General features: G+C 41.5%; 2 protein-coding genes and 2 long non-coding RNA genes across 10 annotated transcripts; 2 read left to right on the top strand and 2 right to left on the bottom strand.

Moving 5' to 3' along the window:
• Positions 1 to 46,666: 46,666 nt before the first annotated feature.
• Positions 46,667 to 54,869, bottom strand: MRPL15 (mitochondrial ribosomal protein L15). Its single transcript, XM_084787095.1, has 5 exons — positions 54,679 to 54,869; positions 52,869 to 53,023; positions 52,075 to 52,240; positions 48,126 to 48,249; positions 46,667 to 47,405 (listed from the first exon to the last, which is right to left on the bottom strand). The coding sequence occupies exons 1-5, from the start codon at positions 54,781 to 54,783 to the stop codon at positions 47,068 to 47,070; spliced, it is 888 nt and encodes a 295-aa protein (XP_084643221.1). The 5' UTR covers positions 54,784 to 54,869; the 3' UTR covers positions 46,667 to 47,067.
• Positions 54,870 to 64,823: 9,954 nt separating this feature from the next.
• LOC311600243 (transcription elongation factor A protein 1) lies at positions 64,824 to 136,788 on the top strand. Of its 4 annotated transcripts, XM_084786741.1 has the most exons (17): positions 64,836 to 65,208; positions 65,656 to 65,687; positions 79,048 to 79,113; positions 80,583 to 80,630; positions 81,810 to 81,880; positions 85,388 to 85,461; positions 87,793 to 87,894; positions 89,944 to 90,120; positions 110,811 to 110,873; positions 120,413 to 120,518; positions 125,063 to 125,150; positions 126,957 to 127,102; positions 128,201 to 128,257; positions 129,306 to 129,460; positions 132,213 to 132,359; positions 133,545 to 133,616; positions 135,389 to 136,788. In XM_084786741.1, the coding sequence occupies exons 1-17, from the start codon at positions 65,140 to 65,142 to the stop codon at positions 135,395 to 135,397; spliced, it is 1,482 nt and encodes a 493-aa protein (XP_084642867.1). In that variant the 5' UTR covers positions 64,836 to 65,139; the 3' UTR covers positions 135,398 to 136,788. The 4 variants fall into 4 exon arrangements, with proteins under 4 accessions (XP_084642866.1, XP_084642867.1, XP_084642865.1 ...); XM_084786738.1 differs by lacking the exons at positions 64,836 to 65,208; positions 65,656 to 65,687; positions 79,048 to 79,113; ... (3 more) ...; positions 87,793 to 87,894; positions 89,944 to 90,120 and adding an exon at positions 102,011 to 102,201; XM_084786739.1 differs by lacking the exons at positions 110,811 to 110,873; positions 120,413 to 120,518; positions 125,063 to 125,150; ... (4 more) ...; positions 133,545 to 133,616; positions 135,389 to 136,788 and adding an exon at positions 92,198 to 94,184 and having other exon boundaries at positions 64,844 to 65,208.
• Positions 65,216 to 101,946, bottom strand: LOC311600598. Of its 4 annotated transcripts, none has more exons than XR_014780284.1 (4): positions 101,634 to 101,946; positions 87,778 to 87,923; positions 86,412 to 86,481; positions 65,216 to 65,540 (listed from the first exon to the last, which is right to left on the bottom strand). It is a non-coding gene; the product is annotated as an uncharacterized lncRNA (long non-coding RNA). The 4 variants fall into 4 exon arrangements; XR_014780286.1 differs by having other exon boundaries at positions 86,424 to 86,481; positions 101,634 to 101,942; XR_014780285.1 differs by lacking the exon at positions 65,216 to 65,540 and adding an exon at positions 80,637 to 81,032 and having other exon boundaries at positions 86,424 to 86,481; positions 101,634 to 101,943.
• On the top strand, positions 125,160 to 126,766 carry LOC311600806. Its single transcript, XR_014780364.1, has 2 exons — positions 125,160 to 126,243; positions 126,471 to 126,766. It is a non-coding gene; the product is annotated as an uncharacterized lncRNA (long non-coding RNA).
• Positions 136,789 to 144,179: the final 7,391 nt, after the last annotated feature.

Below are 144,179 nucleotides of genomic sequence, written 5' to 3'. Positions count from 1 at the left end.
CAGAGGGCCTTATTCTCCTGGTGTCCTTCATCCCTTCTGACTCTTCCACTCTCTGCTTCCCACATGCAAAGTGAGTGTGGAATGTATTAAGCTTTTTTTGTTTGTTTGTTTGTTTAATGTGTTTGTCTGTGCATGTGTGGACCCACAGAGTCCAAAAGCGGGTGTCAGATTTCCTGAACAGCTTCTGTAGTTATAGGTGGTTATGAGCCTTCCAGCATGGTTCTGGTCCACAATGGAATAATGTTCAGCTACTAAAAACAAGGAAATCTTGAAATTTGAAGGCAAATGGATGGAACAAGAAAAGATCATCCTGAGTGAGGTAACCCAGACCCAGAAAGACACACATAGTATATACTCACTCATAAGCAGATATTAGCCTCATAATACAGGATAACTACACTACAACTGTCTCGCGCAGCCTTCGCCGATAAAGGAGGCGCAGCAACTCAGGATTCTTCCGACAGCGATTTTATTGTACAGCTCTTTTTGATAGCAGATGGAGAAGGACGTCTTCCCCAAAAAACCCGAGGCTTATACAGGGAATTCAGGGGCGTATGGAGACGTGTCCTCTTATCATTGGTGCTCTAGAGAATACCCAATTAGCATATCGTCTGCGTAAGCAGATGACGTAATTGCGCATGCGCACTGGCCACAAGGGCTTCCGTGAAGAACCAGGAAACAGGAAACCAGCACCATCTTGTAATGGCGGAGCGGCTCCCGACATCTCCCCCTTAACTTTCAATTAAAAATGCCAAACTGAAGCCATGAAATTACCGATCCAGCTCTCCGCATCAGCAGCAGGGAACGATCAAGGAAGTTACATGGACGGAGACCCTGTACACCTGAATTCCCGTGCAATGGGAACTCGAGCCCCGGGAGGTGCACAGGTCTATCCTGTAGCATCCTGGTGCAATGGGAACCTGTGCCCGTCAGGAATGCTAGAATCAGGATAGTGTCTCAATGTTTGAGCATGCTAAGCCAAACCTGAGGAGATGCCCCTTGTTCCACAGCAAGCATAGCCTGTGCAAGCACAATTCTGTCACGCTGTTGTTGTCTTTTAAATTTGCAGAGCAACCAAAGACAGAAAACCAGTCCCACAGCTAACATATTCATGGTTGCATTTGTAGAGAAAAAGCGTGAAAAAACTTGTGCATCATACATCACTGGAAACGGGACAGGGTACACTGACAGTATTCCCCACCGAAGCTCCTGCGCCCTCAACACCGGACTCAGCATCAGCAGACTCAGAAGAACCTGCAGCGGGGTCTCCATCCTTCTCGTCCTTTTTTACTATCCTGGTCAGCCGCACCGGCACCCAAATTGGATTTTCTTGGTCCTGTGGAAAAACACAAACAGCTCCCCGGGATCTTATTAATATTGGATCCGGGCCTTTCCATTTGTTATCAATAACATCCTTCCATTTCACCATTTCTCGCGGTGATGAATGGCCAACATGTCTGTCTCACATGTTGATAATGAGAAATGCAACTTGTTTGAATAAGTTGATATAATTCTTATAACCCTGACATTTCCATTTGCATCCGAGCTGAATCACCTGTTAGAAGTTTCAAAAAGGTCAGATGTATTCCAGCTGAAAGTAGTATTACCAAATGCTCCTCCATTAATCATGGCCATTGGTGTCAGCTGTCATTGACCCTACAAAGGAGCCAACTAATAATTAACGAACTAGCTGTTGCAACTCCCTGCCTCTTGATTTCCTGTTTTTCTGTTAACTTGGTTCTCCTTTTCTTTCTTACTGCTTCCTCTAGCGGGGGTGCAGAAGGGGCAAACCCAGGCGCATGAGGCGGGTCTGGCCCGTATCTCCCTGCTTCATAACGAGCTGTTTTCTCCTCCAACTCTGCTTGCTCCTCAGGATCTAGTCCCTCTTCTTCTTCTGAACTAGAGGAATCATGCTTAAGGTCCTCCTCCTCTGAGGACGTCTCCTCAGAGGCAGAGGATTCCACCCTGAGATTTTTGAGTCCGTCTAAGACGGGATAAAGCCTCCTGGCTTCCTCTTTTTCTCCCTCCTTTTGTTTCTCCTTTTCCTCCTTAAACTCAAATCTTTTTATTCGAGGTTTCTTCTTTCTCCCTAAACCTCTTCCCTTTTCTGCTTCTGATAGACTATCTTGATGGTCGGCCAAAATCCTCTGTCCTTCGTTAACCGTCTCCCTACATCTCTCATCTTCTATACATGATTTAATCATCTTATAAACTGGCCATGTGCCTGCTCTCAATGTTCCTTGCTCCTTTTCAGTAATCAAGTCTGTCCCTAACTTACTCCATGACCCCTTGGATAAGGATCCTGTGGAAGTAAACCAAGGAGCCACTCGATCCACCTCTTTTAAAAAATTAATCAGCACTCGCTCTGGAATTGTTAAACCTCTCTGTCTAAGCAACGCCCACGTTGCCTCCAGAATCGGCTTAACTTGTTGATTTCCCATGCTTCCTTTATCTACAGGAGCGGGAGCGCTTGCTCAGTTATCTACCTGAGACTGACAGCAAATTAATCTGTAGCACAGAAAGGGGACGTGCAAGTCTTGTCCCGTTTCCCACAACTGAGACAGAGGCGACACAGCAAAACGATAACGAAAGCAACCAGCAACAGCGGACCGTACCAAACAACAGAAATCATACCTTGCAGAAAAGTGCCTAGGCTTCTCACGCCGCCGTCAGTTCTGAATCCTCTTCCGACGAGCAGTCAGGGGTCCTTCAAATCGTTCCTTCACCCAGGGGTCGGCAGTTCCCGGGTTTCAGCACCACTTGTCGCGCGCAGCCTTCGCCGATAAAGGAGGCGCAGCAACTCAGGATTCTTCCGACAGCGATTTTATTGTACAGCTCTTTTTGATAGCAGATGGAGAAGGACGTCTTCCCCAAAAAACCCGAGGCTTATATAGGGAATTCAGGGGCGTATGGAGACGTGTCCTCTTATCATTGGTGCTCTAGAGAATACCCAATTAGCATATCGTCTGCGTAAGCAGATGATGTAATTGCGCATGCGCACTGGCTGCAAGGGCTTCCGTGAAGAACCAGGAAACAGGAAACCAGCACCATCTTGTAATGGCGGAGCAGCTCCCGACATACAACACAGAGACTGAAACATTAACCAAGGACCATGTATGATGTGGACCTAGACCCACTGCTCAGATGTAATAGCACAGTCTCCTTGTGGGTCCCACATGTGGAAAGTAGGGACTACTTCGGACATGCACTCTGGCCACTGAATTTAGATCACTTCCCCATGGCAGGACTGCCTGCCTGGCTACAGAGGAAGAGGCGCAGGTAGTACAAATGGAACTTGATAGGCTGAGGTCAGATGTTAGGGGAGGAGGGCTCCCCTCTCTGAGGACTAAGGGAGGGAGGAGAGGGGATGAGGGAGGGAGGGAGGGAGGGGGGATCGGGAGAGAATGAAGGAGAGGGATACAATTGGTATGTGAAAATTTTAAACTGCAGAACAAGCAGGTAACTTATATTACTAATCCCACTATATGGGGATAACTGTAAGATTGGCTGAGACATGAATGTCTGGGCATAGACAATGTTTCTTGTTGGCTACAGAACCCCTATGAATTATTATTAGATGCCAGGACATGTTCAAAGAAAGCTTCCAATCCCAATTGGTCCAGCATTTCAGACTGTCCCATGCTGGACTCTGATTAAGCCCAGATTTTCTCAACATTTAGAAACTGGACCACAAATGCTATTCCTAGCTTGTTTAACCATTTCCCCAATTTTATTTGGGCCACTACAAAGGTATTATTCATCCCAAATCAGCTGGAAGAAACCTTAAGAGAACAACTCCCCATTTCTTTTAAGGGAGGACAGGTAGGTTTTGGGTTGCTTTCTTGGGCTATAGAGGGTTATTATCAATGGAAGTTGGTTACAAGTTATTATAGGTCTTATTTAGGAGAAAAGAAAGTTAGACTCAGTAATGTCTCTCTTTTCCTTTATCTTACTTTCTTAGGTTTGGAGATAGAGGGTGAAAAGAAAGAAGGGGGAATATAGAAATATATAGGGAAGATAGAACAAAAAGTAGATTAATGAATCCAGTCCTCAACTTAATGCCTCAATTGTCACTCACAAGATTATTTTTAATTCACTGGTATAGAATTTTGTATATAAATGAAAAATAAGTTTAATTCTAGATACATTGTATGTTTATTCTACATACAAAATATATATTGTATTGGACTCCTGGCTGTGTGAACAAGTCTCTGATTCTTGTGCCTGTTCTTGGGCTCTTTTCCCTCTGTTGAATTGCCTTATCCAACTTCAATGTGATGGTTTTTATTTTACCCTATTATATTTTACTTTGTCATGTGTGGTTGTTGTCTCTTAGAAGCTTGTTCTTTCCTAATGAGACACAGGAAGTGGATCCAGAGGGGAGCAGTGGAAACAGGGAGGAAGTAGGAGGTGTAAAGGGAGAGGAAATTGTAACCAGAATATATTGTATGAGAAAAGAATCTATTTTCATTAAAATGAAAAAAAATTACAAACTGAAACAAAATAATAATGTGATTATATCAATTTAAGAGAGGCTAAAACTTGACCAATGTACAAACAGTCATAAAAACAGAAACATGGAAAGTTAATATGTTTTAAGATTTTTGATTCATTTAATGCACATTGATGTTTTGACTGTATGTATGTCTGTGTGAGGATGTCAGATACCCTGAAAATGGAGTTACAGACAGTTGTGAGCTGCAATGTGGGTGCTGGGAATTGAACCGGTCCTCTGGAAAGGCAGCCAGTGCTCTCAACTGCTGAGCCATCTGTCCAGCCTGGAGTTCATAATCTTTTAATTGTGAAAAATAAAGGTATCTAAGAGCATGGTGAAGACTTAACAAATAACAAATAAATAAGTAATTTTAAAAACCTGAAATAGCTCTCATACTCACGTTACATGCAAACTGATTATATGAGGACAACTGAAGTCAGATCTCAGGCATCCATTGTCTTGAGTGACGCCATGTTTGAGGACCAATGGTCCACCTGGAGAGCAGAGAGTGGGCACAGAAGAAGAGACAGACCATGCAAGACTGAGGGCAACATGGTTAAAGTAAGCGCCAGAGTCTAACTTAAACAGGAATGATCCAGTGCACACAGAGGAGTGGAAGTAAAGAAGGATGAGATGGAGAAGAGCCGGGAAGTTGGGAAGATGATGTGGCCAAAGGGCATGATGACCGAAGAGTGGGTCAAGACTTTCGAATGCAGCCTGGGCTATTCCTTTTCTGGTCTGAGGCAGCTGGAGTTCCACAAGTGACCATACAAGTGAAAGAAATCTAAGAAATACACCAGTCATCGTGGAAATGATGCTTCTTGTCATCAGGAACCCATCATCACTCTCGCCATCCCTGAGATCAAATCATACTACAGAGCCCTCTGCATGGTACGGGCACAAAAGCAGACGTGTGTGGATTGATGGAATAGAACAGAATCTAGACATAAACCATTGAAGCTGTGATTCTGTTTTTCATAGAGATGCCAAAAATACACATTGGAGGAGTGAATACCACACCTTCAACAAATGATGCTGGGAAGTCTGGATACATGTACAAAATGAAACTAGGTCTCTATCTCTTGCTCTGCACAAAATTAGCTCCAGCTGCATCAAAGGCCCCAGTGTGAGACCTGACACTCTAAAACTGGGAAAGAGAAAAGCAGAGAGAACACTTCAAGATAGAGGTGCTAAGCTGGGGCTTTGTGAACAAGAATCCTGTTGCTTAATCATACCTACATAGAGCCACAATAAACATGGATGTGTAAACAAAACTGTGGTATAAGCAGAGTCCCTTGGCCTGTGCCAACAATTGACAGATTGAATCATACCAACAACTGACAAAAGAGAGCTCATGAAATTAAAAGCAAAAGACAGTTTGAGTATAGGAGAAAACCTTTGCCAGCTGTACATCTAACAGACGATCAATATCTAGAATATGCAAAATAAAACCACTTGCAAAATGGCTCAGCAGATAAAGGCCACCAAACATGACAGCCTGAGTTCACTAGAGTTTGATCCTCAGGACATACATGGTAGAAGGAAAGAACTAATTCCTATGAGTTGTCCTTATACCTACACACACACACACACACACACACACACACTCTCTCTCTCTCTCTCTCTCTCTCTCTCTCTCTCTCTCTCTCTCTCTCTCTCTCTCTTGCTCACTCTCTCTCTCTCATGCACACACACGCACGCACACACATGCACACAATAACTAAATAAATACAAGTTAAATAAATAATAATTTTAAAAGATTATTTTTGAGAGTCTCCTTACCCCAGTTAGAATGGGTATTATGAAGAAAGCCACAGCAAATGCTAAAGATATAGGGAAAGAGGAACCCTCATTCACTGGTGATGGAAGAGGGAACTGGTGCAGCCACTGTGGTAATTAGTGTGAACATTCCTCAAAATCTAAGAAGAGAATTACTGTGTGACTCAGCTCTATCACTCCCAGGCACAACCCAAGGGGCCCTGTAATTATACCGCAGTTTTATTTACATATCCATGTTTATTGTGACTCTGTTGGCAATGGCAAGAAAATGGAACTGACAGATAAATAGATAATAAAAAGGTGATGCATCCACACAATGGAATTTTATTCATCTATTTAAAAATGAAGTATAAAATTTCAGAAAAAAAAAAACTATGAAACTGGAAAATACTACATTAAGTGAAGAATTAACTCAGGGTCCAAAGATAAATTACATATATCCTCCTACATGTGTGGATCATAGCTTCTAACTTATATATGTTCACTTATGTTTGAGTTAATGTATATAGAGCTAGGAAAGTAAAAAATGACCATGAGAAGGGGAAAGGATTCTGTGAGGAAGGGGTTTTATAGAACACATGATACAAACAACTGAAAGAGCATTGGTGGTAGAAAGGCTTAGAAGAGGGAGAGACGGGAGAGAAGGAAGGGGAAGAGAGGGTCAACCAAAACTAATGATGTATGAAAAACTCATAAAGATACCCAATGCTTTGAAATTTAATCAAAAAATAAAAATAAAAGTAGTTTGGAGGCATATAGATAAGGCTGCTCCTAGAAGCCACAGATTATAAAATAAAAATATTAATGCTAGGGATGGATCAGTTGATCCCAATATCAGCATGGCTTGTTGGTCAGGGAGGCTCAAGGCCCCCAAAACAACACAGACAAATGTTGGTTGCTCACTGTAACTAAACAGTAAGACCTTATTACAGAAGGCCACATATGGTATGTGGTCTCAGGACATAGAAAAATCAAGCTGGAACTAATTGAAGTTTCTTCCTTGCTGGCCATGAATCATAGTGCCAAAATGTTTTATAAAGGCTTTGGGGGAAGAATTGTCATCTATAGTCTCGCTCAGCTGGAGGCCTTGTGTGCAACAATACCCACCAGCCAAGCAAGATACATCACTGCTACAATAGTGGTAATTCTGTTTGAGTGCAATCAATCACTTTCTGATAGGGTTTAATGTACTGCTTTCTTCACACAAGGAAAAATCACACCTGGTACTGTCAACCTCAGCAAAGCCCATGGCTGGAAAGGACATAGGTCCTAGCAGGGAAGCTACTGCTGTTGTTTGCTAAATGGTCATAATCTGTCTACCAAATTGTCATTAAACAACTGTATTTATGCCCATAGAATAGGCTGCTGTCATTTTTGATTGAATAAGCGCCTTTTTGCTGTAGTCAGTGGTGAGAATTTTGAGGCTTCCCTCAGCTGCATGATAAGCAATGACAAGCATATAATAGGATAAATAAACGTCTTAGATGTTTGCCAAGATGGCACACATCAGTAGCCCCAGGTACTTGACTGGAGAAATCTTCCTTGGTCCAAATAGTTCAATGTCAGCCTGGGTAGCTTAAGACACTTTGCCTCAAAAAATATAAATAAGCAAAAGACTAACACTTCAGCTTTCCATTTCAAGGAACACTTACCCCTCAGCTTCTTATGCCAACAAGGAAATTCAAAATAGCCTTATCCACCTTTGGTTTTGAGCTATAAAGCATATACACACAAAGATACCACACACCAAGTAAAGACAAACATGCTAAAATAGGAAGTCTATGGCCTGTCCTCAACAAAAAGATCCCAATGGCTTTATTTATTCATTTATTTTGTTTTTTTGAGACAGAGTTTCTCTGTGTAGCCATGGCTGTCCTGTGCTGGGGGATGGTCTAATGTATTTTAATGTTAATTACTGCTTGCTGTCTCTGTGACCCATGTTTTGCTTAATAAAAAGCCATCCCACCTGGACAGGGCAAAGGAGATAGGTGGGGCTAGGAGAGAGAGGAATTCAGGGAAGAAGAAAGACTGCCATGAGGAAGAAGGAGAGAGACCTGAAGGGAAGAGAGGAAGGCCATCATGGGTTAGATGGAGGAGAAACACGTGGCCTGTGTGGATGGGGATTTGGCCCAGATGAAGAACATGAGCAAGTATATGGGATTATAGATGGGAGGTAGCTTGATAGAAGTTATTGAAAGCAGATGGCAGGGGATTGAGACAGAGATCCCATTCCTGCCCCACTATGAGAAGTAGTTTAGAGGATTGATATCTGCCCTGCCCCAGGTTAACTAAGACTATTTTAAAATATTACAAGTGTCTGTGTCTTGATTGATTGCGAGGCAGGCCTACTGGTACTACAGATAATTTTAAGAAACAATAGTCCTGCACTAGCTTTGTGGATCAGGCTGGCCTCGAACTCATAGTGATCTGCCTGCCTCTGCCTCCTGATTGCTGGGATTAAAGGAGTGTGCCACCATGCCTGGCTCCACAGTGGTTTTATTTGCTTAAGGAGAGAATGACTAAATTGCTTCTGTGTCGGGGTCAGAAGACAACTTTGTTGAGCTGGTTTTCTCCTTCTAACTTTACACTAAACAGACTCAGCAGACTGCAGTGTGTGTGTAAAACAATATTAAAAGGAAGTATGAGGGCTGGAGAGATGGCCCAGCAGTTAAAAGCCCTCGCTACTCTTCTAGAGGACACAGGTTCAACTCCCAGCACCCACATGACAGCTCACAACTGTCTGTAACTCCAGTTCCAGGGGATCCAGACATACATGCAGGCAAAACACCAGTGTACATTAAAAGAAAAAAAAAAAGAATAAGTAGTATGAATTTAAGAAGATGGGGTGGAAATAAAAGTGTGTTTGGTGCCTCTGGGTACAAGGGACAGTCCTCACACAAGCAAGAATAAAGGGCCCAGGGTGGCAGTGAGTGCTCTGCTCCCTGTGGCCCTCAGTGCTCACGTGGGAAACTGGCTCAGTGCAGTCATGAAGTCCAGGCCACTAACCTTTATGCCAGTGAAGTGAGCAGTTTCTCTAAATACAATGGAACCTCTGTCACTTTGAAGATAAGCTCTCACAAGCTGCTTGAAACAATAATTCTGTACTTTCTTTCCTGTTTCTAGATTTATTTTAAGTATTAGTATAAAATGTCAAAGTAGCTGATAGTAGCCAGATCAGTTTGTATAAAGCTCGAATGCCTGCTTGTAGCATATTACAGCTATATTTGACACAGGAAGGCTCTTAATCATGCCTGCTATCAGCACACCACACCCACCTTTGTGAGGACCCTTAGAGGCTGCAAGATTTATCACCGTTAAGTTGAACTGGATAGACAGCCCTAATGGACAATGCAGGCTGCTTCTGAGAAGTTTGGGCTAAAAGTGTTCCATCTACAACCCAAATGTCAAGAACAAGTTCAGAAAGCCAAGCATCTCCCAGGAGCAGCCTGAGCGGATCTCCTGTGCCCACACTTCATCTCAAGGTCTTTGACTCTAGTTAGAGGACATCTGACAACTTAGCAAAAAAAAAATTTTTTTTAATTGTGTGTATGTGTCATATGCATGGGTACCCACAGAAGCCAGAAAAGGGTCTTGAACACCCTGGAGGGAGAGGTAGTTGGGTGTTGCCTGATGTGGGTCCTGGGAACTGAACATGGTTTGGTCTCTAGGTCCTCAGCTTAGAGCCTCAAGCTATTTTACAGCTGAGCCATCTCAACAGCACCCCCCAAAACAGACTCTTTGGAAATCTGCTTAGTCCCATTTTCCGGTCCACATCTGGATGCCATGAAATAAACATCTGGCTAGACTACATGTCCCCCACAGACCCAGAGCAACCAAATCCACGGCACTGTGCCTTTTGACCTTGACGTCAAATTAGAATACGCATATTAATGTGACCACTATGATACAGTCACACCCAGGAAAATCAATGGCTCCCTAACATCATCTTATCCATAGCTGAGTTCTCCAATTGTTAGAAATCACTGTTGTTCAGCCTGTTCACAGAATAAAATTTGCGTGTGAGATGTGGTTGGTCACCATCGCTGGTACTCTGCACCCAGTCCCTACGACTTGCTTTTTCTGCTTTAAAACTCACAGAGGTGTTGCTGGAACAGCTTTGTCTCTTTCCTTGTTGAATGTTCCACATTTTGGGTTAGGATAATAGCTTCACTCTAAGAGCGGCTTAACTTTTTTCTTTTTCCAAGTCTAAACATGTAGATTTCACTGAGGGCTAAAGTACATTACACTGTATTTGCTAAGGCTGCCATTGCAAAGTACCAGAAGTCCAGCAGACTAAATGACAGAAGCATATCCACTTACAGTTCTGGAGGCTAAAATTTCCAGGTGAAAGTCTCTGTGGCTATGAGAGACGGATCCTCCCCAGACCTCTTTCCTGGGCTTGGAGGTGCCTAACTTCCCTGGATTCACACATCTTCTTGTCATGTATGCCTTTCTCTATGTTTAACTGCCCTCTGTTATAAGGACACCAGTCATATTGAATTCACTCTACATGATGACAACATTATTATTTCCGAATAAGGTCAGTAGTAAGGACAAGAAATGTGACATATAAATTGAGATTTGGGGCTGTAACCCCACAGCTGCATGCTGTCTGCATATGGTATAAATGTTGATGAATATTAGCTATTATTAATCATTAACATATGGTTCTGTAAGGACTAATTAATATATCACACACAGAGATATACACATGCACATATATGAAATATCTGACACAATAATATTAATGTGTTACACTGTTAATGTACTTGATGTTGAAAAAGGGCTCAAGATGTGACTCAGCATTATATATATATATATATATATATATATATATATATATATATAATGTTTTTATAACAGTTTACATTGATGACAGGCAGGATGTTATTTAGCAATTTTAGGTAAATTTAAATTCATAAGGCTCAAAAAGAAAGGGACACAGAAATTACCAACCGTGGTAGGTAGAGAAGCGAGAGTGTATTTGAAGATAGACCTGAGGGGCAGAGCGAGCTTGCTCAGAACCACCAACTCTCTGGTACAGAGATGGTCCAATTGCAGCTTTCCTGGCTCAGCAGCTGCATGTTTTGAGCCTGAGGATTCCCCTCCTCTGCAAGGATCAACACCAGACCTCCAGGCTTCTTTTCATATGTAAGGCCTGAGCTTCTACAAGGAAAAGAGCAGCGAGGGGCATGGAGCATAATTGTCATTGAAAATGACAACAAATGATTCCACTACATTATTATTATGCCCAAAACTAACACAAAGGTCTATTTGAGGCTCAGTGGGATGGCTTAGTGGGTAAAGCGCTTGCCGTACGAGCCTCATACCTGAGTTCAATTCTAGAATCCAACCAAGAGTAAAAGGGGGGGAAAAAACAACTCCAGCCAGGCGTGGTGTGTCACACCTTTAGTTCCAGCACTCAGGAGGCAGAGGAAGATGGCCCTCTGAGTTTGGGGCCAGCCTGGTCTTCGGAGTGAGTTCTAGGACAGCCAGGGCTATACAGAGAAACCCTGTCTTGAAACAAACAAAAACCCAGCTCCACAAAGTTGTCCTCTGACCTCTGTGTGTATGTGATAGTCACACCACACACACAATTATAATAATAAATAAATAATCTCCTTTAAGGTGTACTTTGTTGTGGAGCATCCCTGCAGTGTCAGAAATCTGGCCGAAGGCTTGAGTGAGACATATGACAACAGGCGCCTGCTGCCTCACACTCAGTAGACAGTTCCAGACCTCTGCTGCCTCACACTCAACAGAAAGTTCCAGACCTCTTGCCTGACTTTTCCTCTCCATAATAATAACCCTCTGGGTCCTCGGGCAACTGAGGCCTGAAGGAAGAATAGAATGTAGATTCCAGGAAGGCAAATGTTACCCAAACTCAGGTTTGGAGAGGACACAGAACTTCAGAGCACTGCGTTCTAGAAGAGTCAGAGTCTATTTCAGATCGTTAGAATTACTGCAGAGAATGGGGCAAAAGTCCGTCTAGGTCCCTGCGACTTCACGCTGCCACCGCCAGGTTCACAGGTACCAGGAAGACAGAAGAAAAGGGGAAAAACTGTCCACAGGTGGGGAGTGGAATAGCCCTGTAAGCCAGGAGATGTATCTATGGTGTGATGAGGTTTGGCCAGTCTCTACACCCATGAGTTATCTGTCCTTACGTGACACCAAGCCACCTTCTGGCTTTGGTCTAGATTCCCTCCTGTTAGAAACAATGACATGGCCCTTTTCTGTCTCTGGACAATTTCATGTGCTAGAAGAATGCCAGCTTCCCTCCCCTACAGTCTGCTTACTCTGAATAAGCTCAAAAGCCAAGATGTACACAGTGAGAACTTGACAACCTTGGACACAGATGCATGAAAAAGGAAGAAAGAGGCAATTGCAGCACCAGACTGCTGAATCGGTACCCCCAGGAGGAGCACTGCATTCCACACAGGAGGAGCACTGCAGAGTAGAAGGCATAATCCACCTGAGCACTAGTCATCTCCACGCCTTTCCACATGGCCAGTCCTCCATCTTATCACCCTGTGGGAGAGGTTTCATTAGAATCCTTTGTGATCACAGAGGCCATTATTTTACTTTCTCATTTATTTATAAGTCATAGGTTAACATTTCCTATGTGCACCAGAAAACAAAAACACAAATCTTGCCAGGCAGTGGTGGTGCACTCCTTTAATCCCAGCACTTGGGAGGCAGAGGCAGAGGGATCTCTGTGAGTTCAAAGGCCCAGCCTGGTCTATGGAGTGAGTTCCAAGACAGCCAGGGCTACACAGAGAAAACCTTGTCTAAAAACAAAAACAAAATCAAAAACAAAAAACTGAAGCAGTTGTTGGGAGACTGAACAAGAATGAAGATTGCCAAGATGTCTCCAAGAAGGGAGAATTTAAAAGGAAATATGACATACATAAATAATATACAAGCATTGATTACTTATACCACATATCATTTAGGATAAATAACAGTTTAAGTAACAGAAAATGCTAGCTTTTAATTTATTGAAATGGTAACATTAATTTATTATCTATCAAGAAGTCTAGAAGTTGCCTACCCCTGGGGCATCATGCATTGATGTTCTCTCTGCCACCATCCTGTGTCATTTGTCCTGCTGGCTTGGTCCTTGGCCTTAGCCTGTCATGGCCTCACAAGTCTGCCACATCATCATTTTCATAAGGCATGCTGAGAAGGTGAACTGTTTCCCTTCTGGCTTTGACCAATGACAATTCAATACTCCAGATGCCATGCTGGGCATGGTGGTGCACACCTTTAATCCCAGTATTTGGGAGGCAGAGGCTGGCAGATTGCTGTGAATTCAAGGACAGCCTGGTCTACAAAGGGAGTCCAGGACAGCCAAGGGTACACAGAGAAACCTTGTCTTGAAAAAACAAACAAAACAAACAATACTCCAGATGCCAAAAAAGTGCCCTGAATATCAAATAAAATCTACATTGTGTTATCAAAAAAAAAAAGTCTAGATAACTTAGGTTGATGTTCAGCGCTGCTTACTGCAACACACAAGTGGTATCCAGCATATTTGCTTGAAGCTGTTTAATCCCATCTAACAGATGCTAAGATCCTTCCGCTGCTTTGTAAGGGAAATCGGAAACCATTTCTTCCAGACTGAGCCCTTGCATAGTACATATACTGTTTACCGTGGCCAAATGCTATATGTGCCACATTGCACTGTGCTGAACCCTCAGTACGCATTTGTTCATTTGGTTCTTGCAACAAGTCTATAAATAGAGGCCCCTCCATTTATACAGATCAAAGGGGCAAAAAGACCAACCTCAAAAATTTACCTGTGTAGTGAAGGCGGAGGAGGATCAAAAGCACCAAGCCAGTTTGTACTGCCTGCTGAAACCCTGACACAAGAAGACAGGTTTTAAAAGTAAGAGAAATAGAAGGAGAGGGGGAGGGGCCTTCTCTGAGTTTAGCTCAGTAGGATAGCATCCATTCCCAGAATGCCTAGAAATACATGTTCAGTCATAGCATTTCACACAGCCTTTCCTTAGGAACCCTGGACTGCACCCTACATCTGTGCAAATGCCAGGGTAGGGGTAAGGACAAGGCGTGGGAAGCAGTTTACAGTATACAATGCAACTACATGTCCCCCCCCCTTTCAGATGACAAAACAGGGATGAAGAAAAACCACACATGCTGATACACACAGGATGCAGCTACCGGGTGTGTGAAAAGTGACTGGCACGACTGAGGAACTGTCTCTCTAATTTTAACTCAGCTCACATTCCGGAAGCCATAAGTGAGCAGTAATTACTGTACTAGGTGGCGCCTTCGGGCATGATAAATGGCGTGTCCACATGCGTTTCTTTAATGAGCTGCAATGCCCTGACGCCTGCGCTTGTAATAACAGATTTCAACAGCAATTCTTCCTGAATTCCTTGAGTTAATCAATAGTATGGTTTAAATACTGGAAACTTGTGAAAATGTCTTAGCTGTGAATGTGATAAGGGGAAGGGACCAGAAATAGTTGAGGTGAATTTTCCCTTATATCAGTAAGGACTGAACTCGAGCAATGGAAACATAATGTATATTCTGTCACCAAAGTGAAATGTCCTATCTGGGATGCAGATGAAGTCATGACCTTTGGAGGCTGACAACAGAGACCATTGCCTAACAGTCCACACACTGAGGGCTTCAGTCAGAACTGTCCACCCCCGGCAGAAAGCACAGAATTGAAGACTCTCCTGGTATTCCTTAATAAGCATACGTTCCAGAAAGTTTCAGGCATCAAACATTTTCTGTTCATCAACATGGCTATGCTGACTGAGGGGACAAGGAGTCAGACAGGGGGGGGGGGAGTGGTATGGGGGAGAGAGCAGAGGAAAGGATGCCAAGCTAAGTTGCTATTCAGCACAGAATTTCATGCAGGTTACCTCTTGATTTTCAAAAGGTGGCCAGAAGACGAAGCGTGAAGACACGTGAAAACGCATCACACATTTTGACGGGGTAAGAATGGTCCTGTATTCACGTAGACAAGCTCTTCATTCTGAACTGTCCCCTCTCCCATCATAAGACCACTACTAGTTTGTTTGTTTCTTTTAATCTACTCTGCCTACTAAGAAAGTTTGGAGTTGGGTAGGAAAATATGCCAACAATAATATCCACACCTCCCACCCAACAGTGACCTTCAGGAGGCTTGGGTTGTCCTGTCGTGTGAAGCTGAGGGATTCTCAGCCTGCCGTTCATTCCTGTCTCCTTAAGCTGACTACAGATAGGGCCTTTCCTTCCTGAAGAGATAGAGGTGTAGGCTAGTCAGGCAGGTGACCCTCACCTCCACCCCGGATTTACTCGGAAACCTCATTTCACCATCATTATTAATGGCTGGGTGTGCTAGCATTTCCTGACTACCACGATAAGACCAACACGGAATCAGGAGGAAACGAATCTGTGACTCAGCATTTTTCTCTCCAATTGGACAGCTATGGAAAGTTCCTCATTGACCTAAGGATATCTGTGAGCCTGGGACTTTTGCCCAATGTCTGCTCGAAAGATCTAATCTATGGGGTAAGAGTGTGCAGCCACTGAAATGCAGAACAGCAGTTTCTATGCATGCCACTCGCTAGCCTTCCATCAACAATGAGTCCAGGACCACAGCATGATGAGCCTAACACACTCTCTCTCTCTCTGTCTCTCTCTCTGTCTCTCTCTCTCTCTCTCTCTGTCTCTCTCTCTCTCTCTCTCTCTCTCTCTCTCTCTCTCTCTCTCTCTCACTCTCTGTATCTCTCTGTCTCTCTTTCTTTCTCTCAGTCTCTGTCTCTCTGTCTCTCTTTCTTTCTCTCAGTCTCTGTCTCTCTGTCTCTCTTTCTTTCTCTCAGTCTCTGTCTCTCTGTCTCTCTCTGTCTCTCTCTGTCTCTCTCTCTCTCTTTCTCTCTCTCTCCCCCCCCCCTCCTCTCTCTCTTCACTCTCTCTTCTCATCTTGCTTTGGGACACTGCAGACTGAATCTGCGGCCTTGCACACAGCTGTAACCATTCTACCACTGAGCTAACTGGGCTGCATTCCCATCCCATGGCAATGCCTATTTCTGTCTTTCAAATTCCATTTGTTTACCAGAAATACCTAGATCATTTTTGACAACTGTCTTTGATTGTGTAGAGACTTTACTTCAGGGTTGGTACGTGAGTCTCAGATTAGTCCCTTCATTTCCATGGGAGATTGGTGATACTAACTGATTCCAGAGAAGAAGCCAGTGTGCAGAGGCCAGAGCTCGTTAGTCTAGGGAAACACAGCTAATTCAAAAGAGAAAAGCAAACTTCAGCTCCGTCTCATGGTGTTCGCACATACATAAGTTCCCTTCTCAGATCGCATGACCTACTATTGCGGGTTAAATTGTGTTCATCTGAAAACCTTGGATGTTGAAACTCTAACTCTCACTAGGACTATATTTAAGAAGAAGGGCTTTGTAGAGGCAACTAAGGGTAACCGAGACCACAAATGAGAGAACAAGAGGCAAAGATGCTAGAGCTGCCCCTTGGTACACAAAAGACAGCCACAGGAGGACCCTAGGAAGGGCCACCTTCAAGCCAGGAAGAGAAGCCTCACCAGAATCCAGCTGTGCAGGCAGCCTGACCTTGGATTTCTAGTTTCTAAACTGTGAGAACATGTGTGCTCTTAAGTCACCCAAACTTAAGCATTTTGCTATGGCAGCCCATGAATTGAAGTCTTTAAGCCAGAAGACCTTTCATGTACTAATCAGAACACATGATATCTTACACCTACACCTCACAGCACCTTGCTTATCACCCACGTCAGGGTCAGGACCAGGGGATTAGCTACTTTCCCAAGGCACCAAAATTATGCAACCCAAAAAAGCTCAATAACTAATGTAAATAAAGTTTTAGTGAAGTATTATAAAAAATAATGCAAAAAAATTATACAGAATTGGTTATTTCACAGATTTGCTCCTAGCAAGTCATAGGTGGTGTTAGTCAGCCTTCTGTCACCATGACAACACACTTGAGAGGAAAAACAACTTAAATGGGGACGCATTTCTTTTTAGCTTGTGATTTCAGAAGTCCTACCCCAAGGCAGTTTGGTTTTACAGCTTTGGACTGAGGGAAGGCTGACCATTGCAGAAACAGTGATGGAGCAAAGCCACTCACTGCATTGAGCTGTGACACTGATGGCTAATGAAAACCCTCCCAAAAGCAGCAGAGCTGGGGACCCAAGGGCCTTCCTGGGGAATCAGAGAAAACAGTTAAAGAAAAACTAAGTCTAACTTTTCTGAAACTGTTTTGAAAACCTGACAAGGAAGATATATTTAAGCCACTCTCGGAGACCAACATAACTCTCACAAAGAAGGCTAAAGCAGATAGCATCAAAGAAATAAATCTATAAATAGATACCCCTTATGAGGGTTGATCTGAAAATTCTCAATAAAATACCAGCAAAAGAGATTACAAAATCAATTTGAAATTTGAAGCTAATAGAATAGATGACAAAACTGAATTATCAAGTCATGTGATCCTATGTCTGGGTAGTGGTGCTCACCTTTAATCCTAGGATTTGGGGGTGCTGAAAGAGGAGAGTGATAGGTTTGAGGCCAGCCTGGGCCCTATACCCAGACCACCCCTCAAAGAACCAAACAAAAAAGCTTACTTAATGCATAACTTTTTAAACAAAAATATAACAACTTTTTATGATCAAAAACACCCAATCCAACCATATGCCTTTGGTCTCAGCATTCAGGCAGGCAAGGGCAGGAGGATCTCTGTGAGTTCAAAGGCAGCCGGGTCTCCATATCAAATTCCAGGACAGCTGGGGATACATATAGAGATCCTGTCTCAAAACAAAAACATCAGTCCACTAGAGGAGGAAGGAGGTCTCCTCACCGGGCATGAGTGGGCCACAGCTGTGCATGCACTTCCCAACCCTTGGTCAGACCATCTCCAACAAGGTGACAAGATTATTCACTGTAAAAAGCAGCTTTTTCTTAAGATCATTAACACAGCAAGGAAGTCCACTTTCACTACTTGATGCAAGAAAAAGGAGAAAGGTGTGTTCAAATGAAGAAGTAAAATGATTGTTATTCATAAATATCAAGGTTTTTAATATTAAAAAGCCTAAAGATCACACACACAAAAAGCTGTCATGCTTGTGAATGCAGCATAGTTGCTAGATACAAAATCAACGCACAAAAGCCAGTTCCATTCTTTATACTAGGAATGAACAGTCGGAAAATAAAATTAAGATTTCATTACATAATTTCAAAAAGACTAAGAGCAGCAGGAATAGAGTTGTCCAAGAAGTAGAGGAATTGCTTTTTAAAAATTACAAAAGTTGGGCCAGGCGTGGTGGCACACACCTTTAATCCCAGCACTCGGGAGGCAGAGGCAGGCGGATTGCTGTGAGTTAGAGGCCAGCCTGGTCTACCAAGTGAGTCCAGGCCAGCCAAGGCTAACACAGAGAGACTCTGTCTCAAAAAAAAAAAACAAGAAAAAAAAAATTACAAAAGTTACTGAAATGACTTTTAAACATATAAATAAATGGGAAATACATTTTTGTTTTGTCTTAATATCATTAAGAAAGCAAAGCTATGGTAAGCATTCAGTTAAATTTTTATCAAAATATCAGCAGTGTGCTTTGCAGAAATAGAAAAACTCAATGTGGAATTTATGGGGAATCTCACGGAGACCTGAATTATCAAGACAACCTTGCAAATGAGAACAAAGTCAGTGGACTTGCCTTTCCTTATTACAAAATGTATTATATACAGTATTCAATGCAGTTTGGTACCAGCATCCAGATATAGACTCATGGAATGTAGCAAGAGAGTAGGAAGCCTACAAATAAACCTGGAAATCTGTGGTCTTTGACAAGGGTGCTGAGACCCTCAGTGGGGAAAAGACATTCTTTTCAATAGTCCATAAGCAGGAAAGCCAACTAACAGATCGTCAAACACATTGACATTGAGGGAGGCAGGAATTCATGTGCCCTACCACTCCCTATACAACGCTCCTTTGCTTCCTGTCCTAAAATGCTGCATTCAGATGTCCAACCAGGACAGGATTTGAGGGAAGCCACCAAACGGGTGGAAAGCATCCACCCCACAGTATCAAAGTCTTGCATCCTCCTAAAGTTTGTTGGTCCGCAAAGGAAGATCTGTACGGTCCTAGATCTAAAAGATGCTTTCTTCTATTGCCTACTGGCCCCTGAGTAGGCCAGCCCAAAGGGTACACGTTAACTCACATAGACTTGGCTACTGCAAGGGTTCAAGACAGCATTGTTTGATGAAGCCCTGGGTGCAGTTCTGTTGGAATTTAAGCAAAAGCATCCACAGAGCATGTATACAACCGACTCACAGCTTTAACGCTGAGGAGGAATTTATGCAATTAATAAAAGACCTTTTAGAAACCCTCCAAGCCTGGGTACATAGTTTCAGCCAATAGGGCTCAGCTATGCCTCCCTCAGGTCACATACCTAGGCCATAACGTAGAAAAAGAAAAAGGAATGCTTTCTCAAAAACCACACTTCAGCCATACTGTGAATCCTTGCTCCCACGTCAAGAATTCCTCGGAGTGGTTGGATGTTGTTGACTGTGGATAATGGGATTTGCCAAGATAACCAAGTCCCTCTATGCCAGCACCAGGAGGGCACAGCCTTTGGAACAGGCTGAGACAGAGCAGAGGCCCTTTGAAGCCTTGAAAAGGGACCAGGTGTCTGCCTCTACCTTGGCCCTCCCAGACATTACTAAGCCTTCCCATTTATACATGGATGAGGCCAAGGGCATCATCATGTGAACACTGGGACCGGGAAAAAGACCAGTGGCATATCTGGCCAAGACATTGCAGCTGTGTGGCTGGCATGTGCAAGAGTCATAGCAGCTACCACCCCGCTGATAAAATACGCTGACAATTAACTTTAGACCATAAACTGTCCCTGACATCTCTATACTCTGTTGACATCCTCTTGAAGGGAGCACCCGAGAGATGGGTGTCTAATGTCCAGGTGACACCCAATACCAAGCCCAGTTTCTGGATCAACCCTGCATTTGGTTCCACAAGGCATCATCCCTCAACCCTGCCAGTCTCCTGCCAGACAACAACCCTGCAGAACCCCTCCAGTGTTGTCTAGAGGAGACTGACCTGACCCAGCCTGATCTGACTCAAGTTCTGGTGATGTCACCGGGTGATGTTCAAAGACGCGAGCAATTTTGTTCAAGACAGATCAAATATGCAGTGATGGGGACCAAACTGAGCACAATCCTTAAGCAGGGGACCTCAGATCAATGATCTGAGCTTTCACCTCTTATGCACTCCACTGGCGAAAAGACAAGGCTATCGCCATATATACTGACAGAGAATATGCTTTGCCACAGCCCATGGCCATGGGGCTCTATGCAGGGAGAAGGATTACTAACCTCAGCAGAAAAAGAAATCAGTAAAGAGAGTAGAAATTTTAGCCCCATTGGAAGCTATCTAGCTAACCAAGAAGGTGGCCGTTGTCGGTTCTTGGTGGCAAAGGATATCATAAAGGGATCCATCCAAAAGCGAGAGACAACAGAGTGGCCGGCTTATCCACTGAGGAAGTGGCCCTAGGACCCAATGGGGCCTCTTCAAATCATGGTAGCTCTTCCCGAGCACAGCTTCCTGGACCACCTGGAGTTACAACCCGAGTGAGACTGACTGGGCAAAACCAGAACTGGCCACACAGGATAAGCAAGGAAAATAGGTCTTGCCAATGGCAGACTCATCCTTCCTGAAAGTGTGGGGAGGCAACTGGCAACCAATCCATGAAAATTGCTGAGCTTCTCAGATCTAGCTGGTAAGTTTCAGACTTGGAAAGTCTAATTGAAGAAACCACTTTTAGATGTGCTACCCGTGTGCAGGTAAAGCCCAAAGTGGGAAGGAATATATCCCACAAGGGATCTGTGCTCAAAGAAATGGGCCAGGGGACTGGGAGTTGGGTTTTACTGAAATCAGCGTACTGTTTGGGTGTATAAATATTTGCTGGTATTTGTAGAAACATTCTCAGATGGGTAAAAGGCTATCCCACCTGAACAGCGATGTGAATGACAAAAAAAGAATGTGAAAACTCAAGCCATGCTATTGCCATGAGTAATGAAGTCTCTGGAGCCACATGCCTTGAATGTCCATGATGCTTATGGGTGCATCACCTGAAAGCTTGTGGGTAGCAAAACTCTCAACTTTCCACAGTTGCTGAGTAGTCTCTTCTCTTTTGTCCTGACCATTACTCAGGAAGCTTCAAAAAGGAAAGACATCCCTAGGGGTGGAGCAGGGAAAAACGTTGAAAATAATAGAGTCTGAATTTTTTTTCCAGGGCTGGAGAAGTGGGTCACTGGTTTAAGAGCACTTGCTCTTGCAGAGAACCTGGGGGTTCGCACCATCTGTAACTCCGGCCAGGGATCCAAGACCCTCTGCTGCTGATCTCTGTGGACACCTGACACACATGTAGTACACATGCTACATGAAGAAAAACAACTCATACACATAAAATAAAAATAAATAATCTAAAACAAGTTGAATGTTGAGAGGCCTGTGAATTGTAGGGACAACTGACACTCCATCAGCAGGCTTGACTGTCATCACTGTCAGGAAAAGACACATCATTTGTCCCAACACAAATGGTCCAAAACAAATGGACAAACAAACAGAACCTAGATTTTTGCTTTCATAGACCACAGCATAGCTTGGCCAATCAGATTAGAGCCTAGAAAATGTCAACAAGGAGAAGCACCAGCTCTAGGAAGGTCAAGGGCGCAGCACAGCGGATGCCAAAGTCACCTGAGGGTGCTGTCCTCCGAGCAGTGATCAGCTCTGAGAGGACAGGAAAGGCAGACAGCTGGAAGTTGTGACATTAGTGTTTCCTAAATGGTGCAGGGAGTTCCAGGGCAAAAGTAACCCACCCCAGGGCCATCCCTGGATCAAGATGTGCAAAGCCATTTCCTGGAGCACGCCAGGAATAGTGCATCCTGGGTATGAAGGTAGTGACAGATCTCAGGGTCCACCAGCAAGAGATAAGGCCAGCTATGGTCCACAAGCAAAAAGTAAAAACAGCTGTGATTAGCTGACAAGATCTTGTAACAAGTTACATCACAAAAACAGATGAGGTGGAGTCTGCCCTGGTAAAAGGAACAGGAAATAAACAAAGGAGGCAGAGACCATAAGGCCTAAACCAACACTTTGTCCGTGGGTGCATTTTAAGTAAGTTAAAGGGAAAAAACTATGCAGTGTAAATATTTGTGCCTTCGAAAGGATTCTTTGTGAGCTGAGTATGGTGGGCTGCTGCTCCTGTAAACCCAGCACCCTGGGCAGAAGCCAACAGAGACTCTCAGGCTTTCCTGGGCTGAGCAGGGAGAATGGAAAACCCTCAACAGGAGCACCTTGGAAACAACCTGTATGCCTTGAGGCCTAAATGGTTGTGTGTCGCTGTCTTGGCCATGCTGTGCAACAGCACTCGAAAGGAACAAGCTCGCAAGGCACAAGGGGGCAGCTCAGATGGATTTTGAGAGAATTGAGTTTTGTGACAAGCTAGTCTCTGAAACTTACACAGCCTTGGGCATGGCAGGGCAGGCCTATAACCCCAGCATTCAGAGGGCTCCAGGCCAGCTTGACCTACATGGCTAGGCCCTGCTGGGAGTAAAAAGGAAAAGGATCCTTTGAGCAATGGAATACTGTCTTTTTTTATTTTTTCAACTTTTTTATTATTATAATTTACTCAGATTAGATCCTGATTGTTAATCTCCTTGCTTGTATCTTCCTGTTTCCACCCTCCCTCCCTCTTTTGCCCTATTCCCCTCCCCTAAACCTCTGACAGAAGGGAGCCTCCTCCCCCATCATATGACCCCCAGCCTATCAGGTCTCATGCAGATAGCCTGCTTCCCCTTCCTCTGTGTGCCACCGCTGCTGGACCTCCCCACCAAGGGGAAGTGATCACATCGGGTACACGAGAGTTCATGTCAGAGGCAGTCCCCACTCGCCCCACAACCATGTAGAATGAGCTGTCCATTGGCTAGGTCTAAACAGGGAGTCTAGGTTTACTGCATGCATTGTCCTTGGTTGATGCAACAGTTTGTGCAGGCCCTCCTGGGTCCAGATAGGCCAGCCTTGATGGTCTCCTTGTGGGTCCTGAACCTTCTGGGTCCTTCCATTTCCCCATTTTTCCATATCACTCTCACCCAGTGTCCAGCAGCAAGTTCCAGCATCTGTCCTCATCCCCCACTGGGTGGAGTCTCTCAGAGGACATCTATGTTGGGCTAGTATCCAATTATAAGTGAGTATATGCTATATGTGTCTTTCTGGGTCTGGGTTACCTCACTCAGAATGATCATTTCTAGTTCCATCCATTTGCCTGCAAATTTAAAGTATGACAAGCACAAACCATACTTGCTCTTAGCCAAAGTAACATGTGTTTCATTGTATTAGATCATCTTTGTTTTTCTCCCTAACCAAACACCAACCTGAGGGTTTCACTTGGGATATTTTTTTTTCTGCTATGAGACTCAGACAAAGAAGAGAAGAGGAGGAGAAGCATCCTTGCTCTCACAGCTGAATAAAGCCACCTACCAACTGTCCAGGCCTAGCATGGACAAAGGCGAAAAGAGCAGCATTCACAGCAGGGCCTGGAAGGCTCACTGCTCAGACCCTGCCGCTTACCTACCATGTGTCAGGTACACATCCAAAAACTCACTCACTTGAAGTGCACAGCTTAGTCTTGGTACTATTCACGAAAGCTGCCACAAGCGAGGTTTAGGATATCCCCATTATTCCAAATAGAAATGCATTATGAGTCACTTTCCTAACAATCTCTCTCTCTCTCTCTCTCTCTCTCTCTCTCTCTCTCTCTCTCTCTCTCTGTCTCTCTCTCTCTCACACACACACACACACACACACATACACCACATTCAGCCACGCGCACACACACACACACAAATACCCACCACATATGCACATCTGTATACAGAAACATATGAGCATACACACAGATACAGTACACTCAAACACACACATGGGCACATACACACTCATAGACAGATACACATGCACACACACCATCAGTCCTTAGAAAGTCATAATATACTTACTGTCTCTGGAGACTTTACTCTTTTGGCCATTCCAGATGAAGAGATTTGTAGGTGTGGCCTGCATGCTTGGCTGTATTCACTAGTGGGGTGTTCTCATTGAGGGATCCATCAGTATTATAGCATATAGCACCTTATCCCTTTCTGTTACTTAAGAGCCCCCCACCGCACTGCTAGAGAGATTACTCTCCCCGTTTGTTATTTGATGGGTATTTGAGACATTTCTACTTCTTGGCTATTAAGAATGAAATTGATGGGGCTGGAGAGATGGCTCAGCGGTTAAGGGCACTGACTGCTCCTCCAGAGGTCCTGAGTTTGATTCCCAGCAACCACATGGTGGTTCACAACCATCTGTAATGTGATCTGATGCCCTCTTCTGGCCTGCAGGTGTACATGTAGGCAGAGCACTGTATACATAATACATAAAATTTAAAAAAAAGAATTTGACTCAGCAGTTAGCATTTCTCAGTCTTGCAGATGACCAGGATTCAGTTCCCAGCACCACATGGTAGCTCATCAACACCCTGATCTGGCTTCTGAGGGCACCAGGGGTGCATATCCTGCATATGGATATATGCAGGGAGACATACACATAAAATAAAAATAAATTAAATAAATCTTTTAAAAGGGGGATGCTGCTAAGAATTCCTGTACAAGCTACAGTGAACTTATCTCCTACTTCAGATGTTCACTGCTTCCTTGTGATGAGAACATTGAAAATCTTCTCAAGTTCTTTAAAATGCACGTGTGCTGCCACATACGCTCACCTTTGCAGGACGTAAGGAGAGTAGCACTCGGTGCTTATCTCACTGTAACTCTGACTAGTGACATCATCAGTCAAAGTTCCCGCACCCTCCCTTCCCGCCCTCGCAGCCCTTTGGCTAAGGTTAAGTGCCCTACTTCTACTTCAGTTGCCTCTTGGACCGTTGGCATTCTGGGACCTGGAAGTGAGGTTTTCCACTCCTAATTTTCTAATGGCAAACAAGGACCAACGTTCATTCCTTACCGGCCATCTGTAGATCTTTTGACATGAGTCCATTCAAGGTTTTTTTCTCCATTTTTCAATGTTATTGTTACTTGATGAGAGTTCCTCTTATGGACATCAGCTTCTTATAAGATGTGTGATGTGTAAATATAGGATTCTCTCCCATGCCATAATCCACCTTCTCACTTTCCTGATTTACACCACAAATGACTTAACAGTTTTACAGTTTATGTTTTACTTCCCAGCTAAGCCTCTGTGCTTGCACTTTGGTACCATGAGTGCGCTATGATTTACTTGTGCATTTTCTATTAAAAGCTGAATGGGTTGTGCCCTTACACTTTGTGCTGACTTTGTGTACAAAGTGTGAGTCCCTTCTTCTAAATGTGCATCCCCGCTTCTCTAGCAGGGCCACTTGTCCCCGCTCTGCCCCTTCCCATATTGAAACGTGGGTCAGCTTTCAGCAACAATAATGCCGCTCCCTCCGTGGCCACAGTCTGAGAGAACAGTCAGGCCCATGAACTCAGCCCCTCCCCGCACACACCTCTAGGACTTACTATTTTTGTGAGGTGGCCATTTTTCAACAAACTTAAGAACTGCACTTAACTTTGCTGAGCTCGAGAACTCAAACCACTTCTTTTTTTTTTTTCTTTCCTCCTTTATTAATTTATTCTTGTTACATCTCAATGGTTATCCCATCCCTTGTATCCTCCCATTCTTCCCTCCCTCCCATTTCCCCTTATTCCCCTCCCCTATGACTGTTCCTGAGGGGGATTACCTCCCCCTCTATATGCTCATAGGGTATCAAGTCTCTTCTTGGTAACCTGCTGTCCTTCCTCTGAGTGCCACCAGGTCTCCCCGTCCAGGGGACATGGTCAAAGGTGAGGCACCAGAGTATGTGAGAAAGTCATATCCCACTCTCCACTCAACTGTGGAGAATGTTCTGTCCATTGGCTAGATCTGGGTAGGGGCTTAAGGTTTACCACCTGTATTGTCCTTGGCTGGTGCCTTAGTTTGAGCGGGACCCCTGTGTCCAAATCTGCCTATCATAATGTTCTACTTGTACTTAACTTTGCTGAGCTACTCGAGAACTCAAACCACTTCTTTTTGACACTGGCTCTTGTTGGGGAACTGGGAGCTGATTTTCCTGTCTTACCCATGACCTCTCCCAATAAATGAATTTATTAATTTCCATGAATTGTTATGGCTGCTGGGATGTGTGTGACTGGAAAATCCAGGCTGCCAGGAGAAGGCCACAGAGGCGCCTGAACTTCTTCTCTTGACTTCAGAATTGCCTTGGCCCCTGTGAAGTTGTTACCCCACCTCACCCCACCCCCGACCTTCCACCTTAGCGACCGCCCAAAAGATGGAGGACACCTGTGCCCTTTAAGCCAAGCTTATTATGAAACTTCTATGAAAGACATCAAATGAATTTTTTGTCTTTAGGGTGCTTCAGAGAAAACTTGAGCTAGGGATGATGGTGAGTAAAAACACAATCCAGTCAGTACCGCGCGAAGCCATGGGAAGAAAAGGAGCTCAGTGGAGAACTGGGGTTCATTCACCACATTAAGGGGAAGGGGGACGTAATCCAAGAGCAGGGTGGGAATCAGTAGGGGTGGGGAGTTATTAAGAGCAAACATCAGAATTTGGAAAGTGGGGGTTCTGACCAGAATGGAATGACCACAGTCTTGCTGGGGACAAGCAGGGGAGACAAGACCTCCCCTGGGAAGAGTGGGAAGTGAAAGCACGCACACAGATGTGGAGGGTAAGAGGATCTAGCTAAACAAATATTTCTGGATTCAATTGTGTAATGCGGAATTGACACAGAATGCCAAAGTCAAAGCCCAGGGGAGAAGAGGACACAGAGAAGGCTAGCATAAATTTGGTGAAGGAGAGAGCTTCTGCACTGGCCGAGTCAGGTGAGCTACTGAACTCACTGCCTACATAAAAAGTCCAGAGGCTGAGGCCACTAAATCTCTGCAACCTGCCGATGAGCCAACTTCACCTACTCAGTGATTTTTCAGGATGGTGAAAAATCTACCCTGTCTTGAAAAAACAGTGCCTAAGGAACAACTGGGGTACATGAACAGACATGTACCCCAGCGTGCACACATGTACACACACACATACACACACACACACACACACACACACACACAAAGACAGTGCAAATTCTAGACTTGTTATGTGGTCCTCAAGAAAAGAAAATTATTGAAGTTTTTTTTTTTTTTTCAGAAAACCTAGACACCATCTACAACACTGGGTTGCCATTTCCGTAGAGAGTGTAACCTCTACTTCACCCTGCGCTCATGGATTAGAATTGCTTGTTCCCATTCTTGTGTTCCAGAGACAGAGAGGTAGATAGGCATGCCAACAGTGCCCATCAGTCCTCAGCATACCCTGAAGAGCATCCTAAGGCCACATCGCTACATCCAGACCCCGCCCCCAGACAATTGTGCAGGCAGGGTCTGCTCCTCCTTAGGTAAAGCCATGGAAAGATGTCCAGTCCCAGGATACTGAGACCAGAGAATCAGGAGACTTGGGCCACCAGGTAATAAACTTGGAACACCAGCTAACAGGCTTGACCCAGAACTATCTGTAAAGTATTTGGGACTTGTCAATGTTTTCAATTGAAATCACTTTCGTGACATAGGTTGTTGTTTGTTTTTTTTTTACTTTGTTTTGGTTCTTCGAGATAGGGTTTCTCTGTGTAGTCTTGGCTGTCCTGGACTCACTTTGTAGACCAGGCTGACCTCAAACTCATGGCTATCTGCTTGCCTCTGCCTTCTGAGTGCTGGGATTAAACCTGGCTTTGTGTGTGTGTGTGTGTGTGTGTGTGTGTGTGTGTGTGTGTGTGTGTGTGTGATAGTTTTCATTCATGCACAATTTGGTGCTTTAGGTGAGAGATCCAGTTCAACTATAACATATATACCTAGCATGTGTGAGGCCCAGGATTTGATTCCCAGACATGAAAAGTTAACTAACTAACTAATTAACTAGTTAGTTAGTTAGATCTGATACTTCTTTCATGCCACTGTCTTATCCAAACTTTGGAGCTGAGATGTTGATGATAAATCCTAGTTCTCACTGAGACACTATTGGTTCAGTTCTACAGCTTCAGAAAAGCTGAGCTCAGGAGCTGGAGAGATGGCTCAGCAGTGAGGAACACCGCCTGCTCCTCCAGAGGATCCTATTCTCAGCTCCAGGTGACAGTTAGCATCCATATGTAGCTCCACTTCCAGGGCTTCTGCCCTCTTCTGGCCTTCTTGGGCACCAGGCACATATATATGGTACCAAAAGGTACACAGACATACAAGCGGGTAAAACACACATAAAATTAAATAAATTTAGTTTTTATTATTTGTTTGTTTGGCTGGTTTTGTTTTGTTTTGGTTTGGTTTGGGTTTTTTGTTTGTTTGTTTGTTTGTTTGTTTGTTTGGACAAGGTTTCTCTATGTAGCCCTGGCTGTCCTAGAACTCACTTTGTGTAGACCAGGCTGTCCTCAAACTCATATAAATCCACCTGCCTTTGCCTCCAACGGTGTGCACCACCACAGCAGGCTAAATAATTTGCAAAAGATGTATCAAAACATAATCTCAGGGGCTGGAGAGATGGCTCAGAGATTAAGAACTGTCTGTTCTTCCAAAGGTCCTGAGTTCAATTCCCAGCAACCACATGGTGGTTCACAACCATCTGTAATGAGATGTGGTGCCTTCTTCTGGCCTTCAGGCCCCCATGCGGGCAGAATACTTAGTGTACAAATAATAAATAAATAAATCTTTAAAAAAAATAATAATCCCACCAAGAAAAAAATAAAATCAACATAATTCAGGCCACAACAGACACCCTCTAGGACCCAGTGATGCAGTGCATTGTGTAAGAATTCTGCTGACCTTTGTCCCTTGGGTCATTTTGACTCTGTTAAGAGTCCTTAGTTTGCGTATCCAGGGCCCAGGTGCTCCGCTACTCTTACAGAATCCCCAGGCTTGTCTCTTTCAGCAATTATTTCTCTCCCCTCAGCTGCGTTCCAAAGACTGCTTTTGTGGACCACCAGGAATTTCCTGTGATAGAATATCAGAAAGCCACTGGTGTCTCGGAGGAGGTGACTTCAGAGGGCAAAAGTTCCCTGTCTACAATAAACATTCTTAGTGTGGCCATGTAGGAGACTTCCCACACAGACCCTACAACCTACCAGCCACTTGTCATCTTGACACCAACCAAATAGCCAGAGAAAGAAACAAAACCACTGGTAAAAGACTGTCCTTTTGTCTTACGTGGGCCTGCATTTGGTTTCTGGATAGGTTACCCTTATGCAAGAGAAGCTGCCAGGCGGATTGGGTGCCTCACGCCTGTGATCCCAGCATTCTGAAAGCTGAAACAAGGCAGTTGCTGTGAGTTCAAGGCTATATAGCAAGAGAAAAGTGCGGAGATATAAGACAGAGAAAAGAAAACAGGCCAAAAAGGAGGTTATTTTAAAATAAGTTTTTAAAAAGCCAAGAGAGGTTTTTTTGGGGTTTTGGTTTTGTTGTTGTTTGGAAGGTTTTGTCATGTGTGTGTGTGGGGGGGTTTGGTTTGGTTTTGGTGGTGCTGAGAATCAAACTTAGATCCTCAAACATTCTAGGAAATGTTTCTAATACTTTTTTTCCTTTTCTTTTTTTTTAATTGAAAAATAAAATCATTCATATTACATCTCAATTGCTATCCCAATGTTTCTAATACTTAATTATGGTCCTGACCAGACCCATCATTCACATTGCCAAGGGTCGGATGAAGGTTGCCAAGTGATCATGAAGCCCTTAGCATCCTGGGGTACTTTTGTCCAAGATACTGAGGGTGGAAAAAGGCACAAAACTTCTACAGCAGCCTCTCTAAAAACCATGTTCACAACAGTCAACAAGGGGAGAAGCCAGAAATGAGAGTGCGGCTGACCTATACTGACGACAGAGGGGATCCTGTTTGCATGGGAAAGGAGCATGCTCCTAGGACAGGGAAAGCCAGCTTGCAGCTCTCACCTTACTGCAATAAAGCAACCAATACTACACCTGGTACCAGGATCCTTCCATATCCAAGTCACCACTACATCCTCACTTTGAGAGTCCATCACTTTCAATGGCTCCATTCAGGAGCTCTACCAGGTAGATCTCTCTATGGGGAAGGCAGAAAGCATAGAAGATGGATTTGGGTACAAAGCCAAGAGTCACACAGATACTTGCTTTTCAGCAGTGACTGTAGCATTTTGGTAGCAAATCTGTCTTCTCTTAAGGTTACCCCTCCCAGGTGTGGCAGGAGCCCACCTCCTGAGCTGCTTCTGGCCTTTGCTCATCTTCTTCGCTCCTGGAATGCATGTCTTCATCCAACCATGATTGAAGTACCATGAATTAACTCTTGTAAGTCATGCTTCCGGGTATGATAATGTGGCTCCAGATTCTCTCTTGGAAGGACACATGAGACATACAGATGCTGGCCTTGGGATAGAAATGGGAACCGAAAGTGTAGTGATGGAGATGCAGGGCTCACAACCCCTTTCTTGCTGAGCGAGAACAGGGCAGATAGTCTTTCCAGACCCACACCATTTGGTATCTTGTAAAGAATACAGCCCAAGGCTCCTCCAGGCAGAAAACCTCCAAATTAACATGAGTTCTAAGCATTTACTTAGCTTAGATGGGCAAGATGGGAAAAGTGGATTAAACAAATAAATTTCCAAGTGTCTTGATTAATACAGAGGAAAACTCCCGGCGCTCCAAAGTGAGTACCAGGACCGCTTGGCTGAGGAGCGGAGCCAGTGCACAGGCAAAAGGCATGTGAGCCTCAAGGATGATTCCACATCGCTATCCGCACAAAGTGCCCATCGGACCCTGGCTCTCTCCCTCTGTGCAGAGAGCTCGGACATTCTCACCGTATCGAAGCCCCCATAGGGATCCTTCGTCTCACTGTACCTGGAGTCTTCCTTGAAACAGAAATGGATCCCAGAATGTTCTGAACTTCTCCAGTGCTCTAGGGAGGCTGAGGAACCAGGCTCAGGCAAGGCTAGGAAGCCTAGCCAACACAGTATAAAGGTAGGCGAGTGCACGTCCCACAGCCCTTCAGACCCACTCACTAGGGCCAGGCTGCTTTAGCATATCTTACCTCCGGCCTATCAACCTTAAAGCATAACCTTCCTAGGTTTCCGTTTCCTTGACTATAGAACTAACTTTTTTAATGCTACACATTGGCAAGTCTAAAACGCTGTGGATGGTAAGATTACAGGCATCTTGAACCGGGCTTGGTGGCACTTGTACGGATTGTAGCACTCAGGAAAGGAAGGCAGGATGAGGTAGTGAACTCAAGGTCAGGCTTAGCTACATGGTAAGACCCTGTCTTAAGTAAATAAAAGAAAACAAGTCAACTTTAGGTTATGTTCATGTCCTATGACACATGAAAAAGACACTGTCAATTGATACTGTGACAATGACAATGGTTTCTTGCTACTGATTGTTGTTTTGTATATCATTTTAAAAAAATCCCTCCATACTCTGGGACTGGGACTTGGAGTTAAGGGTATGATCTTGGCCTGCTCGGAAGGTGCTCTACCGCTGAGCAGACCTCCAGTCCTCCTTGTACGTTTTCTTTTGAAACAGGGTCTCAGATAGTTTCCTAGACTTTGTGCTAGGCTTTTAATCCCAGCACCCGGGAGACAGAGGCAGGTGTGTCTCTAGATTTGGGCCCAGCCTGGTTTACAGAGCGAGTTCCAGGGCAGCCAAGGCTACACGGAGAAACCCTGTCTGGAAGCTACCCTCCCACCCCACGCCCCCAAAAAATACTTTCTTAGGCTGGCCTTGAGTTTTCATTTCTCCTGCCTCAGCCTCTCAAGTGGCTTGGCTAACCATTCTGCATCACCACTATGGGATTAAATTCTTGTTAGGCTTAACTTAGATATAGATATATCATCTCACATATGTACAGATACAAATAAGAGAAAACTGGTTACATGACCTTTACCTGAAGAGCTGGGAACCAAAAATGGTCCAAATTTCAGCACATTTCCAGATTTTGGGATACTTCATATACTTACTGAGAGATCCTAGGGAGGCAATGAAAGTCTACACACATCCATACCTTAAACATACACACTTAGGGTAATACTATTTATATAATATTTTAAGTGATATTATGGATAAAAGAATTTTTCAAGTGTGGAATTTTCCACTGATGTTATCACATCATCATTCAGAACGTTTCCGGTTTTGGACTGTGTCATATTTCAGACCCGTAGGTTAGGAATGTTCAGGCTGATTTTCAAATGTAAATTAATGGCTGACTGTGGTGGCGCGTGCCCTCAATCCCAGCACTTAGGGGGCAGATAGATCTCTGTGGGTTTGGGGCCAGCCTGGTCTACACAGTGAGGTCCAGTCCACTGCAGAGCATGAGACAAGAGGAGAAGGGGGCAGGGGTGTTAAGAGCATGGTGGTACACCTGCAGCTACTTGGGAAGCTAAGGTGGAAAGAGCTCTGTCAGCTGTGACAGCATAGGAAAACTCCACTTCAAGAAAATCAGAAGAAGAAGCAGGGTTGGGGGAAAAAGCAAGGAGAGACAATCTTTTTCCAATGTGGAGTTCCCTGGCCCCTACTTGCCTGTCAGCACACCCCTCTTCAATGTGTGTTTCCACGGGCAAAGATGCTGCTCTCTGGGCCATCTCTCCTGCTGGGCAGCATCTTCAAAGATGTGACTCCGATGGAGGGCAAAGTGGCACATGCCATTAACCCTAGACTCAGGAGGCAGAGGCAGGCCTCTGTGAGTTAGAACTCGGCCTGGTCTACATAGCCAGTTAGTTCCAGGCCAGCCAGGGTTACAGAGCCAGACCTTGCCTCTCCACCCACCCCCCTCAAATGAATCTGCACTTTCCTCCCAGACTTCCCTTGAAGGCTCAACAGCTTTTGCCTGTTGTGTTGCTTTCTTGACTCTACCTGTAGTGTTGAGGAGCTTGGAGAACATAGCCACACCCTTCCCAAATGGTCTTTGAGGGTTTCCTAGTTTTGTTTTCACCTGAAGCAGGAAATACTTAGATGCTAAGTACTTGTATCTCTGGTGAGTGGTCATCTGCACACCGGGCTCATTACAAGATGCTCCTCAGAGAAATCCAATGACTGGCAGGTGCTGCAACTGGCAGAAGCCTGTTGTTGGCCTGAGATCATGTAAAGATTATACACCAAATTTAGGCCAAGGCCTGGCACACTGGTAGTCGTTAAAAGTCAGATCTTTGTTTTGTTTTGTTGTTTTTGTTGTTGTTTTGTTTTTTGGTTTTCGAGACAAAGTTTCTCTGTGTAACCCTAGCTGTCCTGGACTCGCTTTGTAGACCAGGCTGGCCTTGAACTCACAGCAATCCGCTTGCCTCTGCCTCCCAAGTGCTGGGATTAAAGGTGTACACCACCATAACCAGCCAGTTTCTTTTTAAAAGAAAAAAAAATAACTAATTTTTTAGACAGAGTCTTAATATGCAGCCATGGCTGTCCTGGAACTCAATTTGTAGACCAAATTAGCCTCAAACTCACAGCGATCTGCCTGTCTCTGTCTTCCAAGTGCTGGGATTGTAAAATCAAGGACTACCACTCCCAGCTTAAGTTTATGTGCAAATGCGTTAGTGTGTGTGTGTGTGTGTGTGTGTGTGTGTGTGTGTATGTGTGAGTGTGTGTATGTGTGTGTGTATATGTGTGTAACCAGTGCCCACTGAGACCAGAAGTGGGTGTCATATCACCTTAAGAGGGAGTTACAGGTGATTCTGAGCCACCTGATGTGAGTCCTGGGAATTGAACTGAAGTTCTCTGAAAGATCAGCAAGTGCTCTTAACCAGAGAGCCATCTCTCTTAAAGCGTTGAGTCTTGGATGTGTGGTTTTGGAGACTGGGTAGGCCTGAATTCACAGTGCCATCACTGTACAAAAAGGTCTCCAAAGTGACTTGGGAAGGCCAACAAGAATGGGCAGAGATGCTAAGTCACCTCTCTTTGGTTCTGCCCAAGAGCCGTAAGATTTGCTCTTCTCTTGACAGTGAGTTCTCCTCATGTCCAGTGACAGAGCTGAGGCCCAGACCTGCTCAGTGTGTTGCCATACACCAGACACATTCCTTACGGTTCAGTGCAAAAGTCTCAATAGCCTTTGTCTTTCTTGACTTTCTCCGCCTCTAACAAGCTAGCATGGTTTTTACACACTGTACTTGGGATCCAGTAACAGCCCCACTGGTTTTCTTTTGTGTTTTGACAGGATTTGGAACAGTGCGTTCTAGCCCTGATCTTGATACTACTACATGTTTCTCACTCCGAGAGAGGCAGGCAGGAGGTGGGGAAAGGCTCTTCTCAGAATAGGAAAGAGAACAAAGTGCAGGGCATGTTCTCGCCGTTCCTACACGAGTCATCAGAAAGTAGCAGGAAGCCATGGCTCTGCTGAGTGTGGGTGGTGCCAGACTGGAAACCTCCAGGCCACTCTGTCTTTGTTGGATACTTTGTTGAATCAGATGATTTTGACCCAAACACTATCATTTTCTTTGCCTTATATCCTCGTTTGGTGAAGGTTGATATTTCTCTGGGTTTTTTTTCTTCTATTTTTTTTTTAAAGGCAGAATATTTGTTTTACAGCAGATCAATGCAGTCCTACTGATGAGCTGATACTGCTTGTTCTAGGAACCCACACCTGAATCTATTACTGCTTTTATAAAAGTACCTCTTTAGCCCAGTCCTGGCATTGCACTCCAGTTCTGCTTTCTCCTGTGCTTGGCAGCGCAGCCGTGTGTGCCACCGGTCCACTCCTGAAGATGGTAAGCCTTAGAGCCACAGCAGTGGCACGTGCATGCAATTATGATGTTTTCCAAAAACTGGCATCCTCTCCAGCATCCTGCTTCTGTAGATGAGGCCAAAACAACCAGAAGCACCTTGGTATTTCTAAAGGAACTATCTAAGGACTGTCTTGAAAAAAAATCTCAGTTTGGCAAGTGCAAGGCTCCAGAGAACAACAGTTCAGCACAGGTGCAGTTCCTATGTGCCCCAGGCAGCAGGCGTACAAGAACCAGAGCCACTCATTCTGGATTGCAATGTTGCGACGCCACAAGGAGCTTTGAACCTGGCTTTGGGCCCAAAGATGTAAGGGTTTTGAAACTGTTGTAAATACTGTCAAGTAGTACTTAAACGTTGTGCAAAACACAGGCCCAGCCATGGTACAGGGGAGCACAGCCATCCTCACTTTCCTGGAGCTTTGACGGCAGGTTCAGTATGGGTGTGCCGATTTCTCATTTCTCTCTCTGGGTGTTCCATCCACCCACAATCATAGGTAATTTGCAACAGGTACCCCAGGTTCCTCCTGAGGGCTGAGGGAGGCCAACAGGCTGATGAGCTGGGGTGATAGAAAGAAGGAGACTTGGCTTGACACAAGCTGGGTAACACTGCCAGTACGGCCGCTTGGCCTGAGGCACAGGAGGAGTCCTGCTTGCTGCTGGTTGCTGCTCTTGCTGGGCGCTTCCCCCCTCCCCCTTCCCTGTAGCTGTAGGCCTGAAGTCTCAAATTATAGATTTGTTTATTCTAAAGGAAAGAAGCAGGAAGTTCAGTTTTCCCAGTGACCCTGACTGGGATGGCTTTGATGATGTTTAATGGGCTGAAGGCTCCGCAGTTTATTTATATCATTATAAAATGATGCCATCCTTGTTGTGTTTTTCACATCTCTTTAATGAGTGTGCTTCCTGGAGGCAGTCACACACACACACAAACACAGTGTAAAGCAAGTGTTTTTCAAGTTGGCTTACTTCATCCTAACCTGTAACACAGGCTGTGCTTTCAAATGTTATTTTCAAATATTTACCTAGACTTGCAGAGCAACCTTTTGTTTCAGGTTTTTTGTCTGTTTGTTTTGTATTGTTTGTTTTAATTTTGTTTTTAACTTTAATGGTAAAATTTTAAAACATTTTTCTCCATACTCTTGTATCAGGCAGAATTTTCATATTATAGGTCACATTTTAAATTTCTTAATCTCTTTCTTTAAAAAGCAAGATGTTTTTGTCAATTTAAGAAGGTTAATTACAAAAACAAAACAAAACAAAACAAAAACCAAAACTAAACAACCACAGGCTGGGCATGGTGGTGCAGGCCTTTGATGCCAGCCTTAGGGAAGCAGAGGCAGTCAGATCTCTGAGTTAGAGGCTAGAATGGTCTACAAAATGAGTCCAAAACAAAACACGAAAATATTACCACAGTCTAAGCAGCCGAGGTATGTGAAATTTTAGGAAATAGTGCCACCTAGTGGTAGTATGTGGCACTGCAGTCCTTCCTAAAACACTAAGCTCTTTAAAAGAAGTTGCATATAATTAATTCAGTACCAAAATTGGTTATTGCTCACTAGCATTCAGTCTGCTCTCTTGAGATTTATTTTCAGGCACCACATGTAATGAGTGCCACGGAACAAATAAACAGCATTGAAAACAGGGATGAGTCAATACCAGGCAGTGTTTGGTGCCAATGGCAAGGCTACAATGATATGATCCACAGATATCCCTCAAATGCCAGGAAGATGGCCCTACTGAGCCGATGAATCAGCTTACACTACAAACACCAGATCAAGAGCAAAATTAAAGGGGATTCAGGCACCATTTAAACTTTGCCCTAGATTTCCCAAGGAGTCAGCAGTAATCCAAACAGAAGTCTCTCAAAGAAAAAGAAAATCAACCTTGGATCCTGTGAAGGGCAAAAACAAACAGTGGGGTGGGACTGGGGGCAAAGATCCAGCAAAGAGGCAAGAAGGGCAGGTGGGGCCTTGTGGGTAAGGAGTTGGGAGCCACTGAGTAGAAGTGACCGCACAATTTGATGCATCGCTAGAAAATTGACCAGGCTGTTTAATCAACCTATCCTTTTTTGTTCTTGTTCTTGTTTTTCAAGACAGGGTCTCTCTGTGAAGCCTTGGCTGTCCTGGACTCACTTTGTAGACCAGGCTGGTCTTGAACTCACAACAATCTGCCTGCCTCTGCCTCCTGAGTGCTGAGATTAAAGGGGTGCACCTCCACGACCGGTTAATCAATTTATCCTTATACCCAACACTTCAGGTGTTAGAAGTTTAACATGCCTTTCATCAAACACACAAGGCCATATTTAGTATAATATGAAAACCCATGTACAAACTGCCATGCTCTAACTCATTTTAGCATTTTGCCCTTTATGGTCACAGACCCCTGGAATACATCCTCTCTTCTCTCCTGCTTGTGTCAGTGGCAGTCCTTCCCTGAGAAAAAATACATCCAAGCCGGGCGTGGTGGCGCACACCTATAATCCCAGTACTCGGGAGGCAGAAGCAGGTGGATTGCTGTGAGTTCGAGGCCAGCCTGGTCTACAAAGCGAGTCCAGGACAGCCAAGGCTACACAGAGAAACCCTGTCTCGAGAAACCAAAAATGAAAGAAAAAAATACATCCAGACTTATGGAAGCTCACATGTATGACTTCCATGCCAAGGTCATCACCCAGCACACTTTTGGCTGTGCCAGAGGTGACAGAGCAAAGGCGTGTATATATCCACATCTGTGTTCAGACTTTCAACCTCTGGCCTTTTAGTTTGAATTTATATATTTGTTGACCCCTCATGTATATTCTCTTATTTGTCTGCTCCTGTTTCTTACTTTTTTATAGTATTACATTTTTAAAATACCTAGTCATTAGCTATTACTTTTGGAGGGTGAGTTCCAGACAGGGTTTCTCTGAGTAGACCAGGCTGGCCTCGAACTCAGAGACCTATCTGTCTCTGCCTCCTGAGTACTAGGCTTAAAGGTGTGTACCATCACCACCTGGCAGCATGGTGCCTATTAGCAGGGTTTTGACCTTTAATGAAAGCATATGGAAATCATTTTGAGATCTTCTTAAAGCAAGATTCTTATATTTTTGGTTGTGAGCTTAGCCTTTAACAGCTGAGCCATCTCTCCAGCCCTAAAGCAAGATTCTTATTCAGGAGTTTAAGAGTGTCTCTCAGTCTTGGGCTCTGACTCCAGTTCTGCTTTCTGCTTGGCCGAGCAGCCATGTTTATCACAGGCCCATTTTAACCATGGCAGGTGTGCATCTTATTTCAGTACTTTCCAAAGTCAAAGGCCACAGAGGTCCCAGTTCAGCATAGGGGCACTTTCTGTGTGCCCAACAAACATTCTATATGAACAAGATCCCAGTTCTGTGGCCACCCAGAGTTGGAAGGGCTTAATTTAATATGCATATGGCAACATTCAACGAGTCTAATATGCATATGGCAACATTCAATGAGTCTAGCTATAGAGTCAGGAAATGTTATCGCTCTATAAAGATAATCTCAGACATCGGGGTTCTTTGACAGTATGGTTCACGTTTTCCTAACGTGTGAGGCTGTGGCCTGTGAACAGAGCCTCAGTGCCATATATAAAAACATAATCCTAAATCAAAACTCATTTTCTGCCTTTCAACATCGCATTCTTTCATTGACTTCAATGAATTAGGGATGCTGAATTAGCTGCTATGAAAGTCCAATTACCCTAAGTCAACTTCCTTGACTGTTTTACTCTTTTAATCACACAGTCCAAGAATGTATTCACTCACCCCTTTATTCCCCACACTTACTTATTCGTTTGTTGGTTTATGAGACAGGGTCTCTCTACATACCTCTGGCTATCCTGTAACTCTCTGTGTAGACCAGGCTGGCCTTGAACTTACAAAGAACCACTTGCCTCTGTTTCCCAAATGCTGGAATTAAAGGGGTGAGCCACCATGTTCAGCTTTCTGCCTTAATTTTGAAACAGCCTTGGGAGTAACATTTCAGAATTCTATTTTGCTTCTTCATGGCTGCCATAGATCAAATGATAAGGAATGTCCAGCCTATTGGTCTGGGGAGATCACTGACCTATCCAGGAATAAAAACAGAGGCAAGTCACTGCTGAGGCTCACGGACCAGCTGTATCAGTTCCCAGGGAGCCTCCAGTGACCCGAGAGTTAGAATCTCCTCTGCATTTCTGCTCCCTGAGGGAGGAAGGGGAGGCTTTCTCATTAGAACCATCCTTCCCTAATTAAGTCCCCCTAACTCTTTTTTCAATTGTGTGAGGGCACGAAGTGGGAGCAGTGCCTCGGCACACACATGGAGGCCACGCGGAGTTGGTCTCTGCTTCCACCTCTTACCTGGGTTCCAGGAACTGACCTCAGAGCAATAATAGCCTTGCCTGGAAAACGGCCTTATGCACTGAGCCATATCACCAGACCTGCATAATTTGCTGATGAATGTCAGCATGTTTGTAATCCCAGCCCTCCAGAGACAGAGGATCAAGTTCAAGTCCAGCTTAGGCTATGGAGAAGACATTTTCTTTAATTAAAAAAAAAAGTTACCATACTTAATGGCTGTCCCTTCCACTAGCAGAGGTCCCTATATCCCTTCTCGCATGCTTGACACCAACCATAAGACATAAGTGCCGTTATTCACACAATCTTGCTGGCAAGTCGGTTGGAGCTCAGCCAATTCCTTCAACACTCTCTCCTTCAACCACTTTGCTCCCATGTTCAACGCTCTGTGTGTCTAATATACCAAGAAGGAAAATCCTGTCATCTCTGTATCCTTAACACGCTTATGGTTATTGTAATCTCTATTAGGAAACTTGAGAACATCAACATCTAAAATAGAGATGATGGGATGAATATAGTTTTTAGGGAATCAAAGAAAGTCAGTGTGAAAGCAGTCGCTACAACTTGGATCATTGTTTGTAGTCACTATCAATTACTACTACAGAACTTGAGTTTGTTCTACCAAAGCCAGGTCCTAATCCCTTTGAAAATGAGGAAATGTAAACCAGACTACAGAGCTGATGACTTCAGTCTCTGCCTATTGTATTTTAGCGGTTTGGTTCTCCTAGTGTCTACCTCTGAGGCAGCTGCTTTTCTAATGTCAATGTCTCTAGCATGTGTCCTGTATGTGCACTTAAGGAGTGTTGAATGTAGAAACTCATGAATATTTTATAACCTTTATCAAATGTGAAATTCCCTTGAAGAATGCTCACACTTGGCCACCAGGGGGCAGCCTTGTCTACTTTGAACCAGCACTCCTATTCTTGCCCTGGAGAAACTCTTTGAGTTGGAGAGCATCGTGAACATTACTCCTTTTTGACGTTTTGATTTGAAAAGCATTTCAAAGGTAACTACTGTTGGCTCCTTGCCAGAGTTTGTCTAAGCAGAAGGTAACATTGCACTCTCAACTGCAGCTCCATGCAGGTAGCCACAAGCCTACCAATCAGAGGAGAGGAAAAGGAGGCAGCCCATTCAAAGGCTGAGATTTGGGAACTGACCTAATAGAGTCAGGCTCCGCCAAGATTTGCACAGAGAGATCCAGATGGATTTTCCTTCTGTGAAGAACACGTGCATATCTCCTTGGCTTTCTCACACTAACCTTGAGGTATGATCACTTCTGAGTCCAACCCGTCCTTAACTCTGCCAGGATTTGGAAGCAAGAGCATCAAGCCTACAGGATGACTGTGCCATCCTGGTAGGTATCCTGAAGCAGCCCTTAATCCTGACCTTAAGCAAAATATGTGTGTGTGTGTGTGTGTGTGTGTGTGTGTGTGTAAGAGAGAGAGAGAGAGAGAGAGAGAGAGAGAGAGAGAGAATTTTTTTTTCATATATATGTGTGTGCATAGTATAGTTACCAGCTTAAAGAGAAAAAATCCAGGCTGGGCATGGTGGTGCACACCTTTAGTCTCAGCACTTGGGAGGTAGAGGCAGGCTGATCACTGTGAGTTTGAGGCTAGCCTGGTCTACAAAGCGAATCCAGGATAGCCAAGGCTTACACAGAATTTCTAGATCCGATACCATTAAAAATCTTCCTCTCATAATGGCAAAGAAGCCAAGGTTATGGTGAAAGACAGACAGCATGCTAAGCTGTTTTGTACACTGTATAGATAATTAACTGACTAGTTTTAAAGGAGAGAGGGTATAATGCCATGTATATTTTCTTAGTAGCAAAATCAGTCTCACAGTGTGAGAAGTTGTTTACTTATTAACTCACTAAATTTAAATATAAATGTATTTTAATGGATATATCACATATTTGACTATGGATGGGGAGGCCTAGTGGCACTCAGAGGAAGGACAGCAGGCTACCAAGAAGAGACTTGATACCCTATGAGCATATACAGGGGGAGGTAATCCCCCTCAGGAACAGTCATAGGGGAGAGGAGTAAGGGGAAAATGGGAGGGAGGGAGGAATGGGAGGATACAAGGGATGGGATAACCATTGAGATGTAATATGAATAAATTAATAAAAATAAAGTTAAAAAAAGATTTCCTTCTTTTTAATTGCTGAATAGTATTCCACTGTGTAAATGTAGTACAGTTTCTTTATCCATTCTTCAGTTCAGAGACATCTAGATTGTTTCCAGATTCTGGCTATTCCAAATAAAAATACTATGAGCATAAAAAAAAATAAAATAAAATAAAAATAAAAATAAAAATCTTCTTCTCGCTTGTAGTACCTCCTTCATACACATAAGGTGCTTAGAGAACTCAGTGGGGGCCTGCAGGCTGGCTCCTCAGGTAAAGACACTTGTCCTCAAACCTGACGACTCGAGTGTGATCGCCAGAATGAAGGTGGAGGAAGAAGAGAAGCAACTTGCGTACGCTGTCTTCTAATCGCCAAGTGTATGCCTCCTGCAGCACACATGGGCGTACGCAAACTACAGAGGTAAACACAGGTCCTGACGGTTTTGCAAAGCAAATATGTGATCAAGTCAGAAATGCAACTTTATCATGAGGTTCTGCCTCTGCTCTGCTGCCTCTTCAAAAAGTATTTTTAGCTCCTGCTAAGAATAACAAAGCCTGTCATGCATTTCCTTTTCATCAGCAAGACTCAAGAACGACTTACAAAAGGTGAAACAGACTATAAGTAAATCGTAAGCAGAAAGGAAGCAGCATCCACAGGACAGCAGCTACATAAGGACCTGAAGAGAGACGACTTCACCAACACCTCAGGAGGCCTTCCGAGGACAGCCATGTGCTACATGCTCTACTAACTGCTCTCAATCCTCGAAATAACTGTCCTGTCCAGTTTTATGTCAACAGAGTCATCTGAAATGAAGGAATCTCAATTAAGAAATGTCTTCATGAGAAACAGCTGTAGGCAAGCCTGTAGGGATTTTCATAATTAGTGATTAAATTGGGGGCAAGGGGCAGCCCATTGTGGGTGGGCCTATCCCTGGGCTGGCGATCTTGGGTTCTATAGAAAGCAGGGTGAGCAAGCTATGAGGGACAAGTCAGTAGGAATGACCCCCTCCGTGGCCTCTCCATCAGCTCCTGCCCTGTTTGAGCTCCTATCCTGACTGATGAACAGTGCTGTGCAAGTGTAAGCCAAATAATCCCTTCTTTCCCAACTTGCTTTTGGTCATGCTGCTTATTATAGCAGTAGAAACCTTAAGCCAATTTGGATTTTATCATAACCAAATTGGTATTTTACCCCCCCATTTCTCAGATGGTGAAACATGCCAAGGTCCCACATCTAGGCCTGCTTTAAGCCCTAGCCACCCAGATGGCTGCAGGTCCAGGCATGTAAGGAGTAAAGCTATACCTGGCATGGTCTGCCTGCAGCAAGGTATCATGAAAGACAACCCTCAGGGGACTCACACTAACAGCAGGGCCCATTCACAGGTGAAATGAGTAGTGCTGCTCCCATATGACACTTTCCATCCTATCAAAAACCCTCTACTTCCTAAAGAAAAGTGACTTTAAAAAAAAAAATCAGGAACTCAGATCATAGCAGTTTCCTCCCTCTAGTTTAGAAATGGAGTGTGGGGGCAGATGTAGGCACACATGGAAACTAGGCACTGTCCAGAAGTCCTTTCTTAATGGCTTTTAAAATATCTTATGAGTGTGTTGCTTACACACACACACACACACACACACACACACACACACACACACACACGTATATGCCTGGTGCCCATGGAAGTCAGAAGAGGGCATCAGATCCCCTGGAACAGGAGATACCTTCAGTTGTAAGCTACCATGTGGATGCTAGGAGTTGCCCTTGGGTCCTCGACAAGAGCAAGACTCCTAGCTGCTGACCCAACTCTCTAGCACACTGCCTGTTTGGCTAAACTGGCTGGCCTCTAGGCCTGCACAGATCTGACAACTCACCGTTCACACTGTGCTGAGCTGCTGTGCTCACGTGGGCTCTAGAGCTTGAACTCAAACACTTTATCCACTCAAGCTGTCCCCAATCCCTAGAGGTTTTTGTTGTTTGCTTGTTTGTTTTGGCTTTTGGAGACAGGGTCTCGCTTTGTAAACCAGGCTGGCCTTGAACTCAGAGATCCACCTGTCTCTACCTCCTAGGTGCTGGGATTAAAGACACACAAACTATGCCTTGCCCTAAAAAATTGCTTTAAAACACAGGTATTTTAGGCTTGGCCACTTAAAGCCATGTGTTCTGAAAACAGATGAAATCACATTCCAAGGACAGATATAAACTGCAGCCTTAATGCTTTTAAAGGTAGATGCTCAAGTGATGCGAACTCTTATAACTATCACCTTCTGCTGGGCCTCCCCTCCGTGCCCTTGTAAACAGCACAAGGGCTGGAGTACACTAGATGAATTTTATGGAAGGTGCTGTTTTGGCTGAGAATAAGCTGTAGGGTTACAACCCGGATACAGCTGTTTGTGACAAAGCCCCTGTCACCAAATAAACACTAGCCAGCATGCTACCTCACCAGACATCTGTTTCCTGTTTTTTCCTTCCCTTTATCACTCTATCCCGATTTCCTTCCACCTGTAGGCCACCAAAGACAACCAAATTGAAGAAAGGCCATGTTTGGCTGCCAGTTCTCCTAGGACTGCTATGAGGGCAGTTAGTCATTCTGCTTGGAAGTGGGGGTGGGGGAGGAGAGTCCAAGGACCCTCAAAGGACACAGATATGGAAGCTGCAGCCTTGGGGTGACTAATTTCCTCTCTCACTTCCTGAGGAGGCAGCGTGTCTGAGACTAGTGATTGTAAACTGCAACACCAAAGGAAAGTAAGGCAAGGCAGTAGCTTACCTAGGGCCATAGCATGCCCCATGCAGTTACAATACGGGATGTGTTTGTTTAAGGAAATGTATTTCTATGCAGATAGGCTATGGTGGAAGTACTCCTCAGATCAAGGAAGCATCTGTGTCACTAAGGAGCTGAAGGGCAGGGTTGCCCAGTATGTGTAGAGCACTGGTTCCACCTTCAAAAGGCAAAGAAGGGTAGGAAAGAAACTGCAGCCTGTTGGACACTCCTTGCTGCTGCACCCCAGCACTGTACTTCAGTTTGAGGAAGGTGAGGTAACTTATCTAATGTGCCCCACTTTATGCAACTTAAGGTGAACAGGAATCAGTTTAAAGCCCCAAAGAGTATGGCAGTACTGTGCTCAGGAGGTCTACAGAGTAGGTGCCGTAGGGCTGGGTGCTGCTCAGCAGTCAATGCTTAGCACACAAGGCCTGGATTCAACCTCCAGCACCAACAGTAAAAGAAACAAACCTGAGGCGAGACAAGAGGGCCAACACTACCAACAACCTACCCTTCGCCTCACGGAGAACTGGTTCTGGGACCTCTGAGAAGCATGTCACAGCAGCAGCTGTGGAATGTGGACTTCTGGCTCTTTTAAACCTTCAAGGCCGAGCAGGCAGAGGTCCTGAAAGCCCAGCACTAAGGAGGTGGACATAACAAGATTGAAGCTATTCTGAGCTACAAAACCAAAATACTTCAATATTACCTAATTTTCAAAACAAGTAAGAACTTTTGTTCTGATACAAAGTTTTAGGAAGCTCTACCTACCCATGACATAAGATAGAATAAAATGTACTCAATTCTTGAGGTTTTGGTTGTGAGCTTTGCCCCTGAACAGCTGGCTCTCTCTCCCGACTGAAGCGTATCAATTCTTAGCGCACAGGGGCTCACTAGTAACAATTAAAGCACACTTTCTCTGTACCTGGGCATTCTTTGCAGTCTTCATTGCGTCCTATCGTCTCTTTCCCCTTAGACTACTCAAATGCATCTTTGAAAGTATCTAGTATTGGAAGCAAAAGACGGCTTTACAGTGAAAATGCTCTCAAAAGCACCTACAGAAGGCCAATTCTTACTTGGATGCTTTTCCAGGCTTGTGTCATCATTCTTCTGCAAAAAGATTAATGAATGCCAGGTGTGGTTGCACACGCCTTTAACCCCAGCACTCAGGAGAGAGGCCGGCAGATCTCTGTGAGGTTGAGGCCAGCCTGGTCTACAAAACAAGTCCAGGACAGCCAGGACTACAAGAGAAACCCTGTCTCAGGAAAAAAAGAAAAGAAAAAGAAAAAGAAAGAAAGAAAAGAAAAAGAATCCTGCACTTTTGTCTGACATAAGTCATGGGAAGATAAGTGAACCTCCTTGCTGGCTGTTCAATGTGCTCACTCTTATGAGCCCCCTTAATAGGGCTTTTCCCCAAGCCCAGCAGCTGCCACAGGCTTCTATCCCCTCCATAACAAGACTGTATTCAGGGTCTGGCCAACAGCTACAAACGGAAGTTTTATGTGGCAGCTTCTAGAAACTTTACTTACAAAAAGCTGGCTCGCTGCTGGCCTGGCTGTTAGCTGTCACTGTCGGAGAGAGTTCGCCCAGGAGCAGCTGCCAGTGCAGCCGCTAGCTGCAGCAGAGCCTGGGATCCGAGTGCACTGCTGCTCCCTCAAGCCCAGGGACCTGGAACTTCTACCTGCAGAGCTAAAGATAACGAGGTCCCTGAATAGGACATGCTATATGAATTGGGTTTCAAATTCAATCATACAAGTAGGTCTAAGGATGACTCTTCTTAGCTCTGGGTTCTGACAGGAGTTTGTACCAAACAAACCTAAACAGCCCTGGATAAAAACTGAAATATACTCTAGGCACATGTATCACTTTATAAACTAGAGCCCAGGGCCACAAATGCAGTGCATTTCTTACTGATCTTTACACTTATGTTTTGTATGGAGTTTTGGTTCTTATTTTTAGGATAACCAGCTAAAATTCATCTTAACTGTGGGAGAATTATAATGAATTATGGAAAAGTAATGTTTAATTGCTCAGCCAGGTGTGTTGGCCCCACCTGTAATCACAACACATGGGAGGTGGACAGGTAAGTAGCTCAAGGGCATGATGGTATGCACAAAACCCTGTTATATACAAACAAAAACTTTAATCACTTGAAGTCAATTAAGCATTGCAAGATTTGGATACAATTTCTCTTTGAAAAACATATCTCTTGCCTTCGACAGTGAGGCTCCCATCTTAAAAACCACCACCCCCAAAACAAAACAAAATAACCCATATGGTTTAAATAATCCTTGAACAGGTTTTCTAAACTTAATTGAAATAATTAAAAGACAAAAGTCTTGAAGTCTGAGATAAATAAATTTTTATCAATTAGAGCACTATCTTCCAGAAAAATGCTAATGGCTTGACCATTATCTATACTTATGAATAATTAGAAAATTAATTCACTTGTTATCATTGCTGACAGGGCTACACAGAGAAACCGTGTATCAAAATATACTCCCCCCAGCCCCCCAAAAAAGAAAGGTAACTTTAAGTCATTTATTGTTTTTAATCACCTTTCTAAGGACCTCCACCATTTGAAATTTTCAGACATATACCCTCAACGGTTCAGTTCCTCCGTGTAACTTCTGCTGCCTGGGATTTAACTTCAGATGGAAAAAGAGCTGGCACCAACCCCGAGGATTTGAGACCCGCGGGAAGCCATGTTGCAGGCTCTCAACAAGTTGGCTTTACGGGAAGGAGCTCAGGAGCTGTAATACCTGAGCAGATTCTCATCTGTGGGTTTCAGAATTTTCTTATCTATTATATTCACCACCCAGCCAGGAGCAAGACCAAAGAAGATCTGCCTCGGATCCTTCCGGGCGCTGAGCATGCTGAAGAGTTCATCTTTCGTGATGTCAGGAAGCACGTATCCATACTTCATGGCGAGTTCAAGTCTTGCTTTGGGAAACGCGGCAGGGTCAGCCAGGTAACCCCGGTTTTTTGCATCGGTGTAGTAGGGCACCAGCGCTTCAGGTGGGAGCATTCGTTTTGGAATGGGTTGTCCCCGGAGAAAGAATGGAACAGGCTTGCACAGAATGTCTAAAAAGAATGTTTTTAAACAAGATGTAATACTGGCCCTATAGATAATACCTATATGCAGCTTTTAGTTACTAAATTTTAAGTTTATTAAATACTGAATCCCAAGAAGCTTTTAGTTAGGCAGGCTTAATTAAGTAAGCAAAATGGAAACAACTGTTTTAATTTTTTTCATTTTCTCATTATTCTTTCATGTGTGTGCTGCACATACAAAGACCTGAGCAGGAAGCAAGACTTTCAGGAGTTGGCTCGCTCCTTCCACCATGGGCTCAAACTCAGGTCAAGATTGATTGCACAGCCTACTGAGCTATCTAGCTAGCCTGGAAAAAATTATTTTTAGCCAGACATGGTGGGATACGCCTTTAATCCCAACACTCGGGAGGCAGATGTCTACAAAGCAGTCTAGGACAGTCAAGGCTATAAAGGCTATAAAGAGAAACCCTGTCTCAAAAAAACAAAAGACAAACAAAAAATTATTTTTAATAGTTATGTTTTGAAAAAGGCAAAAAGGAGAGGGGAGAATGAGGAAAAGAAGGTTTGTAAACTTCATATAAGCCCCTCTGAACAGATTTTATGATTTATGTCTCTGTGGAGCTATGGGCACATAAGTGCAATGCTCAAGGAGGCCACAAGAGGGAAGCTGTGAGCACCACAGAAGCACTAAAAACAAAACAGGCAATATGAGATAAAAAGAGAAAGAAGCTGACAACAGAATAGACTTACCTAGACTTCTTGGGTCATAGAAGGCTGTAGTAACAACACCGCCATTTTTTTCAATTGCAGCAATGGCTAATTCTGAAGCCAACTGTACCTCAATATTAACTTTTGCCTGAAAAGTATCAGCACCCTGTCATGTTAAAACAAAGTCTGTTAGTAAGCTAAAAGCAAATCAGCCAAGTGTTTTCAGCTGCGTTTCCCCTTCCAACGTTCCTGCAGTTCTGTCTCTATCTCTGCTTCGGGGTCCACCATGTGCCACTGACTCTGCAAGTAGGAATGCCTGTCTGATCTCCATCTTCTGCATTTTAACAGGTACTAACAGCAGCATCCATTCCCATACCCCATTAGTAGTAAACGTTTTAATCCTAGAGATCCTAGAGCGGGGCTATTACTATCCAAAGTCAGATGAGGACAATGAGGCATGTGGGCTGCTGAGGAATCCACCCAAGACAAAGCAGGGTACTAATCCATAATCCAGTCCAGTCTGAGCCTTTGAGTTGGGATTTTCTTTTTCCAATCCTGAGGCTGGAACCCCACGGTCTTGCCTTCTACCAGTCAGCTACATATTGGCACCATGTGTTCTTTCAAAAAACACATTTCAAAGTAGTGTGTGTATGTGAGAGAGAGAGAGAGAGAGAGAGAGAGAGAGAGAGAGAGAGAGAGATATCAGATCACAGCATGTGACATGCATATAGAGGTCACAGGACAATTGTGTGTCTCTCCATTTCCACCTTTACACGGATTCCAGGGATTAAGCACACGTGTGTGGGTCTGAGTGGCCTTTACCCATGAAGCCCTTTTAGCAGCCCTTCTCTATTCTTAACCACATTATGCTGTACTCTATAGACTAAAAGCCAATCCTCCTGAGGCTAAGGGTACTGCTCTTCCAGAGGATCCAGGTTTGATGTCCAGCATCCACACAGTGGCTCCAGTTCCCGGGGATCCAATGCCCTCCTCTGACCTCCTCAGGTAATAGGCACATATGAGGTGCACAGACATACATGTCGGTAAAACACACGTATACATAAAACGTTTTAAATTTTTAATAATAAAATAAAACAAATCTTCCTTATCCCTAACTAAGCGAAAGGAAGTTTAGAAGAGGCAGGGGTCTGGAACAGCCTGGAAAACAAAACATCTGACAATACTGAAGGGGTTGGCTATCCTTAGGAAAAGTGTGTGGTAGGGGGAAAATCCTTTTTATATTCATTGCCAACTTTACTACAGTCTTTAAAATTAGGCGGCGTCTATTTCTCTTTAGAATGTTCAACACTAAAAGATGTAGCAATGAACTTCTTAAAGTCTTGTCACTTGAGATATGCTAATTCTTCTCTAAATTCAAAACTAAAATTGCTTTTGCTACTTTAGTAAGGCTAAGACTAGTTCCTAGTCTGATTCCTCTCATTAACAAACATTTCACATACTTCAAAATATTCTATTAACTATGGGATACAGTTTCTTACTCTTCATATTTGATAATCGGGTACATTTTTATTATTAATAGACTATCAATTCAAAACTAGGGACTTGATTATTAATTTATGTTTATTAATTTTTTAATTTTGTTTTGTCTTGGTTTTTTAAATTACTACTCTGTAGCTGCTTAACCATCTCACTATTCTGAGTCTGGTGTCAGTTTCAATATTTTAAGTTTATAAACTGTATTTTTTAAGAAGATCTACAAATCAACTTTCTCTTATTTTCCTTGAAAATATATATTCTCAAATAATTCTGGGCTTACTAATCACAGCATCTTAGTATACACTATGACTTGCAAATCTAAACTCAGAAAAGGCAAACAATGTACAAGCTATACGTATGTGCTGCGGGGAAGAATTTCCAGCATAATGTGTGCTAGCATAACACACTCATACCTGAAGTGTGTTGAGGTATGCAACTTAAATACTGCCACAGTCATGGATTTTTCGATGAAGTGCATGTCGTTTTCTTTACATATCCATAGTAGAATATTGAGGCTTAATCATGTCTTTGGTATTGCTGTTCAAAATGAACCTATGTGTTTGTGGTTTGATTAAGGCTTATTTGGTTTTCTTTTGTTTTAAGACAGGGTTTTAAGTGCAAGACAAGGCTGACTAGACTTCACTATGTAGCTCAAGAGAGCCTCAAACTTTAGCAACACTCCTACCTTGGTGTCTCAAGTGCTGGGATCACAGGTGTGATCTACCCCATCAGATGACCACACATGGAAAGCTCTTATACTTAGGATCATGGTCTCAAAGGAATTTAAAAGGTTCTTCCATGGACAAATGCTTCCCTCTAGTAGACGCTAAGTTACTGACTCAGCTATGGAGTTAATTTGGTTATGAATTACTGGTCAATTCATATAACAGAAATTTTTACTTAAGTTGAAATGGGATTTAATTCATTCATAACTTTCAGAGCTAAAATTGACAGTGCTGAACCCGTAACAAAGAGCCTACCTTTACAAGGATTAAGTGGTAGTGAGAAAGATAATGAAATGTAAGTGTAGTTGTGTACCAGATATTAAGAAGATTGGGAGACTGGAGATGGCTCAGCAGTTAAAGGCACTGGCTGCTCTAGAGGACCAGGGTTTGATTCCCAGCCCCAACATGGTGGTTCATAACCATCCATAACTCTAGCCCTAGGGAATCCATAGCTATATTGGCACCAGGTACACACATGGTACACAGACATGCATACAGGCAAAACACTCATACATATAAAATAAAAACAAGACAAAAATGCTTTGAGTAGGAAAAGGCAGACACAGAGTGTGCTTCTAATCATGGGAACAGGACCATAGCTGCACTGAGCCACTGGCCCGCTCTTGCCAGCTTGCAATGTATGTACACTGTTGTTCTTTGGTTTTTAAGTATGGGATAGGTGAAGAGGTCCAAGATAGGTGTGGCAGCACATGTCTGTCATCATAGTACTCAACAGGCAAGGCAGGGGCCAACCTGGTCTTTAAAGTGAGTTCCAGAACAGCCTGCCAGAGCTACCCTGCCCCAAACAACACAAATAATTCCAGAAAGATCTTCCTGAGGCTGGAGAAAGGACTTAGAGGTAAAGAGCACTTGCCACTTTTCTGGAGGCTGGGGACTGGTTTCCAGCACCCACATGGTGGCCAACACCTATCTATAACTCCAGTTCCAGGGGACCTAATGTCCTTTTTTGAACTTTGTGGGCACCACATGGTGCACATACATACAGGCAAAATGCCCATACACGTAACAGAAATCCAAAAATTTCTTTTAAGGACTTTCTAAAAATGACCTTCTTGATATACTGACAGGTAAAAGCTGAAAGAGGGAGAAAGCCATATGGACCCACAGAAGCAGACAGAGCTGTGCCAATGTTCCTAACCACGAATCTCTCTCTCCAGCAGCCAGGAAGGGGGCAAGCTTTGATCACGTAGTCCCTCAGATTCACCTTCCAGTTTCGGTTACTGTAAGGCGGGAAGTGCATCTCCAGGACTTCTTAGGTTTTCAGCTGTGTTGAGGAGCAGGATGAGGTCTCATGCTGCTCCATCCCACCCTTCCCAGACACAAATCACACAGCACTATACCATTTTCACACCCTCTGCACTACCCACCCATTAGTCTGCCGCAGTATGGCAATGCTGTGTGCAGCTATTCCTTATCTTACGTGATGCAGGTCCCAATGTGTAAGAACAGTGATGCTGACAATTCAAATATGACAAAGAGGAACCATAACGTGTGGATCTGAAGTGTAGAGATGGAATTTCCCCATTTAATAGAGTCCTAAGTTAAGGCAACTAAGAATTATAGCACATTATTAACCTCCTATTACTCTAAACTTATAAACTAATGTTTATCAGAAGCATGTAAAACAACATCTATACAGACTGGTGAAGCATCTATGTGGTATGTGGCCCTCACAGATAAGCACGGGCTACGGAGTTTGGCAAAGTATCTATATAAAGAAAAGAAAAAATCAAAACCGCTAGAGTTACCTCTTCAACCAGCTGGACCCCGTAGTCCCTTTTAAGCGGCTGGATGGTCACACCTCTCCCATTGACAAGCTGGGTTAAGTCAATGGGTTGAGTTGGATCAATTCGCCCCAAATCAATGAGATACTGCAGTCTCCTGAGACTCAAAGGCTGATACTGGTGCCTGAAACTGCAAAACAGGAATATAATAGTTAGAAAACACCAAGTCATCTTCCTGTAACCTCTCCAAATCAACAAGCTTTGCTCTGTGCTTTCCTTCATAATTTCTGACAGTTTAAAATAAACTTAGGAGTACAATACACAAAACACCAATGCTTCCTTTGTTCCACTAAAAACTATCTGTTCTCTAAACATTTATTTCATTCATGCACACAAGTAAGCTCACAGGAGTTTAACCCAAAATATCATATCACCGAATAACAATGATAGCTACCACAATGTGCCATATATATTAAGGCACATAGACCTTATATTCCATATACGGAATGAGACATGTAACTGCTAATCATATAAGGAATCATGACAGCAATCATTATCATCTTCATTTTGTTGGTCTGAGTAGAACATCTGTGGCTGTATGTTTGCCTGACAGCATACTCACACCACACACACACACACACACACACACACACATACACACACACACTCTCTATAGGTTAAGTTTCATTACTGAAAATTTTTCAGAAGAAGAGTACCACAAGTTTGCTCCTAAGTAAATGTGAGGTTTCTACCAAATTGCTTATGCAATTCTTTAGTGGAAATTAGGGATTTGTACTTCGAAAGCAAAACACCCTTACCTATGTCCTTCATTAAATCCATATTTTGGGATTCGGATGTAGAATGGAGTCTGGCCTCCCTCAAAGCCCAGGCGGGGCCGGGTTCCTCTCTGCCTCTCTCCTTTATGGCCTCTGCCGCATTTCCTCCCTCTTCTCTGATCTCTTGGACGTCTTTCCTTCAAGGAAGAGTGAGTTTGAAGATCTTCAGATACATTTCTGAAAGCCGTGTTTAACCTGATAGCTTATTTTTCTATTATGCCTTTTATTCCTCCAGCCAGTCCTGCCTAAGGTAGCGGAGCCAGGCGCTGCTCGAGCGGCTCACTGTTGCGCTGCACTAAGTTCTCACAGAATGTAGCTAATTCCAGTAACCAAAACATAAGGCAAAGCTCTAAGGATGGGATGGAGCCAGACAGGAGTAACAAACTCTACAGAAAACTAGGTGCCCCGGCTAGTCAGCTTGTGCCGCCCTGTAGTGACAGCTAACTGGAAGACTGAGGCAGGAGGATTCAAAGTTCAAGGCCTGCCTGCGCTACACAAGGTCAAGGCCAGCACCCTCAATTTCCTGAGACTCCATCTCTGAATAAAACATTTTAAAAGGTGGGAAAGGGGTTAGGGGTACATCTCAGCGGTGGTGTGCTTGACTAAGCAAGCTAAGGAACTGAATTCAGTCCTCAGTAGAAAAGCATCTGGGAGAGAAAAAGAAAACCCTAGAACCAAACAGCCAAGAAGAGGCTTGAGCGATATTAAGTTTTATTTTGAATTAGTCACAAATATGTATTTGTATCATATATATGGCTAAGGAAAACTCCATTTTGTGCTAGGCACCCATTCCAAACTCCTAAAAAATAAGCTTCTGGCAACTCTTAGTCCTAATCTGCCTCCTCAGAATTGTAAAACTGTTGTAAACTTATTAACCGCTTGCTCTTGTTTCTGTAAGCAGGCTAGGAGGCAATTCCTCACGTAGCTGTAAATTCCACAGAAATTAAGTAATTGTGACCTGTCTTTAAAAGGCCTCGGCCAACCCTTTAACCTGTGCCTCAGTTCCAAATCTGAGCATCGGAATTAAACATAGCTGCAACTTAAAATAAAAATCAGGCTAATTACAACAGGATAGAGTAGGGGTTTTAGTGTTTTCTAACTCAATGATTATCCTAGCTAGGAGAGGTGGCGGCACACGCCTTTTAATCCCAGCACTTGGGAGGCAGAGGCAGGCAGATTGCTGTGAGTTCGAGGCCAGCCTGGTCTACAAAGCAAGTCCTGGACAGTCAAGGCTACACAGAGAAACCCTGTCTCTAAAAACAAAACAAAAAGAAAAAGAAAAAAAGAGAGTATCTTTAATTTACCTTGTCACCCCTCCAAAAGCAATTAGTTACAATAAGCCCTGACAGACGAGCTTTTCTAGTTGTACGTTGGGCTGCACATAAGACAGCTGAAGTGAAAACACATTGGTGGAACGTGCCTTCAACCCCAGCACTCAGGAGGCAGAGGCAGGGGGACTTCTGTGAGTTCGAGGACAGCCTGATCTACAAAGCGAGTCCAGGATATACAGGGCTATACAGAGAAACCCTGTCACGAAAAACCGACCATCGTCACACACACACCCCAAATTAGCATCTTTATAATGACGATGTGCACTTTGCTAAGCACTTCAGCTTAAATGCACTTCTGGGTGAATCATTCTGTATTTCCCGGGCGTTTGCCGTTCGGCCTATTTAGCGTCTTTATGCTTTAACACCAGCCGCAAGCCGGAGGGGGCCAGGCGCGCCCGCTCGCATCCAGGAACCAGCGTGATGCGGCCCCAGCACTCCCCGCAACACCGCCATTGCTTTACCCGCTTTCTGGAGCCAGGATTGGGCTTCAGGTTGGCCAGGGTCACCCGCGGCAAGGACCGCAGAAGGTCCAGGCTGGTCCCACAGCCCCGCGACACGCCAGCCATGACCCACGAGCTTTTCAAGGGCGCCCGGCGGGAGACAGCGTGGGGCTCAGCGTTGCTTTTCGGCTCCGCCCCGCCCCTGTCGCGCTGCAGCGCGCCGGCGTCCGCGGAATACGGCCTTTCACTTCCGGCTTTCAAATTTAGGGAGGTGGACTGGTTTTTATTTTTTGGAAAGGAATCGATTTTTGTGAGATCATGCTTTATTCCCTAGTTACAGTGCCATTTTCGGACCAAAAAATGTTTCTTTCCGCCCTGAAAACCGTGTGCCCTAGAAGGTCTTTGAGTTAAAATTCGGCTTCTTTGTTGTTTTAGAAGTGGTGTCAAGCCGGGCGTGGTGACGCAAGCCTTTAATCCCAGCACTCGGGAGGCAGAGTAAGGTGGATCACTGTGAGTTCGAGGCCAGCCTGGTCTACAAAGCGAGTCCAGGACAGCCAAGGCTACACAGAGAAACCCTGTCTCGAAAAACAGAAAACAAACAAACAAAAAAAAAGAAGTGGTGTCTTGCCAGGCGGTGGTGGCGCACATCTTTAATCCCAGGATTCGGGAGCCAGAGCTCACTGTGAGTTTGAGGCCAGCCTGGTCTACAAAGCGAGCCCAGGACAGCTAAGGCTACATAGAGAGACCCTGTCTCGAAAAAAGCCAAAAAACAAAACACACACACACACACACACACACACACACACACACACACACACACACACACAAAGAACTGGTGTCTGAATCGAAGAGTAATCCAAAATAATGTTAGCAGTTTTTCTAGTTTTGGAGCTTTGGTAATGCAACTATTACCATGCCTGAATCTAAAACTAATTGCCTAATACGGCTAAAGGTGAACTTTTCTGTGGCATCTTCCTGCTTTCCTACTGTTATTGAATTGCTTGCTTGTCTTACAGTTATATTGAGGGTCATACTAAGCTCCTGCGATGTGCCAGAGACCGGGTTAAGTTAGCCTTACCAGGCTACAAAGCTAATGAACTTAAACTGTCAAGCATGCATTTTGCTCCAAAATTAAATTACTTTAAATACTTATTTTGATATACAAGTATTATAGAAAGGAGTATCCTCCTTTTGCTATTATTTCGCCATTCACTATTTTGCAGAATTGCTCCTGCTAGCTCTTACTAACAATTATATAGGGAGGGCGAGGCAATTTGTAATGGGCAGCTGTTTTTAAGTCTAACTAAACCTTTTTTTTTTCTTTTTATTCCCTGTGAGTTTCACATCACGCACCTACTCCCACTCAGCTTCCTGTCCCTTCACCTCCACCCTTTGCCCTTGCAACCTCTTTCCAAAAGAAAATTAAAAACAAAAAACAAAAACAAAAAAACCCGAAAAATCACAGAACACATCTCATCTTGGAAGATGTGGTGTGTAATTATGTCCCACAGTATACTCTTTTATCCACACATCTTCACTTGCCGTCAATATTCTATCCTCACCTAGATCTCTTGATTACCTATCGATGCCCTGTGTCATGGAGATCCTGTAGCTTTGGATCAATAGATTTGGGGGTTAGCTAACTCAAAGCCCTGGGGCTGGCCCTGGGTGGTCAGCCTGCCAGCTCTCCCTTATCCTCACCACCAGGGTGCGCTCTCCAGCGTTGCACCGGCTGGCTAGTTCACCCCATGCCAGAAGGGGACAAGGGTCAGTGCTCTTGCTCTCATGTCCTCAGGGCACCTCACCCACACTTCTGCTGCAAGAACCAGCTCCACTGTGCTGCCCAGTGAAGGTGCAGAACCAATTCTCCAGCTCTCCCACGCTCAAGGCTGCCTCACCCGGGCCGTCCCCATCAGGGTCAGCTCCAATGTGTTGCCCAGAAAAGGGGCTGCTCTCATTAGTGCTGCAGCTGGTGAAGGGTAGGGCCAGCGTCCTGTCCTGCTCTCCTGACCCTGGTGCCACCTCTCCCTACTGCTAGGGTTGGGGGTGGGGACATCACCTCTGCCTGCACCACCTCACAGTAAACAAGTGGCAGGGGTGGGGGTGGGGGTGGGGGGTGGGGGTGGGAGCTCTCCTTCATTCGCACTCTTGGGCTGCCTCACTCATACCCCTGCAACCAGGACAAGTTCCACTGTGCTGCCTGGCTAAGGTGCAGGGCTGGCTTCCAAGTTCTGTAGCCAGTGAGAGGAGGGGACAATGTGCACAGTGTGGGAAGGATTGTAAGCTTTGTCACAGGCGAAAGCAGTCTTGGCAGGCTTTGCCCTTGGACACACCACGGATACTCCCTGAGATTAACCATGAATGAGATAGACTGGGTGGAGCCATTTTGGGCCTGGAACTCAGGAAGCCGGGGGGGGGGGGGGGGGGGGGGGGGGGGGGGGGGGGGGGGGCAGGGATGTTGGGGCTGCTGGGGGAGGGGGGCTGGGGACACTCCACCTGGATTATTGTGTTTCTAATCAACCCTCAGGGTGACCTGTGCCCAGGGCATGTGGCATGGCAGCATGCAGGCCTCTAAGGCGTCTACAACCTGCCCGTGTGGTATGGCATGGCATCAGGCAGGCCTCTGGATGTCTCCCTTCCTCCTGGGCTGTGGTAGGTGGTGGTAGGTAGGCCTTTGTGTGTCTACAGCTGGACCATGCTGTTCTAACTAAACCGTTTTGAAGTTACTTGTAACGATTTTTTTTCTTAATGTGTATGTACATTTTTGAGAGTTGACAGAGGCCAGAAGATGACATCCAATCTTCTGGAATTAGAGTTATAGGTGGTTGCCAATTTAAATTGCCCAAAACTACATTTGGGCCCTCTGAAAAAGCAGTAAGCACTACACTGCTGAGCCCTCTTTACAGGCCCTCCAGGCCCCAATCAACTGTTAACACAGCTACACAAAAAAGTTACTCCTTTATAAAAGTTACTTCATAAAAAAGTTCACTCCTTTAAATAATATTTTGTGAAGAAGGCACTGTCTGAACTGATAGAAATATAACAGAGAAAGTCAATCTAAATATTGCTCCCAGGTTGTTTGAAATCCAGCAGAATCCAAAATCAACTTATTTGAAGTTTGTTTATAAAAGATAAGCTCTTAGTAGTCTTGAAAAATAATTAGGAAAACTGGTGCAGTGAATCTCAACCTGGGGTCAAACAACCCTTTCATTGGGTCACATATCAGATATCCTGCATATCAGGTAATTACATTACAATTCATAATGGTAGCAAAAGTACAGTTATGAAATAGAAGTTAAAATAATTATAGTGGGGTGTGGTGGCACATACCTTTAATCCCAGCACTCAGGAGGCAGAAGCAAGTGGATCTCTATGAGTTCCAGGCCATCCTGGTCTACAAAGAAAGTTCCAGGGCAGCCAGCCTACACAGAGAAACTCTGTCTGGAAAAAAAACAAATAATAATAATAATTTCTATCTTGGTGGGGGTGTGTCACCAAAACATAAGGAACTGTATTAAAGGGTCACAGCATTAAGAAGGTTAAGAACCACTGTTAAGGGTTTTTGTCTTTTTCAAGGAAAAAAAAATCAGACAAGAAAGAGATAATTTGAAGTTTGTTTAGAAAAGACAAGCAAATACTTCAGTGTTGGAGACAGTAGGCCATATGGCCAATGTTCAGCCATCTTGTCAGAGCCTGCACCTTTAGGTTTCTATTTTTTCAGCAGTCTGCCATCTACCAGAAACCAGCTGACCCTGTTGTGGTTAGGCAGTTAGACTAAAGATAAGATTAAGATGGAGCCACCCTGTTGTGGTTTATCAGTTAGACTAGCTAAAGATAGAGCAAAATATTCGGTGTGACAGAACATTATGACTCTGCCTGGAATTCCCTGTGTCTTGAGATAGCCTGCATCTGGGTTGCCATGGCAATATGCTTCCCTGCCTCCTGCCTTATAAAAGCTGTTGCTTGAAAAATAAAGCTTGGGGCTGGAGAGATGGCTCAATGGTTAAGAGCACTCTCTGCTCTTCAAGAGGTCCTGAGTTCAATTCCCAGAAACCACATGGTGGCTCACAACCATCTATAGTGAGATCTAGTGCCCTCTTCTGGTGCGCAAACATACATGTGGACAAAAACACTGTGTATATAATAAATGAATAAATCTTAAAAAAAAAAAAAAAAGAAAAGAAAAAAAGAAAAAGAAAGTTTGAGAGTTTGGTCAATGTTCAGACTTCCTCTCCTCCTTCGTGTCTTCTATTTTTGTCCCTCATACAGGTGAATCTCTTCCTGAACTTTAGTCGAACCCTCGCGGGTCGGAGTCACTCCAGGGATCAGGGGGAGCTGCGGAAAGGAAGGGGGGAAGCCTAGTGGGTTCTGTACTGTGGACCTTTAAGGTTCTTAGGAATAGCTACAGTGAGTGTTGTTTTTTCATTTGCCTACTTCCATTTAAGAATACATTTAGAACAGAGCTAATTTAACTTTAGAGCTAAGAATAACTTTAGAACAGAGCATTGTTAACTTTACCTTTTATATCTCATCTTTCTTACTTGATAGATCCTGTGTTTTTGTCACAAAATGTGGAAAATACTTATTTTTTAAATGAAATAAATTACACTAAGCATACAGAACAAAGAAAGAATATTAAAAGCGGCAAAGAAAAAAAGGCTAAGTAACATAGAAAGGCAGACCCACTACAATTACATCTGACTTCTCAGTGAAAATCCAGAAAGGCCAAGACAGAAGACAGATATCCTGTAGACTCTAAGACACCACAGATTCCAGCCTAGACTACTGTACCCATTAATAATTTCAATCACCATAGAGGGAGAAAAAAAAGATACTCCATGATCAAGTCAAATTTAAGCAATTATCTATAAATCCAGCCCTACAGAAGATGCTAGAAAGAAAACTCCAATCCAAGGAAATTCATACCAGCAAAACAAAAAAAGGGAGGGGGAGCACACGTGCATGCACATGTGCACAACCATGCACACACACACACTCACACACAGCAACAACAACAAGGTAACAGAAATTAACAATCATTGGTGATTGATATCTGTCAATATCAATAGACTCAAGTTCCCATAAAAAGATACAGAATTGATGCCAAACCAGGATCCATCCTTCTGCAGCATCCAAGAAACACAACTCAATATCAAGAATAGACATTACCTCAGAGCAAAGGGTAAGAAAAAGATATATCAGCTGGGCGGTGATGGTGCAAGCCTTTAATCCCAGCACTCAGGAGGCAGGGGCAGGTTTGAGGCCAGACTGGTCTACAGAGTGAGTTCCAGGACAACCAAGGCTACACAGAGAAACTCTGTTTCAAAAAACTTAAAAAAAAAAAAAAAAGAAAGAAAGAAAGAAAAGAAAGAGGAAAGAAAAAAAAGAAAAAGATATACCCAGAAATGTACCTAATAAGCAAGCTGATGTAGCCATTTTATTATCTAATAATATAGAATTCAAACCAAAACTAATCAAAAGAGATGAGGAAGAACACTTCATACTTGTCAAAGGGAAAATACACCAAGATGACATTTCAATTCTTAAAAATCTATGGACCAAACACTAGTATACCCACTTTTGAAACACTGCAGCTTAAATAACATTGATCTCCACACACTGATATGGAAGATTTCAGTACCACATTCTCACCAATAGACAGGTCATCCAGACAAAAGCTAAACAGAAACTCTGGAGCTAACAGACGTTATAAACCAAGTGGACCTAACATAAATTTACAGAACATTAAAACAAACACAAAAGAATATACCTTCATCTCATCACCTCATGGAACTTTCTCCAAAACTGACCATATACTCAGTCACAAAGGAAGTCTCAATAGGTACAAGAAAGTTGAAATAACCTCCTGCGTCCTATCAAACCACCATGGATTAAAGCTGGATTTCGACAACAGAAACAACAGAAAGCTTAGGAACTCATAAAAACGGAAGAACTCTGGCTGGAGAGATGGCTCAGAGGTTAAGAGTACTGGATGGTCTTCCAAAGGTCTTGAGTTCAATTGCCTACAACCACATGGTGGCTAACAACCATCTATAATGAGATCCAGTGCCCTCTTCTGGCCTGCAGCTGTACATGCAGGCAAAACACTGTAACTCTTTATAGTTAATAAATAAACAAATCTAAAACAAAAAAACCAAACGTGAACAACTCTCTACTAAATAAAAAATGAGTCAAGACAGAAATAAAATTTTTTTCCCAGAATTCAAGAAACATGAATACACAGTATCCCAAACTTATGGGACACAATGAAAGTGTTGCTAAGAGGAAAGTTCATAGCACTGAGTGCCTACAGACTAGCAACTTAACATCACATCTGAAAGCTCTAGAACAAAAAGAAGTAAGCCCAGCACCCAAGAGGAATAAGAAGACAGGAAATAAACTGAGGGATGAAATCAGTAAAATAGAAACAAAAAGAACAATACAAAAAATCAATGAAACAAGGAGTCTGTCTTTTGAGAAAATCAACAAGATAGACAAACCTTTATCTGAACATCTGAAGGATGGAGAGAGATTCCCCCCAAGAAACTTATGACAGCTATTCAACTCACTACTGAAATACAATCTTCTTACAGTAGCATTAGGACATTTAATGACTAAAGACCAAAGTCCAGAAGATTGTACTTCAGAGAAGTTGTTCACACTGCTCCTTTAGTTTTAGTGAGAACTCATTGTGCTGACATCTTAGTGCCCGCCAGACAATGAGAAGCTATTTTGTTCTAATAGGTTTTGTTCTTCCAAAACATGGGGGTACCTTTCTCAATGGTACTAAATGGTAATGTTTCAGTATATCAGAATTGTCACTTAGTCTTTAAATCTAGGAGTCAGAACATTTATTTCATAAACAGCTATCTAACAAGTACTTTGCTCCTTGTGATTATGGTCTCGGTTCCACTACTGAATTAATAAGCATATAAGTAATAGCAAATGATGCATGTTAAAATATCTCCCATTTACTGAGTTTTAGAATAGAATGTTTGCATTCAGAGAAATACTTCAATTGTATAACTAAATAGTTTAAAAGAAATAGTTTTTCTAATAATGTTAGGATTGAAATTTGCAATTATTTGGGGGACCTTATACATCCAAGTATGTAAGATTGTATGAATTCATTATCCATAAATGAGGGAATACTAGTGACTTACATTTCCTTATAAAAGTATTTTCTTTCACAACCATAACAAAATAACAATTTACATCCTCTTCCTGTAAAGTTTGGTCTGTTATCTTTAATAAAAATGGTATGCAAAAAAAAAAGATGGAGAGAGAATATCCAAATTAGGAAAATCAGAAATAAAATGGGAAACATAACAACAGCCACTAAGGAAATCCAGGGAATCATTTTAAGGGCATACTTTAAAAATCTGTACTCCACCAAGTTGGACAATCTAAAAGAAACATAATTTTCTCAATAGGTACCACTTACCAATGTTAAATCAAGATAAATAACTTAAATAGACCTACAACCCCAAGAAAAATAGAAGCAGTCATTAAAAGTCAGCCCATGGGTACCACCACCCACAATAGGCTGGTCTCTCCCCCATCAATCACCATTGGGCAGTGGTGGTTGTACAGGCTTGCCTATAGTCTGCTCTTACAGCGGCATTTCCCAGTTGAGGATCTCTCCTCTCCGAAGATTCTGGCTTGTATCAAGTTGACATAAAACTAGCCATCAAAACTGACTCCTTCTTTGACAAACAAAACACTCTTAAATCACATCTTTCTATTCTTGATAATCCTCAAGATCAAACATTAAATATAAACATCACAATATAAACATTTCATGAACTAAAACTCCCACAGCCTTTACAAATTGAAACACTTTAAAATTCAGTCTCTTTAAAAAAATCCAGCCTCAGGCAGGTGTGGCGGCACATGCCTGTAATCCCAGCACTTAGGGAGGCAGAGGAAGGCAGATCTCTGTGAGTTCAAGACCAGCCTTGAACATCCAGGGCTATCACACAGAGAAAACTTGTCTCCAACAAACAAACAAACCCCCAAAACAAACAAAACAAAATCCCTCAACCAAGCCTCTTACTATTGTCACTATTAGAGTGGCTTCGTCAAAATTGGGTTAGTCTCGAAAAAAAAATAAGTTAAAAAAGAAATCCAGTTTCTTTTAAAAGTTTAAAGTTTTTCTTTTCTTTTTGAGCTATCCCCGATAGTTCTTTATTTGGGACCAGGTGACATCCTGGCCCTGTGGATCGGAGTCTGGTTAGTTAAGCAAATGTTAAACAGGAGACCTGCATTGTGGTAGCCCTATCTTTAACCTTCATAGTGGCATAGGCTCTATGTTTTGCCTGTTTCTCAATTTTCTTTCTTCCCAGCCTCAGTGAATTGGACAGTGGCAAAGTGGCCATGCCCATTAGGCCTCTGAACATCATACTGAGGTGATGGGCAGGGACCACTGGATATGCCCAGTAGATACACAGTCTCAGGATGCACAGAAATAATCAGAAGCACCCTCACATTTGTTTCCTTGGGCACTTGGTGATCACCTGATCTACCAGGACTCTTAGGTTAAATGTCTTGTATTTTGTTCCTCATAGCAGTTCTTTTAATTTCCTGTAGCCTAGGTGCATAGCTTGGTGAATTTGGTGAATTGTTTGGCAAAGTCCTTAGAGAGCCTGATATATCCACTTCCGGTGTATAACCATCCACTCCTTATGTATAAATCTTGGCATTTAACTTGGTCTCTTGTATCTGAAAGCTTAAAGTTTTTCAACTGGGGGGTTCCTATGAAATCAAAAATAAATATTTGCTTACTTCAAAAAGGAAGAACCTGGGCACAGTCACAATCAGAGCAAAGCAAAACCATTTTTGGCGTTTTTCGAGAGAGCTTCTCTGGGTAGCAGTGGTTGTCCTGGACTAGATTTGTAGACCAGGCTGGCCTTGAACTCACAGAGATCCGCCTGCCTCTGGTTTCCTAATCTTATATCGACTTCATTCCCTTTCCCGGGGAAGAAAGAAATAACTCAGAACAGCAGAAACAAGCTCTTTGGACACCGTAAAACTCCAGAAACACTGCAGCGACAGGCTTTGAGGTAGGAGGAAGAAACAGGTCGCCACATGTCCTTGTCCTTTTATTTTATTTTATTAATTTATTCTTGTTACATCTCAATGGTTATCCCATCCCTTGTATCCTCCCATTCTTCCCTCCCTCCCATTTTCCTCTTACTCCCCTCCCCTAAGACTGTGACTGAGGGGTACCTTCTCCCCTTGTATATGCTCATAGGGTATCAAGTCTCTTCTTGGTAGCCTGCTATCCTTCCTCTGAGTGCCACCAGGTCTCCCCATCCTGGGGACATGGTCAGACACGGTCCTTGTCCTTTCTAGTGGAATAATGGTAGCCAGCCCCTGGAATTGTACATATCTCATCATAGAGAAACTCATCTAACAGTGGTTTGGATCATTTTATGTTCACGCTGAGAACTAGAGACAGTTGTGCTTTCTTTTACAATCACAAGTAAAAGGCCTAACAGTTTGACTTAAATACATAGTGGCATTGCTGGGTGTGGTGGCGAACGCCTTTAGTCCCAGCAGATGTGGCCAGATCTGAGATCAAGGCCAGCCTGACTTACAAAGTGGGTTCCAAGGCAGCCAAGGCTACACAAAGAAACCCTGTCTCAAACAACGAAATTATATAGTGGCATAAGTCTCGTTAGTTCCATTACTATTGCTTTGGGGAGGAGTTATGTTCAATTTAACATTTTTTTGAGAATGTACGAGCTTTTCATCATTCAAATCCAGGGCAAGCTCGATTTAAAACAATTCTGAGTGAAACCCCCAAATCCCTCAGGGCCGAGACTGTCCTGTGTAATTTAATTAAGTGGATTGTCTTCAAATCTTTGGTTCACCAATCCCTTCCCAGTCTTAAAGAATGCTCCCTAGAAACGGTGTATTTGGTTTCCTGGTGACTTGTAGACTTTGGAAGGTCATCGCATTTTGGCCTTGGACGTTTTTTGTCTTTGACCACTCCCAAAAAAAAAAAAAAAAGCAACCCGTGCAGAAAGGTGGCCATTTAGCCTCGTGCTTAAAAAGGTTACTGTCTCAAAAAATGCCCGCCCACTGGTTAATAACCCTGACCTACTTGAGGAAGTGGATTTGGGAGTGAATCCCGGCTTTAGACGAAGGCAAGAGGTCGCCCCGCCTAGGCACGGTCCCAGCCACCCCGGCGGGTCCACGCCCGCCCCGAGGGGTGGCGGGTGGTCAGCAGCGGCCCCGCCCTGCTCCGGCTGCTCACGGGAAGCCGCATTGTGACGCGCACGCGCGGCCGAGCCAGGGTGCGAGCTCGGGGCTGAGGCAGAGCCCTTGCGCGAGGAACTCGGGAGGGCGGCGCGGGGGCGCGCACGCGCCTGAGCGCGCGCCCGGAGGGGCGGGCAGGGACTCTCGGCTCGCAAGCCCTACGGCCGCCGGGCGCCCAAGCTCCCTTCCGCTTCCGACCTGCTGTCCAGCAGCCGGTGGATGTGCGGCAACAACATGTCCGCCCCTATGCCCGCCGTCGTGCCCGCCGCCCGGAAGGCCACCGCCGCGGTGAGTGACGGCGCCCGGGCCTGGAGCCCCAGCGGGCGCAGGCGGACCCAGGCCTCCGCGCGTGGATGCACCGCGCCGCGCCACGGGTTCCTCCCGGGCCGGGGCCGGGAATCCGAGTCCGCCCGCGGGGCGAGTTCCGACGTCTGGTTGCTCAGTCGGTCTGCGGCGTGTGTGGCTGTGTCGCGCGAGCTCGGATTAACTTTTGCTCCCGGAAACTTTTGTGACGAAAGAAATCGGCTGTGTAGGACTTTGGTGACTTTACAGAGGCAGCTGTCTTTACCGGACTGTGATTTGCCGGTGTGAGACGTCTGGGTGCTAAAACGCCACATTATCTTAGGAATCAAAAGGGAGGCGTATAGAAATTAATTAACCAAATAACAATTAATTAACCAAAGCTACATTGTAAAACAGTTCGGTGTGGAATTATTTTTTCTTCTTCTCTTTTAGGTTATTTTCCTTCACGGATTGGGAGATACTGGGTAGGTACCACTATTAGTAACCCTAATGAGATGGGGTCATGCAGTTGCTTACTGGTCAAAGGCTGAAGAAGGCTGAAATTATAGGAACAGGTATTTGCTGCTGGTCGGATTCTCATTAAGCCCAGCGATGAGACAAGCTTTTCTGCTTAAGAACCCCACCGAGTTTTCCTCTTAGGTTGAGTTTCTCATCTTTGAGATTGTCTCTGGAACATGTTAAAATGGCTAATTGCTTTTTGAATGGGTATTGAATACCAGAGAAGAGTGGGATGTTTGCTGAAGCAGTGTGCAATTCCAGAGCAGGGTGAGAGACTAGTTGGTTCTCTTAGGAGAAATAGCAATGGCACAGAGCATGAGTCCTAGGTCAGGGAGTAGATGATTCCTTAAAAGAGAAAATCAAAAGAGGCAGAGGCCAAACTTGATTAATTTGGAAGCATATCAAACAAATTTTGCTTTGTTTTTGTGGTTCTGGAGGACAAACTCGGGCCGTATATGTGCTGGGCGGACACTTTAGTCCCTTATCAGTCTATGCTGCCCCGATTTACAGTATGATTATGATTTTCTTGTTACTCATTCTTTTTTTTTTCTACAGAGGTTTTCTCGTGTTTAATTCAGTGTTCATCTGATTGAAACTAGGGTTACATAAAACTGTCAAAAATAGAAACTGGGGAGATGGCTCAGTGGTTTAGAGCAGGGGCTGCTTTTCCAAAGGACCTGGGTTCAATTCTGAGCACCCACATAGTGACTTACAACCAACCATCTGACACTCCAGTGCTAAGAGATCTAATGCCTGTTCTGGCCTCAGTAGGACCTGTGCACATGCGAACAGGCGTACATGCAGACAAAACATCTGTACACATAAAAAAATAGGTTAAAAATACGAAAGTTGGTAAAAAAAAAAATAAAGTAGCCAAGTTATTATTTAATGTTCTTTTCACCGTGTTATTAGGCCCATTGTTTAAAATATTCAGGAAGTTGAGACAGGTGGTTTTTCTTGAATTCTGGAGTTTGAGACCAGCTTGGGCAACATAGTGAGACCTTGCCTATGAATGAATAAATGATTGAATGAATGAATGAGGCATTGGGCTAGACTAGTTGTCCTTTTCATAATTACTAAGGCAAGTTACTAACCTTACCATCCTAACTTTGGAGCTTAGATTTATTCAAGGTAATATGGATTTAGATGATGTCTAGATTTATTTATTTTGTTTTGTTTTGTTTTGTTTTGTTTTTTTTGAGACAGAGTTTCTTTGTGTAGCCTTGGCTGTCCTAGACTCACTTTGTAGACCAGGCTGACCTCAAACTCAAAGTTATCCTCCTGCCTTTGCCTCTGAAGTGCTGGGATTAAAGGCATATTCTACCACACTTGGCTTGCTAGACTTTTTTATATTTATTTATTTATTTATTTATTTATTTATTTATTTTTATTTATTTTATTTAGAGAGAGAGTCTCTGTCTCTGTCTCTGTCTCTCTCTCACTCTCTCTCTCTCTCTCTCTCTCTGTGTGTGGCGGGGGGGGGGGGGGGGGATGTGTGTGTTTTTGAAGGAGTCAGTTTTTTCCTTAAACCAAATGGGTTCACAGGATTGAATTCAGGTTGTCAGTGTTGGTAGAAAGCCCTTAGCCCACCGAGCCTTGTCACTAGCCCACTTTTGTTATTATTATCTATGTTGTCACTGTATCCAAGGGTGGCCCAGAATTAATAGCTATCTTTCCAGCCTTCACCTCTTTTTGGTAAACTTTCAAATTAACCTAGCTACGACCAGATCTTCAACTGATTTTTTTTCTTTTATGACATAATCTCCTCCCCACCCTACCCGCCCACCTATCTTTACATGCTTGGCTTGTTTCTTTTTGTTTGCTTGGTTTTTGAGGTAGTTTCTTGGGGCTGGCCTGAGCTCAGCGTAGATCAGGCTTGCTCCAAACTTGTGTTCATCCTCAAAGCAGTCTTTACAAGTGTTTGCCATCATAACATGCAGCCTGTGGGAGCAACAGCTCTTTGATGTGTGAGTGTGCACATGTACACATCTATATATATGGAAGCTGGAGGGCAGCCTTGAACGCTGTCTACTGTTAACCTTTAAAAATTTATTTTTTTGTTTTTGAGATAGGGTCCAGCATTGGCCTAGTTTTTTGGCTTTGCTTTTTTTTGTGTGTGTGTGTTTTATTGTATTTATTTGTATTGTGTATTTAGTGCTTTGTCTGCATTAATGTAGGTGTAGGTGCATGCGTGTATGTGAGTGTTTCTGGTGCTTTCAGATGTCAGAAGAGAGCATCAGATGCCCTGGAACTGGAGTTGTGGACAGTTGTTAGCCGACGTGTGGGTGCTGAAAATCCAACCCAGGTCCTCTGAAAGAACAAGAGCAGCAAGTGCTTGTAACCACTGAGCTATCCCTCTAGCCCTTGCTTTTCTTTCTTTTTTTAGTTTTTTTTTTTTTTTTTTTTTTTTTTTTTTTTTTTTTTTTTTTTTTTGAGACAGGGTTTCTCTGTAACATCTTGGCTGTCCTAGCCTCGCTTTGTAGACCAGGCTGGCCATGAAATCAAACAGATCCCCCTGTCTCCACCTCCTGAGTCTTTTCTTGTTTTTAAATGGCTTCTGGAAGTGGAACTGAAGTCTTCAGGCTCACAAGGAAGACTCCTCATCCTATCCCTGTTCTTAAAAGTAATTTAATTTTCTGTGTTCTTCTATTTGTACTAATGTGGAATTACTGAAAACGTTGTAGGACTCTACCAATGCATCCAATAAAAATCACAGACTTGTGGGCCAGGTATGGTGACACGGGCCTTTAATCCTAGCATTTGGGAGACAAAGGCAGGGGCATCTCTGTGAGTTTGAGGCCAGCATGGTTTATGTAGTGACCCAAGGCCAGCCAGATGACATAGTGAGACTGCCACCTTAAAAACAAAAAACAACTACCCACCACATTTGCTTTACTAAGTGGACTTTTTTATGTTTTTGTTGTTGTTTTGTTTGGTTTTGGTTTTCTTTGGGGGGGGGATAGGGAGAGACAGGGTCTCTCTATGTGGCTCTTGCTGTCCTGGAACTCCCAGTGTAGACCAGTTGGGCCCAGCTTTAAACTCAAGAGATTTGCCTCAGTGTGCAGGGACGAAAGGCTTGCTCCACCGTGCCTGGCAACTAAAAGGATTTTAAATGGCAGAACTTCTGGGGAGGGGCTTTTTGTTTTGTTTTGTTTTGTTCATTTATTTTGTTCACAGCTTGGTTTTGTGAACCAAGCGGGGGGCAGGGGGAAGAACAAAACTTCAGTATAAGCAGGTCCTCTACAGGTCCACTGTGGCCAGCTTCCTCAAACTGAAGACTGAAAATGTGGAGAGAAAAGTCTGTGATGTGAAATGAGTAGTGGATTTAACGTTTCAGTTGCTTATATAAAAATTAAAAGTGTGCAGTTATAAAAATAACATATGAACAATCACTAAAGAAGTGGTAACTATTAGTTCCGTGAATATATGGTGAAACTCAGAACTAAATGGTCTAAAAGTAGCAATGTAGTGTTTAAAATTCTTTTAACAGAAGTCATCGTCTGATGTGCTTATATTTGTAACATGTAATAAATTAAAATGAATATTGAGGAAGTCCTGTTCTGTATTGCATGAGATTAGTTTTCTTTCTAAAGTAAAAATAGCTTTTGTAATTTGAAAATGTTAACAATTGTATTTTTAAAAAGGGAAGGAAATATGTTGAAATTCTACAACCCAGATATCACCTATTTATTTTCATCTCATTTGAAAACTATTATTTTGAAATTCATCCAGTCTTATAGAACTTCAAGAATAACACAGATCCCTGAGTATACTTTACTAGATTTCTTAATCTCTTCCTGTACTGAAATACATATGCTTGCTGTGAAAGTAAGGTGTAGGTGTGACAGTTGTATGTCTTATATGCCGTGTAACCCTATAAGATACATATATATAAACTGAATGCATTTTTTGCATAAGGACAGTATCTTATATAACCATAAAACAGTTATCAAATTCAGGGCATTTAATATTATCTAACATAGCATGTGCAGATTTTGCCAGTTTACCTCAGTAATACAATCTAGTTTGGTGTCACACATGCATTTAGTTAGCATATCTGTGTCTATGTGGTAGAATGTTTCAGTTTTTGAAAAGAATGATGCCATTTCTCCTATTCTTTTGTTGTTTTTGTTTGTATTTGCTTTCTGTTTTGGATTTTTGAGACAGTCTCTCTACATAGCCCTAGTTGTCAGAGAATCTCACTTTGTAGACCAGGCTAGCTTGGACTCACAGACACACCTTCCTCTACCTCCCAAGTGATGGGATTAAAGATGTGGGCCACCATGCCTGGCCCTGTCCCACTGTTGTTAACATGTCTCTGGTTAAGGTGGTCTTTCATTGCTGCATTTGTTTTCTCTTTGTAATTACAAACCAAGTCAGGACTTGCTGCGGTGATACAGGGTTGCAGGATCTTCGTGAGTTGGTAGCAGCGTGGGTTACTTATGAAATTCCATTAAAACAAAAGAACAAGGCATGTGTGTGAAGATAGTATTAGACCATGAAGATGGTTCTTCATCAAAATTTCACCCAGTATTTTTAGCAGTAAGTTTGCTCTTGTCCGTGTATGGACAAAGACTGCTTTAACAGATTATATCCTATTACTATTGTGTGTGGTTTTTTAAAAGATGTTACTAACACAGTATTTATAGTTTCACACAGATTACCCAATTGTAAATTTTTCTGAACTGTTGAGGAATAAATTGCAGAGGTAAAATTCAGTTGGTAGACTACTTATGAAGCGTGCAGGAAGCTCTGGGCCTAATGATTAGTGCTGCAGTAAAACCAAGCGAGGAGGTACTGTGAAGTTCAAAGTTACAAAGTATTACGACAGAGTGAGCGTGAAGAATTCTAGGCTAGCCTAGACTACATGAGACTTTTCACAAAGAAAAATAAAAAATGAGAGAGAAAAAAAAAGAAAGCCAGACGTAGTAGCACACAACACTAGGAGGTATAGGCAGGAAGATCTCTGAGCTTGAAGCCAGCCTGGTCTACAGAGCAAGGAAAGCCGTGGTTACACAGAGAAACCATCTGACCAAAGAAAAAAGAAAAGTTGTAGCCACGTTGCCTCACTAGTCCTTTACACTTCAGTGTGTATTTTATAAATATGTAGGGCATGTGTGTGGAAGCTAAAGAACAGCTTTTGCTTTGGGGACTTGGTTCTTTCCCTTCACCATGTGGGTCCCAGTGTCAAGCCCAGGTCAGGAAGCTTGGTGGTGCGCCTTGTCTATCCTCTGAGCCATCTTGCTGGCCTCGGTCTGTATTTTAAGGTCAAAAACATTCTCACAAGCTGACAATATAGCCACCAATTCTACTGTCACCATCTAATCTACCAGCACCATTTACATTTCCTTTAGTTGACCTGATCCAGGAGTACACATCACACTGAAGTCACTCCTTCAGTCTTGCTTTTATGAGCTTGGTACTGCTTAGGGATACAGCTGATTCATAGACTGCCCCTGTTTGGGTGGTGGTTGCTCATTTTTGACAGTCTCAGGGTGGCCTATTATGACTGGTGCTGTTTGCCTCAGGTACACATGATTTTAATTCTTGTCCTACTACTGGTGATACTGTATTTTATTAGTTGGCTAAGATGCTACCTAATCATTTTGAATAATAACTGAATATAACACTTAAAATGTTAAATGCTTGCATATTTAATATTTTAAATGTTTAAAAATATTTTGTAAGAAGATATTTGACATTAATGAAGATAGTCTTTTCCTCTCCATATTTTTAATGAATGGATTTACCATTAACCAAATCCACTACAGTTATTCACATCATTTTCCTCTGGCCTCTTGGCATTTTTACTTTCATTTTTACTTCTGCATCATCGACGTCTCTGGTCTCACTTTCATGTCATTTCTCAAGTCTGGCTTTATGTCCGATCTGTGTTAAGTCATTTTGCCTTTGACCAATTAGATGGAAAGACTGATGAGAATTTAGATGTGCTGAGAATTTATGTGGGATGAGGGACATTCCTTGCACAATACTTTGCATTCTCTTCCAAAAGATAAGCAGACTGGAGTGAATGTGTCGGATTCACTGTTTGCCCTGGACTCTGGCGTGTGGGCTGGTTGTGATCATGGACAGCATAGTTCTTCAAGCACATGGACGCTGAAGCAGAAGGCTTGGCAGTCCCAGGCCAGCCTAGACTAGACAGAGCTGGAACCAGCCTGCATTACAGAGCAGGACTTTCTTTTTTTTATATTTTTATATTAATTCATATTTATTTTGTATGAATGTTTTGCCTACATGCCTGTGTGTGTCCTAGGTACATGCCTGTTGGATTTCCTGAAACTGGCATTACAATGGCTGTGAGCCTTGATATTGGTGCTGGGAATCTACCCCTGGTCTTCTGCAGGAGCAGACGTACTCCTAACCATTGAGCCATCGCTCCAGCCTGGCAAGACCATTTCAAACAAAGCCACATCCCAAACCAGACAACACCCCACTTATAAAAGTTTGCTATTAGGTTTGTGTTCTGTCTGTCCCTCTGTCTCCATTAATTCAGTTGGGGATGTATGTATGTGCATGTAGGTCATAAAACAATTCTGATTAGGTGCTTAATATTGGTCTTAAAACATTTTAAGCTCATATATCTGTGAAAAAAAATGTGAAGGACTGAATACAAATTGACCTACATAAGGCTGGCCTTGAAACTCACAGATACCACCTGCCTCTACCTCTGCCTCTGTAGTGCTGGGATTTAAGGTGTGCACCACCATGGCCCAACTCCTTTGATTTTCTTATGTAAGAGTGTTTACCATTTTGTGCCTTCGATAGAGGCTGGGAAACAATGACCCAAATTCAATTTTGTCTTACCACTTACCAATGTCATTGTTTGAGATGTAATTCATATAGCATAAAATTCTCACTTTCAAAATATATGATTGGGTGATCTTTAGCTTATTTGCAAAGATCATCACCTTAATTTTCAGCATTTCATGAATGACAGTCTCTTTACTCTTCTCTTAAGCATTACTTAATAGTTCATTTTCTATGGTTTTGATTATTCTGAATGTTTCATATAAATGGAACCCAGACTATGTTGTCTTCAGCGTCAGGCTTCCTTACTTGGCCTGTTTTTCGGGATCATTAATGTGACATAGATAAATATTGCATTTTCCTTTGGGAGGAGGTGCATACACTTGACTATTCAGACACTCACACCCATGTGCACATGTAGAGCTAGAACAGGACACTGTGTGTCATCCTCTGTTGCTCTCTGCCTTATTGGCATAAGAAAGGTTTTTTTTTCACTACACTAGAAGTGCATTGTTTTAACTAGGTAGGCTGGCAAGCTCTTGGACTGTCACTTTCTTCCGAAGTTGGGGCTATGGGCTTTCATTTTTTCTTCCTTTAAAACAAAATGTGTGTGTGTGTACATACATATACATAAATACATATATGCATATACATGTATATGTGTACATACATATGAGAGCTCTATCTGCATGTACACCTACATGCCAGAAGAGGGCATCAGATCACTTTATAGATGGTTGTGAGCCGCCATATGTTTGCTCAGGACCTCTGGAGCAGACACTGCTCTTAAACCCTGAGCCATCGCTCCAGCCCACCCCTGCACCCCGACCCCCAGCCCCAGCCCCCATGCTGGGCTTTCTTCATGGGTTCTGGAATTCAAGTTCCGGTCTTCACACTGCAGAACAAGTGTGAGCTATCTCTGCAGCTCTGGTATTGCACTCTTACTACGAAATAATCCATTGCATGGCTACAGCTACGAAAGCACTCTGGTAATTATGTTATATTCCCAGGCTCATGACTCCAGCTTTTTTAGTCTTCATCATTGAATAGGAATGAATGTACAAGCCACAGAAGGTCTTAAAAAGTGTAAAGGCCTGCAGTGTAGACCATTTGATATGGAAAAAAATGACCAAGATTTTATATATTAAAAAGCACTATAAAAATAACATTAATTTTTTTTGTCTGAATCCTATTTTCCTAGCTTCCATATGCTTAAGTCACCATTTCTCAACAAAATGAGATTACAGGGAGGTGAAGCAGTCAAACATTTTAGCTAGTCATATTAAATCAAGCTTTACTATATATGTTTTTTTTTCCCCCTTATGAGACTGTCTTGCTATCTGTTCTGGGACGCCTTTTAATTCTCTGTGTAGCTTAGTTGACCTCAAGGCTAACAATCTTTTGACCTAAGCCATCCAAGTACTAGGGTTCATTACATGTGTATGCTACCAGGCCAGGCTTGAAATAATACTTTGAGGAAGATAATTGAACTTGTGTTCTATTTGGACTCTTAATAATTGGTGGACAATGTTTTATAAATATGGTTTTGGGTGACTGTCCATTCCCAGAGCTCTAATTAACTGAAATCTTAATCATGGTGTTTATGGCTTATTTAGTTATCCCTGAGGTCATTAACACAAATCCCAAAATAGAGAATACACTAATGATATACCTAAAGGTTGTAAAAAAAAAACTGAGGGGGCTGGAGAGAAGGCTCAGAGGTTAAGAGCACTACTCTTTGCTCTTCTGGAGGTCCTGAGTTCAATTCCCAGCAACCACATGGTGGCTCACAACCATCTGTAATGAGATCCCTGGTGCCCTCTTCTGGTGTGCAAGCACACATGCCAGCAGAACGCTGTATACATAATAAGTAAATTTTTAAAAAAGAGAAAGAAACTGAAACAGCATTGGCAGTGGTGAGCAAGGTAAGAACCTCTTCTCATGTGGCTGAGGTGTTGCCTTTTACAGTGGTTAATAAGGGTGTGTGTGTGTATGTGTGTGTGTGTGGTTTATATTTTATTATTTAATTACAATACAATTTATTTGATTTTGTTTTGAAACAAGTTCTCATATGTAACCCAAGTAGGCTATAAACTCACATAGCTATAAACCCTTGACATAGCTAGTGCTGAGATTACCCAGGTTTTGTGTTCTATTTTGGTTTGGGTTCATTTTATGTGTATGAGTGCTTTATTAGCATATATGTGCATGCCTGGTACCTGTGGAGAACAGAAAAGGGTGTCCATTCCCATGGAGTTGAAGTTACGGACAGTTTTGAGCCACCATGGCAGTGCTGGGAACTACACCCCAGTCCTCTGTAAAAGCAAACAAGTGCCATCTCTCCAGCCCTACATTCTGTGTTTTAAATGCTGCTTTGGGCACAAGGCTGAAAAGGCCTCCCAGGTTAATGCTCAGAGGCAAGGACCGGGATGGCGTGATAATTTCTGGTTTGGTCTGGTGATCTGGAAGTGCAGGTGTGTATCAACACTGCAGAAAGTTTTTTTTTGTTTGTTTGTTTTTTTTTTACTATGGATACTGTGACACATATCTGTGTAAACCCAGTACTCAGAAAGCTGAGGCAGGAAGCTGGTTGGGAGTTTGATACCAGCTACTTAGTGAATAAGCCATCCAGTCACAGAGTAAGACCCTGTTTTAGCAAACAAATAGCACCCACTATTTTCTAGCTTTCCTAGTAGGTGTGAAGTGGAATCTCACTCTGTGTGTGAATACAATGCTAAGTCTATTAGCATGGGGATCAGTTTCCATTTATTAGCTCTTTGCTTCAACATATCTTAGAGCTTTCCAGGTAAATCTTAATACAGTTACACAGACACACACATACGTACTTTTTATTGGGACCTGGGGGGATGGAGCGAATAAGTGAGATGGACTAAAGTCTCATGCAACAACCAACTTTATTCCAAGCATCAGACAATTTATATTCTGAGAGTTAAGGAGAGTCACATGAGTAAAGTCAATCACACTCACATGGCAGAAAAGCCGCACATGGCGGACAAGCTGCACGTGGCAGAGCATGTTTTCCATAGAGGCATATAAACAAATAGCGATAGCCAGTTGTTGTAATCTGAAGAAAACTCACTCCTGACCCTCCACTCTTAGGAGGAGCAGGAAAACACGCTCCAAGAACAATCCCATGTTTTTTAAGAAACTGAGGTCACAGACTCTTCTCTTAGTTTCTTGGTTTCTCACAAGCACTCAGAAAATCTCACACAGTTTCTTTCTTGAAGCATGTTCTGACAACACATAATAGATAAATCCACATGAACTTGTACTTACGACACACATAAGCACAGAATTCCTAGTACAGCTATGCCCCCTGCCATGGTGGTCATGGACTCTAGCCCTCAGGAACCTTGAGTCCCCAGTTAGGAAATATATGATTTGCTTTTTTTTTTAATTTCATAGGGAGTTAGAATTAGGAAAGTGTCTTGAGTCTCACAAGGGACTGGAGTGGACCTTTGGATTTTTAAACAGTATAGAGACTAAAAAGGCTATGGGGATTTACAGTTTGATTGAGTGCATTTTGCATTATGATGGCTATGAGTCCATGGGGACCAGGAGTGGAATGTGGAGGTTTGAGTAAAACTGCCCTGCCCCCGACAGGTTCATATGTTTGAATGTTTTGGTTCCAACTGTTTAGGAAGGATTAGGAAGTCTGTCACTGGTGGGGGGCGGGGCTTTGAGGTTTCATAAGCTTTGGCCAGTTCCATTGTCTGTGCCTCCTGCTTCTGGGTCAGATGTAACCTCTCAGCTGATGCTCTCGGTGCCACACTCTCGGTGCCACCCTGGAAATGAACTCAGTTCCTGAAAATGTAAGCAAACTGCCAAGTAAATGCCTTTTTAATGAGTGGTCTTGGTCGTGGTATTTTGTCACAACAATAGAACAGTGACAAGGGAAACAGCATGCCATTGGGAGTTATTTTTATTAAGATATTAATTTACCCAAGGCCTCAATAACAGTATTAGTTATGGGTTCCATCTTATGTAGTAGACCTTAAATCCACTTTTTTAAGTGTCTGGTTACTCCCCAACACTCATACCTTTCTTACAGCAGTGAGCAAGCACTTCGCTGTTATTGCTAGCAGAGTTCACAGCTGGTGAAATTGATGACTTCTTTTTCCCTCCAGTAGTGTGTATAGAGCCTTCTATCCCTGTGCCCCTTAACCAGTAGCGTGTATAGAGCCTTCTATCCCTGTGCCCCTTAACCAGTGGGAGTGAAGCTTCCAGTTGGATACTAGCTCAGTTTCTCCGTGTTTAATGACATGAGTATGTTGTCTTCAACAATAGGGTCTTAGCATCAGGTTGTAGAGGCTATTCCATAGCATTGCCAATGGCCTGTAATATTGCGGTGGAGGGCAGCCTATGGAACCCTTTGGTAGCATATCCTGACTAATTGTGGTACCGTCCCTCTATTATACGGTGAATTGGCTTAAATTCCTTTTATATGTGTGCATATTTTGGGAAGCCTCTAGAGCAGCAGGTCTCCATGTGGCATAGTCCCTCTGCCCTGCCTTACCATCCCCACCCTACTTAATCTTCCTGCTCTAATATCTCCTTTATCCCTTAATAACTCTTTATTTTATATCCCCTCCTTGGAAGATCCCTTCCCCCATCCCTAACTTCTTAGTATTCTAAATGATGTACACAAGTCTGAAGCATAAAAGCTATCATTCCCACATAAAAGAAAACAGGTGATATTTGTCTTTCTGGGCCTCAGTTACCTCATGCACGATTGTTTCTAGCTCCATCCATTGGCCTGAAAATTCTATGGTACAGTTTTTTCTTTTCTGCTCAATTGTGTAATGTACCATTATATAAATGTACCACATTTTCCTTTTATACTCATTTGTTGTTGGGCATCCAGGTTGCTTCCCATTTCTGGCTATTATGAGTAGAGTTGCCCAGAATGTGGATGAGCAAGTGTCGCTGCAGAATGACGTGGGTATACACCCAGGAGTAGCACACGGCAGGGTGTGGACGTGGATGGAGTCTCAGCTTCTTGCTGTTTCCCATCCCCCCATGTCCTCATCAACATGTACTGTCATTTGTTTTTTATTAATCTTAGGATTTCTGAATTGGGCTAAGAGAATCTGAAAATAATTTTACTTTTGTCTTTTCCTGATAGCTAAGGATCTCAAACATTTCATTAAGTGATTCTCAGCCATTAGTATTTCATCTTTTGAGATGTTAGTTCTATACCCCGTTTTAAATTAGGTTATTTCTATGATGTTCTAGTATTTTGCAGTTTTGTTCTTAGTCCTTTTATAGTCTAGTTACTTTCTGTCAGGTATATAATTGGTAAAGATTTTTTCCCCTATTTTGTAGGCTGTCTCTTTGCTTAAATGGTGTCCTTTACTGTATAGAAACTTTAGTTTGTGAGGTCCCATTTATTGTTAGTATCCTTTCCTGTGCCAGTGAGTTTGAGTGTATTCTATATTTTTCCTTTCATTAATTCAAGGCATCCAGTCATATGCTGATATCCTTGATCCATGTCAAGTTGTATTTTGTGTAGAGTGAGAGATGAGACTCAAATTTCATTCTTTTTCAGTGTGATCAGTACCATTGGTTGAAGAGTTGCCTTTTCTCCACTGTGTACTTTTGACCTATCCAGAACCAGTTGGCTTTTATTTGACTCTTCCATTCTTTTCTACTTACCAATGTGTCTTTATGCCAAGGCCATGCTGCTACTACTATAGCTCTGTAGTATAACTTGAAGTCAGAGGTGGTGATGCTTTCAAGCAGTGTTTTTTTATTGCTCAGATTGTTTTAAACTATCATAGGTCATTTTTATTTCTGTATGAATTCTGATATTTTCAATATTTTCTTTGAGAATTGCATTTAATATGGAGATTGCTTTTGGTAGGATGGCCATTTGACAGTAGTTATCCTACTAAGTAACATGGGAGGTTATTCCATTTTCTAGTGTCTCCCATTTCTTTCCTTAGTATCTTAAAGTTTTTATTATAGGTTTTTCATTTGTTTGGTTATAAGAAATTTATATTTATATATTTTGTAATAACTATCTTGAATCTATAGTTTTTAGTATATTTACAACATATATGTATATATATACATATACATGTATACATATGTGTACATGTATATGAATATATATTTAATCTGAGGCTGTTGTAAAAGGTACTATTTCCCTGATTTCTTTAATATGTTTTTCATTTGTATAAAGGAAGGCTATGAAGTTTAGTGTTAATTTTATATCCTGTTACTTTGCTAAAATGTGTTTATCAGCTGTAGAATTTTCCTGGTGGTTTTAAAGGTCTTTTATGTATCAAATCATATCTAACAGCAGCATCTGTTGACAGAACTCACGGAGACCATCCTCTGTTAGGCAAACCTTAGAGAAGGGCTGTTGCTTCCACGTCAGCAGAGGTGCTCAATAGCATAGTCTCCACTCTCAAGGCATGTTATGGAGCGAGCATCAGTCCTCATAGAAATTTTACGTTTTAAGTACTGTTCTTTACCAACTTACTAGAATGTAAAACAGTAGTTAATATCGTGATTTTAATAACTGTCTACTAGGCATGGATGGGCAGAAGCCTTTGCGGGTATCAGAAGTTCCCACATCAAATACGTTTGTCCACATGCGTGAGTATTTCTAATATTTTGGGTTTTTTTTTTTCTTCAGAATCTGTAACAAAATTGTAATAGCTTTGCTTTTCCAGAAAAATATCTGAATATAGTTGTTCCCCTTTTAAATAAAAAAATTAGCATTCCTTAAAGCTAAAATATTCTCAGGCTGGAGAGGTGGCTCAAAAGTTAAGAGCACCATCTGTTCTTCCAAAGGTCCTGAGTTCAGTTTCCAGTAGCCACATGGTGGCTCATAACCATCTATACTGAGATCTGGTGCCCTCTTCTGGCTTACAGACACACATGCAGACAGAACATTGTATGCATAATAAATCTTTTTTTTTTTAAGCTGAAATATTCTCTTGGTTAAATGGGGGCGGAGGTGGGGGAGGAATCCCTTTTTGAAATTTAAGATATTTTTCTAGAGGTCAGGTGAACTTAAGGCCAGACCAATTCTCTTAAATACGTAAGTGCCTGTGAGGTTCCAAAGAGACCCGTGGGTTATCCATAAACAAGGTTTACTTGCCAGATTTGTGGGAAGTCTTTATTAAATTGAAGACACGTGTGTTTTATTAATTAGCAGTAGTGTGATACACTGTAGTAGGTAAGATATCAGTCTGTGGCTCTGAAAATGTTTGCTGGTGTCATAACTCGACAAATCAATAAGCTTGGCTTTTTTGAGGTGAATGGTTCCTAAGAGTAGCCATGCGGGAGAGCTAGAAGCATTGGGTTCATGCCATAGGCTAGTGCTTCCTCCTTAGACATAACAGGGTGACTGGATGAGTATGCGAAGAGCAAAAGAGCCTGCAGATCTCCCTGGCCTGCTGCAGAGCATCTGATGTACCTCTGTAGGCTACAGATGAGTGCATTGGCTAGCATGGCCAGCCCAAACAAGAGACAGAATCGTGACTTACTTGAATTTCCACTACATTGTCCCTGTATTGGATTGCTCTAAGCCTGTTTCCTAATCTGGGGAAGTTTACATTTTCACAGGATTTTGAATTGTTTTTTGCTGTATGAATAAGGAGGATAGTGGCATTGGTGATTAAGAGTATATTTATATTCCTTTATGAGCCTATTTGTCATTCCAGATGAGTTAAACATAAGAGACACTTGGGTAGAGCTTATACTTATTTATAGGTCTCTTCATCAAGCAGGTATATAACTAAGGAATAAGCAAAATGTAATCCAGGCCTATGGGAATGGTACAGTAGCAAGGCAATAAAATGCTCTTACCAGAGTCTCATTGTTAGTGCATTTCCAATTGTCTTGGTTCTTAGAACTTACAGATATAAAGTAAGGCCGTTGAGACAAAAAGTAGTTGTTAGGAGCCAAATTTAGTTCTTGGCAACAGCTGCTCTGTCTTCAGAAAACAGGTCTGGTGTAAACAGGACAGAGCTATGCGGTGTGGAAGTGTGAAATACTTCTCCAGTCATACAGGGAAATGTGGCTCTGCTGTCCTGACATGCTGTTTCTTTCCCACATAGGCCCGTGATGCCGGTTACATTAAATATGAATATGGCTATGCCTTCTTGGTAAGTAAGAGTGTACCTATTCAGTAACAACCTTTTAGCCTTTTCAGAATGGCTCTTGTGTACATCTTTTATTTAGGTATTTTTAAATTGCAAGAAAACAGTTAAGCTTAGCCTTTATAACTCATGCTTTATAACTGAGTTAACTTTACAGAAGGTAGAGCAGCTTTTTTCTGTAAGAAGAGAAATCTGTCCGACTGCTCATTAACCAAACATTTGATTCATGAGAATGAGACACGCACTCTGATTGCAGCTCAGCCCTTCCCTCTGCCAGCCTTGCCTTCCTGGATGGTGGATGTTCAGGTCATTGGCCCCGTAGCCCTCTCAAGGTGCCTCACATGCCCTTCCCAGCCAGAAAGTAGAGCTGTGAGTCTCTCTGTGCTCGCTCTGGATTTCTTTTCACTGCTGAGACACCAAATTTGCCAAACAAAAATGTTTTGATCTTGACACTTTCATTTTCAGTCTAGTCCCTACTGTTTTGTCCTTTGGGTGCATTTATAACCTTGACTGGGCTGTTTTTCCTTTACCTCTTCTCCAGGAATAGTTTTCCTTTTCTCATTTAATTATTCATAGACATGTCTTTAGTGCTGTCATATGGAAATGTTCCAACTTTGCAGTCATTTAACTCAACCCTGACAAGTAAGCTTAGTGCTGTATGTCCTTCGTTTCCGGGTTTCTGCACTGTTTATTGTGAGACTTCACCAGGCCCTGCAGCCTGATGTCTTTGCGTCCACTCTTCCTTTCCTCCTCACCCCGTACTCTTTTGCTTGGTTTTGTTTTCCTAATTCCTTGACAGCTGTACAGGTTCCTAGTCCCCTTCACTTTGGGTTCTTTGACCTATTCTGTGTGGAGGGTTCCTAACTAAACTAAAAGTTCTGTCCGTTGTTGCTGGACATTGTCATGTGAACACACACTCAACAGAGGAGTAGAAAGGGACAAAGGGTGGCTTTCGTGGCCTCTGATGTGAGGTGCCTACAGCACATTTTAAACAGAGCTTCATCTGTCCACTGAGTACTACTGTTTGTAATTTCTCTACAGACTAACTTGAAGTTAGTAAACATATCTGCCAGGTATGGGCCTTTAGAATCAAATATTTCTTTTATTTTATCCTTCTTTTCTTTCTTGTTTTCAATATATTTTTATTGATGATTTGGGAATTTCACACTTGCCATTATTTTCTAGGTTTGATATTATTGGGCTTTCACCAGATTCCGAGGAGGATGAATCTGGAATTAAACAGGCAGCAGAAAATGGTAAGTACCAAAGTGACTATAAAGGCAAACACATTCATAAATATTTTAGTAGATCCATTAGTTAAATTTTAATTAAATGTGTTTGGTTAAATATAATATAGTTATATGTGTTCAGATGCTAATCCCTCTGTCTCTTTCCCTTGCTTCCTGCCTTTCTCCTCCTCCCTTTGCTGGGGACTAACCTATGGCCTCACAAGTCCTATACAGGCGCTCTACCATGCAGCCTACCCCCCGCCCACTGCTCCATCTTATCACTTGCTCACACTTCCCCTCCCCACTAACTCTTCTTTTTTTGTTTTGTTTTTTGAGAACAGGGTTTCTCTGTGTAGCCCTGGCTGTCCTGGAACTCACTATGTAGACTGGGCTGGCCTCAAACTCAGAGATCCGCCTGCCCCTGCCTCCTGAGTGCTGGGATTAAAGGTGTGCGCCACCACACTAGGTCTGCATACGCTCTTATAGTAAGTTGCAGTCATCAAACTTGAGCTTTGTGGGAAAGAGGTTTTGTTTTGACTGACACGCTAAGATGAGCATGTTGGTGCCCATCTATAATATTAACTGTTGGGAGGCTGAGGCAAGAAGATGGATGTAAGAGATAGCCAGCGTGGATTGCACAGCAAACCCTGTCTCCAATCAAAAAGACATAGGCAATGGAGAAAATTGTACTTAATATAGTTATATAGTTATTAAAGAGACTTGAAGTAATAGAATGTCATACTATAAGGGCAACTAACAGTAAAAGTGGTATCAGTGGTTAATATCAGTGAAGTAACAATAGGTCGCACTTAGCTTTTTACCACGTAGTCATTTTCTATATAGTGGCTCATTCAACTTCCCCATGAAGTTAGTTGTAAGGATTGTGTTGTGGGTGAAAACAGATGAACTTACTCAGAGATGTAGTTTTTAAGAATTGCGCAGCACCAGCCTTTTATTTACAGGCATTGCTGGCAATGACTTAGAATATATGGTGACTTCTGTTTGTGGGTCACATTAGAACCAACCCAGCCGGGCGTGGTGGCGCACGCCTTTAATTCCAGCACTTGAGAGGCAGAGGCAGGCGGATCGCTGTGAGTTCTAGGCCAGCCTGGTCTACAAAGTGAGTCCAGGACAGCCAAGACTACACAGAGAAACCCTGTCTTGAAAATCCTAGAGAAAAGAAAAGAAAGAAAGAAAGAAAGAGAAAAGAAAAAAGAAAGAAACCAACCCAGCTGAGAATTGGTCACTGCAGTCTTGGACCTATGTACATGGCCTGCTCTTTCTACTTTTATTTGCTTTTTTTGTTTTGTTTGTTTTTTTGTTTTTGGTTTTTGGTTTTTTTTTTTTTTTTTTTTTGAGACAGGGTTTCTCTGTGTAGCCTTGGGTATCCTGCACTTGCTTTGTAGACCAGGCTGGCCTCAATCTCAGTGATCCACCTGCCTCTGTCTCCTGAGTGCGGGGAATAAGGCATGCGCCACCATGCCCGGCATCTTTCTACTTTTATATTTATTTGAAGTTTTCCAAAATGGATAAAAATCAGTAGATAAAAAAATCATTTCATTCATTTTAAGAACATCTTTAAATCTCTAAGATAGAGAATATACATTCAAAACACATTCGCTGTTTGGGATGTGAAACTGTGACCACTGACTTTATCAGTGTGAATGTTAAGGCTAGAATAAAAAGCTAAGGTTTTGTCTTAAATAATAAATGACACATTTGGGTTTAAGTGTGTTAGAACCTATAGAAGATGTAAGAGCTGTCCTTGTTAGGTAAGCCCCTGAGTAAAAGATTCTCTTTTAACAATAAAGCTGGGTTTTGTTTTGTTTTTTTTTTCCTCCTCTAAAATGAATATGGAAGAGAATGACGGTCAGAGATTCAGCTTAGAAGACAAGAATAGAGAAAATATGTTACCGAATAAATAAGTTACGGGTTGCCTTCTGGCAACCCACTTTCTTCAAGTGGCTGCTTGCATATGTTTATTTGTGTGTGTGTTTTCAGATTTCTCTGTGTAGCCCTGGCTGTCCTGGACTCACTTTGTAGACCAAGCTGGCCTCGAACTCAAAGATCCACCTACCTCTGCCTTCCGAGTGCTGGGATTAAAGGCATGTCCCACCACGCTGTGGCTGCTTTTATTGTAGTTTTAAAAAATACTTTGTTTAAAAAAACAACTTTGTTTTATACCATCAGTTGGTATAATCTAGAAAATAAAGCTAAATAATCTCAGCCTCCTAGGCAGCCCATCGCTGCCTCCTCCTTCCTGACAGCTGGCCTATTTTTGCCCCTCTCCTCATTTGTCTCTATAGTTTTTTCATTTCCTAGTGTAAAACCCAGTGTAAAACCCACTATCTCAAGCTTTTCATACTGGTTGGACTGCCTTTTCTTTTTCATACTAACTTTAAGAGCTAATTTTTGTTTGTTTGGTTTGTTTGAGACAGCCTTGGCTGTCCTAGACTTGCTTTGTAGACCAGGCTGGCTTAGAACTCATGGTGATCTACCTGCCTTTGCCTCCTGCGTATTGCCCCCAACCTGGCTTGTTTGTTTTGCTTTTGAGAAATGGTGTCTCTATAGCCCTGGCTGACCTGGAACTCACTATGTAGAACAGGTTGGCCTCGAACTCAGAGGTTCACCTGCTCTCTGCATCCCAAGTGCTGGGATTAAGGCATGATCCACTATGCTTAAGTTATTTTATAAACTAAAAATAACTTTAAATTTGGACATAGCTGTCTTTAATTGCCAGTCCAAGGATTTTGACATCCTCTTTTAGTCTTTGTGGGCATCAGACACACACAGGGTGCCCACATAGAATTTCAAATGGATATCCGAAATTCCTCTCCCATCATTTACTGTTTCAATTTAAATGGAATTCTAATTTTTAATTTTTATTTTGTTCGCATTTGTGTTTTGCCTGCACATATGTCTGTGTGAAGATGCCAGATCTTGGAGTAACAGACAGTTGTGAGCTGCCATTTGGGTGCTGGGAATTGAACCCAGGTCCTCTGAAAGAGGAGTCAGTGCTCTTACCCTCTGAAGCCATCTCTCCAGCCCCTAATAATTTGAATTATAGGAAAAAGTAATGCTGTGGTTTTTAAAAACATGACTAATGGTGTTAAACACTCTAAGTCACAAATTAGATGACAAGTTTTACCTAATTTCCATTTAGTTTATTGAAGAATTATAAAATATAATAATAATACATGATACATATGTATTACATATGTACATGATACATAATACATGATACATGATACATGTAATATAATAATACATGAGAATTAACCATAAAGAAAAGAACATATATGTCTGTGAGAAAATATATAACAAGAAGTTATTGAATGTTAAGCTAAGCAGCTCCTGTGGAATGTGAGGGCTTATAGATCATAAAACTATATGCCTCCTTGTGTTTTAAAATAGAATGCTTTAAGGTTTTCATTCACTTCTGCCTTTAATATACTTTGCTTCAATTGTTTATTTCTAATATTTAGTTATCTTGATGTACGTTGAAAATATTAATGATGCTTTTCTTGTTTTTAGTAAAAGCTTTGATAGATCAAGAGGTGAAGAATGGCATTCCTTCTAACAGAATTATTTTGGGAGGATTTTCTCAGGTAAGTTTGATTGTCAGATCCACAGAATAAGCATATTTATCTATAAGTATGTAACTCAAATATATTACTTTGGAAGAGTCCCTTTTTTGGAGCTGTTACAAAATCTTAGCTCATTGGTACTGAATTAAGTTGGATTGGATAGAAATTATTTCTGCTGTATACACTTACTTCTTTGTGTGTGTGTGTGTGTGTGTGTGTGTGTGTGTGTGTGTGTGTGTGTGTTTTGTTTTTTCAAGACAAGAGTTTCTCTGTATAGCCTTGGCTATCCTGGCCACACTTTGTAGAACAGGCTAGCTTCGAACTCACAGAGATCTGCCCGCCTCTGGGATTACAGAGGTGTGTCACTGTGCCCGGCTCACTTTTATTTCTTTTTTCATCCATTTATTATTGCCATTCCTAGTTTCTTACCACAATTGCCTTATCTTTTAAATTGCCTTCAAAATTGATTCACTAAATACTTGATTGGAATCTAGAATGTGCTTTTAGTTTTTGTTGGTTGGTCAGTTGGTTTTCAAGTCAAGGTTTCACTCTATAGCCCTGGCTAGTATGTAACTTCTTTTTTTTTCTTTTGTTTGTTTTGTTTTGTTTTTTCAAGACAGGGTTTCTCTGTGTAGCCCTGGCTGTCCTGGACTCGCTCTGTAGACCAGGCTGGTCTTGAACTCACAGAGATTAGAATGTACTTTCTTAAAGTAACCACAATACACTGCAGCTAGGCTTCTTTTACTGAAACAGGACTATAAGGCAACAGGTTAAGTGTCTCAGTTTCTAAGATGGAGCTGAGCTATAAGTACAGTATTACTTGGGTTTCTTTCTCCCGCCTGATATTTCTTTATGCTCAGCTTCTCTGTGTTGACCTTACATCCTTCTTGGTTAGTTTCATGGTGCTAGTGATGACCATCGGTCCTAGCATAAGCTCAGCAAGAAGCTCTATGTCCCCACTGTGAACTTACATTTTTACTCACCAGTTTCCATGTAACCTTTCCCCAGAATGTTCTAGCTTCTAATCTCCTCAGTCAGTAACTATGAGAAATGTCAGAATTCTGGAATCAGTTGAGACAATAAAACTCAATGGAATGTAGTAATATATGGTAATGTGGTTAATATAGTACATTAAAAAGGTGTTATTGAAGAGCACTTGCTCTTCCAGAGAACCCAGGATCAATTCCAGGTGGCTCACAACTAACTGTAACTCCACCTCCGAGGGATCTGACATCACACAGACACACATGCAGGCAGAACACCAATGTACATAAAATCGAAATAGATTATTTAAAAATAATTAAATAAAAAGGTGTTATTGGTATGTTTTTGTCTAGCTAATACACATCCCCACACAAGCTTAAGGTAAATTAATGCTCTATTTAAAATATAATGTACACATAGTTATGTTATTTGATACTGATTATGGCCTACAGAAACTAATTCCTAGGTCTGGGGAGATAGCTCAGCAGTGAAGTGCTTTCCACACAACCAAGAGGTGCTGAGTTTGGATCCTTGGAACCTGTGTACAAATCTGAGTGTGATGGCAAACATCCCTAACCCTAGTGCTAGGGAAGTGGCGAATGACAGATCCCTTGAGCTACCTGGTTCAGAGAGCAGAGAGCAGAGAACATGCCTCCTAAAAGAAGGTAGAGAACACTGTGGAAGAGGCCTGACTTCAACCTTTTGACCTCACACTAACCCTGTAGACACCTAAGGAAACCAGTGGAGGACTTTCCATCTTCATTTTCTCTCTACTCATCTGTTTATTGCCTCTCTACCAGCTGTTGACCATTTTAGCTTTATAGCTCTGGAGTTTACACGTTACATTTCCAGCCATATAGTGGTGTCCTGCATGTAACTGAATCCTAGTTCCACAGTCCTGAGAGAAAACATCACTGCCTAGGATCAGAAAGTCTCTCATATCCCCATGTGGTACAGCAAGTAGGGGGCCTGGACAAGGGGTGGCATCTAGATGGATGACAGAATTATAGTTCCCAACACAGGGCGTGTTGTGAGCTAGACAGGCAAACCTCTAAAAGTGTCCAGTATACCATCTGCATTATTTTAAATTCCTGCTTTAGAAAAATAATTTAAATTTAATTTGGGGTTTATATCTAAGACTTTCCAAAAAGGAAAATGAAAACTATAAATTCAGACTATTCTTAAGCCATGATGTATTAGTATATTTTCTTGGAGGTAGAAATCCATGCATTATAATATATATTTTCATTCTTCAGCTGGCTTGATTTAACATTGCTCACAATATATTTTCTTATGGACATTACTAATAAGAATTCTCATGTGCTGTGGCAGAACTGTACTCCAGTTAACTACCTTCTTCTGTTCCAGGGAGGCGCTTTATCTCTATACACTGCTCTCACCACACATCAGAAGCTGGCCGGCGTCACTGCGCTCAGTTGCTGGCTTCCACTTCGGGCTTCGTTTTCACAGGTAGCCTGCGTGGTGGTGAGATTACAGCACTAGAACATAGCAGATAATGTTTAGGAGCAAGTCGTCTTTTTTATTGCAATTAATGAGCTTTTTATCCTTTTTTAGAGGTTTTAAATTTGTAGAGAATTGGATGGGAAATAAAGAGTCCTCATCTTCCTTCTTTCTGCTCCAAACACAGCCTCCCGTATTGCAGACATCCCACACTACAGTGGTACCTTTGCTTCAGTTGTTGAGCCCGCCACCAACTGTTCATGGCTCACATCAGACACCTCATTTTAACAATATTTCTTTAGACTTTTGTGATGTATTACTACTTGATCAATATGTCCTCTCTGTGATTATTTATAGAGTAAGATGAACTTATTATCCTGTCTTACATTTAATCATTTGATAAATTTTAAGTCAAATTTTAAGTGTAGTTACTTGAGAACATGGGTTTTGTTTGCTGGTTTTGGTTTTTGGTTTTTGGAGACAGGGTCTCTTTGTGTTAGCCTTGGCTGTCCTGGACTCACTTTGTACACCAGGCTGGGCTTGAACTCACTGCAGTCCTCCTGCCTCTGCCTCCTGAGTACTGGGATTAAAAGAGTGTGCCACCATGCCCGGTTTTTGTTTGTTTCTTTGTTTTTTTGTTTTTGTTTGTTTGGTTTTTTTTTTTTTTCCGAGACAGGGTTTCTCTGTGTAGCCTTGGCTATCCTGGACTCACTCTGTAGACCAGGCTGGCTTCGAACTCACAGAGATCTACCTGCCTCTGCCTCTCAAGTGCTGGGATCAAAGGCGTGCGCCACCACTGTGCTGACAGCAGGATTTTACTATAGAATTTTAAAATATTTTAACAGTGGTAAAATAAGAAATGTGCTATGAGAGATGTGGAGATTATTTTCAGATTCTGAATTTCACTTTCCTTGTTGTTTTTGGTCCTGGGGTTGGCCACAGAGCCTTGAACATTGCTAGTCACATTACTGTTGTGTTCAAGTTGCCATTATGTTTGCTCTTGAGACAGTACATGGACCAAACCTGAGATCTTCTAACTCAGTTTCCCAAGTGCTGGCATATTGTCTTTAAAATTATCTGGATTAACTGTAGCCCCAGCTAGCAATTAAGACACAGACACTTGTGATATTTTAAAATAGCCTTAACCTGGGGCAGGGCAGATATCAATCCTCTAAACTACCCCCCATAGCGGGGCAGGCATGGGATCCCTGCCTCAATCCCATGCCATCTGTTTCCAATAACTTTTATCAAGTTACTTCCCATCCGTAATCTCAAACACTTGCCAACGTTCTTCATCTGGGCTGGATTCTCCATCCATGCCAGCCATGTGCTTCTCCTCCCTCTAACCCATGGCAGCCTTCCTCTCTCTTCTTCACTTTAGGTCTCTCTCCTTTCTCCTTTTTCATGGTAGTCCTTCCCCCCCCCCCCCCAGAATTCCTCTCTCTCCTAGCCCCACCTATTTCCTGCCCTGACCAGGTGGGATGGCTTTTCATTAAACAAAAGGTCAGTCACAGAGACAGTAAACATTAATTAGCATCAAAATACATCAGACCATGTCCCAACACTGGGACTGCAGGTGTACTAAAATGCCACATTCCAAATTAATCTCTTAGAGTTTAGTCTTTTGCCATGTAGTAACTTTTCAGCGTACTATACATAATTTATTGTTAATTCAATTAAATGAAGTTGAGAACATGATTTATCTAATGTGTGCTAATAGTTACTGATTACCTCTCATGTTAACACACTGAAAATAAAAGATGAATTAAAATGGAATTGCCTTAAAGAAATCAATTCATTGGAAATTCTTATTATAACACATGACAACATAATCATGTAGAAACATAGAAAGTTTAAATTAAATAGAAGTTTAAAGATGCCGGGGAGCGTAAGGATAGAGAGGATTTTGCTTGGCTGAAATATTTGACTGAATTACAAGTAATAACATATCTATATCTATATAGATAGATATAACACATATACCTCTAGTTTTTAAGAGTCTAGCATAAGCCCTTTATATGTTTGATACATAACATTCCTTTTCTATTTGTTTTACAGGGTCCTATCAATAGCGCTAATAGAGATATTTCTGTTCTCCAGTGCCATGGAGCTTGTGACACTTTAGTTCCCCTAGTGTTTGGTTCTCTTACTGTTGAAAAACTAAAGTCATTGGTAAATCCAGCCAATGTCACCTTCAAAATCTATGAGAACATGATGCATGGCTCAAGTCATGAGGTAGGTGTCTCTGAAGTAGTGAGTAGAGTCACTAATTTAATTTCTCCTATGTTATAATTTCAAGATAAATAATACTTGGATGTTGGTGATTTAAAGGAGTTAATGAATGAATTTATGATTGAATAAAGTTAACAAAAATTTTAATGATATCTTATTCAATTAAAAATTTAAAATCTGATCACCTTTTAGAGATGAGCATTGTATATAATCCAATAGCTAACTTTTAATATGTTCAAATTTTTATTTATTTGTTGGATTTTTGTTTTGTTTTATTTCAAGATAGGGTTTCTTTGTATAACAGCCTTGACTGTCTTGTTTTGCAGACCAGGCTAGCCCTCAAACTCAGAGATCCACTTGCCTCTGATGAAAGTGTTGAGATTCCCAGCTGCCAAAAGCCAATTTATAAATACACCTTACTTAGTAAAATTTGAATTATAAGAATTCAAGTTTATTTGGTTGTTTTGTTTGTTTCTGGTTTTTTTTTTTTTTTTTTTTTTTTTTTTTTGGTTTTTGAAGACAGGGTTTCTCTGTGTAGCCTTGGCAGTCCTGGACTCACAGCGATCGCCTGCCTCTGCCTCCCTAGTGCTGGGATTAAAGGTGTGCAACACCATACCTGGCCTAAGAATTCAAGTTTAATAGAGAAAATGTACATACCCAAATAACAACCATCAGAACATATTGGGGATATAATATTGTATTTGTAGTGCTTTGTTTTTTAAACAGTATCCTGAGAAACTGAGAAGAGTGAAATAAACTATTCCTTAGAAGGCACTGAGACCACAGTGAGGTAGCTAGAACATGTAGATAGTATGTAGATACCAAGTATGCAGGTAAAGGGGACTAAGTGGCTGGCAGGAAAAGCGAACGGTCTAGTTTGGCTAGAATGGGAAAAAGTCTGTATGTGAGATATGTTAGGGGTGTAGCTCAGTAGCTAGAGTGGTTGCCTGCCTCAGACAGAGCCCTGGGTTCCATTCTTTGCCCTTCATATGGCCTGCACGCAGAATCATGGCACAACCGTAATCCCAGCTCTTCAAAGGTAGAGCAGATGGGTCAGAGTTCAAGATCATCCTCACCCTAATTCAAGGCCAGCATGTGGTGGCCAGAGAGGGAGAGAGGTTTCAGGATAGATGATAAAGCGAGTGAGGGCTCTCTTGGAGAAGTGTATATGCTTGCTGAGGAAGGATTTGTTCTCTAGGTAGCAGGAAGCTATTTGTTGAAGTGAGATGTGGTATAGATCATGAACCAGGTGAGGCAGAGTCCACTAGTATATTTGGGTTAATCCTATAGATAGGACAGGAGGCATCAAAGGGACCTTACATTTGTAGCTCACTGGACTAACAAATATGCCACCATAAAGTAGGTACAAGAAAGAGTTTAGTGTAACAAGAAGGAGATGAGGTTGAGATTTATGAAAGGAAATAAGTACATAGAGACTATACATAGACCTTTTCAAAAGTTTTCTTGATAGACAGGGTACACCTCTACGGTCCCAGCACGTGGAAGGGCTGGGACAGGAAGATCTTATTTTAAGACCATCTTGGGCTACATAGCAAATTCAAACTCTTGACCACCTTGACAAAGACCCTCTCTCAGAGAAGATAACAAATTTTAAATAGGTGTCTTATATACATACTTTCTTTCAAATGAGTAGCTGTGTATAATTCTTTATGAAACACACACACACACATACACAAAGGATTAGTCATGTATCATTTCATTTTAACGAGAAAATGGTAAAACTAGGCCTTTTCACTGATAACTTAGTTGTCATTAAGTAGACACTACTGAAACTTGTCTGTATAGGTACTATCATTTTAAACTTTCTGACTCCATGGTCTTATTTACATATCAGAAAATACAAATGTGTGATGGAACTAGGTAGTTATGGGAGCTTTTTGTTTCCATATACAATAATAATCCTAAAAGATGTTATGAAATTTCTGTTCGAGCTTCATTTTTCTTACATGCCCTTTTATTGTAGTAAACATCCTCACTATATGGCTTTTATTACTGGTGTTCTTGGAAATGTAATTTCTCCCTAATGTAGCTGCTTATAAAATCATTTTTTCCCAAACAGGAAATGATGGACGTCAAGGATTTCATTGATAAAGTCCTACCTCCAATCTGACTGACGTCACTAAGAGGCCTTGTGTAGCTGTTCACCAGCATCACTGTAGTATAAACCTTTTCCATGCTGTAGTAGAATGTAAGCCTTTTTTCAGACCTGATCGTAAAACTTCTACTGTTTGCAGTGTTAAAATGTTTTGCAAATACATACCAATGACACATACTAAATGATGTTTCCCTCCTGGAGAATAAAATAAAATAAAAATGTATGATCCTTTTAAGTTTCTATTCATACAATTGTATTATACAAACCAGAATGTATTAGTATTAAAGTAGGTGAAGTGAAGCAGCTAGCTTTTTCCCCCCTCAAATTAACTCACCAAAATAAAATACCACAACAGGAGTTCTGTTACATTCTTTGTAGAAAATTACAAGTATGGGGCTGGAGAGATGGCTCAGAGGTTAGGAGCACTGACTGCTCTTCCAGAAGTCCTGTGTTCAATTCCTAGCAACTACATGGTGGCTCACTGCCCTTTGTAATGTGATCTGATGCCCTCTTCTGGCTTGAAGGTGTACATGCAGGCAGAGTACTGTATATATAGTAATAAATAAATCTTAAAGAAAAGAAAATTGCTAGTATGTTCACTGAAAAAACTTTTAGGTCTAAACAATCTGTTAAGATCTAAGTGACTTCTTAATTCTGTGAGTCAGACTAGACTATAGTTTTACTCCATACTGTTCAGTCCCCAGATAGTGTCTGTATTTTTATATGTGTATTCATATATGTAACTATAATTCATAAGAATTAGATGGTATTACATTATCCCTAACACTTGGGATAGTACTTTTAAGTGTCAGAAAGTAATGCTGCTCTCTTCAATTAATGGGCCTTTTATTGGGGGACCAGACTTTTTTCTTTTCTTTTTTTCCCTTCTATTTAATTTTCTCCCTCAAGAAACAAAAAGATAAGTTCTTTCTTTTTTGATTTCCATAGAAAACCAATATTGCCTCTCTGTCATTAAAAGATCTGCTGAAATATATAGTATAATTTCACATTTTGGAATACAGACATACAGTATTTTGATCTAGGCATTGTGAAAAGATACCAAACGTTACTTAAGCTTACATATTTCAAATAACTACATCTTAGACCAACTTTAGGCTATAGGGTTATCAGAATTTCTAGTTCTGGTAATATTTTGTGGTTTTATTTTTCTGTAAAAAACTGATAAAAAAAAAGTAAATAATATCTTGGCATGTTCAGAAATAAATACTTAAGACCAGTTTTAAAGTATAATTTCTAAAACAGTTACATCTTACAGCAGAGTTTAAGTTTACATTTTCTGTACGTGTTATGCTTAAAACCAAATACTGTTCAAAAGGAGCAATCAGAAACTTTTATTTTTATCTGGTAACATACTAATTTGAAATTTTCATCTTAGGTAAAGGAGTTTTTGATAGTCTCCTATGCAAACATTAAAATATCAATCATTTTATGTTAAATCATCAACATGTTTAAAATACTGGTAAAAATTATTTAAATTAATTTATAGGGAATAAAGACTGATTAGAAGCCATATATGTGTATTATATATCCATATTTATAACTTAACATACAGTTGAACATGTTGCAAAAACTATGGTTATTTCTGAACTGTAGCTTTCCTGCTGTTTTCCAACCGACCCAGACCATGCTAAGAAGCATCTTTATAAACGGGTGCTAACTGATTTGGAGATCATTTGGTATGTACTAGATAGAATGTTAACAATGAAGCCATATGTTTATGTCTGGATTTAAATCAATTTCAAACAATCATTTATTATTTTGCTTTACTTTGAAGAACATAAACTTACTTCATTTATACTATCAATAAAGTTTTATTTGGGGTAAGAAATATTCCGTTGAATTCTTGTGCTGTAATGTGGATAAATGTCATGTTTTTCACAGTTTCTATCAACATGAAATAAAATTTAATCCTGGCTTCTTGTTTTATGAAGTACTGTTTCATTTTTTAAGACAGGATCTTACTACATACCCCTCGCTGGCCTGGAACTTGCCTAAATAAACTTTTCCTTTTAAGTTGCATTTGATCATTGTATTTTATCACAGCAACAGAAAGGTAACTGATCATGTGGGACCACAACTCACAGAGACTCACCTACCTTTGCTAAACTGTGTATTTGTTTGATCCCTGCAATACTAAGGATCAAACTCAGGTTCCGGTACATGCACTAAGCAAAAGCCTGTTGAGTAATAACCCTAACTTCAGCTATTAATATTTATTTCATCAGCTTTATTAAAAAAATCCATTGCATGCTTAATTAATTGTATTTTTAAATAAAATAATTTTGCCTGCTTTTGCAGTAGGTCTTAAATTACTCTTTGGAAGTAGATGTAAGCAACCTTTGCCACATTCCAAATAAAAAATTTTTATTTTTGTAGAAGTTCCTAAAAACTGAAAGAGGAAAGAACAGAGGTAAGCCTGTGCTTGGGACTAGAATTGTTGGAATTCAAGTTAATGTGCCTAACTCTGTGGTCTTTTCCATCTTACTCTGTACCTCCAAAGGGTAATACGTTTTAACATAATACCTTAAAATGCTGAGTCAGATTATGATGCAAATAATGACACCAGGCAGAAATTGTGATCTCCAGAGCCTAAGAGAATTAAACAGCTCATGTGGCATATTTAATTTTAGACTCAGGTGAGGAAAGATGTGGAAATTATTTACCACCATAAAACCATGATTCTTCTAGAGGACGTATACAAGGTAAATTAGAAAAATGGCCTGGCTTTCAATATAAAAATATAAAGGAAGCCTGTCTCTTTGAACTTGTACACTGAATTTTTAAAAGGGAGAAGCTGTCCTTCTGAGATTCTTTATCCAGAAACTTGTTTTCATCTACATTTTGGTCTTAAATCTTATCACACACATACACGGATTGGCAATGCATTAACTTATAAATTAATATCAAGAACCTCCCTCGGTCAGCCTTGCCATGTGGGCATGTGGACAGGGCTGTCATTTAAGAATGCTTCGTGGGGAGTATAGTATGTGTAGCCCTGTTAGAAGTAAGCGTCCTCAAGCCACACAGAGCCTGCCATGAAGAAGTGCCAGGGATGAAAGTAGAGGGGATTAGACATGCAGGCACTTGAAGAAATACTATCTGGGGATAGTGTATGAGAATGTTAAGGACAGCAAGGAAAATTGCACTAAAATGCAGACTTGGGGGAGACAGTATGAAAATCAGCCACTTTAATGAACGAGTAGCAATGAAGAAGTAGCAAAAATACCTGAAATGACTCAAAAGTAAAAAGAAAGCCAGATAAATAGACCACTATAGGATGAACTGAGATGCAAAAAATGATTGTCAAAAAAAAAAAATGGGCAAGTATTGTCATAGTTTGGAACCGATTCAGTGTACACTCAGTGAATATGCACAATGCGGGGTGTAGAGATGGTTCAGGTAAGAGCACTTGCTGTTCCAGAAGACCCTAGTTCAATTCCCCGCACCTCATGTCTGACAGCTCACAGTTCCCTATAGCCCCAGCTTCAGGGGAGCCAACACCTCCTAGCCTCACATACGTGCACATTTTAATTCACACACACACAAATATATCTGTGGAGTATGTATAAAGAAGGGAGTGGGAGAAAGGACACCTGCCCTTGGTATGCACTGATTGTCAAACCAGATACTTTTACTGTGTTACAAGGCAATAAAGTTTACCATTTTAGGTAATATGCTAACAATCTGTAGAAATATAAATGAAATTACCACTTACAGTTGCTTACAAATGAATAAATTAACAGTATTTGGAGGCAGAAAGAAATTGTACAAAATAACAGCAGAACACTAACGAGCTAAATATATGGTGTTTTATGGATCAGGGTGTGGATGGGATGTGGTCTGAATAAGGCCCCTGAGGGCCTTGAAATTTTCTCATTTCTTGAGATTTCTTGAAATTTAACTCATTTTGGTATTGAGAGTTGTTTTAGTTTCCTAAGTTGCTGGGATAGACTGCTTTGACTGTTTTAGTTTACAGTTCTAAGATGCAGTCCACTGTACTTGGGGAGACACACCAGCAGAAATTTAAAAGGAGCTGGTCACACTGCATTCAGTGTTTAATAGTTTATTCTACTTTGTATAGTTTAGACTTGTTGTACCTGGGAAATAATGCTGGGATTTTGCCCAGGGGCCAGGCGGGCAGGTGGTTCTAATTTCTTACCAGGTTAACAACAATCACAAGAACAGAAACAATCTGTGGTGTTTGGTGAGAGGACTTTTGGGACATGGCCAAGGTTAGTCATTGGAGTAGACACCCTGTGCTGTAATCACAGCAGCTTCGTAAGAGGTTGAAAATAGTCACACATGCTCTACCTTTTGATACGCAATGTCCTACACCATCCTGATAACCCCAACCAAGGAAGCTGTCACCATGTGAGCCTCCTTCTTAATACGTTATCCTGTACTTTATTGTTTCAAGAAAATGGATTAATATAAATGTAGAAGAACGTTAATTCAGAATATGGCTGTTCTGGCAAGAGATCACATCCAAAAAACCTTCTAGGTTTGTGTGATCTGGCTGGAATATAAGCATGCCCTTAATCCGGGAGACAGAGGCAAACAGATCTGAGTTCAAGGGCAGCCTGGTATAGAGCAAGTATTAGATAAAGAAAAGCTTAGATCCAGGTGTGGTTGTACATGCCTTTAATCCCAAACAAAGGTAAAGTTAGTTTGTAGAAGGAAGCACCCATGTTTGAAAGTGATGTCTAATTGAGTGGCAGAAAAGGTGATGAATCAGAGATTTGACAGAATAGTATATGCCCAGCTCTTAGGAGACGAGAGAGCAAAGGGAAGCTACTTAGGAGGCAGTTTTACCAGCACAGAAATAGATGGGTTGCAGACAGAGAATTCAGGTGAAGATAGAATGAGCCAGAAAATGAGAAGCCAGAAGATTAGAGCAGATTGCTGAGTTAGTTTGAGGCCAAGCAGATCAATTCTGGACCAGAGAAGCCAGATTAAATTAGTCAGCAGGGAGAAGAGTTTGAGCCAAAACAGCCGACTTGAACCAGCCAGCCCAGAGCTCAGAAAGAACCAGAAAGGATGAGCTTGCCCAGGCGTGGTGGTGCACACCTTTAATCCCAGCACTTCGGAGGCAGAGGCAGGTGGATTGCTGTGAGTTCGAGGCTAGCCTGGTCTACAAAGTGAGTCCAGGACAGCCAAGGCTAACACAGACCCTGTCTCGAAAAAAAAGAAAGAGGGTGAGCTTATTAAGCAGCAAGTCTCAGGGGCTGAAAACATTCTAGGCCTTAGGTTAGATTGTAGGGAGGCTAGAAGCTTCCAGGACTAGGCCTAGGTTAGCAGACAGAGGCAGTGAGCCTCCCAGGCAACAATTGAGAAAGTAGAATAAAATTGCTTTTACATATAAATTAGAGTATTTTTGTAGAGTAAATACGTTCATTCTCCCCACACGATGCACAAGTTTATATAGTCCCAATGAGTTGTTAAACACAGTCTGAAACTTATGTGGAAAGAGAACAGAATGGCTGAAGTGGTGCTGTAAAAGGAAAAGTGCAGTTTCAAAAATTATTAAACAGTGCCAGAAATTCATATTGACAGATAAGCATACAAATGCTGAAAAAAGACTCACAAAACCACAGGGGTGTATGTAGTGAGAATTTTGTTTTTGTTTTTTAAACAGAAACGTTATGGGAATATGGTTTTTGTTGTTTTAATCCCAGGTGTGGGGTGTGGGGATGCTTTGCAGCAACTATGATTTGCCTTGTGCTCTGGCAGGGGCGTGGTTCTGCCAGCTGCAGATAGTTTCTGTGAGTGACATTAGGAATTCTGGGGGCTTCTCAGAGGAGATATAAATGCTAGAGCCTGGATGAGTAGGTGTGGCTGGTTGGTGGTTGGAGGCTGTTGATCCTAGTTAAGTCATGTGCAAAGAAACAAGAGAAAAAAAAAGATATCTTGATGGCAAAGATCAAACTCGGCCCAAAAAACTAAATGCTCCTAATCAACAGGAAGTCATCGCCCCCTTTCCCTCTCTCCTTTTCTTTTTTTTTTTTTACTATCCAGTGTTAGGGGTTGGAAGGGAAAGAGGTAAAGGGGTGGAGATGGGTTGAGGAGAGAAATACTCACAAGTAGCAAATGCCAGCTACCCTTGGTGCCCAGATGAGGGGCTAGGCAGAATGGGAAGTCTGATTTCAAGTGCCATAGAGGAAATGGCAGGGGACGAAAGAATAGATATTTTCTTTTAAGATGCCAGAAAAGGGCTGGAGAGATGGCTCAGAGGTTAAGAGCACCGTCCTCTGCTCTTCCAAAGGTCCTGAGTTCAATTCCCAGCAACCACATACATAGTGGCTGACAACCATCTACAGTGAGATCTGGTGCCCTCTTCTGGCACACAGGTGGGCAGAATACTGTATACATAAATAATAAATTTTAAAAAAAGAGTATAGCAAAAAAATGTATTGCTGTTTCTACTGGACTATTCCGTTCTTTGTTGCCAGAAGGGATGGTTTTGGTTTTTCGAGACAGGCTTTCTCTGTGTAGCCTTTGTTGTTCTGCAACTCTATCTGTAGACCAGGTTGGCTTCAATTTATAGAGACCCACCTGCCTCACATGGGCTGGGATTAAAGGCATGCACCACCACCACCCAGCTGTGGGGAAGGTCTTTATTGTAGATATGAGGGATACTACAGACAGAAACATCATGAAGAGTCCTGAGCAGGGAGAGAGAGGAGTAGACTGAACATGGCCGGCAGAACGGACGGGGCCTTGAGGGGTTGGGAGAGAGGGGACCAAGATCCAAGATGGTGCATGTCTGAGATGACAGAATTATATAGGAGTCAGAAGCTGTGGGGAAGGAAGCCCATGAACTGGAGAATTTCAGGGTAGGGGGCTAGGATGAGAAGAGCTGAGAGGAGCCAGAATGCCAGCAGGGACTCTGTAATAGATACTTAAGATGCTGAGAGAGCATAGAGGTATGCTGTGGGGCCCTGCTGGAGAGGTGGAAGGCTGATGTTTCCCAACAGCCTCTGAGCTCTGTGTATAAAGGTGAACTCCCTTTCTCAGCTGGGTCCCATCTCTGAATGCTAGAAACTCTTAAGAAGCATTCACATAGCCCTCGGGGAAGATTATAGGCCTGGACCTTTTCTTGATAGTAAGCACACCTGGGGAATCCAGAAGTTCCCCACCTTTTGCTAAGGAGACCCTAATCATAACCCTCAACAAATTACCTTTAATTGTACCTAGTTCTTCCCCCACCCATAGGATAATTAACTGTATTTTCCTTCTTGTGATAGGACCCCGTGTTACTGCATGTAAATGAGGTACTGCACCACTATATGTAGATTAAGTATCCTGGCATGCCTAGCCCCAGTGAATCAGACACACTCGCCCACAAACCCCTCCCCACTGCCAAAAGTTTATAAACAAACTCTGGCTCTCTGGTGCTTGCTCCATTCCTCCACCATGACCATCTGAGACTCCATTTATTCTGGGTAAGAGCTGCTGCAGGACATCCGGGGCTTGACTGCCTTCTAAGGCAAATCAAGGCAGTAATGGCAGAGCCGCCTTGGCAGCCACCATAGCCTGATCCATCACCCCTAGCTCAGTGATGACTGATGGCGAAGCACCCACAGCAGCACTGAGCCCGCGTCTCACCAGACCTGCCTGCCAGCGTTCAACTATCCCCCTGTTTGCTTAGCACAGCAGTTTGACAAAGGGCTGTAACACTTTTGGTATTATTATGAGACTGTTGAGCTCCCAAGACTTACTTTCTAAAAGAGCTAAATTGTTGTTTGGTTTGGATTTTTTGAGATGGTTTCGCTGTATAATAGCTCTGGCTGACCCGGATTCACTTTATAAACCAGGCTGGCCTGGAACTCACTTTATAGACTGCCTGCCTCTGCCCACTGAGGGCTGGGATTAAAGGCATGCGCCACCACTCCCGGCTTGACCTTCCCTGGTGAGACTGGGAACCTTGCCCTAAATCGCTCTTGCCAGTCCTGAAAGAAACGGGACTTTTGATCTCAAGGTTGGTCGTTCTCATCCAGAAGCAAGCAGCACCTGAACCAGCCCACAGGAAGTGAAGTCCAGGCCACCCGCCTAAGGCTGAAGGACAGTATGCTAATTGGTACCACAATTAGCCATTTGTCCTGAATTTCTTTTGTATCTGACAATATTATGGAAACCTTGGGAAATGTGTAGTAGTCATAAACATACAACAATTGTCATTCTGTAAACGCCTCAGACTTGTACTTGGAAACAGTTAAGCCCAGTATGGTGGTGCTTGCCTCTATAATCCTAGCAGGATCAGGAGTTTATGGCTAATCTGAGCTATACGGAGAATTAAGGCCAGTTTAGGCTACAAAAGACCCCTGTCTCAAAACACAAAAATTAAAATGGTAAATGTTTATCTAATCACAGAAATTAATCACTGCGGGGCTGGGGAGATGGCCCACTGGACAAGAACACTTACTTTGCAAGCATGATGACCTGGGGATCTGAGTTTGAATTCCCAGCACCCGTGGAGAAAAGCTGCGCACAGATGTGTGTGCCTGTAACCCCAACTGGGGGTCTAAGAGAGGCCGATCTGGACAACTGGCTAGCCAGTCTGCCTGACCACCTCAAACTTCTGGTTCAGTAAGAGAATCTGTCTCAAGCAGTGGAGACTAATAAAGACGTTCCCGTCAGCTCTGGTCTTCCCCAGCCATGAACCATAAAAGCTTGGGTTTTTTTGTTTGTTTGTTGTTTGTTTTTCGAAACAGGGTTTCTCTGTGCAGTCTTGACTGTCCTGGACTCACTTTGTAGACCAGGCTGGCCTCGAACTCAGAGATCCACCTGCCTCTGCCTCCCGAGTGCTGGGATTAAAGGCGTGCACCACCACGCCTGGCAAAAGCTTGTTAAGTAGAGAATCTTTTTAGGTGGATTTTGATCAGTAGTAATTAATTTCAATTCAATTAGAATTGAAAGTGTTAAGAATTGGCAGTAAATGGTTTAACTGGGCACAGACCTAGTTTCTTATCTGGAAACGAGAAAAGTCTTGCTATTATCTCACAAGGATATTGAGGGAAAAGGACAAAGAAAACAACGGAAAGCACGTGTTGTGGGTGGAAAATGCTACTGGGCTGTTTCATTTCAATCGAAACTGGTCAAAGTGAAATTTACTGTTACCTTGGGAAACCGTAGTTTATTTGCTCACTAAATGAAGCCTAAAGCGTAAAAGCACACATTAGTTATATACCACAGTCTTCCTTCGCGCTTGGTGACACATGTTTAATTAAACACGGTATGTGTTTTAGTTAATTTTTTTCACTGGAGAGAAGACATTTTGAGGCTTAAAGTCTGTAATGTTCATTGGCTCCTGCTTTATTAAAAACTCTGACACAAAGAGCAAAGTAAACGACCCCAAACAGTATATACGCCAGTTTTCTACCTTGGATTTCTGTTAGTCACAGTTCTCCTAAGTCGGTTTCCACCAGCGGGTGATGGGTCCATCAGCTGGCACCAAGAGTGTTGCCTCCGTGCTCATGCGCTTTGAAGACGTCAGCCGTGCCTACTCCGTGTCCCAAAGGGCGTCGTGCCAGAGGGGTTCCGTTGAAACCGGTAGCTGCCCCACAGCCAAGAGAAAGTCCGTGCAACTCCCGTTTCCAACTCCCTAGCAACGCGAGTCCCAGTAGCGCAGGAAGTTCCAGAATGCTAGGGCTGGGAGCGGGCTAGGAGGACGGCGCGCGCCTCTCTAGTTCTCCGCGATCGATTGATAGTGCCTGCACGGCGCGCGGCGCTCGACTAACGCGACCTAGGGGGCGGAGCTTTTGTCTCCGCCGCCGCGGGCCGGGTCTGTGAGGAAGGCCTAGGCGGTGTCGGCTTCGCGCCTTGTCGAGCGTCCTCGCAGCGTCTCTCGCTTCCCCTCCGCTGCGGCCGGGCGGCCTTCCGGAGCCATGGAGGACGAGGTGGTTCGCATTGCCAAGAAGATGGACAAGATGGTGCAGAAAAAGAACGCGGTGAGCGGGCGGGCCCCGGGCGGGAGCCAGAGTCAGGGCCCACACGGAGCGAGTCAGGGCCGGGCCGCGCGCCCTCCCTCCCGGCTTCCACGTCGGTGCTGGCGACTCCCGCAGTGCGCCCGGCATTGAAGCCCTCACTGGCTGAGGGGAATGTGCGGCGGCGGCGGTGGCGGCCGGGGCCGGTTACCCCAGAACGGCTTCGCTGGCTGTCGCGGTCCGGGTCCGACGGGGCCATTAAAGTGTGTTGATCCCAGCTCCGCCTCAGCCCCGCTCCGTAATTCCAAACAGAAAAGACTCCGTCTCTTAGCAAGTCGGCCTGGGTGCGCCGTGCAGGGGCAGCCATGGTTTAAAGCCGCACTCGGCGTGGTGCTGGGAGGCGGGGGTACGGTGGCAAGGTAGTGGCGGACCGGTGACACCGGCCGCTCATTCATTGCCCCTGCGTTTATGAGTCCGCCGGTGTGGACCACTTTTCCATCCCTTTGCTTCACGCTTAACCTCTCTTTACACAACTGCATCGGAATTTCTTCTTCCGCGCTCAGCACGTTTTCACTAGCCAAGTCCCAGAAATTGTTCCCATCGGTGAAACAAAAGCCGCCAAGAGATGCTTCCACTTGGCACAGAGCTTTAGAGTAACTAGGACGCAGCCGGGAAGTACGTGGTCTATCCGTTTTTTATAAGTTAAGAGACCGAGTCAGTGGGGCAGGAGCTAACTGATTTTTCCCACTCACTGCCAGCTTGGAATTTAGTGTTAATACCAAATAATTTAATACTCAAGACACCCCCCCCCCCTCACACACACACTCAGTTCCTCTTTTTGCCTCAACAGGTGTGTTTGCCCAGCATTTAATTTCATGCCCTGTTAATCTGTATTTGCAATTTTGGTCTTTTTTAAAATGTTTCCTGTTTGTTTGCTGCTCCAGATATAAGCCTATGTTGCTTGTCTTTCTCGCTGATTGAGCCATTTCTTTCCTTGCTGCCAGAGATGAGTTCTGGCTGTACCATAGGTTGAACATTTTTATTTTTTTGGATTAAATTGGGAACCTTTTTCTCTCTGCCTGGAGGTCCCAGATTGCTACAATGGAAGGTGTGTGGGGGGTGGGGGGGAGTATTAACTGAGTAGTTTGTTTTCCCTAGTCCATCAGGACAAATTTCAAGTTTTTCTTGAATCTATAAAAAAAATGTTTTGAAAAAGAAAGGCAAAGCTGGTTCTTTTAATTGCTTTTTCTTTCGTTTTCCTGTCCTCGGAAATTCAAACAGGCTGATGAAATAAAGAGAAAGTTCAGAATGAGATTTCTGTGTCTCTATAAGTTCTAAAATAAATGTGCACATGCATAGGTCAGAGGATGGCTTGAGGATTTGTGTGTGTGTGTGTGTGTGTGTGTGCACGCCCTTGGCTGTCTATAGATTGATTAGGCTGGCCTCAAACTCAGAGATTCTTCTGATTCCTGAGTGCTGGAATTAAAGGCATTGGCCTGGCATTGAAGTGCCTTTACCATTTCTCTGGCAAACACTGCCCCCTCCCATCCCCAATACAAGACAGGGTATCGTAATGTAGTCCTGGATGACAGGACCTTACCGTGTAGACTAGGCTGGCCCCAGACTCCCAGAGATCTGCCTGCTTTGCCTCCTGAGTGCTGGGATTAAAGTCCTGGGTGACAAGCATGCCCACTCCCAACCTCCATTTTTGTTTTTGTTCATTTGTTTGTTTTTTGTTAATTGCTTTGTTCAGTTTTAAAGATGGGATCTTGATATATAGCTCAGGCTGATCAGGAACTCTTGGGCTCATAGGATTCTTCTGACTCAGTTTCCTCATATGCATGAACTGTGACAAGAGCTATTTTTAAGTTATTTCAGATTATAAAAATGGAAACTGCTTGAAGTATGATACTTGTTACTAATAGACAAATCTGGGTGCTTTTTTTTTTAATATCATTTCTTTTTAATAAAACTATAGAGTAGATGTCAAGTGAAAATAGCCCAGCACTCTGGGAAGCAAAGGCAGCCTCCTCTACAAAGTGAGTCCAGGACAGCCAAGGCTACATAAAGAAACCTGTGAAAAACAAAAACAAAAAAGGGAAAAAAGAAAACAACCTCTGATATTGAACTAGTAAACCAAGCCACGTTTTCTGCTAAGTCCAGTAGTTATCAGTCTTACCTCTTTTATTACAGATAGTTTTGGTTGGTTAGTAGTCCCATCCTGCAAAAGTGAATTTGGAAATGTAAAACACCCTTGGAACTACTACATACAATGTGTCTCTGGTGCTTCTGGAATATTTATATCAATACGATCATATAGTATGTAATATCTTTGTTATTTTGGTTTTTCGAGACAGGGGTTTTCTGTGTATAGCGTTGGCTGTCCTAGACTCGCTTTGTAGACCAGGCTGGCCTTGAACTTGAAAAGGTCCACCTTCCTCCGCATCCCTAAGTGCTAAGATTACAGGTGTGCACCACCTACCCCAGCTAGTATGTAGTATCTTATAACCGGCTTCTTTCACTTACTATAATGTTTTGGATTTTGTTTTGTTTTGTTGTTGTTTGTTTGTTTGTTTGTTTGTTTTGAGACTGGGTCTTACTATGTTGTCTTGACTAAGAATTCTCGGATTCTTTTTTCTTTTTCTTTTAATTTCTTGAGTAGCTGGCTGGGACTCTAAGCACATGTCATGATCAGCTTACTATAAGCATTTTAAAGCCCAATTTGTATCATAACTTGTTAGTATTCATTCTTTTCTACCGCAGAATAGCATTTCATTCTACTGATGCATATATAACATTTTTGTTCATCTTTTGATGATATCTGTGCTGCTTTCACTTTGGGCTATAAAACTAATGTTAAGAATATTCTTATATCTGTGTTGACATGTTTTCATTTCTGTTGGGTATATATTTAGGAATAGAAGTGCTGAGCCATGTAGTGTCTGTGTGTAACTTTTATTATTTTTATTTTTCATCGTGGGACTGGATGCCTAGGCAAACACTGTACCATTAAGCTACACCCTAAACCTACTTAATCATTTGAGAAATTGTCCAAAAAAAAGTAATTCTTTTTTTTTTCCCCACAAAGTGGCTTATGCTGTTTTACATTGCCATCAGTAGTGTTTGACCTGTTTCAATCTCACCATATTAATACTTGTTGATATTTTTCCTTTAACTTACAGTCTTTTAGTAGAATGCTATGGGCATCTTTTCTGTATTTACTGGAAGTTTGTGTGTCTGTTTTGGAGGAACATCTACATAGGGCCTTTAACACACACACACACACACACACAATCACCTGTGTCAGGTGTTTTTGTGTTTTAATACTTCACTTCTGTATCTGACCATTTTACCTATTTACTAGCTATGCTATTCTCATCAGGACGTGAGAAGCCTGAAAACAAGAGTATGGGTTTGAATCTGGGTCTGGGGTAAATATAACACATGCTTTTAACTGTAGGTCCCTTGTATCTTTTTGTATGTGGAGAAGAAGAATGTTTGGATCGTAAGTTTTATATAGATTAGGTTCCCTGCAACTTTCAATGCTGTATTTTGTAAAAAGAACTTATGCTAACATAGTACAAAAAATGTAGTAAAATAGCGTGATGATTGTAGCTTATTTTTTAATCAGTACTGTGAACTAAATGTGGCTTTGAAGTTAAGAATCGATTCTTTCTTTCTCTTGCATCATTATCTATAGAAGATGCTGCAATGGACTTGATGCCAGGAGGTAGATAACAGAGAAGGGATGGAGTGCAGCTTCTTGTTTGGTAATGAGTGCAGAAAGCACAACTGTCAGTGGTGGGCCAGAGGAATGGAAGACACAGTTGTGCTGGGTCACAAACTGGAAGGTTTTCTTTCAATCTCTGAGGCAGGGTATATGATTTGGTAGTAGAGTACTAGGTTAGCATGTGTGAGGCTCCGGGTTCCATTTCCAACATCAAAATAAAATTCTCTGAAATCTTGTTTACTGCTATGTGTTCACACGGAATGGAGCTTAAAACATTGAGTATTTGTTGAACAACAAAAGAGATGGCTCAGCTGTTGAGAGCATTTGCTGTTCTTGCAGACAACTTGGATTTAGTTCCCAGTACACATTGGGGGCTTATAGTTGACTATAACTCCAGTTCCAGAGGATCAATGCTTCTCTCTTCTGCAGGCAGCACACACACACACAGTACACAAATATATGCATACAAACACTTAATACACAAAACTTTGAAGTATTTAGCATAGTACCTGGGACACAGTAACTCAAATGTAAGTTGTCCCTGAATTAGTGTATAAATATGATTTATGTATTTATTCTTGTTACATCTCAGTGGTTATCCCATCCCTGTATCCTCCCATTCTTCCCTCCCTCCCATTTTCCCCTTATTCCCCTCCCCTATGACTGTTCCTGAGGGGGATTACCTCCCCCTCTATATGATCATAGGGTATCAAGTCTCTTCTTGGTAACCTGCTGTCCTTCCTCTGAGTGCCACCAGGTCTCCCCCTCCAGGGGACATGGTCAAAGTTGAGGCACCAGAGTACGTGAGAAAGTCATATCCCACTCTCCACTCTACTGTGGGGAGTGTTCTGTCCATTGGCTAGATCTGGGTAGGGGTTTAAGGTTTACGGCCTGTATTGTCCTTGGCTGGTGCCTTAGTTTGAGCGGGACCCCTGTGCCCAAATCTGCCTATCATAATGTTCTACTTGTAGGTTTCTAGGATCCTCTGGATCCTTCTACTTTGCCTTTCTCCCATGCTTCTCTCATCTAGAGTCACAATAGGATGTCCTCCCCTCTGTCCCAGTTTCCTGGTAAGTGAAGGCTTTCATGGGACATGCCCCTTGGGCCAATATGCAGATATAAGTGAGTATATGCCATTTGAGTCTTCCTGCTTCTGGGTTAACTCACTCATTATGTTCATTTCTAGCTCAATCCATTTATCCATAAATATGATTTTTTACTAGTTTCATTCAGTTCATCATAGTAAAGAACCGTGAGTGAGATATTAAATTGTTTGGGACACATGTTAGTTGTCAAGAACAGTAATAGTTGCTGCATTCTATTGGTCACTTAGCATTTTCTCCCTGCCATGGCCTCTCACCAGAGATCTGAGTAGAAACAGAAAATCAGATTAAGGTAAATCTGCTCTACTTGGAAGATGACTTAAGTCATGTATTATTGATGTGCTTTTTAAAAAATCAGCTTTATATTTGACAGATAGCATGTGTGCCTTGGGAGTGATGCTGCTTTAAGAACTACCTATAAGAGCCAGATGGTGGTGGTGCACTCCTTTAATCCCAGCACTCAGGGGGCAGAGGCAGGTGGATCTCCGATGAGTCGAGGCCAGCCTGGTCTACAGCGTGAGTTCCAGGACAACCAGGGCTGTTACGCAGAGAAACACCTGTCTTAGAATCAACAACAACAGAAGAACTAACTATAAATTTGGTTTGTTAACTTCTCAGTGATTTATAGAAATGGATCAGAAAGTCATGGGGATGTGGGTAAAAGAAAAAAATACTATTGTAAATAGAGAATACAGAATACAGATCTACCATTTGTTTAAAACCTTTGGACTCTAGAGAATTCCAGAATTTTTGAGATTACCAAGATATTATGACACCTCATCATGTATTATGTGATAGCCCTAAAAAGGATTTGGGCAGCTCCTAAGAATAAGACATTAACATTTCTATAGTAGCACAGTACACTTAATATTAAGTGAGGTAAGTAGAACTGTTAGCTGTACATCTTTTGAGATTAGCCTTTGCTGCCAAATGATTTAAGACTCTTAACCTTGTTTTCAAAGTTTTTGATCTTCAAGGAGGTTAGATATGCACAAGTAATTAAACCTCATTTGTACTTAAAAAAAAGTGCTGTAGAAATTCTTTAAGATGCATTTATGTACTCATTTATTTTACCTGGCCTCGCGGGTAATTATAAGCTACCTGAGTGTGTACTGCCCTAGATTTTTTTTTTTTAATTTATTTATATTCAACTGTAGACCAATGTCCTAACAATGTTTCATTGTACTTAGTTCACTCTAAATAAGTGTACAGACTTTTTAACACAAATTCTTAAAAGTTATTTATAATAACCTGTTTCATAATTCTTGTGTTTTCTTTTAAGTTTATAATTAAACTTCAGTTTGGGATTAAAGGCATTAACCACCATGCCTGAACTTAAGCTTTTCTTTACTTGAAACTTGTTCTATACTAGGCTGGTCTTGAACTCAGATCTGCTTACCTTTGTCTCTTGGATTAAAGGCTTGTTTGTATTCCAGCCAGATCACACAAGCCTAGGTCTTTGGATGTGATGTCTTGCCAGAGCAGCCATATTCTAAATTAACATTCCTCTACAGAGGAGTGTGGTATGGGATTTTTGTTGTTCCAAGGTATGCTATGGTTTTATTGATTTGTAGGGTGCCTTGTTTTAGTATTTTAAGACTTTGGAAGGCAGCAAGAGTTACTATATAGTTAGCCGATAGCTAGTTGTAGTGTACTGTCTACTTTCACAGCAGAATGTCAAAACTTGTGAAGAGAGGCCTGGTGTGATGGCCATTGGGTTTTCAGGGCAACCCTAACATCATAAGTTCTATCCCTGAAACCCAAAGTAGAAGAAGTAGAGAACCAGCTCTTAAAAGTCGTCCTCTGATGTCCACAAGTGCACTGTGGCATGCATGTACCCCTTTTCACCCACACATATGCACAGTAAGAATAATAATGATCACTTGCAGAGTCGGTATCATTAGCATAGAAGAGAGTCAGAGATACCTTGATGGATTATGGTTGGACATGAAGGAAGTATATAGTTACATAAAAAGAGTGGAACTAAAGTATAGTTCTTCATGGAGTGTTCATGTCTATTTTTGTCTTGAGACAAGGTGCTTCTGTATGGCCCAGACTGGCCTTAAATTTGTGATGCGCCTTCCTCAGTCTCTCAGCACTGGGATTATAGGCACTTGCCCTCACTGCTGGTGTCCTTACCTCATTAATAATCTTTTTGATATTTGTTTTTTCACTGATGTTCACTATGTAATCCTTGCTGGTCTGGAACCCACAAAGTGCTTTCTGTCTGCCTCACAGGTTCTAGGATTAAAGTTATGTGCCACCACACCCAACCTGCTGTAGAAACAGACATTAATCTGAGTCAAGTGGTAATATATAAATGTCTAGTGCTGAATATGAAATACTTTGGTAACACCTTAGCGGATTTATTTCATTCATATTTTCCATTTTATGTATACGAAGTAATATAAAATAAAAATAAAATTTTCATGTCTAAAATAATTCAGGTTTTTTGTTTGTTTAACAGTTTCTTACTGCATAGCAGTAGCTGGCCTGGAATTCTCTATGTAGGTCAAGCTGACCTAAAGTTACTTTTGAGCAGAGGAAATGGGCAAGGGGGTAAAGTTTGAGGAATGAAGGTTTTTCCTCCAAAAAAACCCTACATTAAAAAGACTGGAAATAGATATGGTAGCTGTCTTGCAATTCCAGTGCAGAAGGTGCAGACAGGGAACCCCTGGAGCAAGCTGGACCACAGAGGTGAGCAAGAGGCCTTGCCTGAGTATATAAAGTGGGAAGGGACAGGGGGAAGAGACTTGAGTCAGCCTCAGCCCTCTCAAGGCTCTCTGACACACAGGAAAAAAACACTCACATAGAAAAACGATTTAAAACTTCCTCTTTTTTTTCTGTTAAAATGTTGAGCATTAAGGAATTACTAAGTGACTGTTTCAGGTGAAGTGAAATTAAGTGAATACCAGCGTGCCCACTGTAGTGCCACATTCCTTTAATGTCCACACTTAGGAGGAGAGGCAAGGTGGAGCTGAGTTTGAGCTCATCCTGATCTACATAGGAAATTTCAAGGCAGCCAGAGCTACCTAGTAAGAAAGAAAACAAAAAAGGCAGTGGGGGTAAGGAGATGGGAGTGGTAGTTGGCCAAAAGCTGTAAGGTGGCACTGTTCACCCCTCTATTCCTTTTTAATACCAGGCTTTGTAATTTTTCCATGGTCTTTGTTCCCTCTTCAGCAGCATGTAGGAACTTTTGACTCCAGATGGCAGTAGACTGTCTTATGAGCATAATATAGATATAAATTCTGAATTTTCTTTCAGAGATTGCTCTTTACGGTTCTGCAGGAACCAGATAGATAGTGGTGTTCTTGTGACAGATTGTACGATACAGGCATTGAAATAGAAACCTCATACAAATTCTCTTTCATACACACACATCCAAAAAAACCCAAAACTTGTCCTTCTTGCTCTGTACCCAGTACTAGTGGGACTGTAGCATCTGTAGGGCTTCCAATTTTCGCACTCTAGCTTTTCCCTCATGTAGCTATGCCCCATTGAAGTCTTAGGTATATTTCTTATTATAGTAAGAAAATTTACATTTCTTCTTAGAACATTTATTTGAACAAATACTGTTAAAAATACAATTCAAAATTGCAAGTGCTGGCTGTAACTCAGAAATCGGATGTTATGAACCTCTGATATTTCAGCCTTCATTGTAAGATGATGTATGTATGTATATGCATACATGTATCTTTATACTCATATGAGTAGATGAGCTACTGCAAGTTGTTAATTTGCTGGGTTAGTCCTGGCTTTCCTGCCATGAGAATTCAATATGAACCTGTTTTATTTTATAGGCTGGTGCATTGGATTTGCTGAAAGAACTTAAGAATATTCCCATGACCCTGGAATTACTACAGGTATGTGCTTTTATGTGTCAGAGTATATGGATTGGTAATTGGCATAAAATAATGAATCATGTTTATTACATCTTCCTCAAAAGGTGGCAGGGTCATGAGATCTCACTGTAAGACGTGCCCCTGGTCCTGGTTTGGTCCATCAGCATTTCACTGAGCTTAGTGTTGGGATAAGAGGGAATGGCCACTACTTGGCTCCTTTTTCAGCATCAGCCATACATGCCAACAACTAAATGTCAGTAGAGTGAGTGCTGAAGCCTCAGAGTTCCATTGGGGAGGCAGAGGCAGGTGGATTTCTGTGAATCCAAGACTAGCCTAATCTACAAAGCAAATCCAGGACAGTCAAGGCTACACAGAGAAACCCTGTCTCTCGACGGAGGTGAGAGCGCATGTGGAGGGGAGGGTTGTGTGGAGGAGACAGACCTGTGTGGAGTTAGAAATGTAGAGACTGGGTAGAAGTTGAATTTATAGCCACCTCTAATTTATTTTCATATTTTTTCTCTTTCAGTCTAATTATATGACAGATATTTAAATTTTTTGTTTTTTATTTCCAAGACAGGGTTTCTCTGTGTAGCCTTGACTGTCCTGGTCTCGCTTTGTAGACCAGGCTGGCGTCGAACTGACAGGGATCTGCCTACCTCTGCCTCCCAAGCACTGGGATTAAAGGTGTGTGTGCATCATCACACTCAGCTTTTTTTTTCTCAAGTTTTATTATTTTATGTGTATGGCTGTTTTGGCTACATGTATGTCTATGTACACTGTGTGCTAGAAAAGGGCATCAGATTCCTTTGTAACTAGAGTTAACTGATGGTTGGGAATTGTCATGTGGATACTGGGAATTGAACCTGAGTCCTCTTCAAAACAACATTTGTAACTATTGAACTAGTTCTTCAGCCCTAGGAGCTGACTTAATCTGGGAGCCCAAGAAAGCTTTCACACAGGTGGTCTTCAAAGATATTCAGATTCTCCCTCAGCATCCAGGGTACAGAGAAATATTTCATCAGAAGTAGAATGAGGAAGGGGCATGGCATATTGTGTAGGGCGAGGAAGAGCTAAGAGACAGGATGGCCTACAGCTCGCTTTGTAGACCAGGCTGGCCTCGAACTCACAGCGATCCGTCTGCCTCTGCCTCCCGAGTGCTGGGATTAAAGGCGTGCGCCACCATGCCCGGCTAATTTTGTTTTTCTTAAAGATTTATTTATTATGTATACAATGTTTCACCTGCATGTATGCCTGCACACCACAGGAGAGCACAAGTTCTCAATATAGATGGATGTGAACTACCATGTGGTTGCTGGGAATTGAACTTAGGACCTTTGGAAGAGGGGCCAGTGTTCTTAATCTCTGAGCTATCTCTCCAGCCTATTTCTTTTAGTTTTTAACAGTGTTATTAAGATACACCTCACATGCCACATAATTTATTTCTTCAAACATATATACTGTAGTAATGTGTTGTTTAGGGTTTTTGTTTTTGTTTTGGTCAGCTTGACACAAACTAGAGTCACCTGAATATAGGGAGCCTCATATGAGAAAATGCCATCAACTTGGCTTGTAGGCAAGTCTGTAGGGCATTTTCTTTACTGATTATTGGTATGGAAGGGCCTAATCCACAATGAACAGTACCATTCTTGGGCAGGTAGTCCTGGGATATAAGAAAGCAAACTAATCAAGCCAGTGAGCAGCATTCTTCTCCGGTCTCTGTTTTGGTTCCCGTCTCCAGGTTTCTGCCTTGAGTTCTTGTCCTGACTTCCACCATGATAGATTGTCATTAGAAACTGGAAGATGAAATAAATTCTATCCTCCCCAAGTTACTTTAGGTCATGGTATTTGTCACACCAGTAGAAACTCTAAGACAGGTAGTTTGTAGTATGTCAGAAGAATTTTCCTATCCTTTTATTATTTTTAAAAATAATTAAAAAAAACATATTCATTATATATACAGTGTTCTGCCTGCAGGCCAGGAGAGGGCACCAGATCTCATTATAGATGGCCATGAGCCACCATGTGGTTACTGGGAATTAAACTGAGGATCTCTGGAAGAGCAGGCAGTGCTCTTAACCTCTGAGTCATCTCTCCAGCCTGGATTTTTTCTGTCTTTTTTGTTTTGTTTTGTTTTGTTTTTTCGAGACAGGGTCTCTCTGTGTTAGCCTTGGCTGTGCTGGGCTCGCTTTGTAGACCAGGCTGGTCTTGAATTCACAGCGATCTGCCTGCCTCTGTCTCCCAAGTGCTGGGATTAAAGGTGTGCGCCACCACACCTGGCCCAAATTTTCCTATCTTAACCACATGAAGTTCTGAACATTTTTGTTACTCATAAAACACACAAATATGCAACCTGCCTACTTTTTAAAAACAGCCATTCTTCATTTTCCCCTATAAAATATACTTAAGGAAGAAATTGAAGAAGATACTAGTAGATGGAAAAGTTGTACATGCTCATGGATTGGTAGGGTTAACACTGTGAAAATGGCCATCCTACCAAAAGCAGTCTACAGATTCAGTGCAGTCTCTTATCAACATTCCAACACAATTCTTTACAGAAATTGAAAAACAGTCTTCTACTTTATATGGTGTCTTAGGGTTTTATTACCATGACTATGGCAACTCTTATAAAGGAAAATATTTCATTGGCGCTGGCTTACGGTTTTAGAGGGTTATTATCTACTATGTATAATTAACTAACTAACTGAACATAAAGAAATCAACCCAATTTAAAAATGGGGTGAAGCATTAAAAAGATGAAACACAAATGACTGAGAAACAGAAGTGGTCAACATCGTTAGCCATCAGGGAAATGCTAAGTAAAACTACTTTGAGATTTTCTGTCATACCCCAATCAGTCAGAATGGTCAAGATTTAAAAAAAAAAAAAAAAAGGCACTGGCTGGCAACTATGCCAGGAAAAAGGAATGTTTGTCTATTTACTGCTGGGAGTACACACTGCTACAGCTACTCTGTAAATCAGTGTGGCGCTTTCTTGGGAAGCTGAAACTAGATCTACCTTAAGATCTAGTTATGCCTCTTTTGGGCATATTCGCAAAGGATTTTACATCTTACTACAGAGATATTTGCTCATCCGTGATCAATACGTCTTTATTTATAATAGCCAGAAGTTGGAAGCAAGCTAGATGGCCATCAACTGATGAATGGGTAATAAAAATGAGGTACAGTTATATAGTGGAGTATTTAGCTGGTAAGAAAAATGAAGTTTGCTGGTAAATGGATTGAGCTAGGGAAAAATCATCCTGAGTGAGGTAACCCAGACCCAAAAAGACAAGCATTACATGTTTCCTCTTTTATGTGGATATTAGCTTTTACGCCTTTAATGTGTGTGCTGTAATACGTATACTGCAGTCCAAGTAACCATCAAGGTTAGATACCTAGTAAGGGACCAGGGAGGGGGAGGATCGCCCAAGGAAGGGAAAATAGTGTTAAGGTGAAATAAAAGGGAAACCAGAATAGGAGGATTTAATAGAGAAGGCAAAGGAAGTAATAGAAGGGACTAATAACACTTAAATGTCCTTTGAAAAACCATATGGAAATCTACTAATGTAGAGGTTTCCTAAAATCACACATGAAAGGAATCTGAGTGGAGTCATCAAATAGTGCAGATTGTACCCCAGCTAGACATCTTACACTGTCAAGTCAAACCTCCAGGGCTAAGAATGCATTTCATCTCCTTGAGTTGTTGGCCAAAGGGCTCCTATGAAATCTTCCATTGCCCAGGATATTGGATTCTTCTCTACAACCTGATGCTTAGACCCTGTTGCTGAAGACACTAACAAACATCGAGAAATTGAGCTGGTGCCTGACTAAAGATTTCATCCTATTATTTTCCCATCACATATTATAATTTTTGTTTTGACAAGAAGTCACAAATACACAATAGTGAAAGGACAATTCCTGAAATAGTGTTGTAAAAACCAAAACATTCACATGCAAAAGAATGAAATGGTATTATATGTGATACATATGTAAGAATTAGCTAAAATAGAAGACCCAAACATAGATCCAAAACTTTAAAGCTATTATCATAATTACGGACAAGACTACTTGGCTGTGGTGGTAGAAACGATGCTGTTATTAAAACTACAAAATCTCTGGCGTCAGAACTAGAAGATAGTCAAGTGGTGTTGTAGCCCACTGAAAAGCTTCTAAATATCAAACAAAACAGCCAATATAGTGAAGGATAATATACATTATGGAGAAAACATGTTCAAGCCATTTGCTGATAAAGGCTGATCTCTACAATTACTGCTTCACCTCAGTTCCTTTCCACAAACAGCCCCAATGCACACTAAGTTGCTGTTTAGTCATGCTACATGAAGCTAGGTGAGTGGTACCCCTACTGACTATGGTTCATGGTTCTGGAAAGCATTCTATATGATACTGAGAGGGGTATTCATCAGTGTCACCCAGTTAACAAATCCTGTGATCTGCTTGCAAATATTACTGGCACAATATTAGCACAGTATTGTGGGACTTAGTAATCAATCACTTATTTTTTTATATTGGATTTGAAGCCCACTCCATGAGGTGGGACCCATATCTGAAACTGATAAAGTGGCCAAGGACCTGAGACTAGATAGGTCAATGGACCTAGCAGAAAATCTAATAATGTTATTTCACTAAAGGAACAGTAATAAAATAACTTCTAATGACACATACTGCTATACCCATAAATCAGTTCCTTACACTCAATCCACATCACAGAAGGTTTTTCTGTAATGGATTGTAATTAACACAGAGACTCATAACTGGACAGTGTATACAGAGTGAGAGACTTTGGAGTACTCAGTCCTAAATGGGATGCTTTCATCAAACGCTTCTCAAAGCTTGGGAAAAGAAATAAAAACATTATTAAGAACCATGGGTGATAGATGACTCCAAGGAAACAATGTTTTCAGACACAACAGGACAAATGCAGAGAATGGCAGCATGTACAGGTTCAAGCCAGATGGGGTCCCAGCACTGACAAAGTTAAGTGGACATAGACTTTCACCTTTAACCAAGAGTTTATCTGCAGTGAGTACCTGCTGGGAAAGGGAAATTCATTTAACCCCCAGTTGAATGTCTCTTGGGTATATCAACCACACTTCAGGTCAGGTTCCGTGGTCAGTAGTAAATGACCAATAAAATAAACTCAGTGCTAATTTTGTGGATTTTTAAATTTCATTTGTTTGTCTTGGTCTCATTAGTCTTTTGGCTATTGTTTTCACTTGTGTAGGTTTTGTACAATTTCTTGTTCTGTTTTTTGAAGAGAAAATGGAAAGTTAGGTGGGTAGGAAGATGAGATGGATCTGGAAGGAGATGAGAGGAAGGGAAAAACAATCAAAATATATGCAAAGAAATTTAATTACTCAACTAGGGATATAGCATTTACCTAACACATAGAAGGTCTTGGCTTCTATCTCTAGAAGATCAAACAAAAAAGGAGCTTGTAAGTGATGATGAATAGGATTTATGATTTGGAGATGCTTGGTTTGGTCTAGGTGTGTACTCCAATTTCTAGTCCTCCCTTTTTTCCTCCCTTGCGTTTCTCCTGTATGCTTGATTTTAAATAGAAACCTTAATACAAGAAAGGTAATTTCTCTGCTACAGCATCACAGGCCACTTTTTAAAAAAAATTTTATTAATTTATTGTTGTTACATCTCAATGGTTATCCCATCCCTTGTATCCTCCCATTCTTCCCTCCCTCCCATTTTCCCCTTATTCCCCTCCCCTATGACTGTTCCTGAGGGAGATTCCCCCCCCCCCATATGCTCATAGGGTATCAAGCCTCTTCTTGGTAATTTGCTATCCTTCCTCTGAGTGCCACCAGGTCTCCCCCTCCAGGGGACATGGTCAAATATGAGGCACCAGAGTTCGTGTGAAAGTTATACTCCACTCTCCACTCAACTGTGGAGAATGTTCTGTCCATTGGCTAGATCTGGGTAGGGGTTTAAAGTTTACCACCTGTATTGTCCTCGGCTGGTGCCTTAGTTTGAGCGGGACCCCTGTGCCCAAATCTGCCTATCATAATGTTCTACTTGTAGGTTTCTAGGATCCTCTGGATCCTTCTACTTTGCTATTCTCCTATGCTTCTCTCATCTAGAGTCCCAATAGGATGTCCTCCCCTCTGTCTCAGTTTCCTGGTAAGTGAAGGCTTTCATGGGACATGCCCCTTGGGCTAGTATGCAGATATAAGTGAGCATATACCATTTGAGTCTTTCTGCTTCTGGGTTAACTCACTCATTATGATCATTTCTGGTTCAATTCATTTGTCCACAAATTTTGGGAATTCATTGTTTTTAATAGCTGAGTAGTATCCCAGAGTGTATATGTACTACAGTTTCTTTATCCATTCTTCTACTGAGGGACACTTAGGCTGTTTCCATGTTCTGGCTATTATGAATAAGGCTGCTATGAACATGGTTGAGCAAATATTCTTGTTGTGTGCTGGAGCATCTTCTGGGTATATTCCAAGGAGTGGAATAGCTGGGTCTTGAGGAAGCCCTAGTCCCAGTTTTCTGAGATAGTACCAGATAGATTTCCAAAGTGGCTGTACTAGTTTGCATTCCCACCAGCAATGAAGTTCCTCTCTCCCCACATCCTCACCAGATTGTGGTGTAGCTTGAATTTTTGATCTTAGCCATTCTGATGGGTGTAAGATGGAATCTCAGAGTTGTTTTGATTTGCATTTCCCTGATGACTAAGGAGGTTGAGCATTTCTTTAAGTGTTTCTCAGCCCTTTGATATTCCTCTGTTGAGAATTCTCTGTTTAGTTCCAAGCCCCAATTCTCAATTGGGTTATTTGGTTTGGTGGTGTTTAATTTCTTGAGTTCTTTATGTATTTTGGATATTAGACCTTTGTCAGATGTAGGGTTGGTGATGATCTTTTCCCAGTCTGTAGGCTGTCGCTTTGTTCTCTTGACAGTGTCTCCTGCCTTACAGAAGCTTCTCAGCCTCATGAGGTCCCATTTATTCATTGTTGACCTTAAGGCCTGGGCTGTTGGTGTTCTGTTCAGGAAGTTGTCTCCTGTGCCAATATGTTCCAGGCTCTTCCCCACTTTTTCTTCTAACTGACTTAGTGTCTCTGGTTTTATGTTGAGGTCTTTGATTCACTTGGATTTGAGTTTTGTGCAAGGTGACAAATATGGGTCCAGTTGCATTTTTTAACATATAGACCTCCAGTTAGACCAGCACCATTTGTTGAAGATGCTATCCTTTTTCCATTGAATGGATTTGGCTTCTTTGTCAAAAATCAAGTGACCATATGTGTGTGGTTTTATATCTAGGTCTTCGATTCGATTCCACTGATCAACCAGCCTGTTGCTGTGCCAGTACCATGCTGTTTTAATTACTATTGCTTTATATTACAGTTTGAGATCAGGTATGGAGATTCCTCCAGAGGATCTTTTATTGTACAAAATTGTTTTAGCTATTCTGGGTTTTTTGTTTTTCCATATGAAGTTCAGAATTGAACTTTCAATGTCTTTAAAATATTGTGTAAATATTTTGATAGGGATTGCATTGAATCTGTAGATTGCTTTTGGTAGGATGGCCATTTTTACTATGTTAATTCTCCTGATCCATGAGCAAGGAAAATCATTCCATATTCTCATGTCATCTTCAATCTCTTTCTTCAGAGTTTTGAAATTTTTTTCAAACAAGTCCTTCACTTGCTTAGTTAGAGTAACTCCTAAATATTTTATATTGCTTGTGGCTAATGTGAAGGGTGTGGTTTTCCTAATTTCTTCCTCTGCAAGCTTGTCTTTTGTGTATAGGAAGGCTACAGACTTTTTTGAGTTAATTTTGTATCCAGCCAATTTGCTGAAGGTGTTTATCAGCTGTAGGAGTTCTCTGGTGGAATTTTTAGGGTAATTTATGTACACTATCATATATATCATCTGCAAATAGGGATAATTTGACTTCCTCCTTTCCCATTTGGATACCCTTGATCTCCTTTTGTTGTCACAGGCCACTTTTTAAACAGCGTATTTATAACATCTGCATCTGCATGTGTGCCTGTCCTTCAGAAGAGAGCAACAGATCTCATAGATGGTTATGAGCCACCCTGTTGTTGCTGGGAATTGAACTCAGGACCTCTGGAAGAGGCCCCTATAGGAAAAGGGTCTCCACTTCAGCAACCTGATCTTTTGTTATACAACTAAATAGTCTCGTTCTTGGTAAGCATCTTTACTGTAGAAAGCTACATTCTTAGAATAGGTGCCAAGAAAGGCAATGGTTGGTTTTAGTAATAAAATTATCCTATGATTATCAAACAGTGATTGTCCAACACGACAGTTTATTCTCCTTGTGCCTTGGTCTCCTGCAGGACCTTCTGTGATGCAAATTTTGTCACTGTTATGTGTCTGTCTAAACTTCATAACACCTCAATAGTTCAAGTTATTTCCTGCACACATCCAAAGCTATGTTTTCTTTTAGAAAACTTGCTTTGCTAACCTCAAGTATGGAGGTGGGTGTTAAGATTTGGAGGCCCTTTTTTATTTTTCTACTATTGAACCGTACTTACTTTACTCAGCTCTGAGAGATATGACACAGGCTACTGCAACTCACAACATATTCTCAATTCTTGAACAAATCATCTATTTTTGCCCAGAATGTTGAATAATTTAGAAGTAAGCCTTTAAGTACCTACTTTTGTACCTCAAAGGTATCAGCAGAAAAATCTTTTTATTTATTAAAGAACTAAGAATTTCTTTTGTTGTGTTTTTATTCCATAGACCACATTTTGAAAGATTGTCTACTAACAACTTGAACTTTCTGAATAATTTACCATTGTTATTTGCTGTTCATAATTGAGCTGTCATAGCTTTTATAGTTTTCAGTGAGTTGGAAAGAGCGTTCATTCTGGAGGTGGTCAAGCATAGATAAAAATTCTGGTCTTGTCATTTAGCAATGGCATGATGCTGGACAGGTTATATTGGTATTTCCAGTCTTTTTGTCTTTAAAAATAGTAACAGTGATATCAATGTTAAGGTCTTGGGAGGATTTGTACACCTAATTATTCTAGTATTATCCTAGAATATAATATTATTGCGTGTTAAATTTTATCTGTATTCTATGAAGTTTATTTTAATATCCAGTTATATAAATCAAAAATAAAGATTCCTTTTAATCTTGTCTAGGTGGTAGTTTTTGTTTAGATCCCTGTGTTAAAAGTTGCAGGCAGTGCTAGGAGGAAATGTCTGTAGAAGAGTGTAGTGTAAACAAGGACATGGAGATGTTGGCAGTGGGTATCAGCTTACCTTCTTCTGTACTAGTACATTTTACATTTTGCATCTCGCTTTCATTTCTCCCTGAAAGACTGATTTCATTTCAGTAGTTCATTGGTCTTGCTACCACATTATAAGGTTGTTGGCTCAGTGATGAAGCATTGGTGAGTTCAGTGCTTGATCTGAAGACATATGTATTTCAGTTTGGAGTCATCAGAGTGTGCGTAATGGATGTAGAGAATGAAGTTTAAAAAAGAAGAAAGAGTGGTTAATATACTGAATGTTTGAAACAGCATCAATCGACACTTTGTTGTTGTTGCCTTGCAGTCCACGAGAATTGGAATGTCTGTCAACGCTATTCGCAAGCAGAGTACAGATGAAGAAGTCACATCTTTAGCAAAATCTCTCATTAAATCCTGGAAAAAACTATTAGGTAAAATTGATCTTTGCTTGAATGTATTTATAATGTCCTAGCTTGTTCAAATGGTTTCTGCCTTTTTTTCTATGAATCTAGACATCCCAAAATTAGTGCTCTGTAATAAGTATGAGGGACCTAGTTAAATTTGTTTGAAAGCTGTAGGCTAATAAACTCAGTGGTCACTGATAGTTGTAACTGTAGATAAGCCTTTTCAGGGTTTTTCTCCAAGGGAAAGATTCTGCATGCCTTCTGAAGTGATTTTAAAATAACTCTTTTACCTCTTAGAAAACTTTAACTTTTAACAAGGATAAAATAAAGACTTCTCATATTTTCTTTGTCCAGATTAGCTTTTATTACTTTCCATATTTAATCATGTTTTTTAAATAAACATTTGAGAGTAGATTAAATGTTCCATTTTCTGTTATTTGTAGTACTTAAGAATACATTTCCTCAAAACAAGCCTTTCCTTTTCTGTCTTAGTTCTCTTCATTTATTTGAGATAGGCTCCCACTATGTTGTATAACCTGACCTGGGACTTGAGATGCTGCCTCAGATTCCAGAGTGTCTAGAATTATAGACATGTGCTGGCATGCACAACACAAGCATATTTTCTTATGCAATTGTAATAAACGAAAGCAAGCGCCATGTGTGGTGGCACGCACCTTTAATCCCAGCACTCCAGAAGCAAAAGCAGGCGGATCTCTGAGTTCAAGGCCAGCCTGGCCTACAAAGTAAGTCTAGAACAGCCAAGGCTATTACACAGAGAAACTCTATCTTCAAAAATAAAACAAAAAAGGGAAAGCAAGCATTGGTGTGATAATTTAACTTACAGTCCATGCTCTGTACTTATTTTTTGTTACCTTGGTAAAAGTTAGGGTTATCTAAGAAGAGGGAACCTCAACTGAGAATATATCACCATAAGACTGACCTGTATGCAAGTATGTTGAACATATTCTTGATTGATAATTAATGTGGGAGGGCCCAGCCCACTGTGGGTGGTGAGACCACTGGACAGGTGATCTTCCTGTATTGTAAAAGAAAACAAATAGCCTTGGAGAACAAGCTAGAAAGCAGCATTCTTCCAGAATCTGCTTCATTTTGGTCCGTTCTTACCTTGCTTGAAAATTCTTATTTTGGCTTCCCTCAATGACAGATGGTAAACCAAATAAACCCTTTTCTACCTAAGTTGCTTGTGGTCATTGCTTTATTACAGCGACAGAGAAGCAAAGTAGGACACATAATAATGCCCTTTATTGTCTTTTGACCTCTTCCAATATCTAGCCCAGAATCATGTTTAGTTTTTTAATCTAAACAATTTAATAAGCCTTTAAATGTTCTGTGATGACATTTTAGAGAATATAATAGAATCCAGGCTAACTTTGAACTCACTGTAGTAAGTGATGACCTTAAACTCCTGACCTCCTGTCTCCACCTTTCAAGTACTGGGTGACAGACATGCAAGCTAGAGCTGTAGTAGGCTCTAGGAACCAGAGAAACACATAGGAGGTGCCCACATGGAAAAACAGGCCAGAGTCAAGAGAAAGCAGGTAGATGAAAGAACTGGACTCATACCTTAAGAGAGTCAGATCAGTAGCTTAGTTTAGAATAGTTCTCATTTATGCCTCTCCCCAGTTCAGCACCAGAGGAATGAAAAAAGAAAAGGAAGGGCATGGGGTTGGAGAGATGGCTCAGTGGTTAAGAGCACTCTCTGTTCTTTCAAAGGACCAGGGTTCAATTCCCAGCACCCACATGGCAGTTTACCTTCAGTTCCAGGGGATCTGACACCCTTACACAAATGCACATAAACATATTTTTAAAAATGTGTGTGGTGGTGCACACCTTTAATCCCAGCACTCAGGAGGCAGAGGCAGGTGGTTCTCTGTGAGTTTGAGGACAGCCTGCTCTACAAAGACAGCCAGGGCTGTTAAACAGAGAAACCCTGACTGGAAAAACTTAAAAACAAAAACAAAAACAGGACATGACTGCTCCTCAGTATGCTGGAGGAGAAAATTTATTTTAGATAATGGGAAGACATTGCCAGAGGCTAAGACATCTGGGAGAGTCCTAAGTGGTTTGGCCTCATCGAATCAGACTCATGCCTTAGGGAGTCACCCTCAACTATAAGTAGGGAAGGGAGAGAGAGGGAAGAGAGGGGAGCCAGGAGGCCCAAAAGAGAAGTAACCAAACTGGCTGAGTTAAGGTAGGGGGAAGAGCAGCTGGGAGGAGGGAGGTGGGGTATGTCAGCCAGGAGGGCCCTGTAACAAGTAGCTTGTGAGGCTTGCAGCTCAAACCTGTCAGCTAGGTCCACTTTGATATGTTAAATAGGCACCTCTACCATTTGCCTCAGTTTAAGACCTCACCCTTTCCTTAGTGGTGTGTTCCTTTTCTGATTTTCGTTTGTTTGTTTTTCCTCAGGATTAGATCAGGTTATACATCTACAGTTGGAATAATCCATATTCATAAGTCTCATACCCAAAGTTTGCTCTTATTGTAACAGTTACTCTTTGAAAGACATTTTAAGACCCTGAGTCTGTCTTATATTTTATCAGATCCTCTCCCCTAATTTAGTGTCTATTTTTTTGCCCAGTCTTTATAGTGATGATTGCAAAAATTGATTTTCTTTACCCTTAAAATCGTCAGTAAATTGTAAAACATTGTCTTTCATGGACTCTTATTCTGTATGTTGGGCTGTGATCTACGACTATTCATATGTATTTACATTATCCTAAATTTGGCCTCTGGGTGCCCCCTCAGCTGGTTTCTAGGTAAGCACTCTACGATTGATGAGTTACCAACATTCTGTATTCGTTGTATGTATTGGGCTTGTCCTAGTTTGGTTTCTACTGCTGTGGTAAAAGACGATGACCAAAAAGCATCTTGGAGAAGAAAGGATTTATTTGCTTTATATATTCTGATCATAATCTATCTTTCATGAAAGTCAGGCAGGTATGTAAGGAACCTAGATGCAAGAACTAAACTCTCAGAGGTTGTGAAGGAATGCTGCTTTCCAGCTTGTTCCTCATAGTTTGCTAAGCTTACTCTTATACACCCAGGAGACCATCTGCCCAGACGTGACACCACCTACAGTGGGCTGGGCAAGTGGCAACACCTACAGTGGCTGGTCCCTCCCACATCAATCATGACTCACGAAAATGCTCCCACAGACTAACTTACAGGCAATCAGGTGAAGACATGTTCTCTACAGAGGTTCCTCTTCTAGATAGCTCCAGCTTGTTTCCAGTTGACAAAAGACTAATCAGGATAGGGCCCTTCAGTTTTTCTTACCCCTGCTGAGTTTGGCTACCTTGTTCTATCTGTTGTTGTTGTTGTTGTTTAAGACAAGGTTTCATTGTAGTCCTGACTAGCCTGAAGCTCACTATGAAGGCTCTTCTCAAACTTGGAGATTTGATTTGCCTGCCTCTACCTCGAGGGCTGGGTATGCACCCGGCCCCATCCTTATGTCCTTCTTACTGGTTTTCTGCTTCACAATGTTAAGACATCTTTAGGTTTTGGGGCTTGCCTTGTGGTTAGGAGACAAGGGGTTGAATGTATCTCAGACTAGCCTCAAATTTACAATTCTCCTGCTTCAGCCTCCTGAGTGTTGGGATTATAAAGGTTCAGTTTTTTGGGCCTTTAAAGAAAATAATAGAAAATAACAAAGGATGATTCAATTAGTATATAAAAACTAAAATATACATTCATGTTATAGCTCAGAGGGCTTGAATTGTATTTTAGGTTGAAAAAAAATTACACTTAAAATGAACTTGTGCATTTGCATTATAGACCTTTTTCTAGCCACATTAATCATCCAGGCAGTGTAAGAATTGTCTGCAATTTTAGCAGTTATCATGGTTATGCTTCATTGCCAGATTTAGATTTATTGGGTTTGGACTGAAGCATGGCATTAGACTGTGCTTAAGAAGTTGCCTAGGTGCTCTTCATAACCAATTGAATATATGTTCTTTAGTGTTTTATATAAATATCTGATATACAGGATATGCAACCCATAGGTTCAGAACCACTAAGTCTTAAAGGGTGTGGACTCTCTGCTCTATTGATAGATCATTAAATTAAAGAAGGTGCTGGGTGGACCATACAGATGTTGGAGTGGTCTCTATGAAGATCTCTTCATCCACTCTTTCAGAAATACTTAGCTCTGCTTTAGGTAGCACTTTAAAGCTTTTAACTTCTTGAAAAATCACTCAAGATACTGTTCTCTGTGCCTGTGCTCTCATTTTCAGAATGGCCATGCTCACATTCATCTATACTCTTTCTTTTGGATATTTTTTTTCTTTTAAACTTTCAGGTGCTAAGGCATGTGAATTTCTATTTCTTTCCAAGTGACAGTTTAAGGATTGCTGATTGTATGGCTATTGTAAAGAATTTGTAGTGCTAATAAAATAGTTTGCTTATACTTATATACAGTTGTGAGGAATTGAAGATTTTAATGATCTTTGGGGTTTGATTATTTATTGTATTTAGGCTGTTAATGTACAGTACTTCAATTGTTTTCATTTTTAGCAAAAATAGACTGTTTAGGAATTTGATAAATTTTTCAGATGGACCATCAACTGATAAAGACCCTGAAGAAAAGAAAAAAGAACCTGCAATTTCATCACAGAATAGCCCTGAAGCAAGAGAAGAAAGGTACTTTATGTAAATTAACTTCTGCTGAGGTTGCTATCTTAGGGTTTCTACTGCTGTGATAAAGACCATAATCAGCACTCCAGAGGTGGAGGCCGGTGGACTGCTATGAGTTTGTGTCCAGCCTTGTCTTTAAACTAAGGCCAAGACAGCCAAGGCCACACAGAGAAACTCTGTCTCAAAAAGACCATGATCAAACTGGGCAGGGATGACACATGCCTTTAATCCCAGCACTCAGGTGGTAGAGGCAGGTATATCTCTGTAACTTCGAGGCGAGTTACACAGAGAAAGAAATCCTGTCTCCAAAAAGAAAAAACAAAAAAACAAGACCATTACTAAAAGGGTACGTATCCCAGGACATGGCTTATCGAAGGAAACCAAAGCAGAAACTTGGGAGGCAAGAAAGAACTAAAGCAAAAGCTATGGAGGAATGCTGCTTACTGATTTTGCTGCTCCCTTAAACAACCCAGGACATCTGCCCAACAGTGACGCCATCCACAGTGAGCAAGACCCTTCCACATCAATTGCTAATTTAAAGAAAAATGTGCCACTCTGGGCAGTCTAGTAGAGATATTTTCTCTCTTGAGGTTCCTCTTACCGGGTAACTCTAGCATGTTAGCAAAAAGAAGCAAAAGGCCAGGATTACTACATTGCTTACCTGTTCCATCACTTTGTTCCTGTCTTCTGATCATGCCTGCACTCTTTTCACTAGTCAGATAGAACTAATGTGCATGTGTAGCTAACTTTACAACTTTTAGCAAGATTTTTTAGAATTTTAGAAGAAAAATAGAAGTCTATATAAATAAAAGTGAAATTATTTAATTGTTCTTAAGTTTGAATAAGATTGCTAGGACTAGGGCTTGAGAGATGACTCAGCTGTTAAGAGCTCTGTCTGCTCTTCCAGAGGTCCTGAGTTCAATTCCCAGCAACCACACAGTGGCTCACAACCATCTATAATGAGATCAGATGCCCTCTTCCGGCATGCAGGTGTACATGTAGATAGAGCACTCATCTATATAAAATAAATGAATAAATCTTAAAAAAAAAAAAAAAAGGATTGCTAGGACTATCAGTAATGGATCTGATAGTGAAGGTAGTGATTAAGAGTTGACCCTGGAACTCACTTGGCTTTTCAGCACTTTTCCTCCCAAATTTAGCCACTTAGAGAAAATTAATTTTTAGTGTATTTTTATTAGTATTGAAGTTTAGGTGGAATATTTATCTGCTAAAGCCTGAGATCTATCCAGTACAGGACACAGGAGGAAACAATAGAGGACAAATCTGAGGTATAATATAAAGGAAAGTCAGTTCTGGGTGTTGGAGTTGAGCAAGGGTTCCTGTTTTGGTACAAATGTTTGAGAAGCTTCTTATTTAAATGGGTCAAACCTAGGCATCACATTTTAAGAGGTAGGGATGATAATAGTGAAACAGCGCCATCAGTCCACACAGGCAGTTTGCAGTGCTTTGGCTAAGTGCAGGTCATAAGCAAAGAAGTGAAAGCCTTTGAAGTACTTAAGTTTTGTTTTGTTTTTAACATTGGTTCGGGCTAGAGTTCAGGCCTCAAACTCACAATGATCCATCTACCTCTGCTTCCTGAGTACTGGGATTAAAGGTGTGCACCACCACCACCCGGTGAATTCAAAGTTTTTAAACTTTATATGCAGGTAACATTTTTGTTATATAATAGTAACTGAAATGCTATCTCATTTAGACCCCAAGTATTATTTTTAGAGAGTAATGACAATGCTATTAAGAAGGTTTTTCTGATTGTTTTCTGGTCTGTATATGTATATATGTTGTATATTTTAGTAGTTCCAGTGGCAATGTAAGCAGCAGAAAGGATGAGACAAATGCTCGAGATACTTACGTTTCATCTTTTCCTCGAGCACCAAGCACTTCTGATTCTGTGCGGTTAAAGTGTAGGGAGATGCTTGCCGCAGCTCTCCGGACAGGAGGTAAGTTTAATTTTTGCTTGCTCTGTAGCCTTTTGCACCCCCAGGCTATGTCCAGCTTTGTGTTGCTGCTGTATAGGAATTATTCTGCTGATAGTTCCCACTGCTTAGCTGGGGAGTCTGTTGCTAGTAGCAGTTTTTAGGAGGCAGTAGGAAGAAGAACAAAGGACACTGGGACCCCAAGAAGCAGAGCCTTCTAGGGTGTCGATACGTTTTCTGATTCATGCTAATTTAAGCCTTTTTCACACAAATCTTTAATCTGCAAACTCATTGCCCTGACCTTAGGTTGAACAGCACTGAGTATGTTAGTATGACACATGGTATTTAAGTTTTATATTAATAATTTGTTTTTATGTTTTATAGTGCAAAAACATGTATATTTTACAGTTCATATCTTTGTGGACACTATTAAGGACTAATCCTGAGACTTAGCATGTAAACTTTTGACGTTAAGGTTTCATATACATTGACACACAATCTGGTATCCCTAACATGTATAAAATGCGTGTGTATCAGTTAAGAAAGTAAGCTTGATTGGTAGGATATTTGATATTTTATACAAATGTATCCTTTTTCTTTTCAGTTATGCTGATCTGCACAACTAGGGTGACCAATTTTGCTCCTTACTTTTCCCTTTCTACTTTTATTTCCTTAAATTGCCTTTGTATATTTTTCCTTTTTCTATGTAGCAGTTCTGTTTATTCCTTATATCCTTTTCAACATTTGTGGGAGTCTTCAGTGTATGTCTATGTATGTGATTGGCCGAAGAAATGAGTAGTTTCTTCTGTGGTGAAGCCTGGGTTAAGGAAACAAGACAACTCTTCCTAATATCTGTTCTTTCTCTTCTCTCTGTTGGAACACCCAGAACTTATGGTGTTACAAAATGAGGAATTGACTAATTATATGAATTAATCCCTTGGGGAAAGGAGTCATCAATGCAAGAGCACTGTGGCATAGGTCTTAAATAAATGCTAGAGGAAAAGAGTAATGGGCAATAAGTTACCAGATCCTAACTCAGATTCTTTGTATGAGGCAAATGGGTTGAAGAAATAATGGTTTGTGTACACTTTACAATAATGAGTTTTTCATTCTTGTTCCTAGATGACTATGTTGCTATTGGAGCTGATGAGGAAGAACTGGGATCGCAGATTGAGGAAGATATCCTTTGTGTGCACATCCATATCTGTGTTTAGTAATCTGTGAGGTCAATTGTCCCTTTCCTTCTGGTGTATAAGTCAGCGATTTATTCTACACTTTCTTGGGGAAGAGAAGGATATTCGTGTTAATTTATTTCACATGTTTCTCTGTCATTTAAAACTAAACAGCAAGCTGGGCGTGGTGGTGCACCCCTTTAATCCCAGCACTCGGGAGGCAGAGGCAGGCGGATCGCAGTGAGTTCAAAGAGGCCAGCCTGGTTACAAAGCAAGTCCAGGACAGCCAACGCTAACACAGAGAGACCCTGTCTTGAAAAACAAAAAAACAAATTAAAACTAAACAGCATATGTTTGATGGTAGTTTTGTGTTTCTGCTTCTGCATATTGGGAATGTAGCGTCTGAATTTAAGTTGTGTAAAATGGCAGGGAAAAATGTAAAGATTGCTGATTAGGAGGGCCTCATCAGGGTACTCACAGGCCCTGTTCCTCTGGCAGGACATCTGTTTATGACGGCACCACAGGAAAGATTCTGAGAGAGGACTTGCATGTAAAGTACCTAGGTATCAGTGGCAGATGGGACTGTCCTTTTTGAGCTACTGGTCTTGGTCTCTGTTTGACCTGGCCTTCTGTGGAGAAGCGTCTGTTGTCATTCTTGTCGCTGAGCTGGTAGATGAGCTGAGCCTCCAGTGCTGCCTCAGAAGAAAGTCCTTAGTAGGATTCAGACTTGGAAAGTTAAAAGCTTGTGTAACTTTAAAACTCTTTTTCAAACATTTGCTAACTTGGGTTGTGCCAATTACTCTCTGAAGTCATGTTGATGCATGTTTAATGCATTATGCATTAAAAAAAATAAGCATTACTTAAGTCACATTTGTAAAGATTAACACTATTGACCACTTACAGATGAAGGAATCTGAAAGAAGTGTTGTCTTATTAGTTATCCAAATTGGAAACCATTTTTGTGAATTACTTGGAAATTTTAAGAATTATGAATTTAGCAAAACAAAAAAAAATGTTCTTTATAATTTAATCTTTTTTCCTTAATGACCAAGTACCTATATATCAAGAAATAAGAAATACAGACATGAAATATAAAAACAGAGTACGAAGTAGGATATCAAATCTTAAAGATGCAAAGAATCCAAATTTAAGGAAAAATGTGCTGTGTGGGAATATTCCTCCTGACCTATTTGCGAGAATGACAGCAGAGGTGAGCAAGTTTGTGTGTAAGTGCTTTATAAATATCTCATGTACAAAATTTGCTGCAGAAACAACTATGATGTATTTATATATTAGAAACACTCAAGATTATTTGTTCCATTGACACCATTGGTTTATTCTTTGTATCTTTAGCTTGTCAGAATGTCTTTTGTGATAGATTAAATCATCTGGAATACTTCTTGTCAATTTATATGAATTGCAAATCTTTCAATTATGAACAGACACTTTATATCTCAAAGCCTTTTATTGTGGTTAAAAACTATAAACTTGAGCCAGGCAGTGGTGGCGCAGTCCTTTAATCCCAGCACTTGGCAAGCAGAGGCAGGTAGATTGCTCTGAGTTCCAGGCTAGCCTGGTCTACAGAGCAGTTCAGGATATTCAAGGCTACACAGAGAAACCCTGTCTTGAAAAACAAAACAAAACAACAACAACAAAAAACTGTAAACTTGGTCATCTTAATGATTATTTCTTAAATCTATGAAGAGATGATGGTGTAGATTCATAGCCTGCTATTTATAAACATTAGCCGTAGTGTATCTACAATCCTGATTTCTCTGTGTACCCTTGGCTGTCCTGGAACTCACTCTGTAGACAAAGCTACCCTCAAACTCAGATCCACCTGCCTGCATCTGTCTCCCAGGGCTGGGATTAAAGGCATGCACCACCACCTTCCGGCCTAATCTTGATTTTATTAACCATCCCACATAATGACTTTTTAAATAGCTAATAAAGGTTGCTATCGTTAAGAAATTTTGTTTTGCCAGGTGGTGGTGCACACCTTTAATCACAGGTGTGATCTGGAGGCAAAGGCAAGTGGATCTCTGTGAGTTTGAGGCCAGCCTCATCTACAAAGTGATTCCAGGACAGCAAGATGTACACACAAGTGAAACCCTGTCTTGAAAAACTTAAAAAACAAAACAAAACCAAGAAAGCACAGAACCCAATGTAATCAGATTCCATATATCCATCACCTGGGTCTATTTACTTTTGAGAATTTGTATCCTTTTTTAACCATACTTATTTCTTTTTCTTTCTTTTCTCTTGAATTTATGTCAAACAAATCCCAGGCATTTATTCTTCAACTCTATGTATTTATATGTGTATACATATTTTAAAATATATTTAAAAACTTTTCCTTATGTAACTACAGTGTCATTACCATCTCAACAATACTATCAATATGCCCTCACCATGATATGATATTTACGTATATTCACATTTTTCTGATCATGCATTATTTTGTACTGGGAACTAGAGTCTACACATCACCTTTGATTTGTGTTTTTCAAGCTAAAGCAGTCTCTTTTGTTCCTTACATCCCCTCTGCTCTGCCTTTTTGCTCTGTGGTGCTTCTCTCCACACATTATGAATTTCTGTGGGTATTGCATTAAATTATATTTTTAAATTTTTCTTTCCGCAATTTTCCATATAATTTGATTATGCTCAAGTTTCTCTTAAGTGATGGATTTTGCTTCATGTGATGGCACATACTATCTTGTTGCTTTCCTCTTGGCATGGCAAGTTTTGTCAGTGGCTTTGTGTGATGGCAGTAAGCTTTTCATTGTAAAGTTCTCCATTAATCTTTATCCAATGAGTTCATCCACTGATGATCACTTGTTATTTGAGTAGGATAACTACTGCAAGAGAGCAAGTGGTTTTGTTTTGTTTTCTTCATTTTTTTGAGACTGGGCTGTGTAGCTCTGGATGTCCTAGAATTCACTCTGTAGACCAGGCTGGCCTTGAACTCACAGAGATATCTGCCTGTCTCTACCTCCTAAGAGCTAGGATTAAAGGTGTACGCTACCACTGCCTGGCAAGAGGGCAATTTTTAAAATGTCATTTTATAGCTAGGATTTTTAAAAATTAAGTTTTACTTTTTTAAGATTTATTTATTCATTTATTATGTGTATAGTGTTCTGCCTGCATGTACACCTGGAGGCCAGAAGAGGGCTTGTAGATGGTTATGAGCTACCATGTGGGTGCTGGGAATTGAACTCAGGACTTTTGGAAGAGCAGGTGACACTCTTAACCTCTGAGCCATCTCTCTTGCCCCTAGCTAGGATTATTTTAAAGAAGCAGTTTCATATATAAAATCAAGTTGTTTACCTGGTTAGTTTGATAAGAAAGAATAAACTTAAAATCATCTGTGTTTAGTTAAGCCATTATCAAAATGATAGCTGCTGTTTGCTTTTGGTATGGACATGTCCTCAACTAAATACTATCAGGGACTTGGAGCCTTGTATCTACTTTGTGGGGATTTTCTGTTACATTATTTCAATGACTGAAGAAGCTGTTTTGGGTCCCCAGATTCTCCTTGATACTTCTTATTCTGGCATGAAAAAGTAACCCTGTCATAGTGCGTATACTTTCCTCAAAATAAATTTAGATGTTCCTCCAAAGGTCCTTGTCTTGTTTGAGGATGACAAGGGTGGTGATAGCATTTAGGCCACTTTGTGGATACTAAGAGGTGCCAATTGCTGCAGGTCTGTTAGTTTACAAACAGTATGTGGACCTAATTTTCACATAAAGATTTACAAGTCTTTAAGAAGATATGGAAAGGAAGCAAATTATTTTAAGACTTTTGAGGGAAAAATAATTAGTTTCAGGCTTTTAAAATTTTGTAAGCTGATTTTACTTTTATTATTGATTATTGTTTAGCTATGTGAACATGACAGCATTTGGGATATAGAGTAGCTACAGAAAGTATTTGTAACTCATTGATATTGCTCTTTCTGCCATAGGAAATGGCTAGTGATGAGCTCAAAGAGATGAGGAAAAACCTGACTAAAGAAGCCATCAGGGAGCATCAGATGGCCAAGACAGGTGGGACCCAGACTGACTTGTTCACATGTGGCAAATGTAAAAAGAAGAACTGCACGTACACACAGGTTTGTGGGTCTCATGTTCACATTAAGAATGTTTCACTCCTGTTTCAGAGTACTGGTAATTACAGAGCCTGATACTGTTCTAGATGAGGTGTGACCTCTTTAGTGAAAAGTGCTTTCTCAGTAGATTCCACCTAGTTGAAGATGAGTTGATATATTTATGTGATCATGAAAATAGTTACTGTAAAAACTGCATCAGTTACATAAAATATAAGATGCACTCTAATGGCCAGGTTGTTTATAACAGCTCATAAGCAGTTATTGATTACTGTATTAGAGTAAGCAGGACCACTCTCTCTCACATGACCTGTGGGTATTTTAGATTTAATTGCCTTACAGATAGATACTCAAAGAGAATAGAAAGTTGCCTGTCCATATCTATCTACTTCAGGGCCCCAGGTAGTATTGCCTGCTACAGAATAGCAGTATTTTTTTTTTAAGTGTGTGTGTGTGTGTGTGTGTGTGAGAGAGAGAGAGAGAGAGAGAGAGAGAGAGAGAGAGAGAGAGAGAGAGAGAGTGAGTGTGTGTGTGTGTGTGTGTGTGTGTGTGTGTGTGTGTGTGTGTGTGTTTGTTTGCACACATGGAGACTATGGTGGACCTGGGGCTTGAACTCAGGTTGTTAGTGTGGCATTTTCATCCCACAGGGCCAGAAGGACTTTTGGGGACGGGGTCTGGAAGGCCTTGTACTACTATTTTTAGGGCACTCTTAACTACCAAGTCATCCTTCAGTCCTTACCTAGAGTGTTTCTTTACTTTTGTTGTTGTTGTTGTTCGGTTTGGTTTTTTGGTTGGTTGGCTGGCTGGTTTTTGTTTTTTTGAGTAAGGATTTCTCTATGTAAGAGCCCTGTCCTGGTACTGTAGACCAGGCTGGCTTCTACCTCTCAAGTACTGGGATTAAAGGTGTGCACCACTATGCCCAGCTATAAAGCACAATTTAGTGAGTGGCTTTTTCTACTTAATTGGATAAATTACACATTAAGGACAAACAGAAAGATTTAGAAAACTGAAGGTTGAAAATTATATGTTCTTTTCTCAGTAAGGTATTTGAACTTGTATATAAGCTCTTGCACATCTTAGTGGGATATTACTAGAGTTATTGTATATCTTTATGTAGAATGTTCTTACGTGGGTTGGATTATTTTTAATGGTAATTCAAAAAGTAATATCTTTCATTTAATTTTGCTGCAGGTGCAAACTCGTAGTGCTGATGAGCCAATGACAACATTTGTTGTATGTAATGAATGTGGAAACAGGTGGAAGGTAGGGCACCCCCTTGGATGTGTATATTATAACTTACTATTTGTAAACTGATAAAGATATTAGTATGTACCCTCCTAGAACTTGATCTCAGCAACATATATTTCATCTTAGAAATATTTTTAGAGTCCTATGATATCAATATTTATTTTAGGAATTGGTTGTGGTTTGGTAGCTTTTCAGTAAGCCCTCATTTTGCCTCTGTATTTGTGAATTTGCTTAATAAGGCACATTTATGGTGTTTTGGGAGTTTTTAATTATAATTTATTCAGATTATATCCTGATTGTTATCCCCTCACTTGTATCTTTCTGTTCCCATGATTCCTCCCTCTTCTGCTCTATTTCCCTCCCCTAGACCTCTGACAGAAGGGGACCTCCTACCCCATCATATGACCACAGCTCATCCAGATAGCCTGCTTCCCTTTCCTTTGTGTGCCTGCTGGGGAAATGGTCAAATTGGGGGCACCTGAGTTCATGTCACAGGCAGTCCCTGTTCTCCCCGCAGCCATAGAGAATGAGCTGTCCATTGGCTAGATATGGACAGGACGTCTAGGTTTATTGCATACATTGTCCTTTGGTTGATAGAACGGTTTGTGCAGTCCCTCCTGGGTCCAGATCTACCAGCCGTGATGGTCTCCTTGTGAGGCTCCTGAACCCTCTGGGTCCTTCTATACCCACATTCTTCCATACCACTCTCAGCTGGAGTCCAGCAGCACGTCTCAGCATCTGTCAAGTTTATTCTTTTTTTAGATAACATTTTAAAGTGTTTTTCTATTCTAATGTTTATTGCATGTGTTTTTGCTGACTTCATACGTGTATATAATGTACTCCGGTTATTCTCACCCTTAGCCGCTCATCTCTCTTCTACCCCTGTCAGTCCCCTTGTCTACATGTTCCTTTCTTACATCTTTTTTTTTTTTGTCTTGTTTTGCTTAGTTTTGTGACTCACTGAGTTTAACCAGGGCAGTCTGCATGACTACAGGTTTTGCACTGTCCGTTGGAATTTCCATTGCTCCTGCCAGAATTTACCACTAGTTAAGCAAGGAGTAAGGCTCTGTGAGTCCCTCCTCACTTAAGGTTGACTGCTGATGACTGTCCCATTTTTGTACAGGCCAGTGGAAAGTTAATTTTTGAGTGACTTTTTTTTTTAGCTCTGAAAACAAATATAAAATTATAAAGATTACATATTAATCACAAATTCACTTTTATTAATAATGATGGGGCTGTTAATAATATGGGACTGGGAGGTGCCCATAATAAGAATTGTGACTCATCCTTGCTGAGCTATTATTTTCTCATATAGTAGGCATAAATAATTAATACCTGAGCGCCTCCTCTGTCAACCCCCTCTTTTCCAATCCTGTTGAATAAACTTGACTTGTCCATATGACTCTCTTAGAGCTGTTATACATGATAGTTTTATCATTGCCATAAGTGAATGTAATACAGTTTGTTTTAATGCAGTTTACCAAGCAGGTTGTGCCATATGGTAACCAATGAATTTAAGAAAGCTTAGTTTAATGTAGAAAGCTAATAAGAATTGTTAATTATTTAACCCAAAAGCAAAGAGAAATACTTCTAAAAATATTAAAAACATTACATATTTGTTCTTTAGTTACATAGTAATTCTATGGTGGAGGTCAAAATGATTGACTGCTATGTGTGAAAAAAGTATTTTTCAAAGATACCTGTTTTATAAATTATATAGTTAAGATATATATACCATTACTTATATTTTTAAATTTTTACAAGATAATTTTTTCTTGTTTTTGCAGTTCTGTTGAGTTGGAAGAATCGGCATGGTATCCGGACCATTAAGAAAAGTGGATTTTGTAATTAGCTTTAAAATTAGGCCAGGCAACTCATTTCCCTGCAAGTGAGATTTGTAACAATACATGTCCCATGGGTTGGTCTTTGGTTTTCACCTAACGTTCTTTTTTATATGCCTTCTGTGGTCTCCGATCAGCTAGGAGATGATAGAATAAGTATATAATGTGTTGCTTTTTTTTTTAATAAGTAAGTTGATGTTATATTTTATTAAATATTAACTTTTTACAGTCTAGAACACATAAAAATTCTGTTTTCTGTTGTTGCATAAAGACAAATTGCCTTTAGGTACCTAAAATGTTAAAGGAGGAGAAAAGGAATAATATAAATTTTAGAGTTACCAAATATACTATGTATCCCCATAGTACTTGACCAGCTTCTCAAAATTGTGCACACTATTTAAACTAGCATATGACATTGCTCTTAATTACCATGCTCTCAGTAATCCGTGCCTCAGATCCTCAGATCTCTTGCCAATGTGACTAACCACAATGATCATTTCTTGTATTTCTCATACATGTATATTACCATTTTTTAAATAATTTTACTTTGAGGACTAACTTGATTGCCATCAGTTTGGTTTTGTTTGAGTTTGCACTCTATTTTAGTTTTGCAGAACTCTGTTATAATTTCCTAAGCTTCTCATAAAGCTCCTCACAGGCATACTTCTGATGAATTTTGCCCCATAGGATGATATGCTATGAAGAAAACGTTAGCATCTTAGTAGATTTCCTGGAGGCAGCATGACTGGACTTGCACTTGGAAACCTACTGACCAAGGATTAAGCCTAAGAACTGTGTAAATCATTAAGCTGTGCTTTTTGCATATGGAGGTTGCAGGAAAAAAAAATCCTTTAGTCTGAATCTTCTGTGCTGAATTTTTTCTTACATGATGATGTTGAGCCAACTTAAATGTAGGCTGTAGCAAGTAGTTTTACAATACATATTTGACGATTAAGTTTTTCTTTTGTTTAAATGTGTCCCACTTGTTTTGCTGGTAATAAGAAGCAATGGCCTTCACATAGCTTTCTTGATACAGATGTTCTAATGCGTAAAATGATATGTTTCAAAGCTTATAACTTAAGTGCTTCTGCATCTGTTCAGACTTCTATGTAAAGACCACTGCACAAGCTTTGCACTCTGCTCTGCTCTGCAGATCGTTTGACATAACACAAAACACTTAAATGTCCATGTTAAAAAGGATGGGTCTATGGGTAATTTCTGTCACATTAAAAATAAAGTACATTTTGAAAGAATTAGTTTAAAAGTAATAAGGTTACAATAGTCCCACTTTTAAGTGAGCCATTTTAAAATTTGTAAATCAATAAATTTTTTTGTTGTTAAACATACCTGGTTATTTTTTATATTGTTTTATTTAAATTATTATTTTATTTAAATGTTGAATCTTTATTTAAAAGTTGCCTTCTATCCTCCCCCAATACTCTGAGGTTCTGTTCTACTTAAACTTCACCATACTCAGGTCAAAACTGGTATTAAAGCCAAGTGTGGCGGGGCACACCTTTAATCCCAGCACTTGGGAGGCAGAAGCAGGCGGATCTCTGAGTTCAAGGTCTGCCTGGTCTATAGAGTGAGTTCCAGGACAGCCAGGGCTACACAGAGAAGTGTGTGTCGGGCAGGTGGGCGGGACACTGATATTGAACAGTGGTGAGAGCTTCTCATTTTCTTTGCCTGAACTCCTGCTGGCATAGAGAGCAGCAGTTCTCAAGCACATGAGCTCATCTTACAGGCACACAGTGTCCCACGTGACTTTCTTTTGAAGAATATTGGGTGTGTTCTTAGAGACTTTATTTTATACTTACTCCCCAGACACAGTGAGTGAACACAGGGAAAGTGACTTGAATAAATAAAGACATTTGCAAATAATGAGCCATAACTATTGTGTAAAGAGAAAGTAACAACCATGACCTTCTTGCCTCTCGGAGTGCTGGTGAACATTGATTTCTAAATTTTCTAGACCATGACAAAAATTTTTAAATATTTATATAAGCTCAACTATCCAAATCTATATGCAGTTTACAAATGAAAAGTATTTGAAGAATTAACAAAACAAGAAAGCAGCACCAAGGTGTGGTGGCTCACTACACCAGCACAGAGTAGTCATAGTCTCTGAGTTCAAGGCCAGTCTGGTCTATACAGCAAGTTCCAAGCCACTGGAGGCAAGGTAGGGAAAGCCTTTTTCAGAGAGAGGGAGAGCAGACGTAGGAGTAAAACAGGAAAACTCAAGGTGTGATATGGGGGTTTCAAACTAAAAACAGATAAAGGAGTTGTCATTTGAGACGTGTTTATTTTTGTTTTTCTTTCAAGACGATCGATCTCACTCTGTAGTTCTTGCTGTCCTAGAACTCACTGTGTAATCGTGGCTGTCCTCAAACTCATAGACCTGCCTACTTCTGCCTCCCAAGTGCTGGGATTACAGGTATGTGCCACTTAACCTGGCTTCCTTGGGGAAGTTTCAACCAACAGATATCTTCTGCCTCTACCCTCATTTAGCCGAGGGAAATTAGTCATTTGCAAAGACATGAAGTGCATGCTTTTAATCCCAGCCTTCAGGAGTTCATTCCATGGTTACATACGAGTCCAAAGTCAACCTGTCTCCAAGACAGGTTAAAAATAAAGGAGCATACCACTGGGAAATGTGATAGACTAATCAGTGGTAGGGAACTAACTGGTGGACATGATATATGGAGCAATAAAAGTACTAACCACACTGGAAATTGTATTTGAAGCACGACTTCACAGAGAGCTATCAGTGAGTTCCTAGTTAATAATGGGAGAACAATTAGCATGTGCTAACCAGAGTGTTGAAAGACCTCAAGACTGGCTGCCCCATAATCAATAGCTACAGCTTTATAAAATTGAGCTCTGGAAAGTCCTAGAGCAGGTTTTCTGTATCTTTGTAGCTAGGAGAATGCCTGGCCAAATAGTTGAGTTCCTGAAATGATTTTATTAGTCAGAGTGATTCAGCAGTATTAATTCCAAATTTTAGGAGTTTTTCCAAATCAACTCTGTACTAATGTCCAACTGAGGACAAAAAAATAATAGTACAGGAAATTGCCTAGAATGAGTCATCTGTTCTGGTGACCTCTAAGACAAAAGCATATAAGTGATAGAGTCTGGCAAAATTAGCCTGTATTTTTTCCTGAACTGGGTACTTGAACCTGCTTTGTTTGAAAATTGTCTAATGCAATGTGAAACTTAATTGACATTTGGAAAAATAAAAGAACCTTGGAGTTGGGGTGGCAAGGCCTTAGCTTTTGCTTCAGGCACTGGTTCCTGTATACTTCCCTGACTTATATAAGGGTCAGTGACTCTCATGGGTCTCATTCACAGTGTCCTACCCCATGCCACATTATATTGAGTATGCTAAATAAACTGGTTACCAAGCCAATGGGAGCTGTGTCTAGGGTTCTTTGCTTTTGTCTTTTGCAAGCAAACAAATAAAATCTTTTATGGTGAAGCTAAGGGCAGTTGATGCTTGGACCGAGGCCAAACTGGTGAAAATTAAGGCTACTGTAGATCTCCTTATAAGAATAACTCCATGGAAGTTTCTGTTACAAGTAATTTAAAAAATAATTAGATTGGTTGAGTATTGGAGTTCAATAAAAGAACACAGGGAAGGGTGAAGAGATAGCTCAGGGGTTAAGGAGCACTGGCTGCACTACTAAAAAACCTATAGCTCTAGTACTATCTAAGGGATCTGTCACCCTCTTCTGGCCTTCACATGCACCTGCGTACACATAATACACATAAACTCATCCAGGGGCATGCATGCACACACAAATCTTAATAAACATACTGAATGTACTGATAGCTATATACTGAAATAAGGGAAAATAGAAAATAAGACAGTATTCAGTAGTGGAGTATATTAAAGAAGACCATGTGAGGTGTTAATCAGTACAGTGCCAAAAGCAAGATAAAGCCAAAGCAAACAAAAACATAGCAGCTATTGATGGATTTATAAATGGGGTTCAAGTACTTGTATTTAAATCGTATTTGTATTTAAGGTGTTAAAGTCTAGAGTAATGGCCCAGCAGCTGGCTGTTCTTCCAGCAAACCAAGGTTTGAGTTTTAGCATCCATGTGACAATTAACGTTTATCACTAACCCCAGTTTCAAGAGATGTGATGCCCTCCTTTGGCCTCTGTGAGCACTGCACACATGTGCATAGTCATGTGTAAAACAGGTGTACAGATAAATTTGGGGCGGTGCTTGGGGGATAGAGAGAGGGTTTCTCTGACTCCTTTTATACACCAAGCTGGCCTTGAACTCAGATCCACCTGCCTCTGCCTCTCCAAGTGCTGGGATTAAAGGCATGTGCCACCATGCCTGTGTCAAATAATTTATTTTATTTTATTTTTTTTATTTTTGGTTTTTCGAGACAGGGTTTCTCTGTAAAGTCTTGGCTGTCCTAGACTTGCTTTGTAGACTAGGCTGGCATTGAACTCCCAGCAATCATCCTGCCTTTGCCTCCGGAGTGCTGGGATTAAAGGCGTGCGCCATCATGCTGTAATTTTTAAAAGTTAAGATATATTTGAGGGCCAGGCATGGTGGCGCACACCTTTAATCCCAGCACTCAGGAGGCTGAGGCAGGCGGATCTCTGAGTTTAAGGCCAGTCTGGTCTGCAAAGCAAGTCCAATACATCCAGGACTACAAGAGAAACCCTGTCTTGAAAAAAAACAAAACAAGATATATTTGAGGTTGTAGAGATTTAAACTGTAAATGTTATTTTAGAACATATTTTGGTCCGGGTGGAGTAAGGCCTTTATCTATCCTGAATTGGTGTCAGCAAACACCAGAACCAGTGTGATTTTGACTAGGTTCATATTTATTGCCTTAGCTGCTATAAATGTCCCAGTTAGCCACATCTTACAACTTTTGGCTGGAGAACTGTGATGCTTTGAGTGAGAATGGTCCCTGTGGGCTCATAGGTTTTGAATGGTTGGTTCACAGTGGGTAGAACTGTTGGGGAAGGATTTAGAGGTGTGGCCTTTTTGGAGGAAGTATGTCACTTCGGCTGGGTATTGATGTTTCAAAAACCCTTGCCATTCCCAGTTCTCTGCCTGGTGCTTCTGCATCAGGATGCGAACCCAGAGATACTGCTTCAGTGCCATGCCTGCTTTCCTGTTGCTGTGGTCCCTGCCATGAGGGTCATAAACTCTTAACCCTTTGGAACTTGAGCCTCAAATTAAATTCTTTCTTTTATAAATGTTTTCTTATAGAAATAGCAAAGTAACTAAAACATGAAGTAAACTGTGAGTCTAGGAATGCTCTCTAACTTTCAGGCAGGGACTCCCAGTGCTGTGTCTTGTGTTGCCTATGTATGGGGTCAGTGTTGAGCTTGGCATTGACAGCTATAATTCCTTCGGCTTTGGGACATGCTTATTAACACTAGTCACTATATAAGTCCACTTAATAAATGATTCTCAGTTATTGATTAAATCAAAGAATGAAGTTTTATTATTGGAGAAAACACATTTTTTTAAACGTCATATCAAGAGTCACCAAGATGGGACTAGAGAGATGACTCAGCAGTTAAGAGCATGGACTGCTTTTGCAGAGGACCTGAGTTCAGTTCAAAGCACACATGGTAGATGGCTCAGAACTACCTGTAACTCTAGCCCCAGGGGATCCAACATCTTCTTGCCTCTCTGGGCACAGCACTCATGTGCGTATACCCCCCCCACATATACATAATTAATAAAATCTTAAAACAATAAAAGAATCGCCCAAGGTGCCTCAATGGCCATAGCCTACTTTTTGATAATCAATGAGTATCTAAGTAGGCTTAACAGGCATCAACAACATCATTTTAAAATGACCGTTTTCCTCTTTGGTTTTAAATTGGTCATGGAATAAACCCTGAAAAATGTGGACTGTTTTGCTGTTGATGAGAATTTTTGGTCAATGGTAATAACAGGAAAACACAGACTTGCCTTTGAGTTTATACCTTAATGTCATACTTGTAAATTAAAATTTCTCTTTAAAATGTAACAATAGTTTTTGGGAGACTGTGTATGTGTGTGTAGAGAGAAAGAGACTTCACAGCATATCAGCATATCACATGCAAAGTAAGCTTTCCCACATACTGAATGTCCCTGCCTGTTTGTTTTATTGGGGTTGTTGTTTTGAAACAGGGTCTATGTATTAGTCAGGGTTCTCTAGAGTAACAATTACAGAGTGAATTTTTACCTATATATAGAAAGGAGATTTATTAGAGTGAGTTACAGGCTGTGGTTCACCTAATCCAACAATGGCTACTTTTGTATGGAAAGACCAAGAATCCAGTAATTGTTCAGTCCAGAAGACTGGATGTCTCAGCTGATCTTCAATAGATGCTGGGATTCTGAAGACAAATATCTATATCCATTTTACATATATTACAGCCTTAATAAGAATGTACCTGGGCCGGAGAAATGGCTCAGCAGTTAAGATGATGTGGGTTCAATTCCCAGCACCTACATGGCAGCTCACAACTGTCTGTAACTGCAGTTCCAAAGGATCTGGCATCCTCGCACCAATACACATAAAATAAAAATAAATAAAATTATTTTTTAAAAGTATAATTTAAATTTATACCTATCATTTGTATGTTAAGAATATGGCTGAAAAATAAATGTATAGTAATTAGTAAAATTTTATGTGTATGTACATGTTCCTGTGCATGTGCATATATGTGAATACACATAGAGCTGGAGGTCAACCTTAAGCATTGTTCCTAAGGCCATTTATATTTTTCAGGTAGAATGTCTCACTGGCCTGGTGCTTACTGATTTTGCAGTCTCAGTGGCTAGCAAACTTCAGATCCTCTTGTCTCCTTTTTAGCACTAGAATTGTAAGTACACACACACACACACACACACACACACACACACACACACACACACACACACCTGCCTTTTTTGTTTGTTTTCATTTTTTGTTTTTTCAGATGAGCTCTGCAGATTAAACACAAATCCTTACATGGTAAGCAGTTTATTAAGTGAGTTGTCGCTCAGCCCTAGTAAAAGGATCTTAAATTTACATTATTTAGTTTTTTTTTTTTAAATACAAGTCAGTTTTATTTCCTTTTATTTATTTATTTATTTATTTTTACTCTTGCCTCTTAAATAAGTTTTTTTGGAGATAGAGTCTCACTGTATATTAGTTTCTTTGGTTCCTGTATTAAAACACCAAGACCAAAAACAAACTATGGAAGAGTTCATTTTGTTCCAGAGGGAGGGTCCTTAAATGGCACAGAGGTTGGTCCATGATCAAGCACAGGCTGGAAGAGAAAGAGCCAGCTGCAACTGGGCCAAGACTATAAACTTCCCAGGCCTGCCCCCTGTGACATACTTCCTCTAGCAAGGCTGCATCACCACCCCAGACAACAACAGCTGTGGACAAGGATTTCAGGAGCCTCCATGAAAACCACCTGATTGGGCTGGAACTTAATAAGAACTTCAGGCTGCTGTTCTCAGACTCACAAAGATCTGCCTGTGTCTGCCTCCCAAGTGCTGGAAGTAAAGATGTGTACCACCATGCCTAATGCATCCACCCCCAATTTGAAGGGAAAAAAAATCTGAAACCTGTTTTGGAATAAAAATTTTAGCAAGTTCAATGTATTCTACATTAAACTGTATAGCTTGATGAAGTGTTTATGATTCCAATTAATGTTTAATGTAAACAGTACCATTTTGAGAGTCAAGATTAAGACAAGCTGAATATCCCTTATTTGTGAGATATAGTAGATGTCCATATAGAAGTTGACTCAAATTCATGAATGATTTCAAACTTGACCCTGATTTGGTAGACATTTGGTGCATTTTAAGTAAATAGAAGAGACATCAAGGAAAAGTAAGCCAAACCTCACAGTTCAGGGGCCATCACTTTCAATAAGCAGGTGATGGTAGTGATTAGCTTGTTGTGTTTATTTGGAGTCTACATGGATTTCTCTAAGTCTTCATAGAGTGCTAGTGTTACCCCGAGTCCTACCAAGGAGGACAAACCCAAAAACCCACCCCAACTGGCATGCTTGTGGGGTTGGAATGAACTCTAGCCGGAAACCCCTATGCTAGCTACTGTGTTCTGCTGCCCAGAGGAGAATGGAGAAGGGTACACGGAGTGTACGGAGCTAGGAGACAGAGGACTAGTGAGTCTAGGAAGAAACCACCCATAATGTGAGGAGGCTGGGATCATCATAAAGTTGGAAACGACGTGCTTTAGACCAACAGATGCCCTCTTAGGTCAGTCTCGGAACCCTCCTGTGTGACTATGAATGAGGAGATGAGGTGGGGGCAGTAGACAACTGCTGTGAAAGTCTAGTGAGGGAGGAGTGTCAACTGTGGTAATGGACACAGGATTGTTTTTAGGTGGGAAGTGGAGCAAGCCTACAGTTCATTTTGCTCCAGAGGGGGTGTCCTTACATGGCAGGGAGGAGTCCAGGCAAGGATGATGGTGTGGGAGAACAGACAAAGCTTAGGTAAGCGGACTTTGGCTTGCCCATAGGAAATACTACTAGTCCTCTGCTGGAAACATCTCATACCTGCAGGGCTCTCTTCCTTCTTACCTATAGCAAGGCAAACTCTTCAAGCCTTCTTTGAGACTCGCCTCTCTGCTCATCCACAGAAAAGCTTGTCAGCAGTCTTCATGCTTTACCTCCCCAGGGCTTGTCAAATGTCTGTGTGCTGAAAAATGCCCAACCAGTCCTCCAGCTCTGTATTGTCATTGTTATAGCAGA

Source organism: Acomys minous (assembly GCF_964271855.1).
Source record: "Acomys minous genome assembly, chromosome: 1".
Lineage (NCBI taxonomy): Eukaryota > Metazoa > Chordata > Mammalia > Rodentia > Muridae > Acomys > Acomys minous.
This window is presented reverse-complemented; position numbering and strand designations above follow the sequence as displayed.

Excerpts from the sequence above, each read along its gene's own strand:
- MRPL15 (XM_084787095.1), bottom strand. The coding sequence starts at position 54,783 with ATGGCTGGCGTGTCGCGGGGCTGTGGGACCAGCCTGGACCTTCTGCGG. Across the intron at positions 53,024-54,678 it reads ATCCTGGCTCCAGAAAGCGG|GAAAGACGTCCAAGAGATCA; the intron begins GTAAAGCAATGG and ends TCTTCCTTGAAG. Across the intron at positions 52,241-52,868 it reads GGATTTAATGAAGGACATAG|TTTCAGGCACCAGTATCAGC; the intron begins GTAAGGGTGTTT and ends CCTGTTTTGCAG.
- LOC311600243 (XM_084786741.1), top strand. The coding sequence starts at position 65,140 with ATGTGCGGCAACAACATGTCCGCCCCTATGCCCGCCGTCGTGCCCGCC. Across the intron at positions 65,688-79,047 it reads CACGGATTGGGAGATACTGG|GCATGGATGGGCAGAAGCCT; the intron begins GTAGGTACCACT and ends ACTGTCTACTAG. Across the intron at positions 129,461-132,212 it reads TTGCGAGAATGACAGCAGAG|GAAATGGCTAGTGATGAGCT; the intron begins GTGAGCAAGTTT and ends TTTCTGCCATAG.